General features: G+C 39.3%; 12 protein-coding genes and 1 long non-coding RNA gene across 15 annotated transcripts; 8 read left to right on the forward strand and 5 right to left on the reverse strand.

Annotated features, from left to right (window-relative positions):
• Nucleotides 1-5,828: 5,828 nt before the first annotated feature.
• LOC122003537 (stress enhanced protein 2, chloroplastic-like) lies at nt 5,829-6,864 on the reverse strand. Its single transcript, XM_042558887.1, has 2 exons — nt 6,482-6,864; nt 5,829-6,395 (listed from the first exon to the last, which is right to left on the reverse strand). Exons 1-2 carry the CDS (start codon nt 6,779-6,781, stop codon nt 6,126-6,128), a joined length of 570 nt encoding a protein of 189 aa, XP_042414821.1. The 5' UTR covers nt 6,782-6,864; the 3' UTR covers nt 5,829-6,125.
• A 1,117-nt stretch (nt 6,865-7,981) lies between these two features.
• On the reverse strand, nt 7,982-8,765 carry LOC122046841 (pathogenesis-related protein STH-21-like). The gene is made up of 2 exons (XM_042607749.1): nt 8,516-8,765; nt 7,982-8,433 (listed from the first exon to the last, which is right to left on the reverse strand). Exons 1-2 carry the CDS (start codon nt 8,691-8,693, stop codon nt 8,126-8,128), a joined length of 486 nt encoding a protein of 161 aa, XP_042463683.1. The 5' UTR covers nt 8,694-8,765; the 3' UTR covers nt 7,982-8,125.
• Nucleotides 8,766-10,048: 1,283 nt separating this feature from the next.
• LOC122004567 (pathogenesis-related protein STH-2-like) lies at nt 10,049-10,857 on the forward strand. Its single transcript, XM_042559712.1, has 2 exons — nt 10,049-10,295; nt 10,388-10,857. Exons 1-2 carry the CDS (start codon nt 10,118-10,120, stop codon nt 10,693-10,695), a joined length of 486 nt encoding a protein of 161 aa, XP_042415646.1. The 5' UTR covers nt 10,049-10,117; the 3' UTR covers nt 10,696-10,857.
• Nucleotides 10,858-15,292: 4,435 nt separating this feature from the next.
• On the forward strand, nt 15,293-16,054 carry LOC122005424 (pathogenesis-related protein 1-like). Its single transcript, XM_042560819.1, has 2 exons — nt 15,293-15,541; nt 15,629-16,054. Exons 1-2 carry the CDS (start codon nt 15,364-15,366, stop codon nt 15,934-15,936), a joined length of 486 nt encoding a protein of 161 aa, XP_042416753.1. The 5' UTR covers nt 15,293-15,363; the 3' UTR covers nt 15,937-16,054.
• A 2,065-nt stretch (nt 16,055-18,119) lies between these two features.
• Nucleotides 18,120-19,016, forward strand: LOC122046851 (pathogenesis-related protein STH-2-like). The gene is made up of 2 exons (XM_042607757.1): nt 18,120-18,438; nt 18,533-19,016. The coding sequence occupies exons 1-2, from the start codon at nt 18,135-18,137 to the stop codon at nt 18,838-18,840; spliced, it is 612 nt and encodes a 203-aa protein (XP_042463691.1). The 5' UTR covers nt 18,120-18,134; the 3' UTR covers nt 18,841-19,016.
• An 18,076-nt stretch (nt 19,017-37,092) lies between these two features.
• LOC122006181 (pathogenesis-related protein STH-2-like) lies at nt 37,093-37,912 on the reverse strand. The gene is made up of 2 exons (XM_042561957.1): nt 37,678-37,912; nt 37,093-37,583 (listed from the first exon to the last, which is right to left on the reverse strand). Exons 1-2 carry the CDS (start codon nt 37,853-37,855, stop codon nt 37,276-37,278), a joined length of 486 nt encoding a protein of 161 aa, XP_042417891.1. The 5' UTR covers nt 37,856-37,912; the 3' UTR covers nt 37,093-37,275.
• An 11,748-nt stretch (nt 37,913-49,660) lies between these two features.
• On the reverse strand, nt 49,661-50,471 carry LOC122006975 (pathogenesis-related protein STH-2-like). Its single transcript, XM_042563071.1, has 2 exons — nt 50,216-50,471; nt 49,661-50,123 (listed from the first exon to the last, which is right to left on the reverse strand). Exons 1-2 carry the CDS (start codon nt 50,391-50,393, stop codon nt 49,816-49,818), a joined length of 486 nt encoding a protein of 161 aa, XP_042419005.1. The 5' UTR covers nt 50,394-50,471; the 3' UTR covers nt 49,661-49,815.
• Nucleotides 50,472-52,526: 2,055 nt separating this feature from the next.
• On the forward strand, nt 52,527-71,476 carry LOC122046866 (pathogenesis-related protein 1-like). 3 transcript variants are annotated; one of them, XM_042607797.1, is made up of 2 exons: nt 52,527-52,779; nt 71,096-71,430. In XM_042607797.1, exons 1-2 carry the CDS (start codon nt 52,602-52,604, stop codon nt 71,401-71,403), a joined length of 486 nt encoding a protein of 161 aa, XP_042463731.1. In that variant the 5' UTR covers nt 52,527-52,601; the 3' UTR covers nt 71,404-71,430. The 3 variants fall into 3 exon arrangements, with proteins under 3 accessions (XP_042463731.1, XP_042463714.1, XP_042463722.1); XM_042607780.1 differs by lacking the exon at nt 71,096-71,430 and adding an exon at nt 52,872-53,305 and having other exon boundaries at nt 52,532-52,779; XM_042607788.1 differs by lacking the exon at nt 52,527-52,779 and adding an exon at nt 70,748-71,014 and having other exon boundaries at nt 71,096-71,476.
• On the forward strand, nt 54,738-55,577 carry LOC122046857 (pathogenesis-related protein STH-2-like). Its single transcript, XM_042607770.1, has 2 exons — nt 54,738-54,995; nt 55,090-55,577. Exons 1-2 carry the CDS (start codon nt 54,818-54,820, stop codon nt 55,395-55,397), a joined length of 486 nt encoding a protein of 161 aa, XP_042463704.1. The 5' UTR covers nt 54,738-54,817; the 3' UTR covers nt 55,398-55,577.
• On the reverse strand, nt 60,605-61,522 carry LOC122046879. Its single transcript, XR_006130411.1, has 3 exons — nt 61,007-61,522; nt 60,837-60,926; nt 60,605-60,661 (listed from the first exon to the last, which is right to left on the reverse strand). It is a non-coding gene; the product is annotated as an uncharacterized LOC122046879 (long non-coding RNA).
• A 44,859-nt stretch (nt 71,477-116,335) lies between the features above and the next one.
• On the forward strand, nt 116,336-117,283 carry LOC122039628 (uncharacterized protein At2g29880-like). The gene is made up of 2 exons (XM_042602554.1): nt 116,336-116,662; nt 116,747-117,283. The coding sequence occupies exons 1-2, from the start codon at nt 116,336-116,338 to the stop codon at nt 117,281-117,283; spliced, it is 864 nt and encodes a 287-aa protein (XP_042458488.1).
• A 757-nt stretch (nt 117,284-118,040) lies between these two features.
• Nucleotides 118,041-119,021, forward strand: LOC122047964. Its single transcript, XM_042612203.1, has 3 exons — nt 118,041-118,132; nt 118,207-118,432; nt 118,861-119,021. The coding sequence occupies exons 1-3, from the start codon at nt 118,061-118,063 to the stop codon at nt 119,019-119,021; spliced, it is 459 nt and encodes a 152-aa protein (XP_042468137.1). The 5' UTR covers nt 118,041-118,060.
• Nucleotides 119,022-120,292: 1,271 nt separating this feature from the next.
• On the forward strand, nt 120,293-121,101 carry LOC122007981 (pathogenesis-related protein 1-like). Its single transcript, XM_042563903.1, has 2 exons — nt 120,293-120,616; nt 120,698-121,101. Exons 1-2 carry the CDS (start codon nt 120,439-120,441, stop codon nt 121,003-121,005), a joined length of 486 nt encoding a protein of 161 aa, XP_042419837.1. The 5' UTR covers nt 120,293-120,438; the 3' UTR covers nt 121,006-121,101.
• The last annotated feature ends 14,212 nt before the right edge of the window (nt 121,102-135,313 follow it).

Genomic DNA, 135,313 nt, shown 5'->3' on the forward strand with positions numbered 1-135,313 from the left:
CACTGTACTTGCAACATGATGCTCATGGAAAGAAGATAGAGATGGATCTACCTTTTTAGGCTAGTACAATACCGAGTAAAATGACCCTTCTTGTCACTGTTGAAGTAGGTCAACTTGCTCCTAAGTTTTTGTCCATATTTCTTTCATTTCTTCTTGATTTGGTTTTTAACAGCAACAACACTAGCCTCCTTTCCTTTCTTAAACCATTTGTTTCTTATTCTTGAAACCAGAACCTTCAGCTACAAAAGCTTGACCAGAAATCCTTACGGATTCAATCCTCTCTGCCTCAAGTTCAACATGGCGTGAGATATCGGTGAAAGTCTTGATACTTTCACTATGAGTCAGATTCTGTTTCATCATTTCCCAAGAATCAGAAAGGGAATAGATAACTGCCTGAACCTGTTGTTCATCGGTCAATACATGACCAACAGTATTTGTTGGTGCAATCGACCTCTAAGGTTTCGATATTTGACAATATGACCAAGGGTTGACCCAAACAGGACTTGATATTTGGGAGAGAGAGAAAAGTCTAGTCAGGACTAGATGACTAGCAAAGGTAAGTCCTAACCAAAGGTTAGGCAAAGTGGAAGTCCCGGTGAGTGAAGTCGGGCCTTAGTGAGTGAAGCTAGGTGGTGGAAGTCCCGGTGAGTGAAGTCGGGCCCTAGTGAGTGAAGCTAGGTGGTGGAAGTCCCGGTGAGTGAAGCCGGGCCCTAGTGAGTGAAGTTAGGTGGAGGAAGTCCTGGTGAGTGAAGTCATACCCTAGTGAGTGAGGGTAGGTGAAGGAAGTCCTGGTGAGTGAAGCTAGACCCTAGTGAGTGAAGTTAGGTGGAGGAAGTTTTGGTGAGTGAAGCCAGGCAATGGAAGCCCTAGTGAGTGAAGCTAGGTGGTGGAAGTCTCGGTGAGTGGCTAGGTGGTGGAAGTCTCGGTGAGTGAAGCCGGGCCCTAGTGAGTGAAGCTAGGTGGTGGAAGTCTCGATGAGTGAAGCCGGGCCCTAGTGAGTGAAGCTAGGTAGTGGAAGTCATGGTAAGTGAAGTCAGACCCTAGTGAGTGAAGCTAAGTGATGGAAGTCATGGTAAGTGAAGTCAGGCCCTAGTGAGTGAAGCTAGGTGGAGGAAGTCCTGGTGAGTGAAGTCAGACAATGGAAGTCCTAATGAGTGAAGCTAGACAACCTTAGGGAGGTAACCCTAGGTTTACTGTACTATTTTTATCTACTATGCTAACTCAGTATTGCTAGGTCAACGAGCTGACCGGGTAGCTGGCACAAAGTCCAGACGGGTCGACGGGCTGACCGGACGTCTGGCAAGTAAGTGAAGGTAAGTTACTGGAGGGGAGTCACTGTGAGGACGCGTTCTTGGAAAGGGAACTTAGGCGCCGATCCAACTTAAAACCATTTCAGAACTCTAAGTTGAGATCCTGACTAGATTCCGGTCTCGGCGAGACGGAATCTAATTACTATTCTTTTTTAACTGTGCTAACACTTTGTTTTGCAAGGTGACATAATTTACATTGTGCTTCAGACTAACGTTTTCTTACAGGGAATTGAAGCTGCTAGAAAATGGGGTTCGGGCGTCTAGAAGGGATCCGAGCGCCTGGAAGGGGTCCGAGCGCCCGGAGGTTCGGGCGCTTGGAAGGGATCCGAGCGCCCGGAGTGCAAAATATATCTTCTCACCGCGTCGCCACATGGAGCTCTACGGTTGGCTGGGCTACGTCACACTCCAGGCGCCCGGAAGAGATCCGGGCGCCCGGAGCCTCCTATATAAGGAGAGTGAGCCCTGGAGCAAAGAACAATTCACTACAACAAGATCTTCCAACGATTGCTCTACTGTGTTGTGCTCCTGCGACGCTGCAAAGCTACTCCGACAACATGTTGCCTTTTATTTCCTTTACTGTTGTCGGTATTTCTTTTCCAAAGTTCTTGTACCTTAATTGTAATCACATTTTCGAACTGATAGTGAATTGCCCAACAAAAGCACTCAACGAGTGCGGACCTTGGAGTAGGAGTCGACGAAGGCTCCGAACCAAGTAAAAAATTACTTGTGTTCGATTTTTTTTTACTACGTACTTGAATTTCTAATTCGCTATTCACCCCCCTCCTCCCTCTAGCAAATTACTCGATCCAACAGTATTAAGCTCTCGAATCATGTTATGCATCTCCCTAAGATGTTGAGCCATGGTAACATTCAAACGTTTTTTTATAGCTATCAAACTTAATTGTTAGCTGACGGAGCTTACTGAGATTTACTCCACTGTACTTTTCTCTAAGGGCTACCCAAACAGCATGAGCCGATGGTAATGACTCATACTCAAATACCAGGTCATCCACCATTGAACTAATCAATATTCCCTTAGCAATGAAGTCCTTCCTTTTCCATGCATTATATGCATCAAGGTCACGTTTGTGCTGTGCTATAGAACCATCAACCGGTTCCTCCATGAATTGATTTACAGCCTCTAGAACTTCTTGTTCCTCAAGAACGTATTGTATCTTGGGATGCCATATTTTATAGTTATCCTCATATAATTTCTCTCTTATTGAGTTCAGCTATGATGTTTTTAGTTGCCATGATCTACATAAATAAACACATTATTTATTATTTCAGAGTAATTCATATATGTGCAATTAATTATTGACTCAGTGTAAATTAGAATTAGTTTACAAAATCAAGTGATAACATTGTTTCCACTCATCATTTGTATGTTCTAATCTAATCAACATTGATCAATCATATTACACACATCCCATCTAATGAACGAATCATTATTAAAATGAACTAATCATTTTTCATATGAACTAATTATATGGATATATCAACTAATCATATTCACATGAACTAATCATGAACAAGTTAGTTAACACATAACATAACTATTTATTTATCATAACTTTGTTCATACATAATGATAGAAATTATTACATGACTCAAAAATTAAATGAGCCAACACTGTTCGTATATAGCGAAAGTAAACATAACACTAGTAACATAGATAAGCTAGCACTACTCCCACTAGGATAAATGCTAGAGCAGTGGGTAATTGTATTCCGTTTATCCCAGACTCTATGAGGGGTGGATCAACCTCAGACATATCCATCAGATCCATTTATGGATCTTCTACACACTCTTGAGGATCCTCCTCTGATTCTTCGGGATCCATCTCTGGATCCTCCTTAAAATCTTCAGGATATATTTCTGGATCCTCTTCAAATTCTTTGAGGTTCATTCCTGGATCATCCTCAGATTCTGCGAGATTTGGATCCTCCTCAAAATCTTGAGGATTCATTTTCGGATCCTCCTCAGATTCTTCGAGGTCCATTTCTTCGGGATCTTGATCCTCTTCAGATTCTTCAGGACCCCATTCCAAATGAAGTAACTGTCTGCACATCTCTGAATATGAGATGTGCCCTTCTAAATCATCCCAAAGTTGGAATGCTATCTTCTTAAGATGTTTTGATAATGAATAAACCACAACCCATCTTCTTTCTTTATCCTGGACTGGATACCTTTCTTGCTCTAGATTCCAGAATAGCCAATCGAGCCGACCAATAAGCCTACTGACTCCGTGATTCGGGTCATATTCTAGCTTCTTGATCTCCTCCCATAGCTCATGTTGTCGTTCATAGCGACCATTCATCATGTATATTGTTCTGGAATTGAAAATCATGTGTCAGTACAAAACCGATAGAGTAGTAACAAAAACCAGTTAAATTCAATTCCCACATATAGAACAAATGTATACAGAATACACAAGCAATTAAGAAAAATAAATTTTCTTTATTTTGGGGAATTTCATGTGACTGACACATTATATCGGTCGATCAGGAATCCAGATCTTAAGCTTAGTCTATCGTCCTCATTAGAACTAATCCAATTTGACATGGATTTCAAACCTATGTTCTGTTATTGTCTAAGGCTATTTGAATCAATTCAGACTTATTGATTAAATTCAGGTCCATTTGATCAATCCAATGTTCATTGGATTAAGTCCGATCCATTAGAACATATCTAATCTTTTTGATCAATTCTGACACAATAGAACTAATCTGGTCATATTTGATCAGTCCAACTTGTGTAATCAAAACGACTCCAATTAATTCAATAATAAATCGAACTGGTTTAAACAAAAAAAATAATTTGAACCAGATCTAGATATTATTGAATCAATCTGGTCTGCTTAAATCAACTAATAATTTAAGCTAGACATGGATTTGATTGGACAAGTTGGTCTCGTTCAATTTTCAACTAATTGATCCTCAAATTAATTAAATATGTATTTATTAATTAATAATACATTTCCCTATGTATTTAATTAATTAATAAATATATTTAATTAAATTTTAAACCACTATTCATGGATATTGAAAACAAAATAAAGTAACGAATAGGATTATTTTACTGTGCTTCGCAAAACGAAACACTCTTCATTGTATTTTTGAATCGATTAAAAACTTCATTCAATCGATTCAATTGAATCGAATCGATTGATTTAATCGATTCAGAATTCAATCGATAAAAATATAGCTTTGTCATTTCAATCGATTGAGCTATTATTTGAATCGATTCAAGTCTTCGTCTCTGTCGCCTACCATGACATTCTTTTATTCTGCCGCGACGAACGAAGTTGCCGCGATTGTCGATTGTCGGCCTCCCGACGTGGTAGTTGGCACTCTCCGGCCATGGAAGCCGATAGCCAACAACCTCTTAGGGCTCGACAACTACGGTAGATCACGATCCAGTCGCGATCTAGCCTGGCAAAAGCGATCGAGAGATTTTCATTTCAACGAAGAGACCAGTTTCATACTCAGGCATGGCTCTGATACCATTGTTGGTTCCTTTGACTGCATAAATCAAACATAAGATAAAGTTGTAACCACTCACTGTGATCTTCTGAAGAAATGGAAGAAGAACCACCAATGTCCCTGCTGCTGGAAGCACCATCACGGGTAACCGGAAAGTGCTTCAAGTGTCACGAACCAAATCCCCAGCCTTTCGGACGTTCTCCTTTGCTCGACCAACACTGATCACCGTCGCCTTACCCCTTATGCTCTTCCTCCGATCCCTTCTCATGACTTGGACACACCATTTATAAGAAGATTGAGGAAGACGAAAGGGGAAGGATGCTCCCTCATCTCCTTGGCGTTTGCAGCAAAGAGAGGCGTTTGCAACAAAGAGAGAAATGAACGGGAAATGGTGCCCCTTCGTCTCCTCCACATCCAACAAATACAACAAAAAAATTCCTCCAACTTATCAAAACATGGCTTCAAACGAAGATTATCATTTGTTGTACAACAAAGGATATTCACATACTTCATATGATATTATCCACTTTGGGTCTAAGTCCTTATGACTTTGTTCTTGGACTCTTCAAAGACCTTATGCCAATATAGATATTCTACATCCTTTTAAACCTATAATCTTTACCAAATCTTTCTAATATAAGATTTTAATTGAACCCTAACATCATTAGCTATAAATTTATTTATATAAACTCTAGACTCGAGCTTCATTTTCATTTTCTTCAACTCAATAAAAAACAATCTTCTCGAGGCAGAGAAGAAGTAGCATCTTCTCTAAGAACTTTAGAGTTCCATCTAGACTAATCACTTCCTTTCTAATCTCCTCCCTTTCTCAGATTTTTAGGTATATTGGATAGATTAATTAGCCTAAGGGAAAAAAAAAAATCTACCATTCGTGGTTTTTGAAGGGTACAGATTAGTTGTAAAGATTTATGCATGAGTCAAACAGTTTGCTTCATCAGATCATCTGCGTTAAATTTTAGAAACTGGCATGTTATCTCTGATAAACTTGAACTTGCTATTCAAAAGGAGGTAATACATAAATATTGTATCAAGAAAGAAGTTTGACATTTACAAATAATTTCTATATGTAAATACAAATTATCATGGGAGCTGATCAGCAACCCGAATCTAAAACACACGATGATTGATGAGTTCCAGAGTATAAAAATTGCATTTTTTTTTTCTCTCTGTTTCTTCCTGTGTTATAGTTATAGATCATAGCTTACCAGTGGAGATCATCTCCAATTCTTAGCCATATATGACACTGTTCTATTTTACCAATCCAAATACTCACTTCTCATCTCCAACACTGAAATTGTATCATCGTCCACTACATCTCATCGGACCAATCGCTGAGCTCGCCGTCACAAAACAGGGCTTCCACCACCTTGTCGATGAGGGAGTCGACAAAGCTGTTGCATCCCAGCGTGATCATCTGCCGGATTCTTATTCGAGCACTGGAGATCCTGGCGAGGGCGGCGGCGCAGGCGACGACTGCCACGCACACCCCGCTCGCCTCTGCTATCTCTTGCAAGTCCAGCTTCTTGAAGATGGAGTTTCCCGTCACCACCTCCACCGATACCGCCGCCGCAAACGCAACCTACCAAACTCCAAGATTTCGTTCGCTCTTCTTGTTCGAAGATCAATTAATAAGTATGATACGAAAAGGGAGAACAGGGCACAAACCATGGCGAGGCGACCGGAGATTATCTCGAACTGCTGGCTCTTGCGCGAGCTCTCGACGTACTCGACGAGGGAGGCGAAGAAAGGAGACGGGTCTGTCTCCGCCCTCCTCATCAATCCGCCGTCACGCACCCCGTACGACCGCAGCGTGCATAGCCTGGGCTGGAGCATGATCTTGCCTCCCTCTGCCGGAGGATCCGGCAATCGGACTCTCTTCGGCATCGCCGGATCCTTGTTCGACGGCAGCAGCTGCTGCCGCCTCAGCTCGCACACGATCGCCCTCGCAACTGTGGCGGTGCCCATCGGAAGCGATGGAAGTGAAGGCAAACAGCGAGGAAGAAATTATTAGTTAAGTCGCAGGAGGCGATGCGGTCACTCGCCTCGCGTGAGCTAACCTTCCACCATCGGCGAGCGCTACTGTCTTCGGGTAGACAGGTGGAGGGATGCGATAAGAAGAGGTGGGGAAGTTTGGGGCATGGAAGGTGACGGGAACGCAGATTCCATTCTGTTGTCGCGTAGAACCCCACGTTGACATCGCGGAAAGCATTCGAAGAGAAGGTGGGAGTTTGAAGTCGTCGTAGTTCTTCTTCCACACGCAACCGTCGCTGTAAAATAACAAGACACGCTAACCGTGAGATCCTGATCGAACGGTTGAAATTTAAGGACAAGTTCTCTTAGGGATTCTTGTGACTGGGATTGTAAACTGTGATGTCAAATCACTTAAACACCCAATATATATAGTTTTTTTTTATTTGTAAGGAAATTGTATAATAAAAAATGTCATTTAATCTCCCTTATGTGTTAGTTATTATTCCAAAAATTAATAGTCATTCGTGATTTATCTTCTCCATGTTAACCCTGAAACAAATTGACAGAAATACTAGGATGGATGTATTCATCTTTTACCACCGATATAAGTTGGATAAGATAATATAAATATTACATATACATAAATTTTATCATCGTAAAAGTGTTCTATATTCATTACTTATAGTATTTCTTTATACCAAATATAAGTTTTTTTTTTAATAAAACATTGATTTTATTAATTAAACTAAACTAAGGATTTGTTTATATTCATTCCTTAGAATAATTTATTGACTTAAGAATCAATAGTTGTCGATCAATTAAGGGAATTTATTGACTTAAGAATCAATAGTTGTCCTTCAATTAAGGGATGTTGAATTTATGAATCGTTAATATAAATATTTTTGTGGCTAATAAATTTTTTTTTATAGTGCTTAATTGGTCATCCAAAATTTGATTTATCCAATCAGATTAATTATTTTTTTTACATAAGAATAAGTAGTAGGATGTTAATTTGTGAATAAGAACAAAAAGGAGGACTTAAGGCCCCTGTCCCCCTCTATGTACAATTAAGAGTTGTTTTTTTTTAAAAAAAAAAAAAAGAACAATAATAGCAATCTAAAAAGAATTTAACACCAAAATTTAAGCAGGAAAAAGAAGAAGACCACCAAGTGTTATTATGTCTCAATCTCACAATAATACCAAAATATCTCTTATTAATGCACTCTTGACTTTAGATAATTCATCCATTTATTTCTCACAATTACATATATCATAAACTTAGATAGCAAGGTTGAAAAATAAGATGCTACGGATGGATGACTGATATGAGATACATATTTATGCGTAGACATCAGGATTGGCAAGTAGATATCCTTCGACAGCCTTGAGCACTCCGACCGATCCTTCTCTGTTGGGTTTTATTTCCTCTTCACTGAGATCTTGGTCCCCAATTGTTTCATACTCGAACTTGATCTTCGCAACGCAACTATCAGGGCCGGATGGAACGAAGACGGACTCATAGGTGAATGATTGAACACGCACTCCAAGGAGCCCTCCTTCGACGGACGAGTTCTTAAAAGTGAATGTCGCTTCATCGAGCACTTCTATCTTGTTCTTGTTGACGCTTCCCGGTGGCAGATTTGCGGCTGTAGAGTGAACAAAAGAATTCATTAGCATGTAAAATCTACCGTATCGATCGAGTGCAGCAAAAATCTTTAAATTTCATACCCGGAGCGAAGTAGAAAACGTTAATAGCTCCGACTCCCTCTCCAATACGCTCGGCTTTGGAAAAAAAGTCAGGCATGAGCTTGGGGTACAAGATATGGGGCTCCTCGATCGCTCCTTTCCAGAGCCTTGCAGCTGAGACATTGAAGGGGACCTCGACGGTGTAGGAACCGGAAACCATTTTGTCGCCGGGGATATACACTAAAAGGTGAGTGAGAAGAGCTGAAATGGGCAGCGGTGGATGAAGCGGAAGTGGAAGAGAAGGCTGCTTATATAGATAGAGAAGGCAGCAGCTAGCTGTGGTGCCGGGTCAATTTGGGCGTCTGAGCCAACGAGTAGAAATTTCGTTGGATTTGTCTCAGTATTCTGGAAACCTATTAATATTAATCCGCTATTTTAGTAAATTATTGGCCGCTGCTTTCAAATTGTCCCTGTTAGAAGAGTTCAAAGAGTCAAGTTTCACAAATTTTTTTGAAGTGTTCTCCACTACATGTTGAATATTGGTGCTCTGATAAAGAAAGATTAACTCATTCATAATAAACTAGTCTAGTAGATTAATGGGCAAGGTCTTATCCTCAACGTCGGCGACCAACCAAGTTTTTCTTCATTAAATGCACAACACCGTGAACACAATAATTCCGAATTCATATATGACTGTGCTTATTTAGCATTGGATTCTCTTATGGAATAATACTCAGTCAAAATCTTGCTGAAATAAATAAATGTTTAATGAACCGTCCAGGATGTTTCGATTTTTCTTGTTTCCTTTTCTAAAAAAATCTACTAAACGGAACAAATCTATCTCCGGTCATTAAATCTGCTTAGTAAATATTGTTACTTTCGTTAACTAATTTTACGGTAATCGATTCGATAATATAAATTTTTTTTCATTAGCCATTAGGATAAATAAAAAAGTGTTTGTTTTGAGCGATCAAGAAGTCCTATATTCTTTAATTGCACTCTATTTAGAAAAAAAAATTCTTACAAATTTATCATAGCTGGGAATTGAATCATAGATACTTAGGTGACAATCTGAATACTCTGTCATTGTATCGTAGCCTGGGGCTAAAATAATAAATCAATTAACCTCATTGACTAGTACTGTGGATGATTGATCCGTTCTACAGAATTTTTCACCTTCTACCAGGATAAATCGAAAAATGCACGTAATGGATAGCCTAAAAGTCTAATATTCTTTGGTTCCGTATCCCATTTGAAGAAAAAATTTCTATAACTAGGAATAGAATCGTAAGTATCAGTGACAACTAGAATACCCTACCTACTTTGTCATGTGATAAACGATGATTTACTTGCCCCTAATATTTTCATTAATTTATCCTTACACAAGAGGTACATTAAGGATGAATATAAATAAATATTTTAATATATAAGCTGTATTTTAAATTTAGCTGTCGACCTTCTACTTCTTCCATTTCAAAGTCGACGCCCAAATTGACCCGTCGCAACGCTGCAGTTGACCCGTAGAACATACGGTGCCTACGAGATCTATATAAACAATCGGTTCTTCCACTTCTTCCTCACCCACTACTGCTAATCTTAGCTCTCCCCGTCACTAACCTTTCAGTTCATTTCCTCGGCGACGAAATGGTTTCCGGTTCCTGCACCGACGAGGTCACTCTCAATGTCTCAGCCGCAAGGCTCTGGAAAGGAGCGATCGAGGAGCCCCATATCTTGTACCCCAAGCTCATGCCTGACTTTTTTTCTAAAGCCGAGCGTATTGGAGAGGGAGTCGGAGCTATTAACGTCTTCTACTTCGCGCCGGGTACGAAATTTAAAGACTTTTAAAGATTTTTGCTGCACTCGATCGATACGGTAGATTTTACATGCTAATGAATTCTTTTGTTTACTCTACAGCCGCAAATCTGCCACCGGGAAGCCTCAACAAGAACAAGATAGAAGTGCTCGATGAAGCCACATTCACTTTTAAGAACTCATCCGTCGAAGGAGGGCTCCTTGGCGTGCTTGTTAAATCACTCACCTATGAGTCCGTCTTCGTTCCATCTGGTGCTCATAGTTGCGTTGCGAAGCTCAAGTTTGAGTATGAAACAATTGGGGACAAAGATCTCACTGAAGAGGAACTAAAACCCAACAGAGATGGATCGATCGGAGTGCTCAAGGCCACCGAAGGATATCTACTTGCCAATCCTGATGTCTACGCTTAAGTTCATACACATCTCGCTCATCCAACCTTAGCAACTTCCTTTTCAACTTTGCTATCTGAGATTATGTTCCACTTTGAATCTTATTCAATAAATGTGATCAATAAATGGATGAATTATAGTTACTAAGAGAGCATTAATAAATGTTATTTGCTATTTTTGTCACTTGCTCTGTTTTCTATTGAGGGGAAAAAAAGGAAAAATAAGATGAAGAACTGAAATGATAACTGAAATAGACGAAGAATTCTATTTATCAAACCAGCTGATATTGAAATGATAATTTATTAAAAGTGGATTAATCTGTAGAAATTGGAAAAAATTAACTATTTTATTGAATTTAAAATTGATATTTAGAATACAGAGTATAAAGTCTTATATAATTCAGTTATAAACCATAAACTCTAAATATAAAGTCTTATATAATTCAGTTATAAACCATAAACTCTAAATATAAAAGGGAAAAAGATCAAATTATCTTAAAAACTATAAACAAATAAATATATATAATATAACATCCTCCTTCAAACTCATGATGCTACAGCTAGAAGTATTGAGGGTTTATCAGATAAGAAATGAAAGTGTGAAACGGAATGTGACTTGGTAAACATATCAACAATATGTAGATTTGAAGGAATTAAAAGGCAATATGATGGTGTCAATCTAAAAATGGTGGCGAGTAATGTGACAATCAATTTCAATATGTTTCGTCCACTCATGAAAAATTAAATTGCGTGTAATTTGAATAGCACACTGATTATCACAATATAACGGAGTAGGTTGATAAGATAGATACTCATATCTGCAAGCAACCAACGCAACCAAATTATCTCATAAGTAGTTGAGGCCACGACACGATACTCAGTTTCTGTGGAAGATTTAGAAATAACATCTTATTTCTTAATCTTCTAAGAAATGAGGGAATCACCAAGAAAAACTTGCAATCCAGTAGTAGATTTACAATCTGTAGGATCACCAGCATAATCCGCATCAGAGTATGTACGAAGCTCAAGAGATGAAGTCGAAGGAAATAAAAGACTTTGAAATTGAGTGCCTCGAAGATACCTAAGAAAATAAAGAATAGTAGTCCAATGAATTGTAGTTAGTGCAGCGACAAATTGACTAACCATATGAACAGTATACGTAATATCTGGATGAGTCATGGTAAGATAAACCAAGCTTCTAACAATTGTTCTGTACAAATTAGGATCCGACAAAGGTGAACATTCGGATGGAGAATATCGAGTATTAGTCTCAATAGGAGTATCAATGACTCTATTATCAGTAAGACGAGCACGCTCAAACAGATCAGATATATATTTTGACTGAGATAAAAGATAACCTTTCGGGGGATAAACAACCTCAATGCTGAGAAAGTAGCGTAGTATACCCAATTCTTTTATAGCAAAACAATTAGCGAACTCAGACTTCAGGAAAGTAATTCCATCAGAATCATCATCAGTAATAATCATGTTATCAATATATAATGATAAAAGAATATAACCTGCACTCATACATCTGACAAATAATGTTAAATCATGATTAATAGGATGAAAATCAAGCGAAGTAATCACTGTAGAGAACTTCTCAAACCAAGCATGAGGTGTTTGTTTGAGACCATAAAACGCTTTACGAAGCTTGCAAACTTCACTAGATTGGTGTGAAATACCAAGAGGAGGTGTCATATAAACCTCTTCATAAAGATCACTATTTAGAAATGCATTCTTGACATCCATCTGAGATATTCTCTATTGACAAACAGAAGCAACAGTAATCAAAGTACGAACAGTTATCATTTTTACAATAGGAGCAAATGTTTCCTCATAATCTATGTCATACTCGTGAGAATAACCTTTAGCAACAAGATGAGCTTTGTATCATTCAATAGATCCATTAAATTTAGTTTTGATCTTATATACCCAACGAGAACTAATAGTGTATTTTCCTGATGGCAATGAAACCAAATCCCATGTATAAGTCTGATGCAAAACAATTAGTTCCTCAACCATAACACTCTGCCAAAGTGGGTTACAACAACTTCTCTATAGGATATAGGCTCAGAAAGACAATGAATAGATGCAACAAATGAAGTAAAAGAATGAGAATAACAAGAGCAAGTAAAATCTGGTAGTTTAGTAAACTTAGGAATATGAGTGGATTGACGATGATGGAGAGAAGGATCATTTGCAACCTCAGAAGATGATTGGGTAGTGGCAGAAGGAGGAGCATGTGCAGTGGATATTTTAGGAATCAAAGTACCAGATTCAATTAAGTTACTAGTAGGAGTTGTGGGTGAAACTTCCTCAGTGTCGGTATTGAAAGGATCAATGTAAAGCAGATCTGACTTTGTCATATTATGCAAACTAGCTGGAATAGAAAAGAATAGATTATACTCAAGAAATACAACATGACGAGAGACATATAATTTTTGACTAACGAGATTAAAGCAACAATATCCTTTTTTAGTAACACTATAACCAAAAAAGATGCAAAGAGCAAACCGAAAGGCTAATTTATTTTACTCGACATATGGACGAACGACAAAGCAAGTACAATCCCCTAAACATGCAAAGAGGAATAGAGAGGAGTATGGCCATATAATTTTTCAGAAGGTGACAAGCCTGACTTGTGTGAGACTAGAATTCTATTAATCACGTGAGCAGCGGTAAGGATTGCTTCCCCCTAGGTACTAGGAACACTGGCAGGTAATAAAAATGAATGGGTTGTTTCAACAAGATGCCTATGTTTTCGTTCAACCATACCATTTTGTTCAGGAGTATTTGTACAAGAGGTTTGATGAATAGTACCATCAAAAGTAAGTAAATGTGAAAAATGATTCGAAGTATATTCACCCCCAAATCAGAACAAAAACACTTTATGATACTAGAATGTTGAGTTTTCACAAGAGCTCTGAAGTTGTTGAAAATGGTAGGATAATCAGACCTGTGTTTCATAAGATAAACCTAAGGGTAACGAGTACAATCATCAATAAACGAAACATAATATCTTGAACTCCCTTTTGTTGGAATAGGAGAGGGTCCTCACACATCAGAATAGATAAAATCAAGTGGAGAAGAAGAAAAAGAAAAACTTTTAAAAAATAGTAAGGAAGAAAATTTGGCCAGTTTACAACCACTATAATCAGAAATATCAGAACTTTTTTAAGGTCCTAATACTCATGTAGAAGCTAAAAACTGCAAACGAGATACTAAAACATGACCTAAACGAGAGCCACGAATAAAAAATCAGAAGATGAACGACTCAGATGAAAAGATGATAAATCCCACTCGAAGCTACAACTTCTGGTACTTTGAGTATATCTAAAACATAGAGTACTCCTTGCCTACGGCCTATCCCAATCAGCCTCTGAGATTGCAGGTCCTAAATATAACAATTGGATGAAGAAAAAGAGACTAGGTATCTAGACTCACATAATTGACTAACATAAATAAGATATAAAGTAAGACTCGAAATATAATAAACATCAGTAAAAGATAAATAAGATATAACAATTGAACCGACACCTACTAATGATATAGGAGCACCATCAGTAGTCACAATAGATATAGATGAACGGAGAGAAAAAGAAATAAAAGATGATAAATTAGATGACATATGATGGAAGACACTAGAGTCCAAAATTCACAATGATGAAGATATACCTGAAATATCAAACGATGACAAATCTATATGAGAGGAAGCTGACATAACAGAGGGTTGTGAAGGAAGGAATTGTTGAAACTGCTCCAACATATATGGATCAGATTTCCATGAAGCATTTTCACGACCATATATGATGACAGAAACAATAATGTTCAGAATAACCAAACTGTAAGGATACACATCTGTAATATCTGTAAAAACTGGTGCAGGATGACACATGGTCACACAAAGAATCTGACATAGAAAAGGATGTCGAACATATAAATCGTCAATACAAGGTGTCAATACTGAAATCGACAGAAAAGAGTGTCGGTGCCAAAATTGACAGCATAGAGCGTCGGTGTTGAAATCGGCAAAAACGAGCCTCGGTGTTGAAATCAGCAGAAACGAGCGTTAGCACCAAAATTGGTAGAAATGAGCGTCGACGTCTCAATTGGCAGGATAAGGCGTTTGTACCAAAATTAGCAAACAAGAGTGTCGGCGTCGAAATCAGCAGCATAGGGTGTCGACGTCGAAATCAGCAGAAAAAGATGTCAGTGCTGAAATCGATAGCAACAGTAAAAGACAACAATATAACATGAAACAATAATAGAAGCAGTAGTAAAAATCAGGTTAAAAAAGACGAACCGCTCTGATATTATTTAGAAATTAAGAAAAGGACAAAACTAGCCATATTATTGAATTAAAAAATGATACTTAGAAATATTGAGTATAAAGTCTTATTTAGTTTAGTTAAAAAATCTTAAATTCTAAATATAAAAGAAAAAAAATAAAATTATCTTAAAAATAAATAAATAAATATAATCTAACATAATTAATAGGGGGTCTTAGAATACTAAATCCAGACTAATGAAATTTCTACTTGTTGACTGAGACACCCAAATTGACCGGGCATCACACCTGCTGCCTTCTCTATTATATAAGCAGTCTTCTCTTCCACTTCTGCTTCATCCGCCACTTCCAATTTCAGCTCTTCTCACTAACCTTTTTGTGTATATCCCCGGTGACAAAATGGTTTCCGGTTCCTGCACGGATGAGGTCGCTTTCAATGTCTCAGCCGCAAGGCTCTGGAAAGGAGCGATCGAGGAGCCCCATATCTTGCACCCCAAGCTCATGCCTGACCTTTTTTCCAAAGCCGAGCGTATCGGAGAGGGAGTCGGAGCTATTAACGTTTTCTACTTCTCTCCAGGTATGAAATTTAAAGATTTTTGCTGCACTCGAAAAAAATACGATAGAGATTTTACATGCCTAATGAATTCTTATGTTTACTCTACAGCCGCAAATCTGCCACGAAGCTTCAACAAGAACAAGATAGAAGTGCTTGATGAAGCGACATTCACTTTTAAGAATTCAGCCGTCGAAGGAGGAGGGCTCCTTGGCGTGGTTGTTAAATCATATATCTATGAGTCCGTCTTCATTCCATCCGGCGCTGATAGTTGCGTTGCAAAGATCAAGTTTGAGTATGAAACAATTGGGGACAAAGATCTCAGTGAAGAGGAACTAAAATCTAACAGAGTAGGATCGATTGGAGTGCTCAAGGCCGTGGAAGGATATCTACTTGCCAATCCTGATGTCTACGCTTAAATTCATATACATATCTCTCATCCAACCTTAGCAACTTCCTTTTCGACTATGTTTCATTTTGATTTTTGTCACTTGCTCTGTTTTCTTTTGAGGAAAAAACAAAGATGAACATCCGAAATGATAACTGAAATAGAAGAAGAATTCTGTCTATCAAACAAGATACTGAAATGATAAGGGTGCGTTTGGTTTGCACCGTTTTCATTTTCATTTTCTGAAAAACGCGCGTTTTCTAGAAAACAGAAAACGATATTTTGTCATTCTCTGTTTTTCTAGAAAACGATAGCCAATTTTTTAGAAAACGCGCGCGGAAAACGAAAACCAAATACCATTTTCCAGAAAACGCGCGTTTTTCAGAAAATGAAAATGAAAAACACGCGTATCAAACGACCCCTAACTGTTTTCGATATGTTCGCCTCAGTGAATCTTAAATACAAGAAGCCAAGCCATTTCTTACAAGTGGATCAAACAAAATAGTGCCAACTGGCTTCACTGAATTGAATAATTTTCAGATGACTAAATTCTGTACAAAGAAAGAAGAAGAAAAAACATTATAAACTAGATAACAGCTTACTTGCTGAAACAAGCAATGATTCTTTAAATCGATAGTAAAAGTAGTAATGATTGAGTCAGATTTAGTGTACTCAAGTAGAAGAGCATTTTCTACTGTCATCTTTTGAAGTTCAACTCAGTGAACCTCTCTGGCCTTTTTTCATGGTTGATTGGAACATTTCCAATCGGGACGAAGGGGGCCTTCACGCGTTGAGCCTGTTGAATCTCAACCATTTCTGTGGTCATCTCAACAGAATATAATCTATTTCAAGATTGTTCGACAATCTGCTAGAGATATTAGGAAATTTTAGTTGAATTAAAATTATATAAAATCAATTTAACTTATCTGTCGAGATAACCTAAGCAGATAATCTTAGACTGTCGGCTTTGAAAGTTAGGTTAAGTTGCTAGATTTTCTGGAAGATGACTGTTTCGTATCATCGAGTCCGAGTCTTAGCTGATTCTGAGTGGCATGTCGAGTCGGCCGAATGCTCTGAGTGCAGAGTCGAGGCGCAAGCCATTCGAGTAGATGTCGAGTGGAAGAACCGTCTGGATCATCGAGTCAGGAAATGAAGATGTCGAGACTTACTTTCAAGCAATTTCTTTGAAACAGATTCAGCCAATCTCCGGTAGTGTTTCAAGATTGTTGCTCTGGTAATGACCTTCTCCTTATAAAGGACTTAGGTTGTGCTCGCATATAGTCAACTTGGTTTAGTACAATTTAGACCCTAGATTTACATCCCCTGTGTATCCATGCGTAAGAGAGAGTTTCTCTCCATGTATTTATTCACATCATTAATGCATGTACAACAATTTAAACCAATAAACTTGACATGAGATTTTCAATGTGAAATTAAAATCTCACTCACAATAAACTCTTTTTCCTTTCTATCTATTTTCCATTCATATTTCTCACAATATAATATAATTATCAGGAGAGCCATGTGAACCAAACAAGATGAGACATTTGGATGGGATGAGTGGATCGGGTGATAACTCGAGCAGACTAGCCCAAATCAAACCACTTAAATAAGTCAGATAAACTAATTAATTTGATCTAATCGCTCAAATAAAATATTTTGCCAGTATACTTACAAATCAAATATTAAGGAATTTATGTTGATATTTTATTAACTATTTATTTCATTCCTTGTTATGAATTCTCTTTCAATTTTTTTCCAGAACCAAAACCGATACTTCGCCTAGTTAGATATTCTAGAGATTTTTCTCTACGCGTCACTCTTTTTTCTGAATCTGCTAGAATTACAAGTTTCCAACAGTCAACCTCCGTAAATTCTTTACTCTCGAACCAAAGAAATTACTTAAATTTTATTTTCCCAGCAAGCAAACGTTGAATGACCAAACGCTTAATTTTCTCCCTCAGCCACACCACATTCATACTTAACAGTTGCATAAATTCTATCGTTTTGGAACCATCCCCGAGTCAAAATCTTGTTGAAAAGTAAGTCTGGCTAGATGCCAATGAGCTGTGCGGAATACTTTGAAATAATAGGGGAAACAAACAAGTGTACAAAAGAAACAAATCCATCTCCAGGCAATAATTGACTTATCATGTCGCACATGAAGATAAATCCAGATGCCGAAGTTTGAACGTGTTCACGTAGACGCCCAAATTGACCCGCCACTCCATGATTGACCCGGCACCGTACCTTCAAGGTCTACATAAAGACTGTCCTTTTCCCCTGCAACTTCATCCACTGGTAGTTCGACCTCTTCTAGTCACTTGCGATCTAGTCTGCATCCTCAGCAACAAAATGGTGTCTGGTTCCTGCACCGATGAGGTCACCCTCAATGTCTCTGCCGCAAGGCTCTGGAAAGGAGCAGTGTGCGAACCCCACATCTTGTACCCTAAGCTCTTGCCTGATTTTTTCTCGAAAGCTGAGCGCATTGGAGAGGGAATTGGAGCCGTCAATGTTTTCTACTTTGCTCCAGGTATATTTATACATTTTAAGTAAATCAAAGGCTCTACAAGATTCGACATGCTGATTATATGTATATGTTTTTTTGTTTCATTGGCAAAATGCAGCTTCTAATATGCCACTGGGAAGCTTCAACAAGAACAAAATAGTAGTTTTGGATGAGGCAACTTACACTTTCAAAAACACAGCCACCGAAGGAGGTCTCATTGGCGTGCTACTCAAGTCACTTGATTATGAGTCAGTGTTTGTGCCTTCGGGTGCTGATAGTTGCATTGCAAAGATCAAGATGGAGTATGAAACACTCGGGGACAAGGATCTTAGTGAGGAAGAGCTAAAACCCATTAGAGATGGATCCATTGGAGTCCTCAAAGCTGTCGAAGGATACTTGCTCGCTAATCCTGATGTCTATGCATGAATTCATATGTGACTCATGAGTCCATCAGAACTTGCTATCTTTGCTATCTAAGCATAAGTTCAAGTTTATCATGAATTTAGCAGTAAAATGTCTTCAATAATTGGACTCATTTCTAGAGTGCTTGGAAACTTTGGTGTAAAACTTTTGCTACAAATAAAAGCTATGTTACTTTCAAATCATGCTTTGTTATAGAAGAAGAAAGTCAATCGGAGAGAGTATCACTACTAGCCAAACGGAGCGAAATCTTCGTTAAGGTGAAATATCGGTCGCTTTCGCTAATCCATAATATCAAAAAGTATCGTAGAGAGTATCGATATTCAGCCAATAGCAACGAAAACTTAAATTTCCATCATTATTCTATAATATAGTTTACTAATGCCTTTCTCCTTTTTCCTATTTTTCCTATTTATATATAAATCTAAATCACTCCAAGCATCACAAGCGATGATTTTCATAATAAACTTATAATACATAACAATAAAACTTACAACAAACTCATTATACATCAACAATTACAACGTAACAAACTTACAACACATAATAAACACACAACAAATCACAAACAACATAATAATCTAGCCAAACTAACATGAACACTAGATACATAATAGTAAATCCAAACACTGGTACGAATCTAAAATAAGATAAAGTTTGTCCAATACAAAGGAATCCAATACAAAGTAATCCAATACAATACATCCTAATCAAAATAAGAAACAAAATCATCTCGGGTTCTGCATGAAATTTCATTGAGATTAGTTGTGAATAGAAAATGCGATGTTAAACTACGAAAATATAACTACTTATCTTAAATTGATAAGTAGTTTAGCTAGTGGATATTCTTTAAAAATACATACTTGCATTCCTGGGATAAAAATATGTCAAATTTGAAAATGATCATGGAAATATATAATACAATCAGAGATGCATATAATTATTAAAAAAAATTATTTTTAACTAAATTAAAAGTTAAGATAAATAGTACATACCTCGAAATAATCTACTATGTAGAGGAATGGTCGAGATCCTGCATGTCCTGGGACTTCAAACGATGCGACCCAAACATCTATGAATTAGGAGATAACGTCCTACAAATGTTGCATATGATAAGCTATCACCTCAGTCTGAGCTTGTCGCTGTCGCATCTCTCGTATCTCTACGTCCCTTCTGGTCATCGTCTCCTCCAATGGCAATCCTTGAGTCCGCAAGTCCTCATTTTCCTCCTACAATTCTCATACCTCACTATATGAGGAGAAGGAAATAGGACGACCCCAAATACCTGGAGTCCTTATCCGCTCATACATAACTTTGGTCTGAGAGTCAAGCTCGTAGACGGATGTCTTCTTCCTTCCACAGACGACATCATAATAAATGTCATTAACTACATCGATGGAAAGAGGTTGTGACCCTCTCCCTCTGCCCCTGTTGGTTGAGTATCATCAGAATTTTGAGAATACTTACGATGTCTAGTTTTCATATTATTAGCAAAATAATAAGAGTAGAAGGAACTTTCTTCAACTAAATATCCATTACATATTGATCCCTCAACTCTTGCTTTATTATGAACATTATTCTTTTGAAAACTCTAAGGGTCGACGTCGTGTATCAGCTTAGCTTTTCTGGCGGCTCTGAGCTGTCTCTATCGTCTGGCGGATCTGTTGTATAGCTGCTGTGGTATCCGCTACTAGATCTGTCTAAAGCTCTAGTTCTTTCTGTTTACCACTTTCATACCAGCAGATTGGAGATCTACACCTCCGCCCGTAGAGAGCCTCGTAGGGTGTCATACCGATAGTGGCCTGATAGCTATTGTTGTATGCAAATTCCGCTGAACACAGATATTTGCACCAACTTCCCTTGAAGTCTAGGGCACACGCTCGGAGCATATCTTCGAGTACCTGATTTACTCGCTCCGTCTGCCCATCTATCTGAGGATGGAAAGCTGTGCTAAACTTTAACCTGGTGCCCAATGCTGACTGTACACACTCCCAGAAGTGTGACGTGAATCTACTGTCTCGGTCTGAAATGATGGTCCGTGGAACTCCATGCAGTCTGATAATCTCTTTGAGATACAACTGAGCTAGCTGCTCCATGGAGTAGGATATCCTGATGACTAAGAAGTGGGCTGATTTAGTCAATCTATCGACTATTACCCAGATGGCATCAAAACCATTCGTGGTTCTGGGTAGTCCCACTATGAAATCCATGGAAATATCCTCCCATTTCCATTCTGGAATCTGAATAAGCTGCAGAACTCTTCCTGGTCTCTGGTGTTCTGCCTTGACCCTCTGACAGGTCAGACAGGTACTGACATATCTAGCGATGTCTCTTTTCATCCCAGGCCACCAAATACGTCTCTTTAGGTCTTGGTACATCTTGGTGGAACCAAGATGCATCGCGTAAGGAGTCCTGTGAGCCTCGTCTAGGATCTTCCTCCGTAGTTCCTCCTGATCCGGAATGCATAGTCTGTCACCAAAATACAATACCCCGCTATCAGATACTTTGAACTCTCCACTTTCTGATTCTGCTAACCCTTGCTTGATTTTCTGAATTTCAGGGTCCTGACCCTGAGCTGTCTGGATGTCACCAAGCAGGGTAGATGCTAATGTCATAGTAGAGAGTTGCCCAACTATAAGTTCGAGACCGAAATCTGTAATCTCTTTTTGTAGGGGCGGTGACATGGCTACTAGGGATAGTAAGGTGGCACTGGACTTCCTGCTAAGTGCGTCTGCCACCTTATTGGCCTTTCCTGGGTGGTAGAGGATGTCTATGTCATAGTCTTTGACCAGCTCGAGCCATCTGCGCTGTCGCATATTCAGATCCTTCTGGGTGAAGAAGTATTTCAGACTCTGATGATCTGTATACACTCTACACTGAGCTCCATACAAGTAAATGTCTCCAAATTTTGAGGGCGAAGACAACTGTTGCAAGCTCGAGGTCATGAGTAGGGTAGTTCCTCTCATAGTCCTTGAGTTGTCTGGAGGCATAGGCGATCACCCTGCCATTTTGCATCAGTACTGCTCCTAGTCCCAATTTAGAGGCATCACTGTAAATATCAAACCGTCTGTGTTTTCTAGCAGAGTCAGAATGGGAGCACTGGTCAATCTTCTTTTTAGATCGATAAAGCTGTTCTCACAGTCCTCTATCCACTGAAATTTTCTGTTCTTCCTGGTGAGAGCTGTCAATGGGGAGGCTATCCTGGAGAAATCCTCTACAAATTTTCTGTAATAGCCTGCTAATCCCAGAAAGCTTCTATTTCACTAGCGTTCTTAGGCCTTTTCCAGTTACTCACAGCCTCTATCTTACTGGGGTCTACCATGACACCATCCTTGGAGATGATGTGACCCAGAAAGGATACCTGATTGAGCCAGAATTCACATTTCGTGAACTTGGCGTACAGTTGGTTCTGCTGAAGGGTCTGTAGTACTATCTTCAGATGCTCTGTGTGTTCTTCCTGAGTTCCGGAATAGATAAGAATGTCGTCGATGAACACGATAACAAACTTATCTAAGTATTCTTCTCTAAATACTCTGTTCATGAGGTCCATGAAAGTAGCTGGAGCATTCATCACGCCAAAGGGCATGACTACGAACTCATAGTGTCCGTATCTGGTCCTGAAAGTTGTCTTGGGTATATCACCTTCTTTAACTCTCACCTAGTGATATCCCGATCTGAGATCTATTTTAGAGAACAATGCTGCTCCCTTTAGCTGATCAAACAGGTCATCTATCCTAGGAAGAGGATACCTATTCTTAATCGTGACTTGGTTTAGTGCTCGGTAGTCTATACACAGGCGCATGCTCCCGTCCTTCTTCTTCACGAACAACACAGGCGCTCCCCATGGTGAGTGACTAGGGCGTATGAAACCCTTGTCGAGCAGCTCCTGTAGTTGTTCCTGAAGTTCCTTCAGTTCTGCTGGAGCCATGCGGTAGGGTGCTTTGGAGATGGGATTTGTACCGGGGATGAGTTCTATCTCAAATTCAATTTCTCTATCTGGTGCTAGGCCCGGTAGTTCCTCAGGCAAGACTGTTGGGTAGTCACAAACGACTCGGACCTCTTCTAGCTTTTGGTCCTTGTCCTGACTGGTACTGACTACATGTGCTAGAAATCCCGTACATCCTGAATCCAGTAGTTTCTGTGCTTTCAGAGCTAAGAGAAATTTCTTGGCCTTTCTCTTTGGTTCTTCGATGTACTCAAATTGTACTCCTGCTTTAGGTTGGAATACAACTTTCTGTTTACGGCACTCTATAGAGGCACCGTACTTGATCAGAAAGTTCATTCCCAAGATGACATCGTAGTCAGCCATATCTAGCACTATCAGATCACTAAAAAGCTCTCTGTCTGCTATAATGACTGGCACTGCTCGGAGCCAGTGCGTGGATGTCATGGTTTCTCTTGAAGGTAATGTTGTCAAAAACTGACCACTAAGTGCATCTGGAGTTATTGCCAACTTTTCAGCGAATGCCCTGGATATATAAGAATGGGTTGTCCCAGTATCGAATAAGACAGTTACACTTTGCTGTAAAATACTGATCTGTCCTGTAACAACTGTCGAGGCATTCGCTACGTCCTCTCTGGTGAGTGAGTAGATCCTCGCGTTCGTCGTGGCTGAGGGGGCTTCTAGTCTGCCCTGGCTGATGTGTGGACCATCTAAAGTAGCCTGCATCTAGTGCAGCTGGGCTGGTTTGTCTCCGTACTGAATCGACTGCAGTGGGGGAAAACTGGTCTTGTTCAGGCATTGCTTAGCCATATGTCCTTCCTGGCCACATTCAAAGCATCCTCGTGTGCCCTTGCGACAAACTCCGGGGTGGAATTTCCCACAAGTAGAACACTTGGGATAGCTAGGCTGTTTACTAGCTGGTCCTCCTTTTGGGTAACTCCCTGGTTTATGTTTGTTACTGGAGTTCCCTTTCCAGTTAGTGTTTCTGAGTACCTGAGCCTCCTTGGCCTTTGGACTCTGAGAAGGCTTGCTTCTGCTGCTTGATGTTGTTCTGGTAATACTCGGTGATCAGAGCACTACTTACCAGTTCTTCAGTGGTTTGCGGCCTATGAACGCCGATGGCCACGTTCAGTGTTATTTCCGGCCTTAGCATTTTGAGCATCAACAGGACTCGTTCTCTTTCAGTGCTGACTAGTTCAGGGCATAGACGAGCCAGTCTGTTGAATTTCTTCACGACCTTCTCAACTGAAAGGTTGCCCTGACGAAATTCAGTGAACTCGTCGTAGTGGCAGTTTGTGACCCTCATGTGAAAGAACTCCTCAAAGAATTCTCTCTCAAAGTCGGCCCATGTCATCTGGTTCACTGGGCGCTTCGCTTTAATCCTCTCCCACCACATACGTGCATCTCCTGCCAGGCAGAAGGAGGCGCATTTCACCTTTTCATACTCTGGCCAGTCCAGAAGCTCCATCATACTCTCCAGTGTTTTGAACTTGGCTTGGGCATCCCATGGTTCACTGGTGCCTAAGAAGTTCTCTAACTTGATTTTCTGTCACTGGATCAGATAGGCTTCTCTCTTTGCCCCTGCTGCTGGGGATGCTGGTGCTGTAGGCTGGACTGGTGGAACCTCTGTAACTACTGGGGTTGCTTTGTTAGGTTCCGGGGTGGCAGTGGGAGTGTTCTGCTGATTAGCCCTTAGGGTGGCTATCTCTTGTTGCTGTTCAGCTAGTTGCTTCTGTAACTGAGTCACTACTGCTGCAAGGTCTGAGGGAGACACTGAGCTGTCTGCCTCATGCTGGGTCTCAGTAACTGGTGCCCTTTTAGCTGGGCGTCCTCGTACCATTTTCTAGAGAGATAGATGACACACATAACTAATACAATCATGTTTATATAACTACTACTATCATATTAGATGCTATATCATATATGAACATGCTTTAGTTATCTATAAACATGAAAGTAAGAAACATAAATAAAGTGAGAGATATTCTTACTTGGAAGTTGCAGGTTCAATGCTGATGTGTGTGTGGAGGAAGTATGAAACTTTGCTCTGATACCACTCTGTAACGACCCACCTTCTCCTGACTAGACTGTAAGGCCGGGAGTTACATTGTGCTAAACTAAACTATAAAATGCGGAAAGTTGTACTAATTAAAATCTCTGCTATTTGCCGTAAAATCTGGAATCTAAACTTCTCATATAGTCTAGGAGCTGAAATTAGCTGTTTCCAGCTGAAATTAGACTTCCCCAATCGATTGAGTTGGGACTCAATCGATTGAAAAGTCTTCAATCGATCCACTGATCGATTCAACGTGCTTCTGTGCACAGAAGAACCTTCTGGATCAATCGGTTGATCGATCCAGCCTAGTCAATCGATCCAATGATCGATTCAGTAACGTTCTGTACGCGGGGAGTTCTCCCAATCGATCGGCTGATCGATTGAGAAACCTCAATCGATCAGTTGATCGATTCAACAGCTCACTGTACGCGAAAGTCGCGTTTCAATCGATCGACTGATCGATCGAGGACTTCTCAATCGATCAGCTGATCGATTCAACTACTCTCTGTTCGCGGGGAATTACTTCCCAATCGATCGGCTGATCGATTGAGGACTTCTCAATTGATCGGCTGATCAATTGGGTTTCTGATTTCACTGAAATCCCACACGAACTCATATAGAGCTTTCAGAATTCAACTAAACATAAAACAATACTACTAGGCATGTTATTACTCATACCTTGCTATCTAATATCAAGACAATTAGTAGTCTAAGCATGGCATAATACATAGTTTCACAATTCATGATACCTAACATCCTAAAAGTGCAGAAAAGCAACAACATAAGGAAATACTAAGTTTTTAAATTTGCTAGTTCCCAAAAATCTTTATTCCAGGTTCCTTCTCACACACATCTTATCGCATTGCCCTCCAGCCTCCGCTAGTCCATCTTCCCTTTACCTTTATCTACAGTATAAGGAAAATGAAACTATAAGCTTGGGAGCTTAGTAAGAACCATCTACCTCACAAAACATGCATTCGATGAAATCATGCTTTAAAAAGATACTATTTGAAATACATACTGATGATCATACTGGAAATGCTAAAAACATGGCATCTGGACATGTAAGTCATGACAATCAAATACTGAACATAATACTAATTGTTGTATCATCAAGGAAACTAAACCGATACATAAGCTAAGCTAAAACTTATGTTAGGTTAATGCTGAAGCTGAACTGTATTCATCTAACTGAGTTATGAAGTTTTGAAAACTACTTTCATAATAGATAAAAATAATAATCATACTGCTGATGGACCCAACAACTGTACTTGCTATGCGTGCATCCCTAACTAGACCCGAGGTAGTTAGTCCCGAATCCAGTAGGGTTTACTAGGTTATCTAAACCTAGGGACGACTATGGGAGTCCAACCCAAGGACAACTGAGAGTCCAGTACAGTGCCACTGATAAAAGTAAAATACTGTTCATAAACTGATTTATCTTATCTTGCTCTTACTAGGTTATCTGAACCTAGAGCTAGGTTATCTGAACCTAGAGGCGACTATGGGAGCCCACCCATTGGATCGTAGTCCCATATAAACTGAAGCAAGACTATATATGTTATTTAAAATGCAACTATGGCATTTAACTGAGCTAATAAAATACCTACTGTAGCATATAACTGTACTAATCATTTTATCGTGCACCGGGTATGCTCTAACTCTGCATATGGCTGCACTAAGAACATAAAAGTGAACTAAGAACCTAAAAGCATACGATTAGCTACTTATACTGCAGGTGAGAGGTTACTTACATCCTGCGCTAAGTTTTCTTACAATCCGATCGCTAGGTTTCCGGAGAAGAAGATCTCTTCGGTGATCCTCTTATGTCTACGCGTTCTTCTCGCGGAGGGGAGCGTCCTCGTGTCGGAGTTGTCGCCGGAAGGTGCTCCTACGACCCTAGGGATGGAACCCTAGGTCTCTTGAGGTTGGCGTGTCGAGAAGGTGCGGGAGAAGAGAGAGGGCGGCGTGTGAGGGTGAGGGTGAGGGTGAGGAAAGTTGTCGATCAAAATAATAAATCCCCACTTAAATTCCCTATTTATATTAAGTGATTAATACGACCCAACTAAATCATAAATATAATTTCTCTCCTCTTCTTTCAGCACACCCCTGCTGGGCCCCCCTGGTTACTAAGGTCATCTATAAATCGTAGGGTCTAATAGGTCTCGGGTTCAATTCCCGTTTAAGCTATTTTACGTTTTTATTTAATTTTGCTACTTCTGCTACTCAAAAAAATTCCATAAAAATATTCTAAAATTCAAGAAAAATAATAGAATATTTCTAAAATTTATTTTGAGAATTTTCGGGCGTTACATTTATGGAATGTAGGATCTGAGACTTATAACATTGAAAGTAAATCAAAATTTACAATGCATGCTACTTTATTATGGACAATTAATACTTTTTCAGCATACTCAATGTTATTAGGATGGAGCACGACTGACAAGTTGGCATGTCTAAATTGTATCAGGGAGTCTGATGCATTTTAATTGTCTTACAATGGAAAGATATTCTGGTTTCATAATCATCAAAAAATTTTACTAGTTGATCACCCATTCAGAAGAAATAAAAAAAAAATTAAAAGAAATGAAATAGTTAGGAAACTTCCTCCAGTATCAAAATCAAGTGAAGAAGTTCTTGATGAAATTGACAGTTATGAATTTCTACCAGTACGTATATCAGGATAGAGGCTTGGTGTTGAGGTAAGGAGTAGAGGAATTATTTCTGTTGTTATAGTGCACACAGATTTGAAGCTAGGAAAGGTTAGGAATGAATTGTACTAGAATTTATTTAAGTTTAGGTTGATTTAAATATTGGTTTAAATCTACATGGAATAATTAGGGTTATGGAAACTAACCCAAGTTGATCGTTGAGATATATTTAATTAGGGTTAAATGATGGAGCTAATCTAAGTTTGGATTAGACTCATTTTAGGTAGCTAACCGAGGTTAATAAATGAATTAGGGTTCCTAGTAAATAAGGATTTTGGTTTAGCTATTTTGTTTACAATAAAATTTAGCTAAACCATATAATTTATTACAGGACAATTTATTACAGGATTCGGATCCGGGATGAGCGCTTCGACATAGAGGTTGATTAGCTCAATCTACATTGGAGGTGGGCACCTTGACTTATATCTTTTGATAATGTCATGTTGATATACTTATTAGGTTATAGCCTCTAGTAATAATTATGTTCATCTTTGCTTGGGTATGTCACTACATGATACCTGTTGCATGATTTTATCTGTTTTGCATTTATGGTTTATACCCGCGTGATTATTTCCATGATTATTTATGCTCATAGTGGTAGTGACATACCGTGTCTTATGATATACATGACTAGATATTTACCATATCAGACACGTGTACCTAGATTTTCTTATTTGATCCATGTATATTCTTTGGGTACATATTTTATGGACGTAGATATGGTCAGGATCTTCATGCTTAGTGTCATGCACCATCTCACATGATTGCATGCTGAGCGATTGGCAGCTCCATTATTGTTGAGCACATCGCCAGTTACATGGATCTGCACACACAACCACTCATGGATTAGTGGTTTTTATTCATGCAGGGTGTGTTGCAGTAGGTTGCTCTGTCAATGCTCCGCTGGTCCGCTCATGGGTTGTGTGACTACAGCGTGGTAGCATGTCAGGGATCCCTCCTCTGGACTGACTCAGGGAGATGAGAGCATTGAGCTCCCCCACTTATGATTTGGGGTAGGAGGATAGATGTACTCCGACAACATGCTGTCCACTCGGTCACTCATCAGGAGCAGTGATGGCAGAGTGCGCAGTTGTCACAACCTTACCCACTCGGTCTCACCATCGTGTGTGAGATGACTGATTGGCGTCAGGGGTGACCAGGACATGTCATTTGCATCATATGCATGATTGCATTTATTGCTTGTGTTTGCTGCACTTTGTTTGCTGCATATTTGGTGGATGCATATGATTGACATGCATACAGGAGGCATGATATTTTCGATCTGACGACCTTATTATTCTGATAAGAGGCCCTGGTGAGTATAGTTTTCTTCATCCCTTTTCTGTTTTGCATTTCCAGCTTTTGTTAAGGAAACTGTACTCCATGATTATTACTATTAGTTATAGTTTACTATGCATGTCAACTTGGTATCCACTGAGTGTTGGACTTACCCCGTTGATTATATTTTTTTTTCATGTTGAGGCCGTCAGGAGGTTCCAGTCGCTAGTCCCCCACCACCTTGCGTCACGATAGTTTTCTACTCTTTGGACTTTTGGTTCCTTGTTATGTATTTATGTATACTTGTGGAGTAGAATTGTACTAAAGGATTTTTATCGAGTTTTGGTCTACTACTTATTTTCTGCTGCGATGGTTTCTCGTGGAGTAGGTGGTTTTCAAATAAACTACGTGGTTGTGTAGTCAGCCGGAGGCTGATTTATTATTAACTACGTGAATTGTTTAGTTCTTATATTATTATTGTTCCAGCTGTGTTGGCCGAGGGTTGTGTGGCCCTGAGGGTTTGTAGTGAAGTTTCATATTGTCACCCGTACAAGGAAGAGGTTGCCGAAATTTCTTCTGGCAGGGACTCCCCCGGGGCGTGACACCTGGTCCCGTAGTTGAGTAAGTTTAGTGTTAGGAAGGTTGGAAGTGACTTGTAACTCCTCTACCTTGTCTTTCAAAGTTTGATTAGTTTTTTCTAAATCTACAACTAGCTTCCCCATATGTAAGCTCGAAGCATAAAACTAGATAGAATAACATCATGGTTACATATTGTAGTCACAAAATAAAGAAGTGGGGTTAGAAACTTACTGCAATAGCTTGGTGACTATGGTTATCAGTATGTTCAGATACAGTGATTCTCTTCATGTGTGCTTGAGATTGTAACCAGAATTTGCCTAGTGACTCCTTTAGTTGAAGTAGTCCAAACGAGGCAGGGGTAGAAGTTTGACCAAGCTGAGATGGTATCCCATGAGCTTGTTTGAAGAGAATGGAGGAACTAGCGGAAATTGTAAATGGTGAAGAAGGAGGAGAAGGTTCGGAAGCTTGGAAGGATGAATCAGGAGATGAAAGGCTAACTAATGAAGGATCTTGTTCATGTTGGAGTGTATACTGAAAGCCTAAGCTTTTGTAAATATTTGTTTTGAATAAAGAATCACATTTGGTCAAATTATCTACATTTGTTTGTAGTTGTTCAATTAATTTATATTGTAGATAATATAGCATGTGGTGTCACATGCAGAAGATAATGTTATCAGTACCTTATAAATTATAAACAGTAGCTCACGACCAAAATGGAAAGGAACAAATCATTAGAAGGTCGTAGTGTAATTAGGTATCAGTTTATCTTGACTGTATAATTACACTAGTACACTTAGAGTGTATTGAGTAGGACCATTTGAGGTCGTTTCTTTTATACTGACTTTATAAAGGAACAAAAACCTCAGTTATTATGGAAGTGTGTGCTCTTAATCCTAATATAATAACAAGCATATATGTTTGATATTTATTTCTTTAATTTATCAATGGGTGAGATTTAGTTCGATGAATCAATAAGCCCGATAAGTTGGGAAATGATATCACTTATAGTGTGTGTTGTTGATTATAGAAGGAAACTGTGTCCTAGAGATACTAGGTTGATAATGTCCCCAAGAGGAGCTCATAAGGATTGTCATGTTAAACCCTGCAGGTGGACTTAGTCCGACATGACGATAAGGTTGAGTGGTACTACTCTTGGACTTAGATATTAATTAAATGAGTTGTCAGTAACTCACTTAATTAGTGGACATTCGATATCTTAAACACAGGGAGACTAACACGCTCATAATAAGAAGGAGCCCAAAAATGTAATTTGGGATTGGTGCGGTAGTTCAATAATAGTTCTCTAGTGGAATGAATTATTATTGATAAAATTAAGTTGTGTGTTCGGGGCGAGCACGGGATGCTTAATTTTATCGGGAGACCAAAATCAATTCCTCCTCTCGGTCCCTATCGTAGCCTCTAGTATATAGAGATTTATACCCACCGCATACCCACCTTCTTACCCATCCAATGGGGCCGGCCAAGACCAAGTGGATGAGCCATGTAGGTGGCCGGCCAAAGCTTGGGTCCCAAGCTTAGGTGGTCGGCCACTAGAATATTAAAAAGGATTTTTATTAAAATTATTTCTTATGTGGATATCGTGATTTTAAAAGAGAGTTTAAAAATTAAAAATTTCCTTTTATAGCTTTCTACAAAAGGTTAAGAGAAGAGATTAATCTCTTTCCTTATTTGTAGTTTAAAAGGATGTTTTTAATTTTTGGTAAAACCTTTCCTAATTTGTAAATCATCTACATGTTTAAAAGAGAGTTTAAAATTTGAAATCTTTCCTTATTTGTTGATTAAAGGAGGATTTTAAATTTTAAGAAAACTTTCCTTTTTAACCATGTTCATGATTTAAAAGAGAGTTTAAAAATTAAATATTCTCTTTTATAAGTTTCTACAAGAGATTAAGAAAAGATTTGATATCTTTCCTTATTTGTAGATTAAAAGAGATTTTAATTTTTAGAGATAACTTTCTTTTTATCCACATGTTTAAAAGAAAGATTTTAATTTATAAAATTTCCTTTTTATTAACCAATCATGAAGGGATGAAAATTATTGGAGAAATTTTTTATAAATTTCTAGAGACAAATTAGGCAGTTTTAATTAATTAAAACTCTCCTTGTTTGTAGCTTTAATATGGCCGGCCATATGAATTGATGAGAAGAAAATTATTTTTAATTAAATAATTTTTTTTTTTCAATGGCAAAAGAATTAAGGAAGTTTTTATTAAATTTTCCTTATTTGTCAAGACCAAGGATTATAAAAGAGAGAGTAGAGGAGGCTTCATGGTGAAGAACTCTATTCTATTTTTCCTCTCTTTTCTCTTTGGGTGTGTCCGGCCCTTTCTTTCCTCTCCTCTCCTTTGTGTGGCCAAAACCTTCTCATGGTGGAGATAGCTTTGGTGGCCGGATCTAAGAAGGAGAAGAAGGAGAGAAAAGAAGCCTCTTTTCTAGCATCCCTTGGAGCATGGTGGTGGTGGCCGAACCTCTTCATCCTAGGAGAAGTTGTGATGGCCAAAACTTGTAAGTAAGAAGAAGGTGTTTGGTGGTTTCTCATCTCGGAAGATCGTTGCCCACACAACGTCCAAGGTTAGAAGAGAATACGGTAGAAGATCAAGAGGTTTTTCTAAAAGGTATAACTAGTATTTTTTTCTTTCCGCATCATACTAGTTATTTTTGGAAATAATACTAAATACAAGAGGCATACAATTCTAGAGTTTCGAATTTGTTTTCGATATAGTGTTCTTTTGTTTTTCTTTTCCTTGTGATTTGATTGTTCTTTTCGGTTAACCTAAAGTTATTTTAGGAAATTAAATATTAGCTTTCCATAAAAGGTTTTGTCTAGTCGGTGGTGGTTGCTCCCATATCCAAGAAGGCCATGTGCCTCGCCACGTCAGTACTGGGAACCAATTATGGAAATTAATATTTAATGGAATTAATAACTTAAGGTGACTTGGGTCGAACGTGTTAAGTTCCGTAGGAGATCCAAGTCAAAACCTAAAAGAACAAATAGATTAAGTTTTGGATCAAACGTGTTAAGTTCCGCAGGCGATCCAAAATTTAATTTAAAAGAACACATGGTAGCTAGGAAAAGGTTCAGACCTTTGTACAAAATTTTTATACAGTAGAACCTCTAGGTTTTCCGAGTAGCAACCAACATGCAGGCGATCCAAAATTTAATTTAAAAGAACACATGGTAGCTAGGAAAAGGTTCAGACCTTTGTACAAAATTTTTGTACAGTGGAACCTCTAGGTTTTTCGATTAGCAACCAACAATTGGTATCAGAGCTAGAGTTTTGCCTCTGTGTATTTGGTATTAGGTTAATTATGCACATGTCATACATAATTTAGGCAGGTTAATAGTAGGATGTGCTAACTTTGTGGATGCAGGATCCAACTATTATGACTTTTAGTTAATTATGTGTGTGATTGGACCCTTGGACATGTCAAGGGCATTTATATGTGTGTGCATGATTGTATTAAAATATAGCAGGAACTGTATTTAGTTTTATTAGGATTTTATTTTTGATCTAGATACATGTACATTCCTTTTATGGAATATAGGATCAAAAATGTAAAATTCTATTTATGTCGCGGATCGAATCTTGCAAAGCGTGGAACCTTCTAAGGACCAGAGGCGCAGCGAAACTAGGAGCAAGATGGATGCGATCCGGTGGCGGTGGCCAAATATGGCAGCAGCTTAGGATGACAACACACGAAGGACAACTAGAGATAAAAGCCATAATAGTTGAAATTAGATTTTCTATTAATTGCTTTTATATTGTGCTGTGTGTGCATGTTAGTTTACAAGTTTAGTAGGCTAGCATAGTTAAAATTCCTCATTTATAAATAACTAAGTGGGAGAGGGAATTTTAAGTAAATCCCATGGTCTCCATTACTGGTTTGTAAGTGATGCAAACAAGCTTGCGCGTTGGCTCTGAGTGCCTTCCTCCATAACGGATGAGCTTGTTTGCGGATCACTAGATCAGACTTCCATTTTTGAATGACTATAGGAAGTTAATTAAGAGCGTGTGATCTTCCCCAACGGAAGGGGCATAATCTTATTAATGGACTTAGTGTCAAGTAATGGTATACACTTAGACACATCTAATAGTATCCTCCCATCGGAGTCACTGCTATTATTTGTGTGACCAAATGATACCAACTGTTAATTTTATTTGTCAAAAAGTTATGTTGACAAGATAATAAAATTAATGGGTTAAAACCCTCCTTTTACAAATGTTGAATTTGTATACGTTCACACTAACGTGGCATACAAAATTCACGGTGTTTTGAGGTGTTGGTTAATTTAAAATGGTATTGTTTGAGGTAATTAATTTGGGATTGGTGCGGTAGTTCAATAATAGTTCTCTAGTGGAATGAATTATTATTGATAAAATTAAGTTGTGTGTTCGGGGCGAACACGGGATGCTTAATTTTATCGGGAGACCAAAACCAATTCCTCCTCTCGGTCCCTATCGTAGCCTCTTATTTATAGAGTTCTATACCCACCTATACCCACCTTCTATACCCACCAATAGTGGGCCGGCCAAGCTAGCTTGGGAACCAAGCTAGGGCCGGACTAGGTATAAAATTGGGTGGCCGGCCCTAGCTTGAACCCAAGCTAGTGGGGGCCGACCAAATTAAATTAAAAAAGGATTTTAATTTTAATTTTTATTATGTGGAAGAAATAATTTATTAAAGAGAATTAAAATTAAAATATCTCTCTTGTAAAAGATCTACAAAAGATTAAAGAAAGAGATTAGATCTCTTTCCTTATTTGTAGATTGGTGAGATATTTTATTTTCTCTTTAAAATTATCCACATGTTGATAAAATTAAAATTATAGAAATTTCCTTTTATCAACCATGAAGAGATTTTTGAAGAGAAATTTTATTTTTTAAAATTTCCGGAAACAAATTAGGAAGTTTTAATTTGTTGATTAAAACTTGTCTAAATTGTTTTCCCTTGATGTGGCCGGCCAATATAGATTAAATTGGGAAATTTTATTTTATTTTTCTCAATTAAATCATGTCAAGAAAATTAAGGAAATTTTATTGTAATTAAATTTCCTAATTTGCCTTGGCCAAGGAATATAAAAGAAGGGGAGAGGGTGCCTTCACAAGACACAACCTCTATTATTTTCTCTCCCTCTTTTGTTCCTTGTTGTGGCCGGCCATCCTTTCCCTCTCTTCCTCTTGTGGTGGCTGAACCCTTCTCTTTCCTTGGAGTTCTTGTGGTGGCCGGATACTACTTGGAGAAGAAGAAGAAGAAGGAGAGGAAGCGAGCATCTCTTGGAGCTTGGTTAGTGTTTTGATTTTCTTCCTTGGTGAAGCTTCTTTCTTTGTGGCCGAACCTAGCTAGGAGGAGAAGAAGGTGGTTGGTGGTTTCTCATCTCGGAAGATCGTTGCCCACACAACGTCCGAAGTTAGAAGAGGAATACGGTAGAAGATCAAGAGGTTTTTCTACAAGGTATAACTAGTAATTTTTCTTTCCGCATCATACTAGTTATTTATGGAAATAATACCAAATACAAGAGGCTTACGTTCTAGAATTTCGAATATGTTTTTCGATGTTGTGTTCTTTTGTTTTTTCTTTTCCTTGTGATTTGATTGTTCTCTTCGGTTAACCTAAAGTTATTTTAGGAAATTAAATATTAGATTTCTATAAAAGGTTTTGTCTAGTCGGTGGTGGTTGCTCCCATATCCAAGAAGGTCGTGTGCCTCGCCACGTCAGTACTGGGAACCAATTATGGAAATTAATATTTAATGGAATTAATAACTTAAGGTGATTTGGGTAGAACGTGTTAAGTTCCGCAGGAGATCCAAGTCAAAACCTAAAAGAACAAATAGATTAAGTTTTGGATCAAACGTGTTAAGTTCCGCAGGCGATCCAAAATTTAATTTAAAAGAACACATGGTATCTAGGAAAAGGTTCAGACCTTTATACAAAATTTTTGTACAGTGGAACCTCTAGGTTTTCCGAGTAGCAACCAACAGTTCTGTAGGTGCTATAATGGGCCCGGAGACAATTGATCTCCTGCAAGGAGTTCTTTTTGCATGAAGTTGGGTAGAAGAAGAAGGTAAAGCTGGAAGAAGGGGTAATGGATCCACAGGAGCAGCTGGTACCTCCTCAGGCAAAGGAGCAACTAGAGGAATAACATGAGACATATGAATGAGAAGTCCTGGTCTCATCATAGTTAATGCAAAATTGGAATGAACATGTGTAAAAGGAGCGAGTTCTTTACCTCTAGAGTGGGAGATTTTGGAAGAAATAATAGGAACTTGTTCAAAAGTATCTATGGTATGTGAACTTGGATAGGGGGATGAAGTACGAGGTTTTTTACTTTTCACAACAAATGGACCCTCTTGCTCTAGGGAGCTTGATGATTCTTAGGGTCGCGTAGATGGAGGTAATAAACCAAGGGAAGAAGAAGCGAGATTAAGATGACGATCCCTCAACAATTCTTCGCTCATCCTAGTTAAAACTGTCCTTGTTAAGCGAGTATTCTTGTACATAAAAGCAAGGAAAATGACATCGGCTGAAAAAGAGAGAAATTCATGTTGGGAACAATGTGATGATAGTTAAAAACATGTGTAAAGGGAATAATCTTACCAAAGGAAACTTCCAAAGTTGCGTCAGCCGTGCTAATACGAAAAGTAAATAATAAGCCTTCAACAATTAGGACGGACAAGTTAAACTTTGCGCTCTTTAATTACCCCACAGAGGAACGAAGAATGAGGTCTTCAAAGATATCACCTAATTGATGAATAGGGGAAAGACTTAGGCGCCAAGTTAGTTCAGCTAGATTGTTGTGTGTTTGTGATTTGTTGTGCATTTGTTATGTGTTATGAGTTTGTTATGTTGTAATTGTTGATGTGTAGTGAGTTTGTTGTAAGTTTTGTTGTTATGTATTATTGAGTTTATTGTGAAAATCATCGCTTGTGATGCTTAGAGTGATTTAGATTTATATGTAAATAAAAAAAATGAAAAGGACATTAGTAAAATATATCATAGAATTGCGACAGAAATTTAAGTTCCTATCGCAATTAGCAACGAATTTTTGAAAATCCATCCCTAATTGCGATGAAAACTTAAATTTCCATTGCTATTTGCTGAATATCGATACTCTCTACGATACTTTTTGATATTATGGATTAGTGATTAGTGACGAATATATCAATCTGGCGCTATTAGCGACGGATATTTCAAATATCCATCGCTAATATGTTAATGAAGATTACACTCCATTTGGCTAGTAGCGACGAAATTAAAATATCCGTTACTATATATAGCGACTGATATTTAATATCCGTAGTTATAGTGCAAATGACTGATGTCTATGTGATAATACGCTTTCCGTCGCTATTCCTTCGTAATATGTCTTTAGTGCTGGAATAATGACGGACATCTTTAGTAGGGGTCGGCTGCCGACGATTTGATGCTGTGCTTCTATAATTTATCCTTGGGGGCTGGATATTTTTATGGAGCCAAACTAATCGCTTCCAAGATTAATTAGATTGTAAGAATTGAATATCTAGGTTAAGTAGAAGTGTTAAAATCACCGACTTATGAGTCCATTCAACATTTGAAGAATCCGTTCAGCATCTTTCTTATCCTGCATTTTTGTGTGTGTAAGCTGGTCAACACTGTTCGATTGTCTTCGGTTTCTTCTTCTATAACAAATCATGATTTGAAAGTAACATAGCTTTTATTTGTAGCAAAACTTTTACACCAACGTTTCTAAGCACTCTAGAAATGAGTCCAATTATTGAAGACATTTTAACTGCTGAATTCATGATAACTTGAACTTATGCTTAGATAACAAGAATAAAAAGCAAGTTCTGATGGACTCACGAGTCATATATGAATTCATGCATAGACATCAGGATTAGCGAGCAAGTATCCTTCGACAGCTTTGAGGACTCCGATGGATCCATCTCTAATGGGTTTTAGCTCTTCCTCACTAAGATCCTTGTCCCCGAGTGTTTCATACTCCATCTTGATCTTTGCAATGCAACTATCAGCACCCGAAGGCACAAACACTGACTCATAATCAAGTGACTTGAGCAATACGCCAATGAGACCTCCTTCGGTGGCTGTATTTTTGAAAGTGTAAGTTGCCTCATCCAACACTACTATTTTGTTCTTGTTGAAGCTTCCCAGTGGCATATTAGAAGCTGCATTTTGCCAATGAAACAAAAGAACATATACATATAATCAGCATGTAGAATCTTGTGGAGCCTTTGATTTACTTAAAATGTATGAATATACCTGGAGCAAAATAGAAAACATTGACGGCTCCAACTCCCTCTCCAATACGTTCAGCTTTAGAGAAAAAATCAGGCAAGAGCTTAGGGTACAAGATGTGGGGTTCGCACACTGCTCCTTTCCAGAGCCTTGCGGCAGAGACATTGAGGGTGACCTCATCGGTGCAGGAACCAGACACCATTTTGTTGCTGAGGATGCAGACTAGAAAGCAAGTGACTAGAAGAGGTCGAACTACCAGTGGATGAAGATGCAGGGGAAAAGGACAGTCTTTATGTAGATCTTGAAGGTACGGTGCCGGGTCAATCATGGAGTGGCGGGTCAATTTGGGCGTCTACCTGAACACGTTGAAACTTCGGCATCTGGATTTATCTTCATGTGCGACATGATAAGTCAATTATTGCCTGGAGATGGATTTGTTTCTTCGGTACACTTGTTTGTTTCCCCCATTATTTCAAAGTATTCCGCGCAGCTCATTGGTATCTAGCCAGACTTGCTTTTCAACAAGATTTTGACTCGAGGAAGGTTCCAAAACGATGGAATTTATGCAAGTGCTAAGTATGTATGTGGTGTGGCTGAGGGAGAAAATTAAGCGTTTGGTCGTTCAACGTTTGCTTGCTGGGGAAAATAAAATTTAAGTAATTTCTTTGGTTCGAGAATAAAGAATTTATGGAGCTTGGAAACTTGAAATTCGAGAAGATTCAGACAAAAAGAGTGGCGCGTAGAGAAAAATCTCTAGAACATCTGCTTATAGAATATTTAACCAGATTGAAGTATCGGGTTTGGTTCTGGAAAAGAATTGAAAAAGAATTCATACCAAGGAATGAAATAAATAGTGAATAAAATATCAACATAAATTCCTTATATTTGATTTGTAAAAACACTGGAAAAATATTTTATTTGCACGATTAGATCACATTAATTAGTTAGCGCAACACCTTCTATCGGTTCTGCTACTCCAGAAATTACGATCATCCAATATTCTTTATATCTTAAAAAATTCTCCATGAGCATGCTCTAATGGTCATAGTGACCATCCAATAGAGGAATGACAAGTTGAACAAAACTTTCAGAAGACATAGCTCTCTTCGAAACATCGATCTAATATCACTGATAAGAAAAATAGACAAGTCAAGGACACAAGGAGCATGTAAATAAGTTTTCACATACTTTTATTGATCATTACATATCATATTTATAGGTTAATACATCACATATTAAAAAACTCACTAACACCACAACATTAACCACTATCTTCCACTACTAACACAACTTGCCAACTTATTGACCCACTAACATCACATTACAACCATTACCATATTAATTCTCTTCACTAACTCAATTAAAACATGCCCACTAACATACTAATTTTTTCAACAATCCCTTTCTTAAACTGATATTCAAACGTAACAATCAATTTAAAAAGAGTTAACCGTTTAAATTCCATGTAGAAACACCAAGTAACTTTCTGAGCTTTTGAAATGTAACAAATTTGAGTGACTTGGTTAGTATATCAGTAATTTGATCCTCGCTTCTGCAATAAATAAGATTAATGGCTTTATCATTTGTGAGATTTCTTAGGAAATGATACCTCACATCTATGTGTTTACTTCGACCATGTAGCACTAGATTTTTAAAAAGTTTTATTGTCGAATTGTTGTCACAATAAATCTGAATAGGTCCATCCTCTTTGAAATATAATTCTATAAGAATTTTCTTTAGCCAAATAGCTTGACAAGCACAAGATGTTGTAGCAACAAACTCAGCTTCCATGGATGATAATGTAACGATTGTTTATTTTTTCGAAGACCGTGAAATAGCTCCTGTATCCAACATGAAAATGTACCCAGATGTACTTTTTCGATCATCTAGATCTCCTGCATAATCACTGTCTGAAAAACCAAATAGATCTGACTTTTCTCCCTTTTTATAAAACAACCCAAACTTTTTAGTACCTTGCAAGTATCGAAAAATTCTCTTTGCAAGTAAGAGATGCATTTTTGTAGCACAATACATGTATCTACTAATCATACTTACAGCATGCATAATATCATGTCTCGTCTCTGTCAAATATATTAAACTCCCCACTATCTGTTTGTAAAGTGTGGCATCAACCTTCTTCCCTCCAATATCTTTATGTAACTTCACTCCAAACTCAGAAGGAGTATTTACAGGATTGCAATCTTTCATTTAAAACCTGTCTAGAATTTCTTGCACATATCTTCTTTGAGAAATAAAAATTCCAATAGAAGCATGAACCACTTCAATACTAAGGAAATAATGCATCATACCAAGATCAGACATTTTAAATTCTTTCATCATAGATTTTTTTAAATTTCCAAATATAGATGCACTATTTCCAGTATAGATTAAGTCATTTACATATAAACAAACTATCAATATTTTTCCTCCATCATTAATCTTAATAAAAAGACTATATTTGATGCGGATGTGGTTTTTGGCACAAGAGAGATTAGAGAAGATAGGAAGGGCATTTTCGTATTATGGCAGGAGAAGGGTTTGAGTGCTTATAATGCATTGTTCATTGATCGAGGGAAAAGGGGGCTCTGGCTTTTCCGCCGCCACCCAGCACAGGGGCTGGGTTCGTTTCTTGTAGCCGCCGCCAAAGAAGGTCTTTTTCCTCTTCATCTCATGTTGTTCGCCGATGCCATCGTCAGCCACCACCGCCTCTCCTCTCCTCCTCCTCCTCACGTCGCCGGTCTCCGACCCCTCTCGCCATCCCTCTTCTTCCTTCTTCGACGGACACACGGCAGAGACGACGAGCAAATGAGCGCGTCCAGTAGAGGAGGATGCTACTTCTGCCGACTTCGTCGTCGGCCATGCTAGCCCTTCGCCGACGCTGACGCCACGGGGGAGCCGCCGTCTCCAGCGGGCGTAACCGCTGCCGCCTCCAGCGGGCGTAACCGCTGCCGCCTCCAGCGGGCGTAACCGCTGCCGCCTCCAGCGGCCGCCAGCCGTTGCCACTGCCTCCGACGGCCATCGCCGCCGCCCCATGCCGCCTCAGGTGGCCACGGATGTCACCGCCGATGCCCCCAGCGGGCATCAACGTTTCTTCCAATGGCTGCCGGTGCCTCCCGCCGCTGCCGCCGACGCCTACAGCGGTTGTCGCCTCCAGCGAGCCCCAGTTTGTTTACTCTCTGGACAGCCGCCATCTGGCGAGCCCAGGTTTGTTTACTTCGGCCTTCGGGTCAAGATGATGTTCGGCCTGCAAACCGATGTGGTTCCGGCCATCGAGTCGTTGGGTTTTATTTTGCGCATCGTTATTATGAGTGTGAGTTATCTGTACTATCCGACCTGCGTGCCGCGTATCGGCCTACGAGCCGTTGTCATGTCCCCGCCTACATGCCGCTTTTCGGATCCAGGCTGCACCAGATTCCGTGCTATCACCTCCAGATCCGGTTCCTCAGCTGGTTCACACCCATCCACTCGTCAAGGCTGCGGTGATTCGATTAGCAGCATGATCGACTCACCCATCCATCCGGGCCCCGGGGCCAGGGTACGTCCCTGTATTCATATCTCATTCACGTCATTATTCTACTATTCATTTATTCGACTGCTTATGCATTATTGGGATCCACCTCGAGCACCGAGGTATCAGAGACCGGTGCAACCTGGTCGTTGGCTGTAGGTACGGTTGACCGGAGGATTTCTGATGACTCGGTCAACACGGGAGACAGCTCTTCAACCGGGTCTTGGGGATGCGGTCAATCTTCCAGACACATCACACCGGCAGGTTCGTCTTCTCAGCTTCCCGACAGGATCAAATTGACGCCGTCTGTGGGAACACACCTGGTCGGGAACGTGAAGATGGACGACGCCGAAACTTTCTGTCATCCTCATGACCTCGGTAGATTCCGAAGAATATATATCATATTCTCCTCACTCCACGGGTATTCGGGAGTCAAGGAACTGCGTGAGATCCTTAGCTGGTCGGCAGGTCAGTTTTTCCGTTATATTCTTTCAGTTGTTTGATCTGTCAATGTTCCTCGATCGAGGCACCCCGAGCCGATCGGTCGGGCGTATATTATCCGAGCCACGGGCTCGAGGCTGAAGACCCCGTGTCGATCTGCTGGGCGTATATTATCCGAGCCACGGGCTCGATGTAGAAGACCCCGTGCCGATCGGCCGAGCGTATATTATCCGAGCCACGGGCTCGATGTAGAAGACCCCGTGCCGATCGGTCGGGCGTATATTATCCGAGCCACGGGCTCGATGCCGAAGGCCCCGTGCCGATCGACCGGGTGTATATTATCCGAGCCACGGGCTCGAGGCCGAAGAACCCGTGCCGATCGGCCGGGCACATATTATCCGAGCCACGGGCTCGATGTAGAAGACCCCGTGCCGATCGGCCGGGCGTATATTATCCGAGCCACGGGCTCGAGGCCGAAGACCTCATGCCGATTGACCGGGTGCATATTATCCAAGCCACGGGCTCGATGTAGAAGACCCCGTGTCGATCGACCGGGTGTATATTATCCGAGTCACGGGCTCGATGTAGAAGATCCCGTGCCGATCGGCCGGGCGTATATTATCCGAGCCACGGGCTCGATGTAGAAGACCCCGTGCCGATCGGCCGGGCGCATATTATCCGACTCATGGGCTCGATGCCGAAGACCCCTTGCCGATCGGTCGGGCGCATATTATCCGAGCCACGGGCTCGATGTAGAAGACCCCGTGTCGATCGGCCGGGCGTATATTATCTAAGCCACAGGCTCGATGCCGATCGGCCAGGCACATATTATCCAAGCCACGGGCTCGATGTAGAATACCCCGTGCCGATCGACCGGACGTATATTATCCGAGCCACAGGCTCGATGCAGAAGACCCCGTGCCGATCGGCCTGGCGCATATTATCCGAGCCACAGGCTCGATGTAGAAGACCCTGTGCCGATCGACCGGGCGCATATTATCCGAGCCAAGGGCTCGATGTAGAAGACCCCGTGCCGATCGACCGGGCGTATATTATCCGAGCCACGGGCTCGATGCCGAAGACCCCGTGCCGATCGGCCGGGTGTATATTATCCGAGCCACGGGCTCGAGGCCGAAGACCCCGTGTCGATCAGCCGGGCGCATATTATCCGAGCCACGGGCTCGATGTAGAAGACCCCGTGCTGATCGGTTGGGCGTTTATTATCCGAGCCATGGGCTCGAGGTCGAAGACCCCGTTCCAATCGGCCGGGTGCATATTATCTGAGCCACGGGATCGATGTAGAAGACCCCGTGCCGATCGGCCGGGCGCATATTATCCGAGTCACGGGCTCGATGTAGAAGACCTCGTGCTGATCAGCCGGGCGTATATTATCCGAGCCACGGGCTCGATGTAGAATACCTCGTGTCGATCGGCCGAATTTGAGTTATATTTGAAGGCCGTCAAGCGGCGACGTTAAACCCTCGCGTCATCGGCGGTCGAGCGACGACCTTAAACCCTCGCGTCATCGGCCGTCGAGCGGCGACGTTAAACCCTCGTGTCATCGGCGGTCGAGCGGCGACCTTAAACCCTCGTGTCATCGGCGGTCGAGCGGCGACCTTAAGCCCTCGTGTCATCGGCGGTCGAGCGGCGACCTTAAACCCTTGCGTCATCGGCGGTCAAGCGGCGACTATAAACCCGCGTCTTCACCGACCAGCTTATCAGAGCATCGGATATTCTATCTCCCCCATCCGGGGTCGAGCAGTTTTCACGAGCATCTACCTCCCCCATCAGGGGTCGAGCAGTCATCACTAGCATCTACCTCCCCCATCAGGGGTCGAGTAGTCTTCACGAGCATCTATCTCCCCCGTTCGGGGTTGAGCATTCGTATCGAATACTCTATCTCCCCCTTTTGGGGTCGAGTGGCCTTCACCGGTCTCGGACCAGTATATCTCATAGGCTCTGCACCTATTCGACTCACGACTTCCGTTTCGGTTTCGCGTGCGATGCACCAGTGCGGCTCACGACTTTCGCTTCCACGCGCCCTTGACTCGCGGGTTACGCTTCAGTTCAGTTCACGTGCGATGCGCCCATTCGGCTCACGACTTTCATCTCCGTTCGCATTCGATTTCACGGGTTATTTTCCCGTTCAGTTTTCAGGCTCCACGCCTGCCCAGTGCTTCTTTGCCTCTCGCTCAATCTCTCGGTCGCATTTTACGGCAATCCGAGCGGTAGTTTATGATCGCTTAGCCGTCCGTTCGGCCAGACACTTGAACTACTTGGTCGAACGCTCGACATTCGCTAGATGGTTCAGTCAGCATTTTACGATCTATTGGTCGACATTTTCTCAATCGCTCGTTCGGGATCGCCTACTCGTTCGCTCGGTCCACTCAGCATCTCGCGTGTCACTCGGGCTACTATCATTTTACTCGTCGCTCGCTGAACATTTTGCCGCCCATTCGTCATCGCGTTCTGCCGCTCTCTCGGCATCATTCCGGCTGCCGATTTGGCATTATTTCTCGTCGTTTGTTCGATGCTACTTGAGTCATTTGCTCGACATCGCCACAACTACTCGTTTAACATGATAAGACGAGCCCAATGGTTTCACGTTCGGTAGTGATTCTATTTAAGGCTTGGTCCAGTCAGTCAGACTTGCGCCTCCTTCGACTAGACATGAAGGGGAGGCTTGTGATGCGGATGTGGTTTATGGCACAAGAGAGATTAGAGAAGATGGGAAGGGCATTTTCATCTTATGGCAGGAGAAGGGTTTGAGTGCTTATAATGCACTGTTCATTGATCGAGGGAAAAGGGGGCTCTGGCTTTTCCGCCGCCACCCAGCACAAGGGCTGGGTTCGTTTCTTGTAGCCGCCGCCAAAGAAGGTCTTTTTCCTCTTCATCTCATGTTGTTCGCCGATGCCGTCGTCATCCACCACCGCCTCTCCTCTCCTCCTCCTCCTCGCGTCGCCGACCTCCGACCCCTCTCGTCATCCTTCTTCTTCCTTCTTCTCTGGACACACGGCGGCGACGACGAGCAAATGAGCGCGTCCAGTAGAGGACGATGCTACTTCTGCCGCCTTCGTCGTCGGCCATGCTAGCCCTTCGCCGACGCTGACGCCACGGGGGAGTCGTCGTCTCCAACGGGAGTAACTGCTGCCGCCTCTAGCGGCCGCCTGCCGTTGCCACTGCCTCCGGCGGCCATCGCCGCCGCCCCATGCCGCCTCAGGTGGCCACGAATGTCACCGCCGACGCCCCCAGCGGGCATCGACGTTTCTTCCAGCGGCTGCCGGTGCCTCCTGCTGCTGCCGCCGACGCCTACAGCGGTTGTCGCCTCCAGCGAGCCCCGGTTTGTTTACTCTCTGGACAGCCGCCATCTGGCGAGCCCAGGTTTGTTTACTTCGGCCTTCGGGTCAAGATGATGTTCGGCCTGCAAACCGATGTGGTTCCAGCCATCGAGCCATTGAGTTTTACTTTGTGCATCGTTATTATGAGTGTGAGTTATCTGTACTATCCGACCTGCGTGCCGCGTATCGGCCTGCGAGCCGTTGTCATGTCCCGCCTACATGCCGTTTTTCGGATCCAGGCTGCACCAGATTCCGTGCTATCACCTCCAGATCCGGTTCCTCAGCTGGTTCACACCCATCCACTCATCAAGGCTGCGACGATTCGATTAGCAGCATGATCGACTCACCCATCCATCCGAGGGCGCCCCCCCTAGGGCCAGGGTACGTCCTTGTATTCATATCTCATTCACGTCATTATTCTACTATTCATTTATTCGACTGTTTATGCATTATTGGGATCCACCTCGAGCACCGAGGTACCAGAGACCGGGGCAACCTGGTCGCTGACTGTAGGTACGGTTGACCGGAGGATTTCTGATGACTCGGTCAACACGGGAGACAACTCTTCAGCCGGGTCATGGGGATGCGGTCAGCCTTCCAGACACATCACACCGGCAGGTTCGTCTTCTCAGCTTCCCGACAGGATCAATATTCATAAGAGCATTTTTGAAAACCTTCCTTCAAAAAATTAGCTTCTATACCAAGCCCATGGGGCTTGTTTTAATCCATATAGAACTTTCTTTAATCTATAAACTTTATGCTCATTACCAAATTTCATATAACCCGGAGGTTGATCGATAAATACCTCTTCTTTCAAATCTCCATGGAGGAATACTGATTTTACATCCAATTGAAAGATAGGCCATGAATTTTGTGCCGCCATCGTTATCACCACTCTGATTGTATTATGTCTTGCTATAGGAGCAAAAACTTCTTTATAGTCAATACCAAATTCTTGTTTATAGCCCTTCACCACCAAGCGTGCTTTGTACTTGTCAATCTCGCCATGTTCATTTACTTTTGTCTTGTAAACCCACTTTACACCAATAGTTTTTTGCCCTTTAGGAAGATCACATAACTCCCATGTATTATTTTTTTTCAATTGCTATAATTTCATCATCCATAGCTTTTCTCCATTTTAATTCTTTAACAACCACTTCAAAAATAGTGGGGTCACAATATGAAAACAAAGCAAAATGCATAAGAGGATCATCACCTTGATCAATTTTTGTCACCTCATAATCAAATATCCATGCTGGTCTTCTTCGAACACGTTGTGGCCTTTGTGATTCTGCTTCAACCGAACATTGATCTGCTATAGGAATATTTTGAGAGACTTCCTCATGTTGCTCATCCTCCATAGGCTATTGTACTTTCTCATCATCATCACAATCAATAGGGATAATTTTTTTAACGTCATTTTGATTCTATGGCCAAGTGTTTTTTTCATCAAAAATAATATCACGACTTATAATGATTTTCTTAGTACAGGATTATATAATCTATAAGTTTTTGATGTATTACTCATACCAAGAAAAATGCATTTTTCACCTTTGTTGTCTAGCTTCTTTCTCCTTTCATCTGGAATATGAGCATAAGCGATACACCCAAAAATCCTAAAATGATCAATAGTCAGTTTTTTTCCTCTCTAGGCTTCCTCCGGTGTCATGTTTTGAACAGATAATGTAGGACTTCTATTCAATATATGGATGCTCCAATTAACTGCTTCTGGACAAAAGCTTTTAGGAATACCACTTGTCGTAAGAAGGCTTCGCACCATATTCATAATAGTGCGGTTCTTCCTCTCGTATACACCATTCTATTGAGGTGTGTAAGCTGTTATAAGTTGTCTCTTGATTCCATGATTCTCACAAAAATTTGCAAATTCATGTGAGTTATATTCTCCACCACGATCTGCACGCATAACTTTAATAGAGTTGTCAATTTCTTTCTTGACAAGTACTTTATAATTTTTGAAAGCTGTAAAGGTTTTAGATTTTTCTTGCAACAAATAAATCCATATTTTGCGGCTATAATCATCAATAAAGGTAATTATGTATCTTTTACCTCCATTAGGATGCAGTGTTATTGATCTGCAAATATCTGAATGAATAAGCTCCAATGCTGCCTTTGCTCTCCAAGATTTTCCTTGTGGGAATTGATTACGGTGTTGTTTGCTAACAGCACATTCTTCACAAACTTGAGAAGGAGTTGTAATTTAAGGAAGATCGATCACCATATTCTTCTGTTTTAGTGTTTTCAATCCACCAAAATTTAGATGCTCGTAGCGAAAGTGCCATAACCATGCCTCATCATCAAATTTTGCTGAAAAACATGAATGTGGTGTAGTATGCAGATAAAGCGGAAACATACAGTTTGCTGTCATATTAACTTGCGCAATTAAGCCCAACTTTGGATCTCGAATCCGACAAACTCCTTCTTTAATAGCAATTTTATATCCTTTTTCTTGTAATTGACCCACACTGAGCAAGTTTTAAATTTGGCTCAAAAAGAACATTAGAGATAATATGGGTAGAGTCTCCTTTTGCTTGTATGGTTACCTTTCCTTTTCTCATGACAGAAATTGTAGAGTTGTCGCCAAATTTGATAGAACTTCCAAAGAATTCATCTAAGTCTGAAAATGTATCTTTTTCTCCACACATGTGATTGCTGCAGCTTGTATCTAGATACCATATATTCCATTGAGTTTTCTCTTTCTCATGGCATACCATTAAAAGGGACACTTCTTCTTCTTCTTCTGCAAAGTTAGTCTGATCTCCATTTTGTTTCTTCAAATTAGTATAACATTCTGATCTATAATGGTCATACCTATGACATCGGTAACATTCAACATTAGACTTATCTGCTTACTTTGTTTTATTAGTTGTAGAATAATGGCCTCCACGTCCTCTATCTCTTCTTTGAAAATAGCTTTCCTGGTGTTGATTTTGTTATTGCTTCTCATGATCATTGTTGTTTCTACCTCCTCTTCCTCGTCCTCTGCCTCTTCCTTGTCCTCTATCAGTTCTACCATTTAGTTCTACCATTTGTAGAGTGATTTTTTGATAAAGTCATCCATGCTTGCTCCTCTTTTCACAATGATTGATTTTCTGCTCATGTACTAATAATGAACTTTGTAATTCATCAATTGAAAGTAGACTTACATCATTTGCTTCTTCAATGGCACAAACAATAAAATTAAATTTTGGTGTCATACATCGAAGAATTTTTTCGACAATGAGAACATCCTCTGTCTTGTCGCCAAAGATCCGCATTTTGTTGACGATTGTCATCGTTCTTGAAAAATAATCTGAAACTGATTCTCTTGATTTCATTCGGAGCATTTCAAACTCTGAACGAAGTGCTTGAAGCTGCTGCCTCTTAGCTTTTGTTGTACCTTAGTACTTCTTTTTCATAGAATCCTAGATATCTTTGGCGGTATCCTTGCAGAGAATGATTTCCAAGATTGAGTGATCAATAACCTGGAAGAGATAATTCTTTGCTTTAAGATCTTTCAATTGCGCATCTGTTAGTGCAACACCTTCTAACGGTTCTGCTACTCCAGAAATTACGATCGTCCAATATTCTTTAGATCTTAAAAAATTCTCCATGAACATGCTCCAATGGTCATAGTGACCATCAAATCGAGGAATGACAGGTTGTACAAAACTTTCAGAAGGCATAGATCTCTTCAAAACCTCGCTCTAATACCACTGATAAGAAAAATAGACTAGTCGAGGACACAAAGAGCATAAAAATAAAATTTTCACACACTTTTATTGATCATTACATATCCTATTTATAGGTTAATACATCACATATTAAAAACCTCATTAACTCCACTAACACCACAACGTTAACCACTATCTTCCACCACTGACTCAACTTGCCAACTTATTGACCCACTAACACCACATTACAACCATTACCCTATTATTTCTCTCCACTAACTCAATTAAAATATGCTTACTAACACACTAATTTTATCAACAATCTCATCCAAATGTCTCATCTTGTTTGGTTTACTTGGTCGCATGAGGTGTTACCACAATGAGGCCTGAGGTTCGAATCTCGGCAAAGACGAGGTAAATACCTCCCTTATGCGCTAGTCACTATTCCAAAGGCTAGTAGCCGCCCGTGATTTACCTCCTCCGTGTTGGCCCTGGGATAGGATGGCGGGGGCACTGGGGGCGAGCGTATTCACTTTTTTTTTTTTGCCACAATTGTTTGGTTTACTTGGCTCTCCTGATGATTATATCAATATATTTAAGTCATAATTTTATAATTTTGACTGAATTAAATTATACAGCGTCCCAGTTGAAGATACTTGCTGGAGCAAGATTGCAGATACTTTTACTATCGATCTAAAGAATCATTGCTTGTTTCAGCAAGTAAGCTGTTGTCTATAACATGCAGTATTGGAGCTCAAAGTAGGAATCAGCTTGTCCAGGAATTTTAGTTTATAATGTTTTTTCCTCTTTATTATTTTTACAGAATTCAGTCATCTGAAAATTATTCAACTCAGTGAAGCCAGTTGCCACTGTTTTGTAAGAAATGGCTTGGCTCGTTGTGTTTAAGATTCACCGAGGCAAACATATGGAGAGTAGTTATCATTTCAGTATCTGATTTGATAGACAGAATTCTTCTTCTATTTCAGTTATCATTTCAGTATCATTTCGGATGTTCATCCTTTTTTTTCCTCAAAAGAAAACAGAGCAAGTGACAAAAACAGCCAATAACATTTATTAATGCACTCTAGATAAATATATTCCATCCATTTATGGATCACATTTATTAAATAAGATTCAAAGTGGAACATAGTTGAAAAGGAAGTTGCGAAGGTTGGATGAGCGAGAATGCGAGATGTGTATGAATTTAAGCGTAGACATCAGGATTGGCAAGTAGATACCCTTCGGTGGCCTTGAGCACTCCGATGGATCCATCTCTGGCGGCTTTTAGTTCCTGTTCAGTGAGATCTTTGTCCCCAATTGTTTCATACTCAAACTTGAGCTTGGCAACGCAACTATCAGCACCCGATGGAACGAAGACGGACTCATAGGTTTGTGATTTAACAAGCACGCCAAGGAGCCCTCCTTCGACGGATGAATTCTTAAAAGTGAATGTGGCTTCATCGAGCACTTCTATCTTGTTCTTGTTGAGGCGTCCCGGTGGCAGATTTGCGGCTGTAGAGTAAACAAAAGAATTCATTAGCATGTAAAATCTACCGTATCGATCGAGTGCAGCAAAAATCTTTAAAAGTCTTTAAATTTCATACCCGGAGCGAAGTAGAAGACGTTAATAGCTCCGACTCCCTCTCCAATACGCTCGGCTTTAGAAAAAAAGTCAGGCATGAGCTTGGGGTACAAGATATGGGGCTCCTCGATCGCTCCTTTCCAGAGCCTTGCGGCTGAGACATTGAGAGTGACCTCGTCTGTGCGGGAACCGGAAACCATTTCGTCGCAGAGGATATGAACTGAAAGGTTAGTGACGAGAGAGCTAAGATTAGCAGTAGTGGGTGAGGAAGTAGTGGAAGAGCCGATTGTTTATATAGATCTCGTAGGCACCGTGTGTTCTGCGGGTCAATTTGGGCGTCAACTTTAACCCTCTGTTTGAACAGGTGAGCGACAACGCATGGAAAGGTAGGGAAAGTAAACTATTTATATTATCTTTATTTTGTTTGAGACGGTTGTGTTTGGAAGGAAAGTGAGAGAAGGTCAATTTGGGAGACGGTTCTGTTTGGAAGGAACCTGACAGAAGGTCAATTTGGGCGTCGACTTTAAAATGGAGGAAGGAACCTTGAATTGCCACATTAGCAAATGATGATTTCAAATAGAGGTCTTATCCTCTTAGTTCAATAACACATTTTGTACTTACTTCTGTATTTCATTTCGATCTTATAAGTGTTATAAGGGGCTAATTCTCCTTCTACCTTTGTCAAAAAAATGAGCTTTCTTAATGCACTTTCATCATCTTGGATTAGCAACTTCAAAAAATAATTTTACCAATCTTAACAGAGTTCTTGTCTCCACATATGGGGAATTGAGTTCATCGCAGAGGCTCTTGTCCCAAGGATATTTCCATACGGATTTGGCCGAATGGTGGCACTTTATGTCTGGTGAATTCGAACAAGGAGGTACTCATAGGATGAAGATCCTCCCTATCAATCTGCAATTAATCAAAGGCTTTCTTGAAGATAATATGGACTGAGCTACTTGTGTCAATGAAAGCCCTAGATACATTGTAGTTAGCTATGCTGACCTTAATGATCAAGGCATTTTCATAAGGGGTCCACTCTCTCTAAGTCTCAAGAGCTAAAATCTATTTGAGGACCTTTCTCGAACCCCCTCTTGGCGCTAATGCTACAACTTTCCAATCGCTGATCATGAGCTTTTTTTGCTCGATGTGAATCTCCATCTGTGGAGCCTCCAGATATCTTATGGATATCCCCTCAAGCGACATTGCTTTTATTTTCTTCTTGGCGGGCTTCTTAGCGAGATTGAGATGACTCTCGGGCCCTATTAGACGGAGAACGGGCTCAACAATCCGTATATCAGGATGCATCTTCTTGTCGAATGGTCGGGGAAGAAGAATCTCAAGAAGAGACGGGAGATAAACGACCACTCGGCCTTTGATTGACTCGGGGAGGAGAGCTTCGGTTCAATGAACGCTGATCAACAACTCACCAGAGTTCTCTAGCGGAGGCATGTCAAATTGGGAGAGCTAAGCAGGGTGTCGAGGGAGATAAGTTGACTAAGCGGAGCAATGAGTTAGGGGAGTTGAGCTATTGGAGTCGGATGGATCGAATGGAGAAATCAAGGGAGATGAGCTAACTGAGTAGAGTAATGAATCAAGGAAGCTGAACCACTAGCATTGGGTGGACTGACTGGAGTAGTCGGGTGTACTTTTAAAGGAAACATCTCGATTTATTTAAACTGAACACCCACCTCTTTTATCTCAGATAATCCAATCGAGTTAATCCATCTAAATTTTGACCTCCATCTCAATAAACTCATCTAGACTTTGATCTTCATCTTAATAAATTCATCTTGACTTTGATCTCTATCTCGATAAGACTATTAACTTTCTTGACACTAATTCAAAATTCAGAATTCATAACTGACTGTGGTTATTTAGCATGAGATTTTCTTATGAAATTATTCTCAATCAAAATCTTATTGAAATAAATAAATAAATATTAATGAGCCGTTCACGATATTTCGATTTTTCTTTTTTCCTTTCTAAAAAATCTACTAATGAAACAAATCTATCTAAAATATTTAAGAGAATAAATAAAAAAATAAATTTAAATTTCAATATGTGAGCTGCCTACCTTCCTCCATTTTAAAGTCGACGCCCAAATTGACCTTCTGTCACTTTCCTTCCAAACAGAACCGTCTCCCAAAATGACCTTCTCTCCCTTTCCTTGCAAACAAAACCGTCTCAAACAAAATAAAGACAATATAAATAGTTTACTTTCCCTACCTTTCCTTCCGTTGTCGCTCACCCTGTTCCATCAGAGGGTTAAAGTTGACGCCCAAATTGACCCGCAGAACACACGGTGCCTACGAGATCTATATAAACAATCGACTCTTCCACTTCTTCCTCACGCTAATCTTAGCTCTCTCGTCACTAACCTTTCAGTTCATATCCTCGGTAACGAAATGGTTTCCGGTTCCTGCACCGACGAGGTCACTCTCAATGTCTCAGCCGCAAGGCTCTGGAAAGGAGCGATCGAGGAGCCCCATATCTTGTACCCCAAGCTCATGCCTGACTTTTTTTCTAAAGCCGAGCGTATTGGAGAGGGAGTCGGAGCTATTAACGTCTTCTACTTCGCTCCGGGTATGAAATTTAAAGACTTTTAAAGATTTTTGCTGCACTCGATCGATACGATAGATTTTACATGCTAATGAATTCTTTTGTTTACTCTACAGCCGCAAATCTGCCACCGGGAAGCCTCAACAAGATCAAGATAGAAGTGCTCGATGAAGCGACATTCACTTTTAAGAATTCATCCGTCGAAGGAGGGCTCCTTGGCGTGCTTGTTAAATCACAAACCTATGAGTCCGTCTTCGTTCCATCTGGTGCTCATAGTTGCGTTGCGAAGCTCAAGTTTGAGTATGAAACAATTGGGGACAGAGATCTCACTGAAGAGGAACTAAAAGGCACCAGAGATGGATCGATCGGAGTGCTCAAGGCCACCGAAGGATATCTACTTGCCAATCCTGATGTCTACGCTTAAATTCATATACATATCGCTCATCCAACCTTAGCAACTTCCTTTTCAGCTATGTTCCACTTTGAATCTTATTTAATAAATGTGATCAATAAATGGATGGAATATATTTATCTAGAGTGCATTAATAAATGTTATTTGCTGTTTTTGTCGAGAACAGATCCTCTAGTCCGCAATTTGCGGACCAGGAGATGGTCCACTATTGTAGACCCTTGATTTGGATGGACCCTACCAACTTAAAAGTGGACTCCATCCAAATCAATGATCCTCGTATAATGGACCATCTCCTGGTCCGCAAATTGCGGACTAAAAGATCCGGCCCCGTTTTTGTCACTTGCTCTGTTTTCTTTTGAGGAAAAAAAAAGATGAACATCCGAAATGATACTGAAATGATAACTGAAATAGAAGAAGAATTCTGTCTATCAAATCAGATACTGAAATGATAACTACTCTCGATATGTTTGCCTCGGTGAATCTTAAACACAACGAGCCAAGCCATTTCTTACAAAACACTGGCAACTGGCTTCACTGAGTTGAATAATTTTCAGATGACTGAATTCTGTAAAAATAATAAAGAGGAAAAAACATTATAAACTAAAATTCCTGGACAAGCTGATTCCTGCTTTGAGCTCCAATACTGCATGTTATAGACAACAGCTTACTTGCTGAAACAAGCAATGATTCTTTAGATCGATAGTAAAAGTATCTGCAATCTTGCTCCAGCAAGTATCTTCAACTGGGACGCTGTATAATTTAATTCAGTCAAAATTATAAAATTATGACTTAAAATATATTGATATAATCATCAGGAGAGCCAAGTAAACCAAACAAGATGAGACATTTGGATGGGATGAGTCGATCGGGTGATAACTCGTGCATATCACTAACACAAATCAAACAACTTAAATAGGTCAGATAAACTAATTAATGTGATCTAATCGTGCAAATAAAATATTTTCCCAGTATTTTTACAAATCAAATATTAAGGAATTTATGTTTTTATTCACTATTTATTTCATTCCTTGCTATGAATTCTTTTTCAATTCTTTTCCAGAACCAAAACCGATACTTCAATCTGGTTAGATATTCTATAAGCAGATGTTCTAGAGATTTTTCTCTACGCGCCACGCTTTTTGTCTGAATCTTCTCGAATTCCAAGTTTCCAACGGTCAAGCTCCATAAATTCTTTATTCTCGAACCAAAGAAATTACTTAAATTTTATTTTCCCCAGCAAGCAAACGTTGAATGACCAAACGCTTAATTTTCTCCCTCAGCCACACCACATTCATACTTAACAGTTGCATAAATTCCATCGTTTTGGAACCATCCTCGAGTCAAAATCTTGTGAAAAGTAAGTCTGGCTAGATACCAATGAGCTGCGCGGAATACTTTGAAATAATGGGGGAAACAAACAAGTGTACCGAAGAAACAAATCCATCTCCAGGCAATAATTGACTTACCATGTCGCGCATGAAGATAAATCCAGATGGCGAAGTTTGAACGTGTCACGTAGACGCCCAAATTGACCCGGCACCGTACCTTCAAGATCTATATAATGACTGTCCTTTTCCCCTGCTTCTTCATCTACTGGTAGTTCGACCTCTTCTAGTCACTTGCTTTCTAGTCTGCATCCTCAGCAACAAAATGGTGTCTGGTTCCTGCACCGACGAGGTCACCCTCAATGTCTCTGCCCCAAGGCTCTGGAAAGGAGCAGTGTGCGAACCCCACATCTTGTACCCTAAGCTCTTGCCTGATTTTTTCTCGAAAGCTGAGCGTATTGGAGAGGGAATTGGAGCCGTCAATGTTTTCTACTTTGCTCCAGGTATATTTATACATTTTAAGTAAATCAAAGGCTCTACAAGATTCGACATGCTGATTATATGTATATGTTTTTTTGTTTCATTGGCAAAATGCAGCTTCTAATATGCCACTGGGAAGCTTCAACAAGAACAAAATAGTAGTGTTGGATGAGGCAACTTACACTTTCAAAAATACAGCCACCGAAGGAGGTCTCATAGGCGTGCTACTCAAGTCACTTGATTATGAGTCAGTGTTTGTGCCTTCGGGTGCTGATAGTTGCATTGCAAAGATCAAGATGGAGTATGAAACACTCGGGGACAAGGATCTTAGTGAGGAAGAGCTAAAACCCATTAGAGATGGATCCATCGGAGTCCTCAAAGCTGTCGAAGGATACTTGCTTGCTAATCCTGATGTCTATGCATGAATTCATATATGACTCATGAGTCCATCAGAACTTGCTTTTTATTCTTGTTATCTAAGCATAAGTTCAAGTTTATCATGAATTCAGCAGTAAAATGTCTTCAATAATTGGACTCATTTCTAGAGTGCTTGGAAACGTTGGTGTAAAACTTTTGCTACAAATAAAAGCTATGTTACTTTCAAATCATGCTTTGTTATAGAAGAAGAAACTGAAGACAATCGAACAGTGTTGACCAGGCTACACACACAAAAATGCAGGATAAGAAGAGATGCTGAATGGATTCTTCAAATGCTGAATGGACTCATAAGTCGGTGATTTTAACACTTCTACTTTACCTAGTTGTTCAGTTCTTACAATCTATTTAATCCGGGAAGCGATCAGTTTGGCTCCATAAAAATATCCAATCCCCAAGGGTAAATTATAAAAGCGCAGCATTAAGTCGTCAGCAGACGACCCCCACCATAACAAATAGTGTACCAAATAGCGATGGACTATGTCCATTGCTATTCCGTCACTAAAGACATATTGCGATGGAACAACGACGGAAAATGTATTGTCGCGTAGACATTAGTCGTTTGTATTGTAACGACGGATATTAAATATCCGTTGCTATATATAGCAACGGATATTTTAATTTCGGTCGTTACTAGCCAAACGGAGAGTAATCTTCATTAAGGTATTAGCGACGCTAACCCATAATATCAGAAAGTATCATAGAGAGTATCGATATTCATCAAATAGCAACGGAAATTTAAGTTTCCATCGCAATTAGTGACGGATTTTCTAAAATTTGTCGCTAATTGCGACGGAAACTTTAATTTCTGTGGCTATTCTATGATATAGTTTACTAGTGCCCTTTTCATTTTTCCTATTTTTTCTATTTACATATAAATCTAAATCACTCTAAGCATCACAAGCGATGATTTTCACAATAAACTCATAATGCATAACAACAAACTCACTATATATCAACAATTACAATATAACAAACTCACAACACATAACAAACGTACAACAAATCACAAACAACACAACAATCTAGCTGAACTAAAATGAACACTAGATATATAATAGTAAATCCAAACACAGGTACGAATCTAATATAAGATACAGTTTGTCCAATACAAAGTAATCCGATATAATACATCATCAAAATAAGGAACAAAATCATCTCTAGGTCCTGTATAAAATTTCATTGAGATTAGTTGTGAATAGAAAATGTGATGTTAAACTATGAAAGATATAACTACTTATCTTAAGTTGATAAGTAGTTTAGCTAGTGGACATTCTTTAAAAATACATACTTACATCCCTAGGATTAAAATATGCCAAATCTAAATATGATCAAGGAAATGCATAATATAATCAGAGATGCATATAATTATTAAAAAAATATATTATTTTTGACTGAAATTAAAAGTTAAGATAAATAATATATATCTCAAAATAATTTACTCTATAGGGGAATAGGCAGGATCCTAGATGTCCTGGTACTTCGAACAATGCGGCCCAAACATCTATGAATCGGGAAATAATGTCACTGCAAATGCTTACATATAATGAACTATCACCTCAGTCTGAGCATGTCGCTGTCGCATCTCTCATATCTCTGCGCCCCTCCTTGTCATCGTCTACTCCAATGACAATAGTCGAGTTCACAAGTCCTCATTTTCCTCACGCAATTCTCATACCTACTAGATGAGGAGGAGGAAGTAGGACGACCCCTAATCCTTGGAGTCCTCATCCACTCATATATAACTTTGGCCTTAGAGTCAAGCCTATAGAGGGATGTCTTCTTTCTTCCACCGATGATATCATAATAAATATCATTAACCGTCACCAACAACTCGTAAAATAGTTTGGTCACAACGCGATTTCTGTGCTGACTGCATGATTATATATGCAAAATCACAATATAAGATATACACATTTGATATAATATTATCTTCTAACTAGGGAGATGAAAAAATAAAAAGAAAATCTATACAATATACCATGACATTGTGTCACACCCCGGGGGAGTCCCTGTCTAACCGAACTGTCCTCCCTGAATAGAGACTCCGGAAGCCACGTGCTAACCCTTCAGCGAACAATCTTGGCTCATGTGTCCAGGCAGTTTGCAATAGTAGCAAATTGACTGTTCCAAGGTGAAAATTGATATGATGTGATCCCTGTATCCACATCGAGTGCAGTGAATGTCGTTGGCGGGCTATTTTCAGTTCTGTTGAGGAGACCGAAAATATCCTGATAGGGATCACCCTGACTTCTGAGGTTGACTAAATTCCCTAGAAGCACCCTGACCCAACTGGCTGCGCCCACTCTGCTCCTGTCTAGTAGCCTGCGGCTGCTGGATCTTCCCTGAAGTCTGAACAGTCTGCTTCCTCTTCTTGTCTACACTAGTTCTCTGCTGAGCCGACTCGATCATAAGGGCTCTGTCCAATGCCTCTATGTAAGATGAATTACCAAAACCCGTAATCTTTACTTGCAAATGGTCATCCAGTCCCTGGACAAACTGAACCATACGTGATCTGTCCTCAGCAACTAACTCTGGACAAAATCTGGCCAACCGATTAAATTCGACATTGTATTCTATCACTGTGCGACTGTTCTGCCGAAGACTCAGAAAATCCTGTCGGCGTATCATCTGATATGACCTTGGAAAATACTAGCTTTCAAAAGCCTCTCTAAATCTCGCCCAGGTGCTGTGCTGCTCGCCTATGATTGAGCGTTGTGTATCCCACCAGATGTCGGCCTCGTCCCGTAAATGGTAAGCAGCCAGCTCTGCCTTCTCCCACTCGGAGCAAGCCATATAGAAGAAAGTCCGCTCCATAGTTTCTATCCAAGACTGAGCTATGCTCAGATCAGTCTCCTCGTGGAATAGTGTGAATCGGCTTTTCATCGACTTTGCTAAAGCTGGGATCCAGGTTCGTGCCGTAATCATATCAGTAGGTTGAGAAGGGATCGCCGCGGGAACTGGCAGAACCACTGGAGCTAGTACCACAAGTGGTACCGCTGGATAGGCCAGGGGAGGTACCCCTGGTGCTGTTGCATAAGCCGGGGCAGGTACCGCTGGTGGCGCTGCAAGGTCAATATAGGCAGGAGCGGCTGGAGGTACGGTAGGTGGTGGTACCGGGTACGCCGTAGGCATGACTGGAGGAGGTGTCGGATACGCCGCAGCAAGTACCGGTGGCGGTGGTGCCGGGTACGCAGTAGGCGTGGCTGGAGGAGGTGTCGAGTACGCAGGTGGTATTGCTAGTGGTACAGTGAATACTATAGGGGTGGGTAACTTTGGAGAAGGGATCGTTGGAATCCGAGAGCTTGACGCGCCCGCAGTACCATGAGGAGTCTGTCCTTGACCGACAGGCTCTATCCCAGCAGACCTCTCTGGCGACTCCGTCGCTAGAGATTCCAACGCCCTCTTGTGTGGCTGTCCTATACCACGTCTCGGCACGGGAACACGTGTACTTCGCCTCATATCTATTAAATTTATTACCCAGGTATTAATACAAGTACCTAAATTATAAAATGAATCATCATACCTATTTGTCATCTGGAGATGTTTCGTCGCTGCCAAGTCCCCAATTATGACCTCATCTAAGAATACCTCGGAATTCCGAACATGAAAATTGACGAAAATCCATATAAATCCAAAATTACCCAGATTAACTCGCACAACCGAGCTCTGATACCAAATAAATTGTCACGCCCCGGGGGAGTCCCTGCGAGAGAAAATTTTGTCAGCGTCTCCCCTTTATGGGTGACAATCTAAATCTTATTTACAAAGCCCTGAGGGCCCCTAAATCCATGGGCAACACGACTAGAACATATACAATAAAATATGATAAGCATTCCACGTAGTTTATATAATTCAGTCTCCGACTGACACAACCACGCAGTTATAATGGTAAAAAAACCTACTCCACTACAACAAGGAAAAACACAACACAATGGAAAACCTTCGCAGCGGAAAACATGGGCATTATACCCGAAGCATGACATAGAATCCATAAGTACAAGAACTACACATCATAAGTATGTAGACATAACAAAACAAGGAAACAATGAATGTCCGAAACCAGAAAGCCATCTCGACACCTAGTGGGGGACTAGCGATTGGAACCTCCTGACAGCTTCAACCTGAAATAGAAAATATATCAACAGTGTGAGTCCAACACTTAGCGGGTATCAAGCTGACATGCATAGTACAATATATCCAATAATAATAATTATGTGGTGCAGTCTCCTAGACAATAGATGGAAATGCAAAACTAAAAAGACAGGAGAAAGTTGTACTCACGTGGGCCTCCTATCCTGACATAAAGGTCGTCAGACCCAACTCATCATGTCTCCAGTATGCATGTCAATCATATGCAACCACAGAAATGCAACATCCAATATGCAGCAATCACAAGCAATAAATGCAATCCATGCATATGATGCAAAATGTCCTGGTCACCCCTAACGCAGTCAGTCATCTCACATGCGATGGTGATACCGAGTGGGTAGGGTTATGACAACTGTGCACTCTGCCATCACTACTCCTGAGTGACCGAGTGGACTGGATGCTGTAGGAGTACACCTATCCTCCTACCCCAAATCATAAGTGGAGGAGCTCAATGCTCTCATCTCCCTGAGACAATCTAGAGGAGGGATCCCTGTCCTGCTACCACGCTGCATCACCACTACCCATGAGCGGGCCAGCGGAGCCCTTGACAGAGCAACCTACTGCACCACACCCTGCCTGATATATCACTAACCCATGAGTAGTTGTATGTGTAGATCCATGTAACTGAAGCGACGTGCTCAACAATAATGGAGTCGACAATTGCTCAGCATGCAATCATGCAAAATGATGCATGTCATTAAGCATGTAAATCCTGACATCTCCATAATATATACCAAAAGATAAAGAAATCCAACAAGGATCTAAGTATTATGAAACTAGGTACACATATCAGATATGTCTAGTAACTAGTCTTGTACACAGTAAGACAATGTATGTCACTACTTATATGCTCATAAGTACACATAGCAAGAACAAAAGAATATAAGTCTAAATGCATACAGATAATAACAAACAAAGGCATGCTATAGGTATCAAGTAGTGACATACCAAAAAACAAAGATAAACATAATTATTTCTAGTGGCTATAACCTACTACACATATCGAAATGACATTATCAAAAGAGATAAGTCAAGGTACCCGCCTCAAAACGAAAATCGTATCGAAACAAATCCCACGTTGTGATGCCGTCTCAATAGAGTCCTGCATCAACATATTTAGCTAATTCAAATTACAACAATTAGCTAAATCCAATCCCCAACTGATCCAATTAGTAACCACCCATACATAAATCTCTAAACCATAATCCAATAGATTAAACAACCCTAACTATTTCATATTAGGATTTACTACAAGCATAAAGTAATCCAAAACTCACCAAAATTTGTACTTACCCCCTTCTAGAGGAGGTTGCTGCCGGATCTAGTGGCTACAACAAGGTGGAGTCACTAATCTCCACCCAAGTACCCTAAAACACAGCCAACCTTAGCATCTGATCATCACCTAATCTGGATCTACATTCATACACAAACCAATCCAAAAACTCACCCAAGTCGGAGACTTCCCTGTTGACACACGGCTGAAAACCTTGCTGCTAGAAAATTGTTGCCGGAGCTAGGACAAGCCGTTGCCGATAACTGTGACTGGATCTACCGTGGTCGGAGGTGCAGCGCCCAGGTGCTGCGCCAAGGACGGCGGACAGACGATGCTGAGTGGTACCAAATGATCGAGCGTCGGTGATTTGCAGCAAGGTGGAGGGATAGGGCAGAGGGAAAGGGGCCAATGCTGGAGAAGAGGAAGAGAGCTCGGTCGAGAGAGATGCGACGGAGCTAAGGCACAAGCGGCAATCGGAAGAAGGAGATCGTGGTAGGCTTGCCCTCGGGTAGCTGCAATGCTGGGCTACGACTGCAGTGGTGGCACTGCGTTGAGCAGCATCGTCGGGTGATGAAGCGGAGTCGGGAGAGGAGGGCAGTGAAGTCGGTGCGATGGGGACCGAGAGACGGAGAAGTCAGGGAGTAATGAATCGAGGGAGTTGAGCCCTTGGCATCGGGTGGACCGACTGGAGTAGTCGAGTGTACTTTTGAAGGAAACATCTTGATTTATTCGAACTCTTTTATCTTAGATAATCTAATTAAGTGAATCAATCTGGACTTTAACCTCGGTATCATTAAGACTATTGACCTTCTAGGCACTAATTCAGAATTTAAAACTAACTGTGCTTATTTAGCATGGAATTCTCTTACGAAATTACTCTCTGTCAAAATCTTACTGAAATAAATAAATATTAATGAACCGTCCACTATATTTCAATTTTTCTTTTTTTCCTTTCTAAAAAATCTACTAATGAAATAAATTTATCTAAAATATTTAAGAGAATAAATAAAAAAATAAATTTAAATTTCAATATGTTTACCTTCTACGAAATCTTGAGAACTAACTGTGCTTATTTAGCATTGGACTTTTTTATGGAATTATTATGAGTCAAAATCTTGGTGAAATAAATACATATTAATGAACCGTTCAGGATATTTCAATTTTTTTTTTTTAAAAAAAATCTACTAATGAAACAAATCTATCTAAAATATTTAAGAGAATAAATCAAAAAAAAAAAATTTAATACGTAGGGATGTAAATGAACCAAGCCGCTCATGAGTTATTTGAAACTCGATTCGATAAAAGTTCGTTTGAGCTCGTTTAATGAGGTTCGTTAAGATAAATAAATCAATCTCAAGTCTCATAATATTCGGCTTGCGAATCAACTTTGCGAATCAACTTTTAAATAAAAAAAAGTATGAGTTTTGATATCAAATTTGTAAATTTCACATTTTACTTATGAAACATATAAATAAATATATTAAATTTTTTTATTAGAATAAAATTTCCTATTATAATTTTTTTAAAATATAAAATTTAATTTTTAATGAATATTTAAATTTATAATTTATATTTATTAAATTTGTTTAGGCTCGATAAAAGTTCGAATAAGCTCGTGAGCCATGAATATATTGGTTAAAAAAAACTCCAACTCGGTTCTATTATAAATGACTCAAACTCAAACATTCAAAGGTTCAATTTGACTCAACTCGATTACACTCCTATCAATATGTGAGCTGTCTACCTTTTACTACTTCCATTTTAAAGTCGACTCCCAAATTGACCTTCTCTCACTTTCCTCCCAAAACACGATCCAACCAAACCAGAAAAATTATAAATATTTTACTTCCATTTCTTTGCCTTCCTTTCTCTCCCTTCCTTCCGTTTAATCAACCTAATTCGCTCATCCCACATCCAAACAAAGGGCCTTCGAGATCTATATAAACAATCGACTCTTCCACTTCTTCCTCACCCACTACTGCTAATCCAGATGGATTGAGTTGCGTTGCAAAGCTCAAGTTTGAGTATGAAACAATTGGGGACCAAGATCTCAGTGAAGAGGAACTAAAAGCCGGCAGAGTGGATCGAGCGGAGTGCTCAAGGCCGCCGAAGGATATCTACTTGCCAATCCAGATGTCTACGCTTAAATTCATATACAAATCGCTCATCCAACCTTAGCAACATCCTTTTCAACTATGTTTCGCTTTGACTCTTATTTAATAAATGTGAACAATAAATGGACGAATTATATTTATCTAGAGTGCATTAATAAATGTTATTTGCTGTTTTTGTCACTTGCTCTATTTTCTTTTGAGAAAAAAAAAGATGAACATCCGAAATGATAACTGAAATAGAAGAAGAATCCTGTCTATCAAATCAGATACTGAAATGATAACTACTCTCGATATGTTTGCCTGGTGAATCTTAAACACAACGAGCCAAGCCATTTCTTACAAAATAGTGGCAACTGGCTTCACTGAGTTGAATAATTTTCAGATGACTGAATTTTGTAAAAATAAATAAGAAGAAAAAACATTATAAACTAAAATTCTAGGACAAGCTGATTCCTACTTGATCCTGTCCGAAAGTAAAAAGGTGGAACCTTAGAGATATAGCGTTCACTGGATATAGACCACGTCCCTCTCTGCAAAACAAGCAACGTCAGGGAAGACGTCTCCGACGTTGGTCCTCCGACGCGCCAGCCAGTTACCGGAAATGTAGAGGAAAGCGGAGCAACAGTAATCTAAGCGCAAACAGTAAATAACGTATACCTCCATCGGTGTATAGACCTCCCCTTTATATAGAGCCCTGGTGAGCGATGTGCACGCTACTCGAGGCATAGGCACGCTCTCCAATGTGTCCTAAGAAAGGACCAGTCAGGAATGTGCCTTTAACATCATACCTTAACAACGCATGCATATCCCTGACAGGACATTAGAAGATTCCGTTGTACGATCCGTTTGTTGACCATGCCTCGTGCCAGCGGCACTATATCCCAAAAGGATATCCAGAGGTACAACAGTGGTCCCGTTGTTCGGCCAGGACTCCATCGCTATGTCGGCCTCATCCGCTCTTCCTTCCGGTGATTGGGTGTAATAGCTTATCCCCCCTGATCGAACAACCTTTTCGGTCTCCTTAGCGTCCCGCTGCTCTGCACTGAGTGTCTAATGACCTTACCGTATTTTCCTGAGCTAGACGAGTGATCCGCTCAGATATGTCTCCTGCCGATCGGACACTGACTACCCCGACCCGTCTCCTTAACTTTGTATTTTCCATTTTATGTTTATCAAGATCTAACAAACATGCATATTTCTTTTTTTTTTTCATTTATATAATTTGTCTTAGTTTTATATAGTGATCTACTTAGCATTTGTACAACTTCGCTCCCTCTTTATCGTTGCACTCGATGCTCATGTCGGACGAGATTTTCTTTGTCTTCATCTTTTTGATAACTTGCCATTAGTGCAAGTTCAACGTATACCTCGATTTTGGACTCTGATGACAAATCGTCTAATGTAACTTTTAGATTTTTGTGCTTTGTGTTGGACAAACAATCTATTGTCGGAGATTTTGGAGACTTAGCTGAATTTAAAAATTACACAATTTAAATTCAACTTATAATAAAGATGACCTGAGCGGATAATCTCAGGCTGCCAGCATTCACTGGTTTCTGCTACGTGTCGAAGAGTAGTAGATCGGACTCAGTCGTTGAGCGGGCAGATCTGCTGAGCTGTAGGTCTGTGTTGCCGAGCCGAGCAGTCGAGAGCACAGAGTCTGGCGGATAGAGCAGCTGTCCAACCAGAGAGACCGATCGAGCAGTACGATTGGGTGGGTAATAAGGTCGAGGATGAGGAAACGAATGTGGAGAGCTTCTGCTTGTGATCGCAACCTCCTTATATAGAAGTTTAGATCAACGACAGTTTTAAGATTTACGTGGAAAAATATTGGTTGTTCCACTTGAGTAAATTTTGCCCCGATTGGTCCAGCATTCAACCCGCGCATATCGTGCCCGCACACGAGTCAACATGGTTCAGTGTAATCCGGGCCCTGGATTTGCATCCCCTTGCGCACCCACGCATGAGAGAGGGCATCTCTCCTTGCATTTGTTCACATCCTCAATGCATGTGAATCAATATAAACCAACCAACATGCCATGAAACTCCTAATGTGGAACTAAAGTCCCATTCACAATGGAGCTTCTATCCTCTTCCAACTCTTCTCCATTCACACCTATTCAACACTTTGATTATCTTGGTCCTTGGTCATTTTCTTTCTTTTTCTTTTGTTTTTCAACTTCAAGTAGTTATCCTTGATATGCCCTTCTTTTTGTTAGTTGTAGCACCAAACATTTCTTTTACTTTAGAATAGTTTCATTGCTTGTTTCATATCAAAATTATTAGTTTTAAGGAACTTACTAAACTTTCTTACCATGTAGGATTCTTGATTTTCATCGAGCGATGATTCTGACTCTGTCTCGATCTTCTTAGCTTTCATGGTGATGTTGTTGTTTGACTTTTCATTTGTCTTTAAGACTAGGGTTGTAAACGAGCCAAGCTGAACCGAGTTTTGAGGTGTTCAAGCTTGTTTGATCAGGTAACCGAGCCGAGTCAAGCTTAAAATGAATCAAGCTTTTGAAATGATTGTTCAAGCTTGACTTGGTTTATTTTTTACGAGCTTGAGCTTGTTCGAAGATTGTCTCAAGCTTGGCTCGAGCTTGACTCGTTTAGATGTTATGGAACTCTCAATTTAAGCTTGTTTGATTGTTTGAAACTTTTAATTATTTATTTGATTATTAAGCTTGATAATTCAAACTTATTTGTTTATTTTATTTTATTACTAAATTAGAATATTGATAAAAGTTTTATTAATAAATATGATTCGTGAACATTGTTCATGAATGTTGTTCACAAACATGGTTCATGAACATTCACTATAAGAAAATTGAGATTTTACAACACTTAAAATACAACATTTTTTTAAAAAAACTATTGTCTTTTTTTCAAATTTTTTGTGAAAAGCGTTGTGCATCTCTTTATTTTATTACTAATAGACAACATTTTTTTTTAAACCGTTGTATATTACAAATTTTTCTAGGACAAAGATAATATTTTTTGAAAAGTGTTGTCTATTAGCATTTTTTTTAGTGTCTACGACAACGATTTTTAAAAAACATTGTCTATTATCAAGTTCTCATCTAAATCTGGGATGATATGAGCCATTGGATCAAGGAGTAGAAAAACCCTAGGTTTCACTTGGCACCCACCTATCTCTTGAATACCTCCTGAACCCCTCTCACGCGTCTTCGATCTCCTCACGAACCCCTCTCACATGAACCTCATCTCACGCCCTCTCTATCTAACTCCTCATCTCACGCCCTCTCCGTCCAACTCCTCTCCGCGAACCTCTCCTCTGAACTCCTCTTCGCCGAACGATATTCTGCCAAAGCCGAGCGGCATTTCCTTTTCCATTTTTTGCCACATCCATCTTTCTCAGGTTTGTATTTTTTTTTTTAAAAAAAAACTATTTTCTTTATTTGTTGTATCTCATGTTCACTGCTGAAACACGAATTTATGATAGAAGGAAAAGCTTCAAAGTTGTGGTATATTGAAAGGGATGAAAAGGGGAGGATAACATACAATGTTTAACTACAAATTATCAACTTTTCATTTTGAGCAACTTAGGGTCCATTTTCCTCTAATCTGTTTCCAGGTGTTTTTTTATTGTTTTTCTTTTCCTTAAACTTTAGATACAGTTTGTTGGAAACTGTATCTAATCTGCTTTCCCGGTGTTTTTGTTGTCTTTCTCTTCGTTAAAGTTTAGATACAGTTTGTTGGAAATGAAGCTTTGGGTTCATGTCATTGAAGCCCATAACCTTCCTGTGGTGAATCTGAGTGGCACATGTGATCCTTACGTGAGATTGCAGCTTGGCAACCATAGGTCAAAAACAAAGGTAGTGAAGAAGAATTTGAACCCTGTTAGGGATGAAAAATTCAATTTCATGGTTGGAGAACTCAGCGAAGAGCTTATCATAACCGTCTTCGATGAGGATAAGTACTTTAACAATGATGTCCTGGGGAAGTTGAAGGTGTCATTGTTGAAAGTTTTGGATGGTGAAAATCTATCATTGCAAACCTTTATTTATTTCATTATGCTTTATGCATTTTTTTTTTTATGTATACCAAAGGAGGAGGATAGTGAGTTAGGTTAGAAAATCAATTCACTTTAAACATTTCATGCTTAATGCTTATTTGTATTTATTTTTCTAGGTTTAACCCATGTTGTCATTACATTAAAAAGGGGGAAAATTATTGGTGCAGGTTGCACTGATAATCAGGTTTTGATGTATGACAAATAAGTTAAAGTGAGATGTGGGGTTTGTCTAACCACTTTACCAAGTGTGCAGGAATTGATGGGTCTAAAGGACCTGACACCAGGTTGAAATCCAGTTAGGTCTGTGGAATCGGATAGCTAGTGTGAAGTCCAGATAGGTCAACGAGTTGACCTGATATTTGGCAAGAAGTCCGATTGGGTCCGCTGGACCGGACAACCAGCAGAAGTCCAGTTAGGTCTGTGGACCGAACAACTGCCATGAAGACCTGGTGGGTCAGAAGACTAGTCAAATCAACTGCAAGATGGTAAGTAAAGTTAAGTCACTAGAGGAGAGTGACTTTGTGAGGAAACGTCCTGATTGAGGGACATTAGGTGTTGGTCCAGGTTAGGTCTATTTTGGAACCCTAATATGAGATCTTGACTAGTTCCTGGTCCTATGAGGACAGAAACTAATTACTACTTCTTATTTTTCACTGTGCTAACTTTGTTTTGCAGGTTAGATGCTTTAGTTTTGGACTAACACAACTTGCAGGGTAAAAGGAGCAAAAAACCTTCGGATGAACAATACCCGAAAGCGCCTTGAATGGCTATGGAAGGCGCCTTTGCACTGTTCATAGAAGGCACCTTCAATAGCTTGAAAGCGCCTTCCGCAGAATAGAATTCAGACCTTATCGCGGATAGAAGCCGGGCTATTCGGGATCAGATTTCTCGGGTTGGAGGTGTTGGATCGTGAAAGTCAATAGAGGGGGGTGAATATAGATTTAAAATTATTCGTAGCGAGTTAAAGTAAGCAGTTTTGACCTAACTGGGCTTCGTGACAGCTATCAGGTCGGTCCGTCGACCTAACTGGGCTTCGTGCCAACTATCAGGTCAGTCCGTCGACCTTGCTGGACTTCGAGCCAGCTATCAGGTCAGCCCGTCGACCTAGTTGGACTTCTCCTGCACACTTATTCAAAGTATTAGATCACGATGAGACTAACTTAACCTACTTTGTCATTCATCAAAACCGGAGTTAGACTATTAGTGCTAACCACACCAACAGGAGGCACATTCAATGGCTATGGAAGGCACCTTCCAAGCTCTTTTTAAAGATGCTCGCCCAAAGCTTCAAACACAAATTCTATACGAGCTTACCTGCAATCCTTTGGGCTTCCAAGTGTTGCTACTTCGTCCTCCTGCTGTGCTACGAAGCTGCTATGCTCGACAACCATTCGAGGACTTCCGATCGCGGACGATAGACCGATATCAACAAACAAGTGTTCGAACTTCAATTATTACTTGTCAGTAACGAAACTATTTTGTTCTATTTAATTACGCATAAAGGAAAGTGTAGTCTGTTACACTTTTCTATTCCTTGTACTAGATTCCCTCTTCCGGAGGTATCGGAAGAAGTATTTTAGTGGATTGTCCATCGATAGATCCGCAGGACCTAGTTCTTGGAGTAGGAGTCGCCGAAAGCTCCAAACCAAGTAAATCGATCGAATTTTCTTGTATTCTCTTTTGTATTTAATTTCGGTTGTGCGTACTTTTGATTTCAAAAATGAAAAGATGAATTTTCAAAACCACGTGATTCAACCCCCCCCCCCCTCCCCCCCCCTCACATGTGACTCGATCTAACAATACCTAATTTAACTCACTTGTCATTCATTAAAACCTGAGTTAAACCGTTAGTGTAAACTGCGCCAACACTCACAAATGCGTAAGTAAGGTTTCCGGTGAGGGAACGTGGAGAAGATGAATAATAGTTAAGGCTATGTAATTGTAAATGTGTGTGGATGCATACCTTTGCTAGCAAGAGCAGACTCCTTTAATAGCGCTGCTGAAAAAGAAATAATGTCTCTTTCTTTATTAATTGGGCCTTCCGTCATAATAGAAAAATGTCATATCATTGTATCCCCATCGTATCTTATAGTTACGTCGCTTATATCCCGTATTTGTATAATCATATTGCTCCATATACTCGGACACCCCACGTGTCATCTCACGTACCGCATCAATCTAGGTGTTGGCACAAGCCCATATAATTAATTGAGCCAAAGGCCTTACCCAATGAGTGAAGGAGGATTGAGTCGAATCGATAGGGAGGAGCCGAATAGTGGAGCCATGTCCAATTGTGAGAGCTAAGCAAGGTGTCGAGGGAGATGAGTTGGTGAGCGGTGTAGTGAGTTAAGGGAGTTGAGCTCTTAGAGTCAGATGGATCAAATAGATGGATCAAATGGAGAAATCAAGGGAGATGTGCTAACTAAGCAGACTAATGAATCGAGGGAGCTGAGCCCCTAGTATCGAGCGGACCGACTAGAGTACTCGTGTGTACCTTTGAAGGAAAAGTCTTGATTTATTCAAACCCTTTTATCTTAGATAATCCAATTAAGTTAATTCATCCGAAGTTAACCTCCGTATCATTAAGACTATTGACCTTCTATGCACTAATTCAGAATTCAAAATTTAAAACTAAGTGTGCTTATTTAGCACGGAATTTTCTCACGAAATTACTCTCTGTCAAAATCTTATTGAAATAAATCAATATTAATGAACCGTCCACTATATTTCAATTTTCATTTTTCCTTTCTAAAAAAATCTACTAATGAAATAAATCTATCTAAAATATCTAAGAGAATAAGAGAATAAATAAAAAAAATAAATTTAAATTTCAATATGCTTACCTTCTACGAAATCTTGAGAAATAACTGTGCTTATTTAGCATTGGATTATTTTATGGAATTATTATGAGTCAAAATCTTGGTGAAATAAATACATATTAATGAACCGTTCAGGATATTTCGATTTTTTTTTTTTTTCTAAAAATTCTACTAATGAAACAAATTTATCTAAAATATATAAGAGAATAAATAAAAAAATTAAATTTAAATTTTAATATGTAGGGGTATAAATGAACCAAACCACTCATGAGTTATTCGAAATTCGATTCGATAAAAGCTCGTTTGAATTTATTTAATGAAGCTCGTTAAGATAATAAACAAGTTCAAGGTTCATAATATTCGGCTCGTTAACTCGTGAACATGTACGTTAAGTTCATGAATCAACTTTCAATAAGATATCAAAGTTATAGATTTTACACTCTATATATGGAACATATAGACCAATTTATTAAAATTTTTATTAGAATAAAATTATAAATTTTAATAAGAATATTACAATATTTTTTTAAATATATAATTTAATTTTTAATGAATATTTAAATTTATAATTTATATTTATTAAATTTATTTAGACTCGATAAAAATTCGAATAAGGTCGTGAGTCATGAATATATGTTCATTAAATAAAATTCAAGCTCAGTTCAATTATAAACGAACCAAACTCAAACATTCAAATATTCGGCTCGGCTCCGCTGAATCACAACCCTATCAATATGTGAGCTGTCTACCTTTTACTACTTCCATTTTAAAGTCGACGCCCATATTGACCTTCTCTTACTTTCCTCCCAAAACACGATCCAACAAAACCAGAAGAACTATAAATATTTTACTTCCATTTCTTTGCCTTCCTTTCTCTCCCTTCCTTCCGTTTAATGAACCTAATTCGCTCATCCAAACAAAGGGCCTACGAGAGATCTGTATAAAACAATCGGTTCTTCCACTTCTTCCTCACCCACTACTGCTAATCTTAGCTCTCCCGTCACTAACCTTTCAGTTCATATCCTCGGCGACGAAATGGTTTCCGGTTCCTTCACCGGCGAGGTCACTCTCAATGTCTCAGCCGCAAGACTCTGGAAAGGAGGGATCGAGGAGCCCCATATCTTGTACCCCAAGCTCATGCCTGATTATATTTCCAAAGCCGAGCGTATTGGAGAGGGAGTCGGAGCTATTAACGTTTTCTACTACTCTCCGGGTATGAAATTTAAAGATTTTAGCTGCACTACTCGATATGGTAGATTTTACATGCTAATGAATTCTTTTGTTTACTCTACAGCCGCAAATCTGCCACCGGGAAGCCTCATCAAGAACAAGATAGAAGTGCTCGATGAAGCGACTTTCACTTTTAAGAACTCGTCCGTCGAAGGAGGGCTCCTTGGAGTGCTTGTTAACTCATTCACCTATGAGTCCGTCTTCATTCCATCCGGTCCTGATAGTTGCGTTGCGAAGATCAAGTTCGACTATGAAACAATTGCGGACCAAGATCTCAGTGAAGAGGAACTAAAAGCCGGCAGAGATGGATCGATCGCAGTGCTCAAGGCCACCGAAGGATATCTACTTGCCAATCCTGATGTCTACGCTTAAATTCATATGCATATCGCTCATCCAACCTTAGCAACATCCTTTTCAACTATGTTTCCCTTTGACTCTTATTTAATAAATGTGAACAATAAATGGATGAATTATATTTATTAATAAATGTTATTTGCTGTTTTTGTCACTTGCTCTGTTTTCTTTTGAGGAAAAAAAAATGAACATCCGAAATGATAACTGAAATAGAAGAAGAATTCTGTCTATCAAATCAGATCATACTGAAATGATAACTACTCTCCATATGTTTGCCTCGGTGAATCTTAAACACAACGAGCCAAGCCATTTCTTACAAAATAGTGGCAACTGGCTTCACTCAGTTGAATAATTTGCAGATGACTGAATTCTGTAAAAATAAATAAGAAGAAAAAACATTATAAACTAAAATTCCAGGACAAGCTGATTCATGCTTTAAGCTCCAATACTACATGTTATATGATCCTGTCCGAAAGTGGAAAGCTAGAAAGCTGGAGATATGGCTGTAATGTTGACTGGATGTAGACCGCGTCCCGCTCTACAAAACAAGCAACGTTAGTGCCGAGTCAGGGAAATAGTCCTTGACGTACGTTGGTTCTCTGACACTCAAGTCAATCACAGGAAATGTAGAGGACAGCGGAGCAACAGTAACACAAGTGCAAACAGTGAATAACGCGTACCTCCGCCGGTGTATGGACCCCTCTTTATATAGAGCCATGGTGGGTGATGTGAAAGCTACTCGAGGCATAAGCACGTTCTCCAATGTGTCCTATGAAAGGACCTGTCAGGAAAGTGCCTCTGACACCATACCTTAACAAGGCATGCATATCTTTGACAAGTCAGTAGAAGCTTCCGCTGTACGATCCGCTTGTTGACCATGTCTCTTGTCAACAGCACTATCTCCCAAAAAGATATCCAGAGGTATGACAGTGGTCCTGTTGCTTCGCCGAGCAGGGTAGCCGGTTAGCCGGGACTCCTCCGCTCTGCCGGCCTCATCCGCTCTTCCTTCTGATGACTGGGTGTAGTAGCTTATCCCTCCCGATCGGACAAGATTTTCAGTCTCCTTAGCGTCCCGTTGCTCCGCATTGAGCGTCTAGCGACCTTACCGTATTTTACTAAGCTAGATGGGTGGTCCTCTCGGACATGTCTCCTGTCGATCGGACACCGACTACCCCGACCAACCGTTGTGATTGACCTCCGCTCAGCCACCGTAAGCGAGCCTTTTGACACCCTAGAATTGACCACCTTGACTTTGGCATCTACCCTTGCAATTGACCCATGCCGGGCGGGCCCCTCTTTATCGCTGCATCACAAGCCTTCCCCTCAAGTCTAGTCGATGGAGGCTACAGGCATTGGCAAAGCACAAAAAATAAATAAATAAAAAATACATGAACAAAATGACAAAAGTCAATACAATCCTTAGAAAATAAAGATCGCAATGACACCAAACCAGCCATTATCATTTATCAAGAACTAAATGATAGCCTTTTTAGGCACAAAGCAAAAGAAAAAATAAATCATATTTTTCATCACCTAAACCAGAATAGTTATAAATGATAGAATGGAGATAAAGAGAAAATCAAACAATTTATGACGGTAAAAATATCTAAATAAAAGTTAAATTTAATGTCTATCAAGGAAGTGAAATGATAGAGCTACCAAACTCGTTATTACTAAAAAAAATAATAAAATCTTCCATTTTAATTAGACACAATATGGATGAATGCATCACATTTGAATTTAATCAAGCAAGTGACATAGTAGTACCAACCGAATCAGCGTGTTAAAAAATTTCTAATTTATGTTCTTATTGATCAAAGGAGAAAATATTATCAACGAATGAGAAACGTAATGAAAGTAGACTAGGATTGAGAGGTATTGAAGAGGAATAGATTAGATTTTATAAAATAACATCCATAATTAAAAATAAATTTAATTTGTTAAAAAAATAGCCCCTTTATAACTCCGTCCATTAGAACCATAATAAGTTTTTTTGCGAAATCTGAAGTTTTGATCAAGATTGAGATCATGTAAATATTTATTCATGTGGGCCCTATTCCTTTCTATTCTCTTAAAAAATATACATAAAAATATACTTAATATATTAAAAATAATGGCCCTAATTTTTAAAGAATGAAATTGTGCAATCTTTTATCACGTTGGTCTATTCTTTTTCATTCTCTTTTAAAAAAATACACATAAAAATATATTTAATACACTAAAAATAATGGGCCCCAATAAAAATTGGGGCCCTAGGCATAGGCCTTAATGGCCTATGCCTAAAGCCGGCCTTGGCTAGGGCGAACGTATTCACCTTTTGCTATCAAGACGCTGGTTTTAGATTGTCATACTAGAATCCAATTTAATATATCATATTGTGTATTAAATTAAACAATATGACATGATTAATAATTTACATAAAAATTTTAATTATCTATTACCTAAGGGAAAATCTAAAGGGTACCATAAATAATTTTTATTATTAAAAGGATATCCTATTTTAATTTTCATTCTAAAAATATCTTTATTTTTAATATATATATTGTTATATCAAAAATATTCTTTAATATCTCACAAATATTATTATTCTAACATTGTTGTACTAATTTTAGTTGAAACTATTACAATATGATAAAAAAATGAAATAATCTAGTCTTTCAAATTAGTCAAACTCACTCAAATATTATTGGAATACGGTTTTTAGAATGGAAAAACAAGGTTCCATCAGTCGATGAAAGTCAGAATTGACTTCAAATTCGAAATCTACGTTTTGCGTAAATAAATCTAGACTATTGATTTGCTCAAAACCGATTACGGATAAATGAAAAATTAATTGTTTAAAGTGAATCCCAAAATTAGTAGATGGGGAATAGTCTCACATCTAAAAGATCAAGGAAAGACTGTCTCCTTATATATGTTGATGTGTTATTGGAGTTAACACAAAAAGCACAAGGTGGTTTCTTCCCATGGGTGAGCCTGCCACCCGCCATGCGTGCATCGACGCAATGGGCATATCACCTGACTACTCAGACATGATGTGGAACGGATACCTGCAGGGAGAGATGACCAGACTGTTGATTGGGCAAACGAGTGGCAACCATTGGATCGAAGATGGTGATAGATCGCAAGTGATGCAATCTGGAGCATTGATCGCGAAGAGTCGCTATCGGACCACTGGTGACGGGATCTAATCTGAAATGTTAGACTGAAAGAATTAATCTAGCGGCTAAGATTAGAAGAGATCTGGAAAGATACAACTCTTTGATCCAACGGCTGAGATCAGAGGCTATATGAAAGGGTTACAACCTTTTCAAATATAAAGGCCCAGATCAAGTGCAATCTGAATGGATGCACTCCTCTGGATTAAACGGTCCAGATGAGTCCTCACCAAAGGGTACCTCACCTCTTCACTTGGTATAAGAAGAACTCCCTAGATGTTGAAAAAACACACTCATTCAATTAACTCATCCAAGCATCTAAGAGTAGCTTCATTCCTCTTCTGCATTCAGAGTCCAAAAAGCCTACGAGAAGGTTCGCCGGTCTCGAAGTTTGTAGTGCTGCTACTCTGAGACAATGTCGTTGTATCTTGGAAACGAATTGCTGCTATCCGTTAGCACCTGTAGCGGAACGATATCGTTTTACGAATATAGTGTTGAACACTAGCCTCGACGATTTCAGTTTGCATCCTTTCCAACAGCAATCCTCGACAGCTCCAACAGTCGTAAAGCGACTACGACCACACCCGAGCCAACAGTTCGCCGTTATAGACAACCGATGATTGACAATCGTAAAACGATATTGTGCAAACTTAGATGGCTACGATCAACGATGTTCCAACCGTCGTTCCACACGGAGAAAAGCTGATTTCGACCACCGATCCACCCGGAGAGAAGCCGGAAAAGTTCAACGGAGCCGAATTCAAAAGATGGCAGCAGATGATGCTGTTCTACCTGACAACGTTAAACCTCGTACGATTTTTGCTTGAAGACCCGCTAGCCGCTACGGAAAGTAATTCCGATAATAAGGCTGCATGCGATGCATGGTCGCACAGAGATTTCCTGTGCTGCAACTACATTCTCAATGCATTGGACAACACGTTGTATAATGTGTATTGTTCAATAGAGACAACAAAATCTCTATGGGAGTCACTTGAAAAGAAATACAAAATCGAAAGTGCCAGGTTGAAGAAATTCATCGTCGGCCGGTTTCTGGATTTCAAGATGGTAGATTCCAAGAATGTGATGTCTCAAGTCCAAGACTTGCAACTGATATTGCATGATCTGGATGTCGAAGGCATGAAGCTGAACGAGTCGTTCAAAGTAGCTGCGGTAATCGAGAAACTTCCTCCATCATGGAAGGATTTCAAAAATTACCTAAAGCACAAGCAAAAGGAGATGGGACTTGAAGACCTGATCCTGAGGCTACGAATAGAGGAAGATAATCAAAAGTTATCCGACTCTAGAGGAATGAAGCGGACAGTCGACGAGATGTCCAACCTGGCTGAGCCAAACGCCAAGAAGCCGAAGCAATTCAAAAAGAAGAACCAAGGCAAGAAGTTCAAAGGCACTTGCTACAACTGTGGAAAACCAGGGCACATGTCCAAAGACTGCAGACGCCCAAAAAAACCAACCAAGAGTCAGAAAGATGCTGCGAACCAGGTCGCAACTTCTGATGACATGGAACTGGATCTCACTGCGGTCGTGTTTGAAGCCAACATGGTGGAACCCGAAGCAGTGGTGGATTGATACTGGAGCGACATGTCATATCTGTTATGATAAAGTGATGTTCTCAAAGTATACTCCGATAAGTGGAAGAAAGCTCTATATGGGAAATTTCACGACATCCCCGATCATCGGACTCGGAAAAGTAGTTCTGAAAATGATGTCTGGGAAGGAGCTAACACTCATTGATGTGCTTCATGTTCCCGACATCAGGAAGAACCTAGTTTCTGGATCAGTACTTGTTAAAGTCGGTTTCAGACTAGTGTTCCAGTCCAACAACTTTGTACTTATGAATAATGGTGTCTTCGTAGGTAAGGGGTACTTAGAACAGAGTCTGATCAAAATAATTGTAATGACAGTGCACCATGAATTTGATGGTAATAAAATAAAAGCTTCCAGCTATGTTGTTGAGTGTTTTAATTTATGGCATGATCGACTTGGGCATGTCAATAATAAAACTCTGAAACGTCTCGTCAAGTTAAATTTATTACCAAACGTCAATGTTGACGAAACACACAAATGTGAAGTGTGCGTAGAAGCAAAAATGACGAGACTACCTTTTCATTTAGTGGAAAGGTCAACAACTCCTTTAGAGTTAATACATAGTGATCTATGTGTATTACCAAAAAAAAACATACTCATTTTTTATATTTTATATTGACCATTTATGTATTTTTTTTTCCATTCTCTTTTCCATAATACCCCCTATCTCACTGTTCTTTCTGAAGAAAAAAAGCTTTAACCACTTTATTTTTTAAAAAAATCTCCTTATCTGTCTCCGTTGAAAAGTTCACTTACAGGGCACACTGATGACTTACTCTCCCACATATCAAGCTCTATCTCGGAGTACGCAATTATCATGCGAGATAGAGCCGTCATCGCTGAGGATGCTACCGTGACCAAGAAGATGTTTTGTAGCATTGAAAAGATCACATGAATCACTAACACCATCTTTCTCATCCTCATAGTTTCCCTTATCATCGAGAGGGACCATGAGCTGCAGCTAAACAAGTTGGAGATGTAGTAGTCGACCCGTCTCGACTCCCCCACCACCCTCACTGCCCTCATAATTTATCTTAAAAAGGAATGAGATGATTGTAGTCTAATCTCATGCTTAGTGATAACCATGATTTTGGCTATATTATCTTGATTCATAATGCATGTTTTTAATGATATTTTCATAGCTTAAAGTCATATTTACTCTACATTTCATAATTTCATTCTATCTTGGACCTAATTGCAAATTAGCCTATTTTCATGATATTTGATACTAATATTTGATTATGATTTTGTAGGTATCAAAAGGGTCATGAACCAGATCAGATCAGACCACATTTGTGATCAAATCTAGGGCGAAATGAGGCGATCAAGCTCCAGAACAACCGTAGCCATTCATTCAAGATTGGAGAGATCTGAGCCATCCGTCAAGCATCTGGTCCATCCGACCTAATGAGGAACAGATCTGGACCGTAGATGATCAGTATTGTTGGATTGGATTTTAGACTGTTTTCCACCGTTGATAAAGCTCCGAGAAATCTCAGCCGTCCGATCAGAGAGGGGAGGATTTAAATAGCCGCGAGAAGCTACAGTGTCACTGAGCTCGGCTTTGCGATTTCCACCACTATTCATCTTCTTCGTCGCCGAAGCTTCCGTTCCAAAACCAGATCTGAGAGCTAATTTCTTCACTGACGGCGATATCTGAGCTGTCGGCGTCCATCTTCCTGTAATTAGAGAGTGCTAGAGGGAGGTTTCTCGACGCGCCTTGGTTCTATTCATCGCCGCATTCCTGTGAGGGGAGGTTTCCGATCAGCGAATTCCGCATCCACCAGAGCTTTAAGGGAGGTTTCTGAGAGTCTCTGTTCATCTTTCCGATCTCCATTCCACAGCAAAACTTGGACGATGTGGCCATTCGATCTGGTTTGCAAATTTACAGAATCGAGCTCTGTTTTCTTCGGTCGATGGGATTATCAGATGATTGTGAGCTTTAAGGTAGGTTTCTTGGAGCTGTGATCATTCCCTGGTAATAGTTGGAAGCTTGTTATTGTTTGTTGGATGTTGGAGGGGAGGTTTCCAAAGACATATCTGCTTCACGGGAGAGTGTTGAGGTTCGAACTTGGATTTGGGTAGTGGAATGCTTAGGGTTTTTATTTTCTTGATCTTGTCTTTGAATTGTGTTCTTCATCTAGCTCAGATCTGAAGATCTGATTTCTTTTCCTTACAATTTCTGCTTTGTTTCAGAATTCTGCAATTTCTGTTTCTGTTTTCTTACTTGCTATCCGATTCTTTTAATTTCTGCAATTCCAATTCAGTTTAGGGTTGTAATGGTTTCGCAATCTGTTCTTGAGCTTTAACTAGTCCAGCATACACTAGTTGGAGTCAATGTGCATTGTCGAATTTGAATAAGATCTGAAATTTGATAAACTACATTTATAAGTTTAATTTGTATTTGTTGATTGTAAGATTGAGCCTAGTTTCAATTCATGAATTTAGGAAATACTTGTTTGATTCATTGGATGTTGAGGTGGCTGTTAATGAGCTTGATTGGTGAATGAATCACTTAAACTCTTCATTGTTTACCTTAGTAGTATGCGGTTGATTGTTAGTGAGAAGTGAAGACTTGTGCTTGAGTGTTTAATTTGATTATGATGGTGAATGGATTGTTAATTTCGGATTGCAATTGTATTGAGTTCTTGATTCAAATTGCTTCTGAGAAGGTGAGTGTAGAATGCCTGGAATACTTTGTTACAGTGACTTTAAATAGAAGGCATATTAAATGATTCATTTGATTAGCTGAAACTTTAGAATCTGAATTTAATTGTTGGTAACTTGATGAAGGGAAGTTTAATCATGTTCAGATGAGAATAAATTTTCATTGATTCTATTCTTGAATGCATTAGATGAGACAAATTGAATTCTAAGTCAAATGATGTATTTAATTGACCTTGATGATGTAAGAATTGGATTTGAACCATTTCTAGAATTTTCACACACTTTACTAGTTATCCTTGGAAAAATACGACTTGGGACTCCTTACTACAATACTTGTCTTAATTTTAATGAGTTTCAATCTTTATTAATTTGGAACGCCTCATGACATGCAAAAAGGCTGACACCAAATTTTGGCGTCGTTGTCGGGGAGTAACTAATTAGTAATGTGTGTTAATTTTAGATTGATCATTGAATGATTTTATTTTGTTAGCATCTAGATTGATTTGATTGCTTATTTCTTTTGTATTTTCATGTTGGCTTGTTCTTGAATTGTTTAGAGCTTTTATTTTCATATTTTCATGTGTTTGAAACTTTATGCTCTAGAGTCTTCTAATATTGATTTTTAGTGTTGTAGTGAAGAACATGAGATTTCTTTAGCATGGATCCATATTTTCAGAATTTTGGAGGTGGAATGGAAAATCAGTATTTTCAGCCTGAGTATCAATTTTACCTAAACATGGATCAACAAAGCAAGTATGAATCATTTTCAAATAGTTTTAATGCTAATTGGGTGGATAATTCATGTTTCAGGTATGAAAGTGCACAAAGACAATTTCTTGAGTCATATCCAGCTTACCAGAGTTTATATGGGTTCCAAGGGGTTTCAACATCATTTATGCCACATTCTTTTCAACAAAACGATCCTCAGATGGATGAGTCAGCATGAAAATTATGGGAGATTATGCAACAAATGAGTGAACATCAAAAGCAACAATTTTCAAGGATACAGAACATACAGATTCAGTTATATCTAGCTGGACAGCAGAGGGTTTTTGATGGTTGTGTCGGTGTTATATGCAAGGGATTGATCGTTTGTAGCCTGTTCTGGGATTTGAGTATTGGAGATGATTTTTTTAGAGTTGTTTTGCTTCCTTGCAATAGATTTGTTGCGGCGAAGTGGATTCCATCAGTAGGTCGACTGAATTGATTATTGTTATTATTTATTTCCTTGCTTTGCTCTTCTAGGGAATTTTTGAAAATTGATTGGCTTGGGAGGGAGAGGTTTAGGATTTCCTCAAGCTAGTTGCGTTGTGGTGGACAAATTCTGGGTGCCGGGGAATGGACTGGGTTAGATGTCATAGTGCTGAGGTGTTTTCTGCTCAAGGTGGCAGGGTTGGATGGAGGGTATCAGTGTTGTGTTCTGGAAATGTGGTGGGTTTCAGTTATTGGTCAGAATGAGTGGAGAGTAATGGATTTGGGTGATCTCTGGTGAAGTTTTTGTTTTCCTCGAGCAGTGAGGAGGGAAAGGGAGTAGGTGTTGTGTTAAGTGATTATTTTTCTCTTGTTTTCTTCTAGAATTTTTGCATGGACATGGTAGAATTTAATCCTTGTTCTGCCCATTACTAAAACTGCATGACCATAGTATTAAGTGAATCTTGCTTGTTTCTTTTATATTTGTAGAAATGTTAAGTGATTCTAGCTTCTTAATTTAGGTATGGTATTAACACTGCATGCCCAAGGTATTAACTAATCTTTGTGTTACTTTTTAATAGAATTGCATGACCATGGAGTTAAGTGAATCTTGCCTGGTTCCTTCCACATTAGCAAGTATGTTAAGTGATCCTAGTTTCTTAATATAGGCATGGTAGTAAATTGCATGGTCATAACGTCTAGAGTGCTTGTGCCACCCTTCTGGAGTGTTAAGATGTATTCTTCGCCACATGAAATCCTTAGGTTGCATGAACTACATCGCATAGACCCAAATAAAGAATTGGTAGCGGGGCAGGTTGCTTCACCTATTAGATTCAACCATGGAAATTGACAAGAGTGTAGTGAATTCTAGTAATGATAGAGCTATGAGAGTGGAACCGAATCCAGTTTTAAATGACCTTCAAACAGGAAACTTGCTATACCTCGGTCCGGATTCCATTAGTGTTTGTCACTCTATGATGTCTCATAACATTCAGGTTGTTCATGAATTGTGTGAAGTTCAAGTAGCCCTCCTTAAGGAGTTAGACTTAACTACTATGGATGTAAGTTGCGAAGTCTAGTATTGATAAAACTATGGCCGCATATGGATTCTGTATGTTGCTTAAGTAGTTGATTGTAATAAATGGTAATGTTGCTTAAAAAAAACTATGATGATGAGGATTAATGGAAATTTCCGGAAGGGCCAAGGCCCCAGAGGGACCCCGTTTACGGGACAAGGCCCCAGAGGGATCCCAATAACAGATTTCCGTATTTGGCCACGGCCCAGTGACGAGAGTTGCTGACGCCCCGCCACCTGGTACCATGGTTAAACAGATTGATCAATTGAACAAAGGATAAAAGATGGTTAATGCGTCTTCACCTAAAAATGATTAATGATAAATGCTAAAGGGAAATGCCTATAATGTAATGTACGAAGGATACTTATACTAATGTTGATGATACCCATAGTATAATGTTTTATAAAAATATGCTTATATGCCTGTTTGCTTGAATGTTTAACAACAATTCTAAATAAAGGTAGATTTAATGATGCATGCGATTAGATAAGAAGATTTTTTTTCTGCCATGGTTTGGAGGTGCTGAGTTAAATTCACAAGGTTTTGGTTTTGTGGCAGGTGTAGAAATGAACGACGTTGGAGGCTTGGATCCTTGACTAGACTGGGCTGGACAGTACACTCCCGAGGACCCTCTGATTCCGCATTAAGAATAAATAAACAGCATTTATGTTTTAGAGAGAATAAAATAGTTTCTATCTAGATTCTCAGAATGTATGACTGGTTTATCAATAACGAAAGTTTTCTTGTTAATTGGAATGTTTTATGATGCATGAAAAAAAAACTTAGGGTCTTTTCAAAAAATATATAGCCCATGCTGATGTGTATGCTGTGGTGTTCTTGACCAACAACAATCTGATTTAAGAACCTGATCCGCTGTGATGCACAAATCTGGAATTCTGAAACTGAGTTCAACTCAATTCTGTACAGCTACATGATTTGCAACAATAGACAATCTGGTGGAGGTATGCAACCAATGGGAATAATTTAGCAAGTGGAGTAAGCATCAAGTAAAGAAGATGATGAAGTGTAGATGTCATGATCAAAATTAGTACGAAATCTGTAATTTTCAGAACCTGATAGAACTATAGAAATTCTGAGGAGAAGAAAACTCTGGGCAAGAAGTTAACAAGCATTTTAAGAAGTGTTCATTTAGATATGGGCATGTAATTATGTGTTGAACTAGTGCCTGAGTTCCCAAAACTTGTCAGAACCAGGAATACGATTTCTGAAACTAAATACCAGTGATCTAACATATGCTAATTTGGGAAGGTTTGAATTGTGCATTAATTTAAAAATGTTGTGTGCCAAATTGTGGATGTAAGTTTCTTATCAGCAGGAAGTATTTTTTTTTACAGAATCTGTAGCAACAACTGAAATTGGATTCTTCATGATACAAACTTAACTACCTTAACTATGAAATTCTGAAACTTGAATCTTGGAAGCTACATCATTTCTTGTTGCTATAATCTGAAATTGTGTAGCTAAGTACTTGAGTTTTTGAAATTCCTTTCTGACCCTTACTGTTGCTGAAGAAGGGTATCTTTGACAGTGAGAAGGGTTATACATATGTGATAAGAGCAAGAATTATTAGTATAAATGCTAATGAAGTTGTACTGGTGAGCTTGCAGAGTAGAATCAATTTTGTTTTGTACCAATCTGATATGCTGATTCTGAACAGCAGGAATTGGAATTCAATCCTGCATTGATTTGATTCTGGAATTTCATTCAGAAAGGGCTTGAAGAATAGGTTCAGATGATGAATTCCTGCAAATCTGGAATCCTGCACTGAACTCTTTAATTGATGTTACAAAGCTGAAACAAGATGGAAAATCAAGCTATATTGTGATTAAATGATTGTAAAGTCTTATAGAAATGTAATGTCGAAGCTTGAAGTGAGGAAGCAGTAACATCAGATCTGGAAATCAAGTGTCATGACTGTGCAGTTCTAGAATGGGGTAAGTGTGAAGTACAGAGTTCTGTTTTGCAAGTGCTGCTGATTTCAGAGATACTGCTGGAATTTTTCACAGCAGCTTACATCTTAAAGGCTGATGGTTCTGATTACTGCAAATTTAAATTCCCTAATCAGTGATAGATTCAAGTTACATTCTTGTTTATTCTTTGACAATTGGTGTTTCTAATTGTCTAAGTGTTCCACAAGTTAAATTTGAATCGATCCAAATTCTGAAATCTGGAAACAGCTGCTAAATCAAATTGCTGGAGTTGAAATTCAAGAGCTGCAACCAATTGTCATTGAAATATTTGATAACAATAACTTCAAGAGGATGCTCTTACACTTCTATACAATGTAAAGTCACTAAACTCTTTCTTCAGGAAGTATCCATAGGAATTATGGAATCTGAACACAGTAGCAAGGCTTTGAGTTTTCCAATGAATTCAGAAACCAACTTATCATGAAATTCCTGACTAGAACACATAATGAAAGTCAATAAATTAGAAATTTCTGAAGCTGAAATCAGACAACTAGAAACAAAGTGCCAAATGATTCTTTCTGAAGGAGAGCTTGAGTTACTGAGTGCAGGGTATACAGAACTTGTGTAGATTGATATGGAAATGGAAGTATAACACTAAGGTTTTGAAGCCGAATGGTGAATCAAGATAAAAAATCTGTAGAAACTGCAAGAAAAAAAAATCTGAAATTGGAGTATCAACTGGGTCTATTGTGTGCCAATTACAATCTGTGGAGTACCATTTTTCTGTGCAGTTCTCTAAACATGAAGAAACTTAAGCAGGATTCTTATATATCATTGATAAATGACGTTCTAATTTTTCCAGGTCTTCCAATAACTGAAAATCCAGATTTACTAGAATCTGAAATGAGTGCAGAATGGGAGATGCTGGATTGATGGATGTTGCTGCTGCGGGGCATTTATTTTGTTTGGGATTTCAATCATATGAAGTGAATGTGCTATACAGGCTAAGCAAGGACTAGGAACCATTTACAATTGAGGAGATACAGCTGAAAAACAGATAATGTTGGCACTGCAGGGCTACTAAACTTTGTATGTATTTATATGTGATGATAGCACCTAATGAAATTTTACTGGAGTGTTAGTCCTTTTAGTGCAACCTTCTTTTCTGCTGCAATTGTGAGAAATTGGAAACTTAAGACAACTCAGATTTGCAAGAACAAAAACAGAGAAGATATGTAGAATGGAGATTACTGCAGTGTTGAATCATGTAGAAATGAAGACTTCTGCTGTGCAGGAATGGAAAGCTTATAAAGATTATCGAATTTTAACTTGCAGAGTAGTGATGACAATACTGAAATTGATTAATCAACCTGGATTCAGTTGTCTATTCCGTATGTTGCAATTTACTATCAGTGAAAAACTCAAGAATTTTGGAGCTGATTTCTAATGAAGCAATTCAGAAATGGAGAAGTTTATTTCCAGAATGATGCTACTGACGTTGCACCCAATTTGTTTGGTTTTCCACTTATATAGCATGAATATTGCAGTTTGATATCAGATAAGGAACATCAATGCTAAATTAGAATTCTTTGGACCTGTTCTTTATCAACTTGGTCTATTGTGTGTTAGAAGGAACCAATATCTTGGAATCTGAACTTCTTTAGGGAACCGACTTCTTTTTGTTGGTGCAGGAAGCATCCGACGATCGAACCTTAGTTTTGATAATGGCAAAGGATTCAAAGTTAAGTTAGTGGTGATCTAATATGTTTGAATGAGTGTTTCAGGAAAGTCCTAGCTGCGGTTAGGCAGGTGAAAAACCCTAAGGGGTGGTAACCTTAGGTCCTAGGGGGCGGTAACCCTAGGTGGAGGAAAACCCTAAGGGGCGGTAACCTTAGGTCCTAGGGGGCGGTAACCCTAGGTGGAGGAAAACCCTAAGGGGGGTAACCTTAGGTCCTAGGGGGCGGTAACCCTAGGTGGAGAAAAACCCTAGGGGGCGGTAACCCTAGGTCCTAGGGGGTGGTAACCCTAGGCGGAAAGTCCAGTCGGTCTGGAGGACCGGACTGGCATCAGGTAATCTCTCCTTAGAGGAGTAGGTGAGGATGCGTTCCCCGTAGAGGGAACAGTAGGCGTCGGGCCGACCTAGGGTTTCCGGTTAGGAAATCCGAAGTCAGACCCGAACAGTCCGAAGACTGTCGTTTATTCTTTGCTATGTTTTATCAGATTATAACGCTGTCTTGCAGGGTATTTTGCTCGGACTAATCTTGTTTTGCAGGTGAAGAACCTGCTGGAAAAAGGGAGGTCCGGGCGCCCGGGATGGATCCGGGCGCCCGGTACCAAGTTTTATCCCCTGCACGACTTCGCCACGTGGAGTATCCTGGTTGGTTGGCCACGTCACACTTCAGGCGCCCGGAAATGATCCAGGCGCCCTGAATGTCATATAAAAAGAGGGTCGAGGTGCAGCTTCAATACAACAATCTTCTAAGCTTTCTTTTGTGAAGTGCTGCCTACGAGACGACCTTGAAGTGCTACTACTCGACGTCGACAACCCAAAGCTCAGACTCTTCGATCTGTTGTTGTCGGTATTAGTTTACTTATTGCTTTAATTGTAATTCAGATTGTAACTTTTACGAATTATAGTTGTTGCCCACCGGAAGCGATCAAGGATCGCGGGCCTTCGAGTAGGAGTCGATCAAGGCTCCGAACGAAGTAAATCCACTGTGTTCATCTGCTTGTGTTTCTTTCATTTCCGCTGCGTTTTTACTCGAGTGTTTTACGATTTCGATAAACGTACAAAATAGCCACGAGCACTATTCACCCCCCCCTCTAGCGCTTTCGATCCATCAATTGGTATCAGAGCGGGGTCATTTTGAATCGGTGCAACCACCATTCAAAATAATTTTTCGTGGTATTTTTTTCGGGGTCGATTAGAATTTAGCCTCATAGCTATATTCTAATTCTTTTTCGCTCGAATCAGTTTTTCTCGGAATTGGTGCAACACCACCCGAGTTCGTGGTCCATTTTTTTCTCTTACCGCACTACTAATCCAGGACCAAGTCCTGGGACATTTTTTTGTTATTTTCGCTCTAGGTAAAACCGAAATGGCCCTTCAAGAAGGCTACAGTACTGCTCGCCCTCCACTATTCACCGGAGACGACTTCGGGTACTGGAAAGGTCGGATGGAGGCATATCTCTAGACTCACTTTGAAGTCTGGATGATTGTCAAAACCGGATTCAAACTGCCAACTGACACCACTGGCAAACCACTACCGTACGAGGACTGGGATGCATCCTTAATCAAGAAAGTGGAAGCTAATGCAAAGGCAACCTGCACCCTCCAGTGTGGCCTATCAAAGGAAGAACTCAACCGCGTCGACCCCTTCAACAGCGCCAAAGAATTGTGGGAGAAGCTAATTGAACTTCACGAAGGGACATCCGACACCAAAGTAAGTAAAAGAGACTTAATTTTTAATAAATTATTTAACATCAAATTGCAGGAAGGTGAGACAGCTGCACAACTCCATGCCCGAATTCAAGATCTGCTCAATGGTCTTCATGCGATTGGACAGAAGGTAGACAATCGTGACATCATAGGTATTCTCTAAACGCCTTTCCAAGGAACACCTTGTGGGCATCCATGGTAGATGCCTACAAGGTCTCCAAGGACTTGTCTACCATTAAATTAGATGAACTGTTTGCAGAATTCGAACTTCACGAACAGACTAATGCACGCCCGACCAAGAAAGGGTTGGCTTTGGTTGCAGGAACAGGTAGATCTCGCGAATCAAGAATCAAGCGGAGAACCGAACCTGAGTCAGAAGAAGAACCAGATTCAGAAGACGACGATGAACTTACCATCGAGATAGTCAACTTAGTTAAGAAGCTCTGCAAAAAGAAGGGCTTCAACAAGAAGGATCTCAGAAAGGCCATCCAGTCTAAAGAAGCCCAGCCAAGCTCGAAGGTTAAATTCGAAGTGACCTGCTACGGGTGCAATCAGAAGGGTCACATAAAGGCAAATTGCCCGAACCAGAAGGATCCAAAGAAACCCAAAAGAAAGAAGGCATTGAAGGCAACATGGGACGAGTCTTCTTCCGAGGAATCCGACGACGAAGAACAAGAACAGACGAACTTTCTTGCCTTGACAGCCCGGGACTTCAACAATGGATCCGGAAGTGAGGACGAATCGGAAGCCGAGTTCGAGAGAAGCCACAGATTCACATCCGTTTCCGAAGGGCCGAACTCCTCTGTAAGTAAAAGTCGTTTATACAGTTTAATCAATTATTTAATGCATAAAGTAGCAAAGTCCAAGATTCGAATTAAAGCGCTTCTGAAGGAGGTAACACTTCTTGAAGAAACGCATAACAACCAATCTTTAACTGATCAAGTTCAAATTGGAACCTCAACTCAAGTCCAAAAACTTGAGGAAGAGAATTCCAATCTGAAAAGTCAAGTAAAGGATTTAAAAACTACCCTAGAACGATTTTCCTTAGGATCCAAGAATCTTGACTTGATTCTTGGAACACAAAGGGCAATCTACAATCGAACTGGACTAGGATATAAAAAGAAATATAAATCTTACCTATCCTTAATAAACAAACCAAATAGAAAAGTGGTCCAAGCATGGGTTGCCAAATCCAACCTGATCAATCAAGTTGGACTTGGACAATATTGGGTCCCTAAAGATCAAATACATTATCTCAATAGACCTTATCGAGGCTATGATCCAGGGGGAGCTAAAATAATTAAAATTTAAAATTAAACTCAAAATTAAATTCGAAATTAAATTCAAAATTCAAAATTCAAAATTAAATTCAAAATTCAAAATTAAACTCAAAATTAAAATTTTAACTCAAAATTAAATTCAAAATTCAAAATTCGAAATTAAATTCAAAATGCTAAATTCAAAATTCAAAATTCGTAATTAAAATTTAAAATTCAAAAATCAAATAGAAGGAGGGTCCAGAATAACTGGCAACTCCGAAATCTATTTACCCGACAAGGTAACCGAACTTAATCTACCCGAAATGGGTAAGCAAGAGTAGATTACCCAGATGGGTAAATAAGGATAGATTAAAAAGGGGTTAAATTTTAACTTGAAGCACAGTACTGGTGAAATTTTTGGATGATAGTACGTTGGGAAAACTTGGGCATCGCATGTCTAGGAAGATATGGCTTCGACCTGGTGCATTTGGCCAAGTGGAACTAACCGAAGCTACCCTTAAATGGATCCTAACTAGTTAGACCAAGGCTTAGTATTAAGCTCAATGGGTAGGACTATTTGGGAAACCTCGAAGGCATGGTTACTTTAATGAGCTCCTTGTGACTCACCATTGCCCAGAAGTTTATCCAAAGAACGCTTACTTGTTGAACCCAAAGCTAACCCCGAATCTAACATAAAGTTAAACATAACCCTATAAATTGAACTAATTCATCTCAAAAAAAAAAATAGGATCCCCTGATTGAAAACATACATCGGGTGAGATGACTAAGCAAAATTAAAATTTAAAAAATTCCTCCAAAATTACATAAACTAAATTTCAAATCAAATTAACTTAAACAAATTCAAATTGAATTAATATAATTCTCAATTAAACATGTTTAAAATCAAGCTTACTTAAGCATCTTTAAGTTAATTAAAACAAAAAAAAAAATTTAATAAAATATACAAAGGTCAAAAATCGGGGGCGAGTGCCCCCGGTATACAGACCCTGGCGCCCGCAGCGAACCCGGGCGCCCCGCCTCACACGACCCCGGGCGCCCGGAACAAGTCCGGGCGCCCGGACTCCCTTATATATAGGGGGCAGCAGGCGCCCCCTACCCTTGCACCCAAGTCTTCCTCCTTAAAGCTTCTTAGCTTACTTGTGAAGACTTTCAAAATTAAAATTTTCCGCGGTTGATACAGAGTCGTAACTCAACCGAGGTCGCCAGTTCTAAAATTTATTACAATGGCTCCTCGGTAAAATTTTTATCCCCTCCTAAAACTTTATTTCTTATAATGCTTGTTTATTTCTTAGTGTAATATTACTTTGAAATTTAGGAAGCGTTCCAAATCTGGTGCTGGGCCCTCTACACCTAGCATTGACCCTAGGTTTCCCACCGACGAACTTAGGATTAAGTTTATGTCAACAAATTACATGGCCATTAGAACCAATTGTATAGATAGATCATTTTTTCTACGCTCTTGTATTCCAGTCTCCGATACTATAAACCACTATAGGTTGCGAAATCTAGTTGAGTGCACTAGCCCAGTAAACATAAGTTTATGTGCCGAATTTTACAACAACCTAGTGAAAGTAGACGACTACTCCTATACCACTAGGGCAGCTGGCACGGATATCACATTATCTCCCACTACCATTCGAGAGTTTCTAGGGTTACGAGAGTCACCCTGCACCTTTTTATGCTATCCTCCTAGGGAGCTACCTTTTGGAGATCCCTACTGACATATTACCCTCGATACGATCTATTCGTATTTCTTTGAGGACCAACGTGATCCCACTGAGACCCAGTTTAGGTCCCTTAACCTTAGAATTCAGGACTACGCCCTTTATAGGGTTCTAGTACTTTGTATTTTACCGCTGACCACTCACGACATTGCGGTGATGCGTCCATTTCACTCCTTTCTTCTCTATGCCATGTGTCAGAGGTTAGACATAGACATCAGCGTACACATCTTTTCCACTATTATTTACGCATCTGGATACGTGACCAGCAGACGGGTACATATGCCTTACTGTCATATGTCCCCATTGCACATTCATGTCACCGAAGGTGACATCCGTCACATGACCGAGTTTGACATCATAGGAGCTAGGAACTTTTCCCTAGCAAATATCCATATAGACGATGAGGGTACCATGTCCTGGCGTAGGGGGGCACAACACCAGCAGGCGGAGGAGGCAGAGCATGATGAGTTCATGTTAGCACTATTTCCTGAGGAGGCTGCTCCTGCCCCACCACCACCTCGAGCACCACACCCAGCTCCTCGCACTCTAGCTGATCGAGTTTTCGGACTAGAGAGGGCTATGTCGAGTCTCCAGCACGAGAGCTCCGAGTTTCATCAGTCCATGCGGCGAGAGGTCTCCGATCTTCGACGAGAGGTCCGACAGGAGGTCTCCGACTTACGACGAGACGTACGGCAGGAGCTCTCCGACCTGCGCCGAGATCTACGAGAGGATGATCGGGCTCGTCACACTGAGCTCCTGACACTACTCCGGTCGCTGGGTTCAGGACCACCTCCCTCATCATCTCAGTAGCTCCGACTGTAGCTCTATTATGACTCTAGTACAGCATGTAGCAGCATGTAACAGCTCTATTATGACTCCTTTATCTATGTCGACTTTTTACTTCAGACTTGATTGATTATATCCTAATCTAATAGTTTAGTCTTTTTATCACATCTTTTAATGTTTTTGTTTTTATAACTTCTAGGCAAAACTTGGTTTTTCAAAATCCATACTTTACTAGACTTTCAAAAGTTGGATTTAGCCTAGGATTTCCCCCTAGAAATCATGTTCCCCCAGGACTCAGCCAGAGCATCTCACAAACACCTAGGTTTACCTTGATTGTGTTTGTAAAACATAGAACGGTGTGAGATGCATAGGGTACAGCCTGGACTCGAGAATGCTTATTTCTGTGCATCAATATGAGTCTGGGCGTTAAATACGTGATTAAAAGCAATCAAATCAAGTCTTCCAGCCTTAGTCAAATCTACCTGGATCAATTGACTTGACTTGACTAACCAAGTGAACACTGTTGCCCTCTAGGCAATCAGCAAGTAGCTAAACGGTTAGACAGTGGTTGAAGGAAATAATAAGTTTAAGCATGTCTGTACTTAAGGAATCTGATACCTGATCAAAACAAATCTTTACTCATGCTTGGACTTTAGGGCTCTGATACCTTACTAAAACATAATGAAAAGCTATTAAGAAATAAGGTTATCGCTTCTACCTTGCCTTAAGTATTTTTGAAATACATTTCAAAAACATGCGTTCAGCATCTTTCTCAAAAACTTTCTCCAAATTTAAAACTTTCAAATGTTCTCTACTTTAAAACTTTAAGTATTATTTTCAAGTACTATTTTTAAGTTAAAAATCTCTAAAGCAGTATTATTTAAAACTTTGAATTTTTTTCTTGGAAATTTTCTTTAAACCTGAATATTTTCTTTCAAGAAAATTTTTAAAAGTTGAACACTTTGTTAGAAAATTTCTAAATTTGAATATTTTGTCTTGAAAAATAGCTCATTTTTGATATATGGCAAAGGGGGATAATAGAGAAATTCAAAGAAAGAAATAATAGAAATCCAAATTCAAAAGGGAGCTTGTATTAAGGGGGAGCTATGTTTATGCTTATATTGCTATCACGCCTATCTTGTTCTTATATATAACTGCATATTTTTTACTTAACATTGAATTTCGGTTGTCATTATCAAAAAGGGGGAGATTGTTGCTGCAGGAAGCATCCGACGATCGAACCTTAGTTTTGATAATGGCAAAGGATTCAAAGTTAAGTTAGTGGTGATCTAATATGTTTGAATGAGTGTTTCAGGAAAGTCCTAGCTGCGGTTAGGCAGGTGAAAAACCCTAAGGGGTGGTAACCTTAGGTCCTAGGGGGTGGTAACCCTAGGTGGAGGAAAACCCTAAGGGGCGGTAACCTTAGGTCCTAGGGGGCGGTAACCCTAGGTGGAGGAAAACCCTAAGGGGGGTAACCTTATGTCCTAGGGGGCGGTAACCCTAGGTGGAGAAAAACCCTAGGGGCCAGTAACCCTAGGTCCTAGGGGGTGGTAACCCTAGGCGGAAAGTCCAGTAAGTCTGGAGGACCGGACTGACATCAGGTAATCTCTCCTGAGAGGAGTAGGTGAGGACGCGTTCCCCGTAGAGGGAACAGTAGGCGTCGGGTCGACCTAGGGTTTCCGGTTAGGAAATCCGAAGTCAGACCCGGATAGTCCGAAGACTGTCGTTTATTCTTTGCTATGTTTTATCAGATTCTAACGCTGTCTTGCAGGGTATTTTGCTCGGAGTAACCTTGTTTTGCAGGTGAAGAACCTGCTGGAAAAAGGGAGGTCCGGGCGCCCGGGACCAAGTTTTATCCCCTGCACGACTTCGCCACGTGGAGCATCCTGGTTGGTTGGCCACGTCACACTTCAGGCGCCCGGAAAGGATCCAGGCGCCCTGAATGTCATATAAAAAGAGGGTCGAGGTGCAGCTTCAATACAACAATCTTCTAAGCTTTCTTTTGTGAAGTGCTGCCTACGAGACGACCTTGAAGTGCTACTACTCGACGTCGACAACCCAAAGCTCAGACTCTTCGATCTGTTGTTGTCGGTATTAGTTTACTTATTGCTTTAATTGTAATTCAGATTGTAACTTTTACGAATTATAGTTGTTGCCCACCGGAAGCGATCAAGGATCGTGGGCCTTCGAGTAAGAGTCAATCAAGGCTCCGAACGAAGTAAATCCACTGTGTTCATCTGCTTGTGTTTCTTTCATTTCCGCTGCGTTTTTACTCGAGTGTTTTACGATGTCGATAAACGTACAAAATAGCCACGAGCGCTATTCACCCCCCCCCTCTAGCGCTTTCGATCCATCACTTTTAAGATCTGAGAACCTTCAACAGCTCCTTGAATTCGGGCTATGAGACTGAAATCTGAAATCATAATTCGAAGTCAGTTTGAAGTGGATCAGCTGGATTACTGCAGAATACAGTTGGCCCTTTATCTATTGAATGCTTGGTAAGATTTCTGAAATTGAAGGATTAAAGCTTAACTCTTGTATGATTTAAAGCATGCAATTTCAATGGATGAATTTCTGAAACCTGAGGCAGCTTAACTTAGCAAGTTAGATGCAGAAATTTGTTTGTCTAATTTTCCAGCAATGAAGACACAAGAACCAATGAAACTCAAGTTAAGTTCTGTTTTGCGCTGTAACAAATAGTATTCTTGCTTCATGGCCTCTACAAATTTTATAACAGAATTTTAGAGTGAAGAATGATTGAGCAATGCAGGAAATTTTTAAGTTTAAATCTGATATCCTGAAACAAATTTCTTGAACTCCATTGAAGTTGATTCCTTTGTCCAAGTCTTTGAATCCTAATCATCAGTACTGGTAACTGATAGATGTTGTAAAGTTCAGAAATTGAGAGTTAAAAATCAGAATCTTTGATGTTTTGTGATCTTTTCAAATTTCTGGAAGCTCTGAAAGTTTCAGAACTCAAATTATACCAATTGTTTGCTTGTTCCTATTGATCAAGCTATGTGTTAATTCTTGTCAGTGAGCTTGGAGTCAAGATTTATCAGTTGCAAAATTCTGTTCTGCAGGAAACAGTGAAGGAAATTTATGAAATCGAAACTGAAAGCTGAGTGAGCTATGTTATAAGCTGCACATTGTTTCAGCATGGAATTCAGAAACATTTTGTGTGCCAATTTGATCTACAGATTTCTATCAGATATGGTTTCAAATGAAGTTCTCATTAGTTCGCTATATCTGTAGCAGCAGATTACAGAATTCAGAACCCATTTTGAACTTTTTAAAGTGAATTCCAGATTACCAAAAGTCAAAAGATTGTTGTGGTGTGGCTGCTGGGAATTCTGAAATTCTGAAATGGGTTGCTGAATTCTAGAGTGCAGGACTTAGAGATTGATATCTGATCAGCAGCTAAGTCAAATTGCACTAGCTCTCTTAATGTTAATTGGTAATCTCTTCTTATATTAGAAGTTCCAGAGTTTCATGCCAAGGAATTTCTGAAATTGTGAAGTAGTAGAATTCTGTACTATTTCCTTGAAACACTTGTAAGAGATCTGAGAATGAAGTTGTATTAAGTGTCAAAACTGATTGTGTAAACTTGATTTGCAGAAGTTGAGATGTTTAATTTCGGAATTATTTTCCTGTTGCTGTTATTCAGATTGAGAATATACAAACCGCAGAAATAGGGAGAATCTCTACAGGAATGACCAATGGAATCTCTACTGGATTCAATAGAAGCTCAATTTTTGTATGACTTACAGAACAACCTATGAAATCTGATCACAGGAAACGATGAAATGCAGTAACGAAATGATGCTAACCTTTCAATTCATTTTCTGATCAGGAATAAGAAAATTGGAACTGGACAGAAACCTGAAATTGCAATTTTACAAAATAACTGAAAAGCAGGATTTGTTAGTTGATGTGTGAATTATAAGTGCAAGATTTCTGTGAATTGAGTGGAACCATCTTCTAAAATGTGTAGCTGCACATCTGATTGGTTGAAGCTCGAGTAGATTCTAAAAATTCCAGAACTTCTCTGTACTTCGGCAGATTTCAGAACCGGAATCCAATTTCAGAAATAGAGAAAGAAAGAAAAAAAAATTCTGCAGAATGAAGACTGAATACAGTGGTTAAAGTGTATCAAGCAATTGGATAGTGGTGTGTTCTATTTCCCGAGACGGCCAAAATTTTAAGTGTGGGGAAGGGAACTCTTCTCCATAAGTTGAGTTGAGATTACTTGAGTTTCTAAGTGATGGAATTGAGGGTAAAAACAGTGAAAGAAAAAAAAAGTGGCATATCAAAAGAGTATCAAGAGTGAAGATAGAGTATCAAGATTCTTCGTTGGCTATCAAATTGAAGGAGAGGTTAGCTTGATATGTTGAATTGGTAATGACAAATGATATTCATCTCTTTTCACATCAAAATGGTCAACTCATCAAGTATATTCCTCCAATACTCTTATCTTTTCATTTTCTTCATTGAATTTTTTTCTTTTGCCTATTTCATTTACTTCTATTGCTCTTTTTGATTCCATTTCAATTCTTCATGATTAAATCCTTTTGATTCATGTATGCTATGTTCATAGTGGTGGAGAATTAGAAAATAAGTAAGCTTATGGTAGTAAAATATTGTGAGTTGCATTGAGTGAGCTCCACTTATATGCATTTTTTAGTGTGAGGGCTTGAATAGGTGAATACCTTGTGAGATTGCAACTTGCTTAATTTTTCAATTTGATTGAAACTACCATACCTACTGATTATTGTTTAGATTGTATTCATGATTGTTGGTGATCTTTAAATGACCTTAGTTAATTACTTCTTACCATCTTCTAGGTATTGCTAGGGGAATTTGTGTGGAGATAATTTTTAGTTTTCTTGACTTGAACGGGACGTCCAAGATTAAGTGTGGAGGATTTGATAACCATGATTTTGGCTATATTATCTTGATTCATAATGAATGTTTTTAATGATATTTTCATAGCTTAAAGTCATATTTACTCTACATTTCATAATTTCATTCTATCTTGGACCTAATTGCAAATTAGCCTATTTTCATGGTATTTGATGCTAATATTTGATTATGATTTTGTAGGCATCAAAAGGGTCATGAACCCGATCAGATCAGACCACATTTGCGATCAAATCTAGGGCGAAATGAGGCGATCAAGCTCCAGAACAACCGTAGCCGTTCATTCAAGATTGGAGAGATCTGAGTCATCCGTCAAGCATCTGGTCCATCCGACCTAATGAGGAACAGATCTGGACCATAGATGAAGATCAGTATTGTTGGATCGGATTTTAGACTATTTTCCACCGTTGATCAAGCTCCGAGAAATCTCAGCCGTCCGATCAGAGAGGGGAGGATTTAAATAGCCGCGAGAAGCTACAGTGTCACTGAGCTCGGCTTTGCGATTTCCACCACTATTCATCTTCTTCGTCGCCGAAGCTTCCGTTCCAAAACCAGATCTGAGAGCTAATTTCTTCACTGACGGCGATATCTGAGCTGTCGGCGTCCATCTTCCCGTAATTAGAGAGTGCTAGATGGAGGTTTCTCGGCGAGCCTTGGTTCTATTCATCGCCGCATTCCTGTGAGGGGAGGTTTCCGATCAGCGAATTCCGCATCCACCAGAGCTTTAAGGGAGGTTTCTGAGAGTCTCTGTTCATCTTTCCGATCTCCATTCCACAGCAAAACTTGGACGATGTGGCCATTCGATCCGGTTTGCAAATTTACAGAATCGAGCTCTGTTTTCTTTGGCCGATGGGATTATCAGATGATTGTGAGCTTTAAGGGAGGTTTCTTGGAGCTATGATCATTCCCTGGTGATAATTAGAAGCTTGTTATTGTTTGTTGGATGTTGGAGGGGAGGTTTCCAAAGACATATCTGCTTCACGACAGAGTGTTGAGGTTTGAACTTGGATTTGGGTAGTGGAATGCTTAGGGTTTTTGTTTTCTTGATCTTGTCTTTGAATTGTGTTCTTCATCTAGCTCAGATTTGAAGATCTGATTTCTTTTCCTTACAATTTCTGCTTTGTTTCAAAATTCTGCAATTCCTGTTTCTGTTTTCTTACTTGCTATCTGATTCTTTTAATTTCTGCAATTCCAATTCAGTTTAGGGTTGTAATGGTTTAGCAATCTGTTCTTGAGCTTTAACTAGTCCAACATACAATAGTTGGAGTCAATGTGCATTGTCGAATTTGAATAAGATCTGAAATTTGATAAACTACATTTATAAGTTTAATTTGTATTTGTTCATTTTAAGATTGAGCCTAGTTTCAATTCATGAATTTAGGAAATACTTGTTTGATTCATTGGATGTTGACGTGGCTGTTAATGAGCTTGATTGGTGAATGAATCACTTAAACTCTTCATTGTTTACCTTAGTAGTATGCGGTTGATTGTTAGTGAGAAGTGAAGACTTGTGCTTGAGTGTTTAATTTGATTATGATGGTGAATGGATTGTTAATTTCGGATTGCAATTGTATTGAGTTCTTGATTCAAATTTCTTCTGAGAAGGTGAGTGTAGAATGCTTGGAATACTTTGTTACTGTGACTTTAAATAGAAGGCATATTAAATGATTCATTTGATTAGATGAAACTTTAGAATCTGAATTTAATTGTTGGTAACTTGATGAAGGGAAGTTTAATCATGTTCAGATGAGAATAAATTTTCATTGATTCTGTTCTTGAATGCATTAGATGAGACAAATTGAATTGTAAGTCAAATGATGTATTTAATTGACCTTGATGATGTAAGAATTGGATTTGAACCATTTCTAGAATTTTCACACAATTTACTAGTTATCCTTGGAAAAATATGACTTGGGACTCCTAACTACAATGCTTGTTTTAATTTTAATGAGTTTCAAACTTTATTAATTTGGAGCGCCTCGTGACATGCAAAAAGGTCGTGGTAGTAGTAATTCATGTTTAAGGTAATCACATTAAATTTGATAAGTTAAAAATGTTTTGGTATTCTTATCTAATTGAATCTTAGATTTTATGATAATTGTTAAGGATTATTCTATTTTAGTTATTTTTGGTCTTTTCTTCCGATGAGGTTATAAAAAGTGTTTAAGAATCAAGATAGATGAAAATCAATAAATGATCGACCATGGTTGGTGATCTCTAACAATTTTCAATATTGCTATGTATCTTGTATTATAAATTGATACTACTTAGTTGTTGGATGTGTTGGGCTTCTTTTTCATTTTATATCTTTTGGTGATAAGAGATAGGTGCTTAAATTTTCATATATATATATATATATATATATATACACACACACGCACACTATACATAATCAAGTCATCATTGTAGGATCGTAAATCGCTAGAGGGGGGCAAAAAGCACTAGTCACATTTTTTCCTTTTTTATGTAAAATGAGAGAATGCAACAAAAAATAAAGACAAAAAATCAATCACTAATACAAGTTGGTTTTACTTGGTTGAGAGTCTTCGATGACTCCTACTCCAAGGCCTGCACTCGGTGAATGCTTTCGTTGGGCAATTCACTATTAGCTCAAATAGTTATAAAGATTTTAACTACAAAACAATAAGCAAATTATACCGACAACAAGTAGAGTAGTAGCTTGAGCGTTGGTTGTCGAAGCAGCTTTTCGATGTCGTATAGAGACTTCTAGGAGAAGCGCGTGAGTATGAAAGTCGGAGCAAATCTTGTATTGATGTTATTGGTCGAAGCTTCTTTTATAGCCTTTCTGGGCTCCTAGACCACCCCCGGGCGTCTCCACTGAGGCCTATCCAATCCTGCTTCGACGTTGAGTTAATCAACTCTAGGCACCTGAATCACAGACATGGCTGCACCTCAACGAAGCTCTATCCAGTAACATCTATCAACAATTGGGCGCCTAGATCAGCCCCGGGCGCTTGGACTCTGACGTGTGCTGACCAATCAGAGCACGCCAACTCAATTGCACATATGGTTGGGTTCAGTCGAATCGAGGCACCCAGACTTTTCCAGGGCACCTGAAAATCCTTTTTCTAGCCAACTTATAGCTTCGACTACAAGATACGTTATTCCAAACAACAATAAAAATATCCTACAAAATAGAGTTAACACATTAAAAACAAGATCAATTTATGACTTAGATTATGTCTCACCAAGACTAGGATCTAGTTATGGTCTCAATTTAGACTTCCAAAATGAGTCTAAATTGGACCAACACCTATAACCCCACTAGGCTCGTCCTCACTTGATCACTCTCCTCCAGTACTTACCTCACTTACCATTTGCCGACTTACTCAACTCTTGGCACATTAGGTTTTCTTGCCATATGCCCCATCTGGACTTTAGCTAGTTGTCAGGTCTCGCAGACCTAAATAGACTTCCTACCATATATCAACCTATCTGGTCTTCCTATGCCAGTTATTAACCTAACTGAAATTCAGCTTGGTGTCAGATCCTATTAAATCTTTCAGTCCTGTACACTTCGTAAATATGTTAGAAAACATAGCATCTAACTTTAATAATTTGTCATTAATCAAAACTTGAGTTTGACCATTAGTGCCAACTGCACCAACAATCATGTCCTTCCAATTGTTGTTCATTGAAAAAAATACAAGAAGGGTATTATTTGGAATCACAATTCTGATTACTTGAGAGTGATTGAAGACTATTTTTAGTTATTTCAACTCACATCTTCAACTAGCTTATTTTTCTCTTGTTATGTATTATTACATATGAAATTATCTTGATTTGTAATTGTAGGCCCGTATTAGGCTGGCTAAAGGGGGGATGAATAACCCTAAAAATAAGTTAGAAAAATCTCTTACTATTTTAACTAAACAAGGATACAATATTAATTAAGCACACAAATAATTAACATAAAAATAATAACTAAAAGTAAGAAGACTAAGGAATTTACTTAGTTATAATCTAGGTGCTTATTAATCTATGGTAGTTGAAAACTCACTAAAGATCTCCTTCATTGAAGGCGAAGAATCCTCTTACACACTTTAAAAGCTCAAAAATAGCTAGGAAAAATTAGTACCATTATTGTTATTAAATTTCTACCTCTAGGGGGCTTTTTATAATATCCTGGAAAAAGTTATCGTTAAACTGAGGTGCCTCCAAAGACATCCAAGGCGCCTCCAGTGTGGATAATATTTTATCCACGAAACAACAGTCACACAATAGCTACTGTTCATTGGAGGAACCTCTATCGAAGCTCCAAGAGTGCCTCCAATAGATGTGTGAGGGTGCCTCCTTCCAGCAGGGCACCTTCTTGAGGCATGAGGGTGCCTCCATGCTCCTTGGAGATGCCTTCACTCTGACAGCTAGGCACCTCTTTCTTGAGGCGCAAGGGTGCCTCCAATCCACTTAGAGACGCTTCCATCACTGTTCATCTGAGAATGAATATCTCCAATCGCTTGGGTGATGCTCTGATCATCTGGAGTTGAGCTCTCCTGAACTCAACTTCAACCTTCTCCTCAAGTAGGTTTCCTCCCCAACTTCTGATCCCTCGGATGCAACACGCGCTTCCTTCTTCCGCTGATGTACTCTTCTGTAGTACCTCATCCCTCAAATGTACCGAGTCCTTCGAATCACTTCCTATGCCATCCTTTTCGCTAGTTACATCTTCGGTTCGACTTCTTGTATTCCTAAGTTTCTGCACACTCAGACACAATGAATCAAAATCGTAGGACCTAACTTAACTCGGTTGACCACATCAAAAGTAACCCGGGGTAGTTACAGTAATATTTGCTTATTTAAACTACAATAATGTATTATGACCTATTACTTTAATAAAATCAATTTAGAATTTACAAAGATTTCGTAGGGAAGATAACTTACATTATTTATTTTATGATTCTCTAAAGTTTGACTGCAAATTATAAATATCCTCCTAACTTATTTACTCTAAGAGTATAGTTTTAAGTTGACCTAACTTTTTTCATATACCGATTGGTTTGTTGGACTTTTTATTGTTACTTTGATTAGATATTTTAGTAACAAGTTACTTGGCCTGTACTGATTTTCTTAACTTATGCAAAAGTTTGATTAACAATATGTCAATTGCTCAACTTTAGTTTTTTTTATCCTTATATTTTATTGTTGCTATTCAAATATTCTACCTTTTGAAAACAATGTGGAGAATGATATGGTCATGGAATAAATTATGTTATGAAACGTCATAATCTTGTACTACATTTAAACAATAATACTAAAAGATTATTTATTCTTATAATTATAATAGCATTAAGGCTGCTCTATTCCTTTATCGTCTGAATTAGCAGAAATCTCTTTAATTATTATTTGAAGAATATTTATCTTTTCTTACAAAAGACTAAGGATAATGAAAATATTTGAATCAAGAGGCATACCAAGGAGGACCACTTGAGCTAGCTATCTTACTACAGGGAATCATCTGGGATACTTAAAAAGACTGGAGAACTTGATTTTTTTGTTGGATGATATGAAGAACTTTACTCTTCCTAGCCAATATGATTGCAAGCTTGCTTGGTTTGCTGTGAATCTTGAAGAGAAACATTCATAATATTTTATTGTTGTTGTATACATAATTGTTTTATTATATTACCGGCTGAGTGAAGGCATTTAGCCTTATACAGTTTTTAGTATATTACCGATCGAGTGAAGGCCGAACGAGCACCAATGTGCTTATATACGCTCAGCGGAACAAAGGCCAACCGAACGTAAAGGTTTTTAGCCTTATACATCTTTTAGTATATTACCAGCTGAGTGAAGGCCGAGCAAGAATTAGTGTGTTTATATACGCTCAGCGGGACAAACCCCGACCGAGCGTAAAGGCGCTTAGCCTTATATAGCTTTTAGTATATTATTAGCCGAGTGAAGGCCGAATGAGCACTAATGTGCTTAAATGCACTCAGCCGAACAAAGTGCAACCGAACGTAAAGGCACTTAATCTTATATAGCTTTTAGTATATTACTGGCTGAGTGAAGGCTGAGTAAACACCAATGTGCTTATATGCGCTTGGCCGAACAAAGCCTGACCGAACGTAAAGACATTTAGCCTTATACAACTTTTAGTATATTACCGGCCGAGTGAAGGCTGAGCGAGCACCAATCTGCTTATACGCGCTCAGCCGGATAAAGTCCGACCGAGCATAAAGGCGCTTAGCCTTATATAGATTTTAGTATATTATCAGTCGAGTGAAGGCTGAGCGAGCACCAATATGCTTATATGTGCTCGGCCAAACAAAGCCCGACCGAGCTTTAGGGCATTTAACCTTATAAAGAATTTAGTACATGTTGGACCCCATGGTAGTTTTGATGTGATCAACCAAGTTAGTTAGGTTCTGTTGTGTTTGATTCCTGTGTCTGAGTGTGCAGGAGCTTAGGAGCACAGAAAGTCGAGCGGAAGACGCAGCTAGCGAGAAGGACAGCACGGGAAGGGAGCCGACGGGCTTGGTGCGTCCGAAGGACGAGAGAGCTGCGGAAGAGTACTCCGGTGGGCGTGAAGAGCGTGTGCGGCGTTCGAGGGACGTTAAGCCGGGACGGAAGGCTGCTCGAGGAGAAGGTCGGGAATTGGGTTCGGGTGAGCCCTATTCCGGTTGGCCGCAATCACCCAAAAGAACGGAGCGAAGGAAGCTGAAGAAACTAAGCTGGAAGCTTGGAGGCGCCCTTGAAGGCGCCTTCAAGCCTGTTGAAGGCGCCTTCAACAGGTCAGTTTTGACCGTTTACGTGCGGATAAAGTTTTATCCACTGACCGAGCTGGAGGCGCCTTGAACCTTGTTGGAGGCGTCTTGGACTCTCGGGATAGACTTTCCAGGAGCTATAAAAAGGCCCCTGGAGCTAGGAATTCAACAACAACTCAAGCAATCAATCTGTAATCAATTCCTAGCAACTAAGTGAGCGTTCTAAGTGTAAAAAGGCTTCTTCGCCTACAGTAGAGGAGATTCTGATAGTAGAGCTTTTTAATCGCCCTGGATTAACAACCTCCTTGGTTGTAACCAGGTTAAATTCTGTTTCTTTTTCTTTTTCTGTCTCTTTAATTTAGTTGTTATTTTATTGTTGATTTAAATTCTGAGTTGAAATCCGAGGAGGGTATAGTTTGTTTTTGTTTTCAGCAATTCACCCCCCTCTTGCCGGTCTCCACTGCACCAACAAGTGGTATCAGAGCCTGATCGCCTCAGAAGGTCTAACCGCCAATTGAAGCACTACGATCAAGACGATGGCCGGAGCGAACATCCATCCCCCGAAGTTCGACGGAGATTTCGCTACATGGAAGCGAAAAATGGAGGTATTTTTTAAAACCGATTTTGATATTCTAATTACAATGAAATATGGTTTTGCAGCGCCGAAAGACAAAGAAGAAAACACATGGAGCAAGAAGGAGCAAGCCGATTTCGTCGCCAACGGAAAGGCAGAGTTCCACCTGCTCAGTGTGCTGCCTCCGCAAGAAGTAAATCGGATCGGAAGCTACGACTCAGCGAAAGATCTCTGAGAAAAATTCCTGGAGCTACATGAAGGTACGTCCGAAGCGAAGCTAGCGAAGCGCGACATCCTCCGGAACCAGTTAACGAACCTCCGGATGAACCAAGGCGAGAAGGTAGCGCAACTCCAAGCGAGAATCAAGGAGCTAATAACGCAACTAACGAACCTTGGAGAAGAGGTAACCAACCGGGACTCTATCCGGTACGCGCTCAACGCCTTCCCTAGAACTCCAGAGTGGGCTTCCTTAGTAGATGCGTATTACATCTCTAAGGACCTCGAGGTAAGTACTTTAGAACAATTATTTTCCACTTTTGAACTTCACGAATCTCGAGTTTCAGAACCCATCGGAGCAGAGAAGACAAGTCAGAACATTGCCTTAAAGGCAAAGATGAAAAGTTCTGACTCCGAAGCCTCAGTCGACGAATCCGAAGCGGCACTACTGGTAAGACGCTTCAATAAGTTTTTTAGTACTAATAAATTTAAATCGCAGAGGCATCATCGAAAGAAGAGGACAGTTCGCTGCTACAACTGCAACGAAGAGGGACACATCAAAGATGACTGCCCAAAACTAAAGAGAAAGGAGAAAGAAAGGGCAAAGCCAAAATACAAGAAACCAGAACCCTCCAAGCACAAGAATCTGAAGGCTACTTGGTCAGATTCGTCAACCTCCGAATCGAAAGTCGAAGAATTCTCGGGACTAGCACTGATGGCCAACCATCAGAAAGAAGAAACGTCCAGCTCAGAGATGAGCATCGATGAAGGGGGAGGAGCATCAGAAGAAGAAAGCAGCAGTGAAGGGGGAGCGTCACCAGACCAGGTAAGTAAGGTACGCAATCTAACCCCAACTCAATCTTTCAAATTTATCAAGTCTCTTTCTAAAGAATTAGATCAATTAGAAAAAGAGAATGTTGAACTAAAGTTGAACTTAGCAAGAGCATTCCCGTTAGAAATGTATGATCATCTAAAATCAGAAAATGAAAATGTAAAATTAGAAATTGAAAAATTGAAAAATGATGCATGCTTAAAGAAATTTCCAAAGTCAAAGATTAGAACTTATGGTAAATTAAATTGGTATATAAGGAAGCATCAAGGTCAACTTAGAAAAATACCAAGAAACTATGTACCCCCTAGATTTTTGAATAATCCTGTAGGAAGGAACCTCTATTGGGTTCCAAAATCTGTGCTTAATTAATTTTTCAAAAATTAAAAGCTTAAAGTGAGAGAATTAAACATTGAAATTCTTTATGGAAGCTTTGTCTAAGGAAGTGGTTGTTGCTCCAATAACCAAGAAGGCCAATTGCCTCGCCACGACCTGGAAGCTAAAATATTGGAAGAAAATGTTTAATTAACTTTTTTGAAAGAGCATTAAACTAGAATCAAATAATGCTTTAAAAGTTTTTAAATCTTTTTAAATTCTAAAAAGTCAGATTGTGAAAATAAAAAAAAAATTATTTTATTGACTTAGAAATTTTTTTTGAAAAATTCGTTTTGACTTAATTTTGACTTAGAAGATTATTTTTTTTAATAACTTAGAAATTTTTTTTGAATTCATTTTTAACTTAGAATTTTTAAAATTCTATACATTTCACTTAACTTAAGTTATTTGTTTCAGATTTTCTTAACCCCATTTTTGCTGTTAAAATACGAAAAGTTTAGGGGGAGTTAGAAAAAAATTTAAAATTTCTGTTATTATTTTTATAAAAAGTGTTGCAATTTTACTAATTGCAAAAATTATGTTTAACTTGTTAGTTTAGTAATTTTTCTTTAAAATTACTTTTTATGTCTATTTTAACCCTAACTTGAACTTGGGTTGATGCACATCAAAAAGGGGGAGATTGTTGGACCCCATGGTAGTTTTGATGTGATCAACCAAGTTAGTTAGGTTCTGTTGTGTTTGATTCCTGTGTCTGAGTGTGCAGGAGCTTAGGAGCACAGAAAGTCGAGCGGAAGACGCAGCTAGCGAGAAGGACGGCACGGGAAGGGAGCCAACGGGCTTGGTGCGTCTGAAGGACGAGAGAGCTGCGGAAGAGTACTCCGGTGGGCGTGAAGAGCGTGCGCGGCGTTCGAGGGACGTTAAGCCGGGACGGAAGGCTGCTCGAGGAGAAGGCCGGGAATTGGGTTCGGGTGAGCCCTATTCCGGTTGGCCGCAATCACCCAAAAGAACGGAGCGTCGGAAGCTGAAGAAACCAAGCTGGAAGCTTGGAGGCGCCCTTGAAGGCGCCTTCAACCCTGTTGAAGGCGCCCTCAACAGGTCAGATTTGACCGTTTACGTGCGGATAAAGTTTTATCCGCTGACCGAGCTGGAGGCGCCTTGAACCTTGTTGGAGGCGCCTTGGACCCTCGGGATAGACTTTCCAGGAGCTATAAAACGGCCCCTGGAGCTAGGAATTCAACAACAACTCAAGCAATCAATCTGTAATCAATTCCTAGCAACTAAGTGAGCGTTCTAAGTGTAAAAAGGCTTCTCCGCCTACAGTAAAGGAGATTCTGATAGTAGAGCTTTTTAATCACCCTGGATTAACAACCTCCTTGGTTGTAACCAGGTTAAATTCTGTTTCTGTTTCTTTTTCTGTCTCTTTAATTTAGTTGTTATTTTATCGCTGATTTAAATTCTGAGTTGAAATCCGAGGAGGGTATAGTTTGTTTTTGTTTTCAGCAATTCACCCCCTCTTGCCGGTCTCCGCTGCACCAACAGTACATTGTAGTCCAAAAGATGCTTAACAGAAAATTTTCTTAATATATATATATACACGACCGGTTTGAATGACTGGCCAAGATATGCTTAACAGAAGGTAAAGGTATTCTCAAGATATATACAACTGGCTGAGACGTGCTTGACATAAGGTATTCTCAATATATACACGACCGGCTAAGACATGTTTAACAGGAGATGACATACAAGTAGTGAACAACTTTATGATAGCTTAGTCAATTTGGCGGGAAATATTCTCCAGAAGCTTCTTTAGTTATGGGAACATATTCCTGTTCACACTTCATTAGGAATATGAGTCATAAACGCTAAAAGAAGTACATCTGGGATGCAAAAAAAATTCTTAAAGGATTATTGCATGAAGCCTAGAAGGTGACTTCATCTTCTAACAAACTCGAACAAACTGGGGAACACCTCATGACTCTGGAGGTTATATGAGGTAGTATAAAAAGGGGAATCCTCTCCATTGGTAAGGTACGCAAACTCTAGCATCCAAAACTCTGTTTCTAACTACTTTCATTATTGTACTTCTTCTTCCACCTTTGAGAGAGGAACTTGTTGGTGCAATCGACCTAGGTTTTGATCGGTACGATCATAGTTTTGATGTGTGTGTCAAAGAATTTAAGTTAGGTTCACCCTTGTATTTGATTTGAGTTGTGCAGGTTTGTAGGATGCACATGCGACTCAGGTTGATAGCTTCGGGTCCGGTGAAGGATGAAGCATCCGAGGGATCGTGGACAAGGCAACGAGGACAAGGGCCGAGGGAAGCGACTTCGAGGCATACGCGAAGGATGACATTGGGGACGAGCCGCGGGCTTGAATGCATCCGAGGGACGAGAGCCAAAGGAAGTATCCTTGAAGGCAAGAGGTTAAAGCTGCAAAGGAAGTGTCAAATGAGTTGTAAGGGTGAGGGTACGAGTGCATGAGAAATTGTACTCGGAGTAAAATCCTAGTTTTAGGATTTCACTGTAGCATTACTATAGCATTACTATAGCAGTACTGTAGCAGTCGACTGCATGTTTTAGCAGTCGACCGCGCAGTCGACTGGGTGCAAACAGAATGGTTATATTCATTCGGTCAGTGTGGATCAGTCGACTGCATATTTTAGCTGTCGACTGGTAAATGACTGTTGGCATACTGTTGGTGCTGCGAAGTAGCCGTTGGCTACCTCCAACAATAACACCAGTCGACTGATGGTTTTGCCAGTCGACTGGTGACGAGATGAGTTGATATGATGATAAACTCTCTCCTCATATTTATAGGAAGCTTTGGGGCTTGAAGGAGGTTACTCATGCTTGTTGAATAACTCCTTAGCAATTGTCCAAAGCTTCAAAGCCTACTCTCTTCCTCTTAAACCTAAGTTCATCTTGTAAGAGGAAGAGAACCTTGTATGAGGTTGTACTCCACCAAGAAGAAATAAAAGCTAGCCGGAGCTTGCCGGGGATTGATCCACCGAAGGATCAAGGGTTCGTCCAACTCAAGGACACGCCGTGGAGTAGGAGCAAGCAATCTCCGAACCACGTAAAGGATTTGTGTTAGCGTTTGCTCTTACTTGTTTATTTTCATTGCTTTAGTTTTCGTATTCCGCTTGTGTAACTAACTTTGTAGAGAAGAATCGAAATTGGGGGTGACCTAGCTATCCAACCCCCCTTCTAGCCGGCCACCAATCTTTTACAGAACTGACTTGAGCGTCGGATCAGGACCTAGCCAGGGATTTCTACCCTGGTCTTAGGTCACTAACACTTTGTTGGTTCATCTCACTATGTGCAAGATCATTGAGGAGCTCTTCAGGATTTTCAGGAGTTCATCGTCTTTGAAACCCCCTTTCACCGGAGCCAGCGCACCACCTCGTAGATTTCAGATAGGATCACGTGTCCTTCTCATTCCACCAGTGTACTCTTCTGTAGCTCCTCATCCCTCGAATATACCAAGCCTGTCATCTACCTTCTCGTATCATCTTTCTCACTCGTTGTATCTTCCGCTCGACTTATTGTGCTCCTAAGTTCTTGTACACTTCGACGCAAGACATCAAAAACATAAGACCTAACTTTATTTGGTTAATCAATATAAAAACTAACCGAAGGTACTTACAAGTACATCTTGCACCACTTGTACTTCAGCCCTTTGAGTCTTGTAGGCATTGCGTGAGTTGGTCTTGATGATATCTAAATAACACTTCTTAGCCACCACTTAATCTTCTTTTACTTCACCAATTTGATCTTCCATAAGTAACTTGACCTTTTACTGGAAAGTGAAGACCACGACTCAGAATTCATTCAAGACAGACCTTCCCAAAATAACATTCTAAGCAGAGGGGGCATCTACTATGGTGAAATAGGTGTGTCGAGCCCATCATAGAGTCTCTTGTCCCAAGGATATTGCCATATAGATTTGGCTGAGTGGTGGCGCTTTATGTCCAATGAATCCAAACAAGGAGGCACCCATAGGATGATGATCCTCCCTATCAATCTGCAATTAATCAAAGACCTTCTTGAAGATAATATTGACTGAGCTACTTGCATCTATGGAGACCCTGGATACATTGTAGTTAGCTATGGTGACCTTAATGATCAAGGTATTTTCATGAGGGGCCTCCACTCCCTCTAAGTCTCGAGACCCAAAATCTATTTGAGGACCTTTCTCAAGTCCTCTCTTGGCACTAACGTCGCAACTCTCTAATCGCCGACCATGAGATTTTTTTGCTCGATGTGAATCTCCATCTGTGGAACCTCCAGATATCATATGGATATCCCCTCAAGCGACATTGCTTCTATTTTCTTCTTGGCGGGCTTCTTAGTGAGATTGAGATGACTCTCAAGCCCTGTTAGATGGAGAACGGGCTCGACAATCCAGATATCAGGATGCATCTTCTTGTTGAGTGGTCGAGGAATAAGAATGTCAAGAAGAGATGGAAGACAAACAACCACTTGGCCTTTGAGTGACTCTGGGAGGAGAGCTTCGGTTCAATGAACGTTGATCAACAACTCGCCAGAGCTCTCTAGCATACTATTTACATTCTTGAATAGAATGACCCTTAGACTGATGATAGGCACAAAAGCTATGGAGCCATGGTGATGATGGGAGGTCTTTTAGTGTCATATATCTCAACATCTCAGTTCAGTTACTCTAGTGTTCCCACAAACGGAGCCAAATTTATTCCTGCCTGAGATACCAGAGGATGTGCAACTGATGAGTTGTCTTCGATGTAGACTAGGTTGTTGAATGCCGAAGAAGGTTGTGTAGGGGATCTTGGGGTCGGTTAAAGGGGGGTTGGATAGACGACACCCCCAAATCGATTACTTCCTACGTATTTGTTAGTTGTGCAGCGGAATACAAACAATACAAACACAAATACGAAAGCTAAATACAAATATAAAGGACAAGAAAGAGCAAGCAATCCAACACATGTTGTTTAACGTGGTTCAAAGATAAGGCTCCTACTCCACGGCTGTCCGTAAGGTGGACGATCCTGATCCGTCGGTGGATGACTCCCAGGTAAACTACGGCTAGCTCACATAGCTCCTTGTGGGTGGAGAAACCTCACCACAACTCTCACAAGAACGCTTGAGACGCTAAGTCACATGTAGACTACTAATAGGGGTTAACCACCTCTATTTCGTCAACCGTAACCAAGATTCCAATGTTTGGTTATATAGGCCACTAGTTGGAAAACCCCGCCTACCAGTTGACTGCGAAAACCATCAGTCGACTGCCCTCTATAGAGATTCGACCATTACAACTCAATGGCTCGATACCAGTCGACTGATACTTCCATTAGTCGACTACTCCACACTAACCAAGCGAATAGAAGCATTCTATTTGCTCCCAGTCGACCACCCGGTCGACTGTACCAATCGACCACCCGGTCGACTGTACCAATCAACGGATGAAAACACCAGTCGACTGCTATAGTACTGCTGCAATAATTGCTGCATTGTTGCTACAGTAATTTCTATAGTAAAACACTAATCCTAGGATTTTTTTTCCTAAGTACAATCTCTCATGCACTCGTACCCTCACGACTCACTTGACGCTTTCTCTACAACCTCGACCTCTTGCCTTCAAGCCTACTTCCTTTGGCTCTCGTCCCTCGGATACACCCAAGCTTACGACTCGTCCCAATGCCAACCTTCGGGTATGCCTCGACGTCGCTTCCCTTGGCCCTTGTTCTTACAGCCTTGTCCACGGTCCCTCGAATGCTCCATCTTTCATCGGACCCGAAGTCATCAACCTGAGTCATATGTGTATCCTGCAAACCTGGACAACTTAAATACACATATCAAATACAAGGGTGAATCTAACTTAAACCCTTTGCCCAAATACCAAAACACATGGTCGCACGGACCATTAGGATTGCTCCAACAATCTCCCTTTTTTGATGTTTAGCAATACATTTAAATTAGGGAAAACATAATAGCAAATAAATATGCTAAAACAAATTGACTTACGTTACCAAGGCTACACACTTGGACTTATACCGTCAAATGGACTTACATTGCCAAGGCTACACACTTGGACTTACACCGCCGAATGGACTTACATTGCCAAGGCTACACACTTGAACTTACACTACCGAAAGGACATGCAAACATGCAAATATGCATTGAAACCTATCCCAAATCTCTCCCTACACCTAAGCTCCCCATTGAGCTAGGAATTTTAACACAAGGCTATTTAAGAACCTATCACAAGGCTCCCCCCACACAAAGGCACTTAAGGTTTTCCCAACTAAACCTTACTTCTCCCCCTTTGCCTAACATTAAAAAGCTTCCAACAATATCTCAATTGTCGAAAACTTGATCATTAAACTAACCTTAAACTCGTGTATTTATCCCCCATGGATCTTATACACCTACATGAATTGTTCTGGTCAAAATCAGTGCTGAAAACTATTTCAGACTGGTATCAGTCGACTGACATAAGTATCAGTCAACTACCCTCATTAAAACGAGCTTACAGAGATATTCTATGCTAAAAAATACTGTTATCAGTCGATTGATAACTGCACCAGTCAACTGGTACACTATTTATGTAAAAATTAACCTTTCTGACTCAACTTCAGAAATGCATCGAAAATTCCACAGACCTCCAAAAATTCTCAAATTTTGTGGAGAGATATATTTTATCAATGTCTACTTGGGAAATATATATATAAAATTATATTGATCACAAATCCTAAGATCGACACAAAACTCAAAACTAGCTAAATAGTTCAATTGAACCTTAACCTAAAGTCCAAGTTTTGGCTTCCTCTTGATATATTTGCCCATACTAACCCACAATGCATCCCTAGCATTGGTTTATATGGTATCTATACATCCAAAATCAATTATTATGCTATATGACCCTAATGTCATATTTCTAAGCATGAAACATAAACCAATTGTGTCAATTTCCTAAGGTTGAGACTCAAATCCGTCTCCAAACCACTTAGCACATTTCATGACCCAATTTAGACTACTAAGTAAAATTCACTTGATATCCATTGGCCATGGATCCCAAATTGACTCTTTGAGCTCCCCCTAGAACTCTTAGCCTTAGCCATCTCCCTAGGTGACTCATCCACAATTGCTAGGCCATTTCGGTGCACTTCCGGTGACACTTGGCCTACAAACCTAACCTTCGTACCCTTGGAAACTTTCTCCTTGGTTAATTTTCCTTATCTTTAAATGACTTTCCCTTTCCATTTATTGACTTCTCCTTGCTATAGTCATATGCAACCCTAGCATAAGACTTTCCCTTAGCATTGGAGACATTAGATCGGTATCCCAAACCCGATCTATCATGTTGGGTCTTTGGCTACCCAAGACTATATCTAAATCCTTAGATTCAACATTGAATCTATCTAGGGTTTTCTCCAAATGATCAAACTTTTCCTTTAAAGCTTGATTATCCCTTTCTAGGTTCCTAAACCTAGAGTCAACATGTCCACCATGGACATTCCTAGACCTACCCTTCTTAGGCATATGTCTCCCCTTTTTGGGATTAATGCCTTGGTTCTCCTTAGGTCTATCATGCCTAGGTTTATCATGAATGGTTCTCCTAGGGTTATGATCTATCATTACCCTATTCCTATCATGATATTTAAATCCAAAATTTTTCATGGGTAAATAATGAAAATTATTTCTAGCATGCATGGGAGTATAAATATTTGAATTTGAATTAACCTTCAAGTTAGGATATACCTCCCTTACCCTTGAAGCTCTCCCTTGACTTTTGCTTCTCTTCTTCTCCCATTTCTTCAAATGCACTAGCTTCTTGATCTCCCTCTTCTTAGGGCATTTGGTGTGGTAGTGTCCCTTCTCCCCACATGTGAAGCATACTATGTGCATCCTCCTCCTTTGGGCTTCTTCATTCCTACAACCCTTGTTAATGTTTAAATTAACTTGAATGGGTTTAGAATTTACCTTCTTCTTACCCAATGGGCATCTACTCTTGTAGTGTCCCTTCCCATTGCATTCGAAGCAAATGATGTGATCCTTTGATTTCGCTTTGGTGGAGATGCTCACTAGGTTGACTTCCAAGACTTCTTCTTCTTCTTCTTCACTTGTCTTGGAGTCTTCTTCAATTCTTGAGGATGTAGATGATGCCTCATCTTCCTCATCCACACTTGTGGATGACCTTTCTTTATCCTTCTCCTCCTCAGAAGTTGAGCATGAATCGACTTTCGGTTGCTCCTCCTCTACTTGAGCCAATTCATCCCTCCATGGATTTTTCTTCTTCTTCTTCATCTTCTTCTTCTTTTTCTTCTTCTTCTTCTTCTTCTTCTTCTTGTGCGAGCAAGAGTTCTTCTCCTAGAACTATCTTTACCTTGCTCCACAACTCGTGAGCATTCTTGTATTCACCTACACGACTTATCACGTTAGAAGGCAAAATTTCAATCAACAATGATATTACCTTATTGTTTGCCTTTGATCATGATTGTTGCTCCTCGGTCCAATGATGCAATCGGAGTCTCTTCCCTTTCTTGTCTCTTGGGATTTCAAATGGTTCCTCAACAACCATCATGGTGCCCCAATCCATCTCGAGGAAATTCTTCATTTTCACCAACAAAAAGGTGATGTCCCATAAGTTTTCTCCTTCGAACTTTGGCGGTTCTATCAAGCCAGTCATCTTCTTAGCTTCCTTGGTGGTTAGTCCTATGAAGAGTGGCCTCTCTTTGATACCACTTGTAGGGGATCTTGTGGCCGACTAGAAGCGGGGGTTGGATAGACGACACCCCTAAATCGATTGCTTCATACATATTTATTAGTTGTGCAGCAGAATACAAACAATACAAACACAAATACGAAAGCTAAATACAAATATAAAGGACAAGAAAGAGCAAGCAAACCAACACACGTTGTTTAACGTGGTTCGGAGATAAGGCTCCTACTCCACGGCTGTCCGTAAGGTGGACGATCCCGATCCGTCGGTGGATGACTCCCCGGCAAACTCCGGCTAGCTCACATAACTCCTTGTGGGTGAAGAAACCTTACCACAACTCTCACAAGAATACATGAGATGCTAGGGCATAGGTAGACTACTAATAGGGGTTAACTATCTTTATTTCGTCAACCTTAACCAAACTTCCAATGCTTAGTTATATAGTCCACGAGTTGGAAAACCTCGCCTACTAGTCGACTGTCAAAATCATCAGTCAACTGTCCTCTGTGAAGATTCGATCGTTACAACCCAACGGCTCGATACCAATCGACTGATACTTCCATCAGTCGACTGCTCCACACTAATCAAGTGAACAGAGGCATTCTGTTCGCTTCTAGTCGACTGGCCGGTCGGCTGTACCTGTCGACTGATGAAAACACCAGTCGACTGCTACAGTAACTGCTACAGTACTACTGCAATAATTGCTACAGTGCTGCTATAGTAAAACCCTAATCCTAGGATTTTTTCCCTGAGTACAATCTCTCATGCACTCGTACCCTCACGACTCACTTGACGCTTTCTTTGCAGCCTCGACCTCTTGCCTTCAAGTATACTTCCTTTGGCTCTCGTCCCTCGGATGCACCCAAGCCCGCAGCTTGTTCCAATGTCATCCTTCGCGTATGCCTCGAAGTTGCTTTCCTCAGCCTTTGTCCTTACTGCCTTGTCCACGGTCCCTCGGATGCTCCATCTTTCACCGAACCTGAAGCCATCAACCTAAGTCATATGTGTATCCTGCAAACCTGCACAACTCAAATACACATATTAAATACAAGGGTGAACCTAAATTAAATCCATTGTCCAAACACCAAAACACATGGTCGCACGAACCGTTAGAATTGCTCCAATAGGTTGAACGTCGGGAGACTTCGCAAAGTTGGAAAGAGAGACAAAGAGAGTAAGTCTGATAGAATGAAGGTTAGGGGTTGCCCCTGCTCAACCACTTTGATGCTCAAGCAAGGTTTCTGGTGAGGGAACGTGGAGAAGATGAATAGTAGTTAAGGGTATGTAACTATAAATGTGTGTGTACACATACCTTTGCCCGCAAGAGCAGGCTCCTTTAATGGTCTGCTGAAAAAGAAATAATATCTCTTTCCTCATTAATTGGGCATTCCGTCACAATAGGACAATGTCATATCACTGTATCCCCATCAAATCTTACAGTTACGTCGCTCATATCCCGTATTTGTATAATCATATTGCTCCATGTACGTGGACACCCCACGCGTTATCTCACGTACCACATCAATCTAGGTGTTGGCACAAGCCTATATAATTAATTGAGCCAAAAGCCTTACCTAATAAGTGAAGGAGGATTGAGTCAAATCGATAGGGAGGAGCCAAATAGTGGAGGCATGTCAAATCGAGAGAGCTAAGCAAGGTGTCAGGGGAGATGAGTTAACTGAGCAGAGCAGTGAGTTAGAGGAGTTGAGCTCTTAGACTCGGATGGATCGAATGGAGGAATCAGGGGAGATGAGCTGACTGAGTAGAGTAATGAATCGAGGGAGATGAGCCCCTAGCATCGGGTGGACCAACTGGAGTAATTGGGTGTATCTTTGAAGGAAACGTCTCGGTTTATTTGAATTGAACGACCATCTTTTTTTTATCTCAGATAGTCCGATCGAGTTAACTCATCTAGACTTTAACCTCTATCTCAAGACTACTGACCTTCTATGCACTAATTTAGGGGGGTGTATTAAAACTAGACTTTTAATGACTTTTAATGACTCTTCTAAAATTTAAAAGTCTAGAGGTATTGAAATTAGACTTTTATAAACTCTTTACAAATTTAGTGGTATTCAAAATAGATTTTCAAAGAGTTATAAAAAATATTCAAACTTGACTTTTAAAGACTCCATAAAAATTTAAAGGTATCCAAAATTGTAATAGATTTCCAAGGATTCTTAGAAAATTCTTTAGTATATATTTAAATGCCTTAGGTATTACCATAAAAAGTAAAAAATTGTCTTCCATTTTACCTAGAGATTTTGACAGATTTTAATCGCACTAAACTCTCTCAAGACGTCTCGGGTTGTCTCCTCTCACGATAAAAAAAACCTCCTCTCACGACCAAAAAATTCTCCTTCAAAGGTATGATTGTTATTGTTTCGATTGTTCGTCTACAATTTTTCCCTTATTTCATAACGATCGGTACTGTTTCAATTGTTCGTGTATATATCTACAATTTTTCCCATCCTGATTGGTACCATAAACCTATATATTTTGTCTACCGTCTCTAACACAATCTCTAACGATTAGTATATACTTTTTTCAACTCTATGGGTCAACATAAGTAAATATTGAATTATTATACGAATAGTGGAGCAAAATTTTTTATTTTATTTCATTTTTTAATGGGTGTTGGATTTTATTTTTTCTTTTACAAAGCACAATTTGTATACGCAGTACAAAGCACAATTTTTAATAATGATTCGTAGAATTTATTATATAGTATATTCACAATTTGTATACGATTTGTATACACAATTTGTATGAATAGTATACAATTATATGAATAGTGGGTCAACGTAAACACAAATTGATATACGATTCATATACACATCAAATTGATAACGATTGTATGAATAGTGGGTCACAATTGTATGAATATTAAATCAAATTGATACTATATTCGTACATTATTCGTAAATTATATGAATAGATATCAATTTGTGTATACAATTTGTTTAAATGTTCTGCTCCACTATACACAATTTGTATACGATATACTTTTTTCAACTCTATGGGTCAACATAAGTAAATATTGAATTATTATACGAATAGTGGAGCAAAATTTTTTGTTTGATTTCATTTTTTAATGGGTGTTTGATTTTATTTTTTCTTTTACAAAGCACAATTTGTAATAGTAGAATTTATTATATCTCTAACTATTACTATTATATGAATAGTGGAGCAGAATTTTTTATTTGATTTCATTTTTTAGTGGGTGTTTGATTTTATTTTTATTTTATGGAGCACAATCTGTGTATAGAAAATTAATCGTAGAAACTTCGTGTAAAATATTTTTCTTTTGTGGTTCATAGGTGGTTATTTTTGCATCATTCTAACTCAAAATCGACTTTGAAATGTTGCTGGTTTTGGATTTATATAATTTGGGAAAAATGGAGCAGCTGCTCTATGTTCTGTAATTTCCAATATTCATTTTAGCAAAGAACAAAGGATCAAAGAAAATATCAATTATTTATCAATTTTTATACATGATGGCTTGCTTTTATAAACATGTGCAAATATGTAACCGAGAATGTATGAACTTTGAGGCATTAGGGAGAGCATATAAATAACATAGTATTTTATTTTCATTGAAGGAGTCAATGAAAATCTCATATAGTTTAATAGTGAAATTAATAAATTAAGAAGCATTTGATCGTTGAAATTTTCTTTTTCTGTTTAATTGGTTGCATAAGACAAACTTTTATTATAAAACAGCAAAGAATATTGTTATATATGTGCTCATCCACCATTTTTCTATCTTATGCATGCTAAAGAAGTACTATCAATGGGAGATTCACAAGCAAAATATAATATATGGACTGCGGAGGAGAGCAATGAATTATTAAGACTTATGGTTGATGCTGCAATGCGAGGATGGCGTGATAGGAATGGTGTGTTGAACAAAAGAACAGTGGAAATAAAAATACTTCCCACTCTTAATGCAAAACTTGGGTGTGAAAAGTCTTTTGCACAGTATCAAAGCCATTTGAAGTGGTTCAAACAACGATATAACAACTACTGTAAGCTTATGCGTCATAGTTCTGGGTTTGGATGGGATTCTATGACAAAGAAATTCACAGCTAGTGATGAAGTATGGGAGGATTATTTTAAGGTTAGAATAATAAATTGTATATTTACAAATTGTATATTTACAATTAGAATTTGAATTACACTTATGATTTTTGTTCTTTGGCAGTCTCACCCTAAACATGAACATTATCAGACTGATACTTTTGAGGATTATGAAGACTTAAGACTTGTAGTTGGGAATGGAACTGCTACAGGAAAATATGCAATTGGACTTGGAGATGACATTGATGCGAGAACCTTTGAAACAGAAGAAAATGGGGGTACTAACTTATTAGATGATTACGTGTTTGATCACAACAGTGGTGAATTCATACAAAGCAATAGGCAAGAATCTTCATATCAGCCTCTATTTTCTGAGGACCTTGCTTCACCATTACCATCTCAACCTAAGAGTTCTGAGGTTCCACAAGCAACTAGAAAACGAGATAGGAGCGAATTTGAAGCAAAATCAAGCACTTCAAAGAATATAGACCCAGATGTTTTAAATAGGCTCTCTTACACCATTGAGAAAGCATCTTCTAAGATTGAATTAGTTGGCGTTGCAGATGATAACTGTTGGGATGCTATAAAACAAGTCCAAACTTGGATAATCGTACTCGTTACAAGGCGCTTGACTGGCTCAATACTAGAGCAAAGAAGGTAGCTTTCTTGAAAATGACAATTGAAGAGCGTTTGGAGTGGATAGATTTTAAAAAGAGTGAATGAGTAGTTTTTGGGGGCATAAATTAGTAATTAATGTTAGAATTTTTATTTATAGTATTTTGAATTGGTTTCTAATTATTGAACTAGTAGCGAATTATTAGCTCTTGAATGTTTTCTAGTTCTACAAGTTTTGGATTGTTTATTGAACACATCTTTATTTTGGTTATGCATGGTATGTTTTTTTATGATTTCGTAGATGTTCTTTCATTTTAATTGCTTGGTAATGTCAGGCATTTAAATGGCAAATATCAATATGCATGAAGTAGATGAACAAATGGAAGAAGAAGAATTGCAAGAAGAGTTGCATGAAACCATCGAGTCTTTGTTGATGGAAATTTTCAAGACCCTCTATGTGCTATATCAATATATAGCAAACATACAAGACAAATATGTTCATCGTCCCTTAAATAGACAACCAATAAGTACAAGTGGATATAATTATATTCATAGAATATTAAAAGAGAATCCAATAAACTTTCGAGAAATTTATAGAATGTACCCAGACATATTTTTAAAATTATGCAAGATCCTTAGAGAAAGAACCTCCTTACAAGATACAAGACACATCTGCGTCGAAGAAATGCTTGCCATGTTTTTACTTGTTGTTGGTCATAATACTCGGTATTGCTTGATTCGTAAAACATTTGGTCGATCACATTACAATACTAGCCAAAACTTCAACAAGGTGTTGAAAGCATTGAAGAGCATTGCAGTAGATATGATGGTCAAACCTGGATCTGCAGTGCCAGAAAAAATAAGAGAGAGCACAAGATTTTACCCTTACTTTAAAGTAAGTATGAAATTCTTTTATTATTATTATTATTATTAGTGATGACGATGATGGTTATGTTATTGTTGTTGTAGGATTGCATTGGAGCTATTGATGGCACTCACATTCCAGCTATGGTGTCTGGGCAAGATATTAACAGTTATCGTAACCGTCATGGAGAAATTTCTCAAAATGTTTTAGCAGCTTGTAACTTTGATTTAGAATTTATATATGCACTCAGTGGGTGGGAGGGGTCTGCCCATGATTCACTTGTGTTGACAGATGCTTTATCAAGAAATAATGGGCTTAAAGTGCCCGGAGGTATTTTTTTGTTCTATATGTTTCTTAACTATTTATATTTTTATAATTTTAAAGAATATATATGTTACTCATTGGTTATTTGATACTACATATATATGGTTTGACAGGTAAATATTTTTTAGTGGATGGCGGGTATCCAAATCGACGTCAATTCTTGGCTCCTTTTCGAGGTGTACGTTATCATCTTCAAGAATTCACTGGTCAGGGTCGTCACCCTGAAAATGCAAAAGAGTTGTTCAATCTTCGTCATGCTTCTTTGAGGAACGCTATTGAGAGGATATTTGGTATATTTAAATCGCGGTTCAAAATATTCAAAACAGCTCCGCCATTTCCATATACAACACAAGCAGAGCTTATATTGGCTTGTGCCGGATTGCACAATTTTCTTCGCAGGGAGTGTCATTCTGATGAATTTTCAATCGAACTAGATAATGAAGTCCCATCAACTTCATCAGAACAAGTTTATGAAGATGACAACTTTGATCAATTATTTTCTCAAGAACAACAACGAGCAAATGCTAACTCATGGAGAGAGAGTATAGCCAATCAAATGTGGAGTGATATTGATCATGTTGTCAATAACAATTAGGTTTTTTCCATACAAGACTATCTTGGTATGTATTATTAAAAACTATTAATTAATGAATTATATACGTTGAATTGACTTGAAGAATTTAAATTTGATTTGAATAAATTGAATAGTGATTTATTCATCATTTTTTTAAAACTAAAGTTAATTTGATTTTAAGCTAAGAAGAATTCACTTATACAAATAAATAATAAAAAGTTGAAGATGTTATCGTTCATTTACTAGTTAAAAGAAATCAATAAAAAAAATGACATAATTATACAAGTTACAAAATCTATGAAAATCCAGAACTCTATGAAAAATATTATGAATGTCTATAAAAATCTTACAAAAAAAGTCAATAAGAGTCTATGAAATTCTGTTTATAAAAGTCTGTGGAATTCTATTAAAGTCAATAGAAATCTATCAACTCTATAAAAATCTATTATTTTAAAAACTCATTAAAAGTCACTAGAAGTCTAGAATGAATACACCCCCCTTAGAGTTCAGAAATCCAAACTAAGAGCTTCCACATTAGCTACCATATCCAAAGATTTTACCTTAAATTTTGGATAGGGTGACTAAAAACCTTCTATATCAGTTATCATATTCATTCCCTAAATTTAGATTTGATGAATAGTGATTTTTTAAATTTAGGGAATGAAATCTCAACCCTAAAAATAAAATAATATTTATTTTTAATGTCTCTCTTTCCACTCAATCTTTTCAATCTCTCTCCTTCTCTTCATTCCATAAATATAATAATAAAAAATAAAAGAAAGAGAATAAAAAAATAAAAAAAATTAAGAATGATGAAAATTTTAAGATATTTAATGTAGTGTATTATGAAAAATGATTATCTAAATTTAATAAAATGGATCATTTATCTTAAATTTTATATATAATAATAAAAAATTGAGGTGGATGCTCTAAGTGTGCTTATTTAGAATGAAATTCTCTTAGGAAATTACAATCGGTCAAAATTTTATTGAAATAAATAAATATTAATGAACCGCCCACTATATTTCAATTTTTCTTTTTTCCTTTCTAAAAAAATCTACTAATGAAACAAATCTATCTAAAATATTTAAGAGAATAAATAAAAAAAATAAATTTAAATTTAAATTTCAATACGTGAGCTGTCTACCTTTTACTACTTCCATTTTAAAGTCGACGCCCAAATTGACCTTCTCTCACTTTCCTCCCAAAACACGATCCAACCAACCAGAAAAACTATAAATATTTTACTTCCATTTCTTTGCCTTCCTTTCTCTCCCTTCCTTCCGTTTAATGAACCTAATTCGCTCATCCACATCCAAACAAAGGGCCGACGAGAGATCTGTATAAAACAATCGGTTCTTCCACTTCTTCCTCACCCACTACTGCTAATCTTAGCTCTCCCGTCACTAACCTTTCAGTTCATATCCTCGGCGACCAAATGGTTTCCGGTTCCTTCACCGGCGAGGTCACTCTCAATGTCTCAGCCGCAAGACTCTGGAAAGGAGGGATCGAGGAGCCCCATATCTTGTACCCCAAGCTCATGCCTGATTATATTTCCAAAGCCGAGCGTATTGGAGAGGGAGTCGGAGCTATTAACGTTTTCTACTACTCTCCGGGTATGAAATTTAAAGATTTTAGCTGCACTACTCGATATGGTAGATTTTACATGCTAATGAATTCTTTTGTTTACTCTACAGCCGCAAATCTGCCACCGGGAAGCCTCATCAAGAACAAGATAGAAGTGCTCGATGAAGCGACTTTCACTTTTAAGAACTCGTCCGTCGAAGGAGGGCTCCTTGGAGTGCTTGTTAACTCATTCACCTATGAGTCCGTCTTCATTCCATCCGGTCCTGATAGTTGCGTTGCGAAGATCAAGTTCGACTATGAAACAATTGCGGACCAAGATCTCAGTGAAGAGGAACTAAAAGCCGGCAGAGATGGATCGATCGCAGTGCTCAAGGCCACCGAAGGATATCTACTTGCCAATCCTGATGTCTACGCTTAAATTCATATGCATATCGCTCATCCAACCTTAGCAACATCCTTTTCAACTATGTTTCCCTTTGACTCTTATTTAATAAATGTGAACAATAAATGGATGAGTTATATTTATCTAGGGTGCATTAATAAATGTTTTTTGTCACTTGCTCCGTTTTCTTTCGAGGAAAAAAAAATGAACATCCGAAATGATTGTTAGGTTTTTCGGACCGTGAAAATCGTTTTTCCGCGTCGCGGAAACCCCGAAACCCCCTAGTCATTGGATCCGTGCGAAGGAAAAATTTCGGAAATACGAGTACGAGTTTTAAACTTCGATCTACAGTAGATCTACAAAGGAAAAAACATTTTATACCTTCGATGCGTGCCCGTCGCAATCCCGCAAGTCCAAGGTACGCTGGATCTCGAAGTTGTCAACGTAGACAACTCTCTAGTGATATCCACACGAACAAGATGTGTTCTCTAACACTCAAGGATGGAGAAGAGAGCACCCCAAGTGTGCTAGCACTTTCTAGGGCTCTCGGGTAGGATTTAAAAGGAGAAAAGGAGAGAAAGTAAAAGGAATCTCACATACTCCTCTAGGTACCCTCCTTTGTGACCTTCACTTCACCCTTTTCACTTGGAACTCAACTCACTCACCTTCCTCTTGCTTGAAAACCCACGGCAACAATAGCAAAGAGAAGGAAGAACCCAAGGAAGAAGATGCATTCAACGCCAAATCAATGCCACCAAAAATGAAAACCTATTTTCATTATGTGGCCGGCCACACATGAGTAACTCCTCATTTAATGTGGCCGACCACATTAAATGGAGGAGTGTAACCTCTTGATCTCCCTTGATGATGTGGAGATGATGTGGCAAGATTAGTCATGCCATGTAGGATGAGTCAACCTTCATGATGTGGCAATACATCAAGTCAAACTTGATGTTTCAATTTCCATTTGGTCAAGTCAAAATTGACCAATTCTCTTCCTTTGTGAGTTAAAACCAACATTTGGTTCAAGTCAATTTTAATTTAATGAATCTCAATTCATTAATATAAATTGACTCAATGAATCAAATTTAAATTAGACTCATTCAACAATTAAATCTAATTGAGTCTAACTCAATAAGTCTAATTTGAATTAATCCGAATCCAATCCTTGGTGCATCATATGAACCCAATCTCCATCCACTTGTTCTTTGTATGTGACCCAATAGGTTCTTGTAACGTTGGCAATGTTTCTAAACTCCTTTAGAAATATAAACAATGAGCGGCATCTAGCAATACATCATTGCTACCTAAGTTACAAGAAATGTTGAGATCCAACATCACCTTATGACTACTAATTGTGACTCCTCACAATATGTGACATTATCCTTCTATCCTAGACATCTAGATTGATCAATGTGAGACATAGACCATGTCATCCTCTAATCAATCTAAATCTTGAACTCCAAGTAGACTCACTCGATCAAATGAGCTCAACATCTCATGTTGACTCATTTGGGCATGGCCATGCACTTCGTGGTCTAACTCTATCAAGAATACGGATGTCGCTCCCGTCATATGGGAGGGATAGATCCCATCTACATCACTCACATCCCTCTGCATAATTCGTTATATACTCAGTAATCGTCTTTATAGTCCACCCAGTTACGGGTGACGTTTGACGAAACTAAAGTACATAACTCCTTATGTAGGGAACCATGGTGACTTCAGGTCTAAGGACCAATAGTCATACTAATAGTCACATGAGAAAGTATATGACACTCATATAACGATCCATGATACTTTCTCATGACGGGTCATTCAGTATACATTCTCCAATGCATACCCATGTGTCAACTTGATATCTCCATATCCATGACTTGTGAGATCAAGTCATCGAGTTGACCTACATGCTAGTCTTATTGCATTAACATTGTCCCTGAATGTTAATACTCGACTAGGAATGATTAAGAGTAGTGTTCCCTATATCATCTCACTATCGATTCAACCAATCGATTGATATAGGTAAGAACCTTCTACTCAAGGACGTTATTATACTTAGTTTATTTGGCACCAATACAAGTAAGTATAATAACCAAAAACCAAATGCCTTTATTTATATAGAATATGATACAACAAGTCCAAAATACAATCATCAAATGATTGGCTCTAGGGCTCTAGCTAACAATGATAACTGAAATAGAAGAAGAATTCTGTCTATCAAATCATATACTGAAATGATAGCTACTCTCGATATGTTTGCCTCGGTGAATCTTAAACACAACGAGCCAAGTCATTTCTTACAAAATAGTGGCAACTGGCTTCACTCAGTTGAATAATTTGCAGATGACTGAATTCTGTAAAAATAAATAAGAAGAAAAAACATTATAAACTAAAATTCCAGGATAAGCTGATTCCTGCTTTAAGCTCCAATACTGCATGTTATATGATCCTGTCCGAAAGTGGAAAGTTGGAAAGCTGGAGATATGGCTGTAATGTTGACTGGATGTAGACCGTGCCCCGCTCTACAAAACAAGCGACATTAGTGCCGAGTCAGGGAAAGAGTCTCTGACGTTGGTCCTCTGACACTCAAGTCAATCACCGGAAATGTAGAGGACAACAGAGCAATAGTAACACAAGCACAGACATTTTGAATAACACGTACCTCCGCCGGTGTATGAACTCTCCCTTTATATAAATCCCTAGTGGGCGATGTGCATGCTACTCAAGGTGTGGGCGTGTTCTCAAATGTGTCATATGAAAGGACCTGTCAAAAAAGTACCTCTGACACTATACCTTAACAAGGTATGCCTATCCCTGACAAGACAGTAGAAGCTTCTGTCGTACGATCTGTCTATTAACATGTCTCGTGTCAACGACACTATCTCACAAAAGGATATCCAGAGGTATGACAGTGGTCCCGTTGTTAGGCCAGGACTCCCCTACTCTGTCTGCATCATCCGCTCTTCCTTCCAGTGACTGGATGTAATAGCTTGTCCCTCCTGATCGGATAAACACAACGAGCCAAGCCATTTCTTACAAAATAGTGGCAATTGACTTCACTACAACAACAACAATCAAATATTTTCTCACTAGGTGGGATCGGTTGTATGAATCCTTTTATGCATGTTTTAGGCTATAGGATTAACCTAACTTAAAAGTATTATCAAACATCAAAAAGGAGGAGATTATTGGTGCAATATCTCCTGGGTCAGGTTAACCAGGTTGACTAAGCTTGAGTTGGCTGTTGGCTAAAGCTTGAGTCTTGATGTTTGGATTTCGATATTTGACAATACGTGGAGATTGCAGGTGCAATCGTTCGTTTGGGGAGAATGCTAGTACAATTCCCCTCTGGTCAAGATTGACCAGTTAGATGTGAACAAGAGTTAAGTAGGTTAAAGGGTTGACCGGATATTTGACTGGGAAAGTCCTAACTGGAGGTTAGATAGTGGAAAAATCCTAATGAGTGAAGATAGGTAGGTGAAAGTCCCGGTGAGTGAAGTCGGACAGTGGGAAAATCTTGGTGAGTGAAGTTAGGTGAAAATCCTAGTGAGTGAAGCTAAGAGGAAGTCCTGGTGAGTGAAGCCAGGTAGATGTGAAGTCCCGGTGAGTGAAGTCAGGCAGATGGGAAGACCTAGTGAGTAAAGCCAGGCAAGTGGAAATTCAGGTGGGTCAAGGTTGACCGAACATCTGGTGTTGGGAAGTCCAAGTAGGTCAAAGGTTTGACCGGATACTTGACACAAGGAAATCCAGATGGGTCAAGGGTGACCGGGCACCTGGTGGAAGTCCAAGTGGGTCATGGAGGACCGGACACTTAGCACATGACGGTAAGCCCAAGTGGGTCAAGGTTGACCGGACATTTGGCACGAGAAGAAAAATCCAAGTAGATCAAAGGGATTGACCGAACACTTGATGAAAAAGCCCTAGTAGGTCAAGGGTGACCAGATGCTAGGCATGATATCCCAACAGGTCACAGTTGACCAGATGTTGAGTTTTGGGAACCTTGGACTAGATTGAGGCAAGTCAAAGGTTGGTCAATCGATCAATGATTGATTGAACCGTAGTCCAATTGATCAGTTGATCGATTGGGTGTGCACCACGAAGAAAGATGGCCCAATCGATCGGTCAATCAATTGAGAGCTTATATCGCGCGCATAGAAGCTTTCCCAATCGATCAGCCGATCGATTGGGGAGCTGGAAATCATGATAGAGGCTGAATCGATCGGTCGATCGATTCAAGCACATTCCAGAGAGCACAGAGGCGCTCTGAATTGATTAGCCAATTGATTCAAAGCCTCCCCAATTGATTGAGAGTCATTCAATCGATTGGGATCCGACCGTTGGCGCAAGATAAAACTTTGGGCGAGCATTTTCTTCCGGAGTTCTTCGGCATTCCTCTCGAGCAACTCTAGCGACCTTCTCCACCGAGCTCACAGGCACACACCAGATCTTGGAGGCTTAGAGAGAAGTGTTGGTGTACTTCCAAGCAAGTCAAGAGGTGTATTCAAGCAAGAAGAAGCAAGCTAGGGTTTTGTAAATCTTGTAAGATTTGTATTGTTTAAGCTTATTTTTCTTTCTTCTTGTATTTTGAGTTTTGTACAAGGCTTCTCCACCTTCGATAGTTACCGTAAATGAGTGTTTTTATAGTGGAGTGAGTGTCGTGTGTAGATCCTTGGATTAGTCACCTCTTCTTGAGATGGATACCAAGTAAATCTCATATTAGCATTGTAGAGTGCTTCATGTTCTCATTCCGCTTCCTATCAACAACAACGAAGCAAGCAATCAAGCACGACGAGCTATTCACCCCCCCCCCTCCCCTCTAGCACATTTCGACCCTAACACGACCAACTAGCGCGCTCCACGTTGCGACAAGATAAGCTTTTTGCCTTCCGAGCGCCCAAACCAGTTTCAGACATCCGGATCCCTTCTAGGCGCCTGGACCATCATTTTCCATAAAGTTCTCCTACAAGAATATGTTAGTCCGAGGCAAAAAAAGTTATACTACCATGCTAAACAAAAGTTAACACAAATATAATAAAAAGAGTAGTAATTAGATTTTGTTTCACCGAGATCGGAATCTAGTCACGATCTCAACTTAAATTTCCAAAATGGTTCTAAATTGGATCGACGCCTACTGTTCCCTTAAACGGGGAATGCGTCCTCACCAAGTCACTCCCCTCCAGTGACTTAAGTTAACTTACCTATCAGACGTCCGGTCAGCCCGTCGACCAGTCTGGACTTTGTGTCAGCTATCAGGTCGGTCCATCGACCTAGCTGGACTTTGTGCCAGACATCCAGTCAGCCTGCCGACCAATATGGACTTTGTGCCAGCTATCAGGTCATCCCGTCGACCGAACTGCACTTTGTGCCAGCTATTAGGTCGGTCTGTCGACCTAGCTAGACTTCATGTCAGACATCCAGTCAGTCTGTCGACCTGTTTGGGCTCCGTGCCAGCTATCCGGTCAGCCTGTCGACCTAGCTGGACTTCGTGCCAGCTATCAGGTCGGCCCGTCGACCTATCTGGACTTCTCCTGCACACTTAGTAAAAGTGTTAGATCACAATGAAGCTAACTTAACCTTCTTTGTCATACATCAAAACCTAAGTCAGATCGTTAGTGCTAACCGCACCAACAGGAACGACTGTGTGAGATATGTAAATTTATTGATAATGGTTATCATGGAATAACCTTACGAAATTTTTAGGAATTTTTAGAAATTTTTCTGGATTTAAATAGAGCTCGTATGAGTCGTTTAAGAGGATGGATATATCGAGCGGGAAGAAGCCTGTTTAAAAAAAAAATAGGCGTTATTAGAGTTTGATTGAGGAGTTAACTTAGGGTTTAATTTCGTTAACCCTAAGTAAATTATTAATCGGGCATTATATCTTACCCCAAACCCATTAACCCGACCCATTCCTCTCTTCTTCCTCTCTCTCTCTCGCGCGCGCGGACGACCCGACGCCGACGGAGGGCGATTTCTTCCCCGATGATCTCGTTCTCACCGCATCACCTGAGGAACATCGCTGGATCTTGAGGGTACTGACGTTGTCCAGGCCATCTCCAGCAGAGCGATCGCCTCCTTGGCCGTTTCTTGCGCGTGATCGACAGGGATTCAACTCTAGGGCATCGCGGGGGATTTGACTCATGTCGTCCTTGTTAGAGTGTATACTAAAAGCCTAGCTTTTGTAAACATTTATTTTTGAAATAAAAGAATCACATTGGTCAATATCTACATTTATTTGTTAAATGTAATTTGTTCAATTAATTTATATTGTAGATAATATGGTGTGTGGTGTCACACACAAAAGATCATGTTATCGGTTCTTTATAAATTATAAGCAGTTGCTCGCGACTAAGATGAAAAAGAACAAACCATTGGAATAGTCGTAGTGTAATTAAGTATTAGTTTATCTTGACTAATAAATTACACTAGTACACTCTAAGTGTATTAAGTGTTGGTGCGGTTAGCACTAACGGTCTAACTCAGGTTTTGATGAATGACAAATCAGGTTAAGTTAGGTGTGTTGTTGTCTGACACCTTTATCAAGTGTGCAGGAAAAGTCCAGCTAGGTCGACGGGCTGACCGGATAGCTGGCGAGAAGTCCAGCTAGGTCGACGGGCTGACCGGATAGCTGGCGAGAAGTCCAAGCGGGTCGACGGGCTGACCGGACGCTTGGCGAGAAGTCCAGACGGGTCGACGGGCTAACCGGACGTCTGGCAGGTAAGTGAGGTAAGTCACTGGAGGGGAGTGACTGCGAGGACGCGTTCCCGGGTAGGGAACATTAGGCGTCGATCCGGCTTAGATCCATTTCGGATGTCTAAGTCGAGATCGTGACTAGATTCCGGTCTCGGAAAGACGGAATCTAAGTCATACTTTGCTCATCTATAAAACTGTGCTAACATTCTTTTGCTGCAGGGTACATTTGCCTCGGACTAACCTTTTCTTGCGGAGAAGGACTTCTGAAGAAAAGGGTCCGGGGATCCGGCGCCGGAGGTCCGAGCGCCGGAAGGATCCGGCGCCGGAAGGCAAATTTCATCCAGAGTCGTCGCCACGTGGAGCATCATGGTTTGTGCAGCTTGTCACCAGGCGCCCGGAAGGGATTCGAGCGCCCGACGCTGTCCAAGTGCTTGAGAATACATCATCGCCCGGGTGCTGGTCCATTCTCGTTCTGCGACGCTAACAAAGCTCGACAAAGTGCTTCTTCGTTTTTGGTTAATTTTCTTGTCGGTATTACTTTGTTTCATTAAGCATTTCCTGTATTCATTCTATAATTATATTCGAATTGCTAGTGATTGCCCAACGAAGTGGTCGAGGACCACGGGCCTTGAGTAGGAGTCGTCACAGCTCCGAACGAAGTAAAAAACACTGTGTCTACTTTACTTTTCATTGCGCTAATACTCTATATTTTCGAATCGATATTCACCCCCTCTATCGAACCTATCGGTCTTACAAGTGGTATCGGAGCGGCTCTGTTTGGTGCAACCACCAATCAGACAGGGGGTGAAATTTTTAATTCAAACTGATATTATTATCTTTTTGGGATTTTTTTCGTTACACTTAGAGTTTCTATTTTTTACCGCATTGCTAATCCGAAGTCTTGGAATTTTCTAGTTAATTTAGTGTGTGCGAGGATAAGATGTCTCAACAAGAAGGCTTCAACATACGTCCTCCCTATTCAACGGGATGATTTTTCGTCTTGGAAGAGAAGAATGGAGGTCTACATGAAGACAGACTACGACCGATGGATGAGCGTCACAAAGGCTTATAAAATTCCAGTAGACAACTCCGAAAATAATAGACCCTCAAGAATGGACAAATGATTTAAAGAAAAAGGCATCAATGGAGAACAAAGCCATCAACACTCTACTGCGGACTAACACGAGAAGAACTGAACCGGGTCGGACCGCATGAAAACGCTAAGGAGCTCTGGGATAAACCGATCGAGCTGAAGGAACAAGCGACGCAAGGTAACAAAAAGAGATTTGCTGTTAAATAAAATTTTTAATATAAAAATGCAGGAAGGAGAAACGGCAAGTCAGCTCCACGCGAGAATCAAAGATATCCTCAACGGTCTCCACGCGATAGGACACCAAATGGAGAACCGAGACTTAATAAGGTACGCGTTAAATGCTTTTCCGCGAAATAATTTGTGGGCATCAATTGTAGATGCTTACAAAATTTCAAAAAATCTATCTAAATTAAAATTGGATGAACTCTTTTGTGAATTAGAACTTCATGAGCAAACTAACGCCGGGGTCGAGAAAGGTGTAGCTTTAATTGCAGGTTCCTCTAAAGAAAAGAAGAACAAGCCCGAATCTGAAGAAGATTCCGATCAAGACTCTGAGGACGAAGAACACTTGGTGAACCTGGTAAGGAAGATGTTCACCAGGAAAAAGAGAAGCTTCAGCAAACAGGATCTTCAGAAGATCAGTTCGCCAGCCGACTCAAGAAATGTCACATGTTTCGGATGTAACAAAAAGGGGCACTACAAGAACGAATGCCCAAGATTGAAACTTGACAAACCAAAGTCAACAAAGAAGAAAGCCCTCAAAGCAACATGGGACGATTCCTCCTCAGACGAATCGGAGGGAGAAAGGCAAAAGCACCAAAGTCACCTCGCGCTGATGGCTCGCGAAGCTGAAACGGAAGACGAATCAGAGGAATCGGAAGACGGGTCCGAACCCGAATCGAGCCACGAGTCCGCACTCGTTTCCGAAGGTTCCGAAGAGGTATACCGAAACTTAAATCATAAATTCTTTAGAATTATCTCGTGTTTAAATAAAAAATTAGTTAAATTGGAAAATAAAATAAATCGCTTCTTGAGGAAAATCAAAACCTCAAGGAACAATTAAAAAATTCGAATCCAACTCAAGACCGAACACTTGAGGAGGAGAATATATCATTAAAAAGTGAAATTAATAAGTTAAAAGAATTGTTGGAAAAATTCACAACAAGATCTAAAAATTTAGATTTAATTCTAAATAACCAAAAGGCATGCTATAATAAAACCGGACTTGGATATAAGTCAAAATCAAACAAAACCTTTAAATCATTATTAACCCAACACAAAGCAACTAAACAAGCTTGGGTTCCGAAAGCGTGCTTAACCACGCAAGTAGGACTTAATCAATTCTATATACCTAAAGATAAAATACATTATATAAACTTGAATAAATCAGATCAAAAACTAAAAAATAAATTTAACTTAAAATCAAAATTCAAAACTCAACAAAATTTAGACTATCACCAAGTTGATTATAACTATAAAAAGAATCGACACAAACCCAAAATCTAAATTAATGGCCAATAATTCAGGGGGAGGCTCCAGAATAGCTGGTGTCACCCCCAAACGAGTCCCTGCCAGACAAAAACCGACCGAGGTTAACTGACTCATGGTACTGGTGAAGTTTTTGGATGATAGTACGTTAGGAAGCTTGGGCATCGCATGTCTAGAAAGATATGGCTTCGATCCGGTGCATTTGGCCAAGTGGAACCGACCGAAGCTACCCTTAAACGAATCCTAACCAGTTAGACCAAGATTTAGTACTAAGTTCAGTGGATAGGACTATTCGGAAAACTTGAAAGGTTGGTTACTTCTAATGATGTCCTGTGACTCACCAAGCTTAGAAGTTTATCCGAAGAATGCCTATTTGTGGAAACCAAAACTAAATCTGAATCTAACACAAGTTAAACCAAAAGTCTGTAATCAAACCAATTTCATCTCACAAAATCATAGGATTCCCTGATTGATAATATAGATCGGGTGAGATGAATAAGGCTTAACTTAATTTTAAATTTTCAAAAATTTTAATTTTAAACTTAAAAATTATTTTCAAAAATTTTAATTTTAAACTTAAAAATTATTTTCAAAATTTTAAACTTAAAAATTATTTTCAAAATTTTAAACTTAAAAATTATTTTCAAAATTTTAAACTTAAAAATTATTTTCAAAAATTTTAATTTTAAAACTTAAATCAATTTCTTAAGTAATGATTGATTAAAAAATTGATAAACTAAGACTAACATAAATCCTACGTGTTGTAGGAAACCAAGTGGATTTTGGACAGTGGTTGCTCCAAACATATGACTGGAGATCACACCAAGTTCACTCAATTAACCTACAAAAGCCTAGGAACAGTTGCCTTTGGGAACAACGGTAAACTCAAGGTAATTGGTATAGGTAATATTGAATTAAACATAGATTTCATAATTTCAAATGTTCTACTTGTTGAAAATTTTAAATACAATCTTCTGAGTATAAGTCAATTGTGTGACACTAGGTATAAGGTAAAATTTCTATCCACAGAATGTTTGATCAAACATCTAGATAATCCAACTATAAGCCTAAAAGGCTTTAGAAAAGACAATATCTATGCCATCAACTTAACCACTTCTTCAGTCAAGTGTTATTTAACGCAAAAAGAAGAAACCTGGTTATGGCACAGAAGAATGTCACACACCCATTTCAGAAACATAAGTAAATTAAACGGTCTAGTTAGAGGCTTACCAAAATTACCTAACTTAGATTCAACAATATGTAATGCTTGTCAACAAGGCAAACAAACAAAATCTACCCACAAACCAATTAATGAATCCCAAACCAACTCAGTCCTAGAACTTTTACACTTAGATTTATTTGACTCCCACGGGGTCAAATCAATAAATGGAAGTCTGTACTGTCTAGTTATAATAGACGACTATTCTAGGTTCACTTGGGTCAAATTCTTAAAACATAAAGATGAAACTTTTGAAATTTTTACAAATTTCTGCAAACAAATTGAAAATGAAAAAGGCATAAAAATTAAAAGAATCAGAAGTGATAATGGAGGAGAATTTAAAAATCATAATTTTGATAAATTTTGCCTTGAAAATGGCTACCATCATGAATTTTCTTGCCCTAAAACTCCCCAACAAAACGGAATTGTAGAAAGGAAAAATAGAACCTTACTTGAAGCATCTAGAACTATGCTAAATGAATACAACTTACCTAAATATTTTTGGGCAGAAGCTGTTAGTACAGCCTGCTATGTACAAAACCGAACAACACTAAACAAAAACCACAATAAAACATTTTTTGAAATATTTTACAACAAGCAACCTAATATAAAATACTTTAAGGTATTTGGTTGCCCAGCCTTTATCCTAAATACTAGAGAACACTTAGGCAAATTCACTTCCAAAATAGAGAATGGAATTTTTCTAGGTTACTCTCTGAATAGCAGAGGCTACAGAATTTATAATAAAGTCACTTTAAGAATTGAAGAAACCACCAATGTAAAATTCAAAGAATCCAATCAAAACCTAGAACAAGCCCAACCTCAACCAGTTGACTCTGTTCACGAACATATCAATTCTGAGGGAACAAACCAAACCCAAAATAATGAAGAAGAAGAAGAACACCTACAAGAAAGTCAACCTCCTAGAACCATAAGAGTCAACCCAAACCATCCTACTAATCAAATAATTGGTGACCCATACCTGAGGGTTCAAACTAGGTCATCTTTCAGAAACCTAAGTCAAATCTCGTTAATCTCAAATATTGAACCCAAAACTGTAGCTGAATCTCTACTTGACCCAGACTGGGTCATAGCTATGCAAGAAGAATTAGCTCAATTTGAGCGCAATGAAGTTTGGGACCTAGTACCTCAACCTACCGATAAGAAAATAATAGAAACCAAATGGGTATTTCGAAACAAATTAAGTGAAACTGGAGAAATTACTAGGAACAAGGCCAGGTTAGTTGCCAAAGGGTTCAGTCAAGTTGAAGGACTTGACTACGATGAAACTTATGCCCCGGTAGCTAGACTAGAGTCCATTAGAATGTTACTAAGCTATGCAGCCCATAAAGGATTCAAACTATACCAAATGGATGTCAAGTCTGCCTTTCTTAATGGATTGATAAAAGAAGAAGTATATGTAGGTCAGCCGCCAGGTTATGAAAGCCTAGAACACCCTGATTATGTCTACAAATTAAAAAAGGCATTATACGGACTTAAACAGGCACCTAGGGCATGGTATGAAAGACTAACCTCTTACTTAACCTCTAAAGGGTTCAATCAAGGTCAAATTGACCCAACACTATTTGTGAAATCAATAAAAGAAGATATTTTTATAGCTCAAATTTATGTAGATGATATCATCTTTGGTTCAACCAATTCAGAATTTTTAGACGAATTTACAAACCTAATGGAACACGAATTCGAAATGAGTCTGGTAGGAAAATTAACTTATTTTCTAGGGTTACAAGTCAAACAAACAAATGAAGGAAATTATATTTATCAACAAAAATATACTAAGGAGTTACTTAGAAAATTTGGAATGGAAAATACTAAAGAAATAAAAACACCTATGGTAGTAAACACAATCCTAGATGATGATCCTAATGGAAAATCAGTAGACTTAAAACATTATCGGAGCGCGATAGGTAGTCTACTTTACTTAGCTGCAAGTCGACCGACATTTTATTTGCAGTTAGTATGTGTGCTCGATACCAAACGTGCTAAAGAATCTCATTTGACTCAAGTCAAAAGAATCCTCAAGGAACCACAAATGTAGGTATTTGGTATCCTAGGACCAACAACTTTGAATTAATAGGATATTCTGATTCAGATTATGCCGGATGCAAATTAGACCGCAAAAGCACAAGTGGTGGATGCCAACTACTTGGTCCATCCCTTGTCAGCTGGTTTAGTAGAAAGCAACACTGTGTTGCACTATCTACAACTGAGTCAGAATACATAACTATAGGCGAGTGTGTTGCACAAATATTATGGATGATGCATACTCTAAAAGATTTCAACTTAAATATCACAAATGTAAAAGTATTAATTGATAATATAAGTTCGATTAACTTAACCAAGAATCCTGTGCATCATTCAAGAACCAAACATATTGAAGTTAGGCATCACTTCATCAGGGATCATGTTACTAAAGGTGATATTGAACTCAAGTACATTGAGTCTAAATCAAATTTAGCTGACATTTTATAAAACCGCTCCCTGAAAGTGAATTTAGCAACTTACGACGACAATTAGGGATGTGCTCAATAGACTAGGATCATTCATAAATACTTTCAAAACTGATTTTATCAACTTATAGGCTAAACTTGTTTGTTTTCAAAATTTCCATTTTTAAACTTTCAAAAACAGTTTTGGCCTTAGACTAGTTTTACATCCTTAGAAAGCATGTACCCATAGGTTTAGTTCTTGAGCATCTCACCAACACCTTAGGTTTACCTTGCTTGTGTTTGACAAACATAGAAAGGGGTGAGATGCATAGGCCATCTGTCTGGACTTAAGATGCTTATTTCAGTGCATCAGTATAAGTCTGGACGTTAAATACAATTCAAATATTAATCAGATTAAAGTTCATCAGTCAAGTCAAACACTGACTGATTATAATCTGACTAACCAAGTGAAAGCTACTATTTTCTAATAGTTAGTTAGTACCTAATTGGTTAGACAGCTGGTTAAAGTTAGATATCAAATTCAGGGGGAGAAATAAACTACTTTAGTTTTCCAAATTGAATTTTAAACTTAATTTTGAAAATCAGAGTTTAAAAATAATTTGTTTAAAATTGTGAAATTTTTAAACTCACAAACTCTTTACCTATTCTTTGAAAACTGAACTTTTCAAGTATTTTAAACCATGGTTTTGAATCTAATACTTTTAAACTTTGAAAAATTTGATTTTGAAAAACAAATTTCATCTTACGTTTACCAAGACTCCTTTGAAAACTAAAAGTAAAGATTTAAACTTAATTTTACTTTGAAAATTGTCCTGAGTCTACTTCTTAAAAATTTGACTTTACTTAATTTTGACAATTTAATTTGAAGGATAAATTTTACAAAATTTAGTTTACAAACTAAGCTTCTCAAAGTTATTTTCCTTGTTTTGAAAATTAAATCTTGTACATTTAGTGTTGAAAAATAAATTTCAATTAGTTTTGAAAAATAGACTTTTCAAACTTAGCTTTGGGATTTTGGTTTTGAAAACTTATGTTTAAGTAGCATTTCAAAGTTGAAACTTGTTTTGAAAATTTTTTAGACCTTATACACTTATGTTTGAAAATTAACCTATCTAAACTTAGCATTTTTTTTCTAAAAGCTAAAAGCTAATGCTTTAAACAAATTTTCAAAACTTTATACTCCCCCAAGTCAATTTGATCTTCTCTTGGATTTAAAAACTCAGTTATTGTTCAAGGTATTATTGTTTTCGGTATTTCTCACTGTGATTGTTTACCCTTGTTTTTTGATGAATGCCAAAGGGGGAGGGTTAGGTTGGTTAAGTTAGAGCAACTAAATGAAAACAAAAAAAAACTAACTTAAACCTTAAAAAACCTCAAAAA

This window comes from Zingiber officinale, chromosome 1B (genome assembly GCF_018446385.1).
Source record: "Zingiber officinale cultivar Zhangliang chromosome 1B, Zo_v1.1, whole genome shotgun sequence".
NCBI lineage: Eukaryota > Viridiplantae > Streptophyta > Magnoliopsida > Zingiberales > Zingiberaceae > Zingiber > Zingiber officinale.

What these genes read in the sequence shown, in the direction of transcription:
- LOC122003537 (XM_042558887.1), bottom strand. Translation starts at nt 6,781, where the DNA reads ATGGGCACCGCCACAGTTGCGAGGGCGATCGTGTGCGAGCTGAGGCGG. An exon ending in TCTCCGGTCGCCTCGCCATG is followed by an intron (nt 6,396 to 6,481) that starts GTTTGTGCCCTG and finishes GGAGTTTGGTAG; the next exon opens with GTTGCGTTTGCGGCGGCGGT.
- LOC122046841 (XM_042607749.1), bottom strand. Translation starts at nt 8,693, where the DNA reads ATGGTTTCCGGTTCCTACACCGTCGAGGTCCCCTTCAATGTCTCAGCT. An exon ending in CGTTTTCTACTTCGCTCCGG is followed by an intron (nt 8,434 to 8,515) that starts GTATGAAATTTA and finishes TTCACTCTACAG; the next exon opens with CCGCAAATCTGCCACCGGGA.
- LOC122004567 (XM_042559712.1), top strand. Translation starts at nt 10,118, where the DNA reads ATGGTTTCCGGTTCCTGCACCGACGAGGTCACTCTCAATGTCTCAGCC. An exon ending in CGTCTTCTACTTCGCGCCGG is followed by an intron (nt 10,296 to 10,387) that starts GTACGAAATTTA and finishes TTTACTCTACAG; the next exon opens with CCGCAAATCTGCCACCGGGA.
- LOC122005424 (XM_042560819.1), top strand. Translation starts at nt 15,364, where the DNA reads ATGGTTTCCGGTTCCTGCACGGATGAGGTCGCTTTCAATGTCTCAGCC. An exon ending in CGTTTTCTACTTCTCTCCAG is followed by an intron (nt 15,542 to 15,628) that starts GTATGAAATTTA and finishes TTTACTCTACAG; the next exon opens with CCGCAAATCTGCCACGAAGC.
- LOC122046851 (XM_042607757.1), top strand. Translation starts at nt 18,135, where the DNA reads ATGATTGACCCGGCACCGTACCTTCAAGGTCTACATAAAGACTGTCCT. An exon ending in TGTTTTCTACTTTGCTCCAG is followed by an intron (nt 18,439 to 18,532) that starts GTATATTTATAC and finishes GGCAAAATGCAG; the next exon opens with CTTCTAATATGCCACTGGGA.
- LOC122006181 (XM_042561957.1), bottom strand. Translation starts at nt 37,855, where the DNA reads ATGGTGTCTGGTTCCTGCACCGATGAGGTCACCCTCAATGTCTCTGCC. An exon ending in TGTTTTCTATTTTGCTCCAG is followed by an intron (nt 37,584 to 37,677) that starts GTATATTCATAC and finishes GGCAAAATGCAG; the next exon opens with CTTCTAATATGCCACTGGGA.
- LOC122006975 (XM_042563071.1), bottom strand. Translation starts at nt 50,393, where the DNA reads ATGGTTTCCGGTTCCCGCACAGACGAGGTCACTCTCAATGTCTCAGCC. An exon ending in CGTCTTCTACTTCGCTCCGG is followed by an intron (nt 50,124 to 50,215) that starts GTATGAAATTTA and finishes TTTACTCTACAG; the next exon opens with CCGCAAATCTGCCACCGGGA.
- LOC122046866 (XM_042607797.1), top strand. Translation starts at nt 52,602, where the DNA reads ATGGTTTCCGGTTCCTGCACCGACGAGGTCACTCTCAATGTCTCAGCC. An exon ending in CGTCTTCTACTTCGCTCCGG is followed by an intron (nt 52,780 to 71,095) that starts GTATGAAATTTA and finishes TTTACTCTACAG; the next exon opens with CCGCAAATCTGCCACCGGGA.
- LOC122046857 (XM_042607770.1), top strand. Translation starts at nt 54,818, where the DNA reads ATGGTGTCTGGTTCCTGCACCGACGAGGTCACCCTCAATGTCTCTGCC. An exon ending in TGTTTTCTACTTTGCTCCAG is followed by an intron (nt 54,996 to 55,089) that starts GTATATTTATAC and finishes GGCAAAATGCAG; the next exon opens with CTTCTAATATGCCACTGGGA.
- LOC122039628 (XM_042602554.1), top strand. Translation starts at nt 116,336, where the DNA reads ATGGGAGATTCACAAGCAAAATATAATATATGGACTGCGGAGGAGAGC. An exon ending in TATGGGAGGATTATTTTAAG is followed by an intron (nt 116,663 to 116,746) that starts GTTAGAATAATA and finishes GTTCTTTGGCAG; the next exon opens with TCTCACCCTAAACATGAACA.
- LOC122047964 (XM_042612203.1), top strand. Translation starts at nt 118,061, where the DNA reads ATGATGGTCAAACCTGGATCTGCAGTGCCAGAAAAAATAAGAGAGAGC. An exon ending in GATTTTACCCTTACTTTAAA is followed by an intron (nt 118,133 to 118,206) that starts GTAAGTATGAAA and finishes TTGTTGTTGTAG; the next exon opens with GATTGCATTGGAGCTATTGA. An exon ending in TGGGCTTAAAGTGCCCGGAG is followed by an intron (nt 118,433 to 118,860) that starts GTATTTTTTTGT and finishes CAATCGAACTAG; the next exon opens with ATAATGAAGTCCCATCAACT.
- LOC122007981 (XM_042563903.1), top strand. Translation starts at nt 120,439, where the DNA reads ATGGTTTCCGGTTCCTTCACCGGCGAGGTCACTCTCAATGTCTCAGCC. An exon ending in CGTTTTCTACTACTCTCCGG is followed by an intron (nt 120,617 to 120,697) that starts GTATGAAATTTA and finishes TTTACTCTACAG; the next exon opens with CCGCAAATCTGCCACCGGGA.